General features: G+C 48.3%; 6 protein-coding genes and 1 long non-coding RNA gene across 8 annotated transcripts; 3 read left to right on the top strand and 4 right to left on the bottom strand.

Annotated features, from left to right (window-relative positions):
* Window positions 1–19,771: 19,771 nt before the first annotated feature.
* Window positions 19,772–20,425, bottom strand: LOC133078751 (UPF0193 protein EVG1-like). Of its 2 annotated transcripts, XM_061173931.1 has the most exons (2): window positions 20,323–20,425; window positions 19,772–20,259 (listed from the first exon to the last, which is right to left on the bottom strand). In XM_061173931.1, the coding sequence occupies exons 1-2, from the start codon at window positions 20,423–20,425 to the stop codon at window positions 19,772–19,774; spliced, it is 591 nt and encodes a 196-aa protein (XP_061029914.1). The 2 variants fall into 2 exon arrangements, with proteins under 2 accessions (XP_061029914.1, XP_061029913.1); XM_061173930.1 differs by having other exon boundaries at window positions 19,772–20,425.
* A 7,233-nt stretch (window positions 20,426–27,658) lies between these two features.
* Window positions 27,659–38,086, bottom strand: SIGLECL1 (SIGLEC family like 1). Its single transcript, XM_061172503.1, has 7 exons — window positions 38,060–38,086; window positions 32,912–33,146; window positions 31,319–31,600; window positions 31,097–31,202; window positions 29,735–29,891; window positions 28,628–28,660; window positions 27,659–27,667 (listed from the first exon to the last, which is right to left on the bottom strand). The coding sequence occupies exons 1-7, from the start codon at window positions 38,084–38,086 to the stop codon at window positions 27,659–27,661; spliced, it is 849 nt and encodes a 282-aa protein (XP_061028486.1).
* Window positions 38,087–56,327: 18,241 nt separating this feature from the next.
* Window positions 56,328–78,223, bottom strand: LOC133077740 (sialic acid-binding Ig-like lectin 5). The gene is made up of 18 exons (XM_061172502.1): window positions 78,190–78,223; window positions 77,746–78,123; window positions 77,265–77,543; window positions 76,986–77,033; window positions 75,580–75,676; window positions 74,200–74,281; window positions 71,504–71,670; window positions 67,215–67,270; window positions 65,920–66,080; window positions 65,682–65,730; window positions 65,229–65,615; window positions 64,733–65,011; window positions 64,464–64,511; window positions 62,036–62,293; window positions 61,666–61,950; window positions 61,261–61,357; window positions 60,831–60,912; window positions 56,328–56,510 (listed from the first exon to the last, which is right to left on the bottom strand). The coding sequence occupies exons 1-18, from the start codon at window positions 78,221–78,223 to the stop codon at window positions 56,328–56,330; spliced, it is 2,970 nt and encodes a 989-aa protein (XP_061028485.1).
* A 5,714-nt stretch (window positions 78,224–83,937) lies between these two features.
* CEACAM18 (CEA cell adhesion molecule 18) lies at window positions 83,938–117,911 on the top strand. The gene is made up of 6 exons (XM_061173861.1): window positions 83,938–83,977; window positions 97,091–97,447; window positions 98,785–99,054; window positions 100,947–101,222; window positions 102,642–102,774; window positions 117,483–117,911. Exons 2-6 carry the CDS (start codon window positions 97,132–97,134, stop codon window positions 117,598–117,600), a joined length of 1,113 nt encoding a protein of 370 aa, XP_061029844.1. The 5' UTR covers window positions 83,938–83,977; window positions 97,091–97,131; the 3' UTR covers window positions 117,601–117,911.
* LOC133078789 (uncharacterized) lies at window positions 95,433–96,677 on the top strand. The gene is made up of 3 exons (XR_009697933.1): window positions 95,433–95,486; window positions 96,133–96,254; window positions 96,491–96,677. It is a non-coding gene; the product is annotated as an uncharacterized LOC133078789 (long non-coding RNA).
* Window positions 102,896–113,689, bottom strand: LOC133078863 (sialic acid-binding Ig-like lectin 8). The gene is given in 8 exon segments (XM_061174025.1): window positions 102,896–102,938; window positions 103,049–103,059; window positions 103,615–103,791; window positions 111,096–111,174; window positions 111,503–111,886; window positions 112,094–112,167; window positions 112,170–112,406; window positions 113,561–113,689. Coding segments are annotated over 8 exon segments (1,134 nt in total).
* CTU1 (cytosolic thiouridylase subunit 1) lies at window positions 117,910–126,406 on the top strand. Its single transcript, XM_061173862.1, has 3 exons — window positions 117,910–118,791; window positions 122,279–122,823; window positions 125,054–126,406. The coding sequence occupies exons 2-3, from the start codon at window positions 122,316–122,318 to the stop codon at window positions 125,653–125,655; spliced, it is 1,110 nt and encodes a 369-aa protein (XP_061029845.1). The 5' UTR covers window positions 117,910–118,791; window positions 122,279–122,315; the 3' UTR covers window positions 125,656–126,406.
* Window positions 126,407–137,540: the final 11,134 nt, after the last annotated feature.

Raw genomic sequence — 137,540 nt, 5'->3', positions numbered from 1 at the left:
TCAGAGGACAAACTACCTAAATACTCAACAAGGGACTGGTTTGATACATTATATGCATTGATAGGCAGCTGTTAAAGAGTGAGGTTAATGATACAGACTGTGTGGTATTCTGTAAGTGAAAGGAAGCAAAGTACATAACGCAAATGTGTAACACACACATATGCTTGTATGTCCATCTTATTCCTCTAGAATAGGCTTTCTCAGTCTTGGCATCACTGACATTTGGGGCTGGGTGATTCTTTGTGGTGGGGGCTGCCCTGTGTGTTGAAGGGTGTTAAGCAGCATCCCGGGACTCCACCCACTAGATGTCATGACAACCCAGACTGTCCCCTGGGAGGTGCAACATGGCTCCTGGTTGAGACCCACCTCTCTGGGAGGAGACACTAGGCACCAGAACAGTGTTTGTCTCTGGGGAGGAGGACCATGCGCCAGCCTGTCTGGGAGATGCGGAGAAGTGATCCTAATGGGCCCAGGTCCTAGGAGCAGCCAGGAGAGGGCAGGTGCACCCGGATGGATTTGGCTTTGCCTCTCAGGCTGTGAGCCCCTGGGAAGGACCCTCCCCTTTCTGAATCTCAGCGTCCTCACCCTCGAGGGTAGGGGTGGGGGCCTAGCTCCCGTCTCACAAGGTTTCAGTGTGACCATAGGGAGGCTTCTGAACCTCTCTGGGTCTCAGTTTCCTCCTCTGTGAAAGGGTCACAATGACCAGACCACAGGGCCGCTGGGTTAAGTGAATAAGGGCCGAGGGCTTGGGTCACTCAGTCCTGGCCAGTGCCATTATCATGGTTGTTGCCATCACCTCCTGAAGGGACAGAAGGGGTTTATACAGATCTGTCTTCCCATGAGCTCCTCTTTCTCTCCCTCTGTGCACCTCCCCTTCATCCTTCTCTCTCTCTGGTTTATGTCCCTGTCTCCGCCTCCGTGTCATTCTCCAGCTTGGTTGCCGTCTGTCTCTTTCCGTCTCTGTCCCCACCTTTCTGTCTCTCCCTCACGGTTTCTCATTCCTTCCTTCTGTCGCTCATCTAGCAAATGCTTCCCCGAGCCCCCCGGGTGCCACACTCCGTGCTGAGCAGTGCAGGAATGCAGAGATGAGACAGGCCTCCCCCTGTCCAGACTGGGACACAGGTCAACCCAGGGGGGTGGGAGGGGCGGGGCAGGGCTCTGTGAGTGGGAGATGCCAAGGCTCAGAGGTGGGCACTAAACAGCCTAGACCACCGAGTCCCATTATCTCTCAGAGGAGGATGCTCTTTTGGCCTCTCTTGTTGCGGAGCACAGGCTCTAGACGCGCAGGCTCAGTAGTTGTGGCTCACGGGCCTAGTTGCTCCGCGGCATGTGGGATCTTCCTGGACCAGGGCTCGAACCCGTGTCCCCTGCATTGGCAGGCAGACTCTCAACCATGGCGCCACCAGGGAAGCCTGAGGAGGATGCTCTTATCCTCATCTCGGCTGACTCACCTGCATCATCTCCTGCACTTCCACCTGGCTTCAGACAGGTGTGCAGTGAAGGGTTAACTCAGCAGGCCTGGGTTGTCCAAACCCTGCGCATTCTAAACAGAGGACTGGCTCCTGGAAGGGAAACTCTAAGCCCTTGGAATGTCCTGATATGAGTGCCTTTGTTTATCTGGGGACCTTGGGCCACACCAGATAGTCTATGCTAACAGTGTGATTTATGGGGGATGCTCTGGGTCGTGTGGTAGCAGCTTGACCTCCTGGTGGGCGGTGGCCCTGGAAACTAAGAGCTACATAACCAGCCTCCAATAAAACCCTGGACGCCGAGGCTCAGGTGAGCATCCCTTGTCGACAACACTCTGTGCGTCTTGTCGCACGTTGTTGCTGGGAGATCACGCAGACTTCCCACTCCACTGGGACAGGACCACTGGAGGCTCCTGGCCTCTCTGGGACTCTGCCCTGTGTGCTCTTCCCATGGCTAGTTTTTTTTTTCCCAAAATAAAATTTATTTATTTATTTATTTATTTTTGGCTGTCTTGGGTCTTCGTTGCTGCACGCAGGCTTTTCTCTGGTTGTGGCAAGCGGGGGCTACTCTTCGTTGTGGTGCGCGAGTTTCTCATTGTGGTGGCTTCTCTTGTTGCGTAGCACGGGCTCTAGGCGCACGGGCTTCAGTAGTTGTGGGGCAGGCAGGCTTAGTTGCTCTGTGGCATGTGGGATCTTCCTGGACCAGGACTTGAACCCGTGTCCCCTGCATTGGCAGGCGGATTCTTATAACCACTGTGCCACCAGGGAAGCCCCCATGGCTAGTTTTAATCTCTATCCTTTTGCTGCAATAAACCGTGAGCATGACGGCTTTGCAGAGTTCTGGGAGTCCAGTCCGTGAATTGCTGAAACACAGTGGACATTAGCAAATGTCTGCTCAGAAGGGGGTGAGCTGTAGGTTCCTGGGGGCCCTCTGCGTGGGGGCCCCCCGTGCACGACTACATTTCAAACATTTGATTCTTATCCTGGTGCAGAGAGTCTGTGCCTGGCCCGATGTCACACAGCCTGGGGTTGGAGCCGTGTCTGACCCCTTAGCGCCCTCTCGTGTCTCTCTCTTGACTCTGGAGGAAAAGGTCAGCCCTGTAACCACTTCTAGGAAGATGATCCACTTTCCAACCTCATCTTTATTCATGGAGCTGCTGCCGGCTCCCTGCCGTCCCCACCTTACCGCCCACCCAGGAGGACGTACCATTTTTCCTGAATTCCGTCTCCGTGTCTCCACGAGCCCCTAACTGGTGGAGTGTGGGGTCTTTGAAGTCGAACTCAGGGATGTTGCCACGTGTGTTCTTACAATGAGAAAAACAACTTTTGAGGAAAATGACTTTGCTTTTCCCACTTGTGTCTAGGTGTTTTATAGCGTGACAACTCTGCTCACACCCGGAGTCTGAACATTAGATAAGGACTTGAGTGTAGGATGCTCGCCATAAGTTCACACTTTGTTTTTCCCAAGACACCTTTTAGAATAACCACTTGGGGGTTTCCCTGGTGGCGCAGTGGTTAAGAATCTGCCTGCCAATGCAGGGGACGTGGGTTCGAGCCCTGGTCTGGGAAGATCCCACATGCCGCGGAGCAACTAAGCCCGTGCGCCACAACTACTGAGCCTGCGCTCTAGAGCCCGCGAGCCACAACAACTGAGCCCGTGCGCCACAATTACTGAAGCCCACACGCCTAGAGCCCGCGCTCCGCAACAAGAGAAGCCACCGCAACGAGAAGCCCACGCAGCCCAACAAAGAGTAGACCCTGCTCGCCGCAACTAGAGAAAGCCCGCGCGCAGCAACAAAGACCCAACGCAGCCAAATATAATAAATAAATAAATTTATTAAAAAAATAAAATAAAATAAAATAAAATAACCACTTAGAGTTAAGCCCGAGAACAGTTAGTGGCCTGGCCCCAACCACCTTACAAGTAATAGGTGCTGCTACCGTGCGATCTCGGGCTTGCCAGTGCCCGGGGATGGAGGACTGCCCTTCCCCGGCTCAACCGCGCCCCCTTGCGTCTAGGATCTGTAAGTCACCAAAATCCTGTGATGCTACTCAGCATCGCGTGGGTGCTATTGAAACCGCGCCTTCCCCAAAGTGGGAGTTGGATGCTGAGGGAGCCATATGCCAGCCCCGTATGGGTGGCTTCTGCCTCCCCAGTTCGCAGGTCATAAGCTCATAAGCTGCATATATATATTTTTAATGCAATACCACAGCTCTGGCTTCTCCACGCTGTTCGTCCTGGAGGGTGGGGGGAGCCGGCCAGGCACGGCCCCTCTTGATTCTCCTGAGAGTGGATTGGGTGAAGGTTGAGGCCTGTTTGCAGGGAGCCTTATCCAGGCCCAGACAGTGGCACCTTGCCTGGCTTGTTTCTCCCTGTCGTCTGCCCCCTGCCAAGACCCTCTGCTTGCCCTGCCCTGGCTGGAGCGCTCCAAGCCCCCTGGGTGCCCCCTGGTTTTGATCCTGTGACTTACTATGCCTGGACTGCCATCACCCCTCCCAGCTCAGGTGGCAACGCTCCAGCTCCCCAGGTGAGGTCAAGCCCCCGCTTCCCCAGTGCCGGCCCCCCACCCTCCCAGAGGCTCCCTGTACACAGCCCCTGGCCACGCAGGCTGTGACAACCTGGATTGCTTGCGGGCAGGACCTGGGTCCGACTCATCTCCGGGCCCTCACTCCGGGGCCTGGCACACGGGAGGCCTCCGGGGACGTTCGTGGCAGCACGAGTGAATGACTTCCTGGATCTTCCCTCTCCACCAGGAACTCGTCCTCATCCTCCCAGCCCTGCGCGGGGCGGGGGTGGGGGGGGTTCTGTTTGCGCTTGGCCTGGGGTGTTTGAATTCTGAATAAGGACACCTCCTGTTGGCAGGGGTTGGGTTTAGAGAAAGGGAGACCCCTCTACGTCTGTGCTTCTGATGAGATTTGCAAATGAGAGGCCCACATATGGCTTTTCCTGGGCCCATGCTGTTTTTTAAAAAACATGGTCTCGATTACCAACGTGTGTGAATCCAGAAATTTCCCACGGAAATCTGGATCTCTGGGGAAAAAACCCCCACAGATCCGGCCATAGAGATCCTATTCCTGCTCGGGGCGGGTGGGTGGTGGAAGGCGTGGGAGTGGAGACGGCGGCTGCGGGGCGGCCCCTTCAGGTGGGGCACCTGCTCTCAAGGTGGATGCGGTCCCGCCAGGCACTTGTTTTGCTACCTGCCTGGCTCCTGTGGGCTTGAGTTTGCAGCCTCTGCACTGGAGGCTTATAAGGTCGGGAGAAAATGATCAGGGACCCGGACAGCTGCTCCAGGGACCCAGGGGTCCTGAGCAGGGCAAGGTCTTGCTGTGTGGCCTGGGGCGCTGTGAGCCTCAGTTTCCCCGTTTTCCATGTGGGGATGGGGAGGATCCCCAGAGTCCCTGCGGAGGGACCTATAGGGTCTCACTTCCCTTCTGCGGGCCTCAGTTTCTCTCCCTGTAGAATGCTGGGGCTGGACTTGGTCGGTGGTCGCTGTCACAGGGCCCCATGTGGCCTCTGCCATGGTAACAGCCCCTACCCTAGTACTGCCCCCTACAGGGTTCTTGTATTTCACCTGTGCTCCTGGGTGACGGAGGCCGGTCCAGACCTCGCTCCTCCAGGGCAGGGAGCAGGCGTGTGGGCTGACAGGAGGCCTAGCGGGGGTGTCTGCCCAGTGAATGGGTGAGTGCTGGGCAGGGCCTCTGGTCTTAGCTTCTGAATTGTAGCTGCCGCTCCTGCCCTGCGGGTCTGCGCGGGTCTGCCCGGGCCGCTGGATCTAGGCGGCTGTGAGCCATGCGCTGGGCTTGGTCTGTCCTGGAGTTCACGTGTCTGCGGTCTTCTTTCGCTCTCAAGAGCCCTAGACTGTGGGAGAACCAGATCCTGGCGTCCCTCTGCCGTGGGCAAGCCCCTTCCCCTTTAAGGGTCTCCCACAAACGGAGGGATGCAATTAGCTCCTTGAAGCCTCTGTTATGGGCTGAATTGTGTCCCTTCCCCGCCTCACCCCATTCATACGCTGAAGCCCTAATCCTCAGCACCTCAGAATGTGACTTTGTTTGGAGACAGGGCCTTTAAAGAGATGAGGTAAAATGAGGTCACATGGGTGGGCCCTAATCCAATAGGACTGGTGCTCTCAATAAGGAGGAGATTAGGACACAGACATACACAGACAGGTGACCACGTGAGGACACAAGAGGAAGATGACCGTCTACGAGCCAAGGGGAGAGGCCTCAGAAGGAATCAACCCTGCCCACACCTTGATCTTGGGCTTGTAGTTTCCAGAATCGTGAAAAAATAAATTTCTGTTGTTTAAGCCCCCAAGTCTGTGGTGCTTTCTTATGGCAGCACAAGCGGACTCATAAGCCCCCTTCTAGATCTTGCTCTTCTTTCCTGGTGGGGCAAGGGCTGCCTGTGGGCGGGGGCTGGGACCCCTCAGGGTCGTCACCATCTGGGGCACAGGGGGCTTGGCTGCTGGCATGGGGCCTCGGCTTGAAAAAGCAGACAGATGCTCTGCTACGGCTGAGCCTTGGTTCTCCCGGCCGGTTGCCAGGTATCCGGGGGCTCTGGGAATCTTTGTGTCTAACGCGTGCCCTCTGGTGGCCTCAGCTGTGCAGCAGCCCAGCCCAGGGACTTACCTCTGACAGAAGCAGGTGAGGTTTCAGCTTCAGACTCCTTGGGTGTTTCTGGCTCCTCCAGCAGCTCTGGTTTCTTGAGGATCAGGGCCTCATTGGCCATGGGAATATGACTCTCCTCCCACCACTTACGCATCTTCATTCTAAGGCAATGAGCCCCATGGTTAATGCTGTGCTCAGTACCCCCTGGTTCCCAGAAGGAACCCTGGGCTGGGGGTCAGAAGACCAAATTTCCCTCCGTTTGCTGGTTCTGTGACCAGCATCGCCTCCCCTCATCAAATGGGGATCCAAGTCCCTGCTCCCTTGGCCTGGACCCTCTTCCCAGCCTCTTGCTCACAGCCCTCCCATGGCTCCCCCCGTGTCCCCCGGGACAAAGTCCCAGCCCTCCAGCCTCGTGGCCCTTCATGACTGTGCCTTTCCTCTGCTTCTCTCCTGGCCCCCTAAAGTCTCGATATGTATGCAATTTTTTTTTATAGACAAATCTTTTTTTTTTTAAATAAAAAAAATATTTTTTGGCTGTGCTGCACAGCTTGTGGGATCTTAGTTCCCCGACCAGGGATCGAACCCACACCCTCGGCAGTGAAAGCACGGGGTCCTAACCACTGGACAGCCAGGGAATTCCCTAGACAAATCTCTTCTGCATCTCTTTTCTTTCTCAATATTCCTGGCATATTTGTGCATATCAGTGTACAAAGAGTTCCCTTAGTCTTTTCACAGTTGTAAGTTTTGGGCACTCCTCCCATGGAGAGGTGGGGTTTATTTCCTCTCCCCTTGAATCTTGACTAGCTTATGACTTTTTGTAAAAGAATACGGCAGAAATGACACTGTCAATTCCAGGTCTAGCCCTAAACGGGGCTGGCAACTTATGCCTTGGAAGAGACCACGATGAGAGGCCCTGAGACTCCATGGAAAGGGAGAGGCGCCCAGCAATCTTCTGACGGTCCCCATCGAAATGCCACAGCCCAGCCCAGCTGCTAGCTAACGACCACCACGTGACCTCAGTAGATGGCACAGGAGGGCAGAAGACTCACCAGTTGAGTCCTACCCACATTCCTGATCTATGAAATTGTGAGATACATTAAAACGATCGTGGCTTAACATCATGGCTTAACATCATGGCTTAGGTAATAGGGCCGGGAGATTATGACAACAAGCAACCAGAACTGTCGTCAAGTTCTCTTGAACTTGTTGAGCTCAGCTCTTGTCACCCACAACTGGAAGTGTTCTCACTAATGCAACTTATCTCCCTTCATAACCACCAAGGTTCCATTATCCTCCAAAGTTTTCCACCTGTGAAAATATGAACCCCAATGCCCCATGCTCTCCCTGGTTCTACTCTATCAGCTTTCCTGTGCTCTCATTCCAATCTCGTGTTGCTCTTCTTTGATCCCACAGGTGGAAACTTCAAGGTCAAGACACCATGTTCTCTAGCACCTGTGAAGACCCTCTTGGTTTCCCATCCTTGCCAACCCCACAGGGTACAACTGGTTGCCCACTTGAAGGGCTCTCTCCCTCCAGCCTCCCTGCCTCCCTTTCCTCCACCCCATCACCCTTCCATGGGACCCTGCCTGCAAAGACCCAAAGCTAGATCAATGCCACCATCTACTCTTTCTTTCCAATGACCACTGGTGGGAGGAAACATCACAGGGCAATGACGCTTGGTGCCATTAACAATTAATAATCTCCAAAAAAAAAAAATTAATCATCTCCAGTCACTGCTGGGCCTTTGCTGCTGCTTACCAAGTGTTTTCCTTGTCCTTGTACAGATCCCAATTATTCTCCTCAGTGCCTATTCTAACCACACCTAACACTGTCCCTCTTCTTAATTCTCTACCCCTCACCCCTGCTCCCACCCACATCACTTTCAGAAGATGGCTTTGCCATATTTCTTCCCTCCGGAAAGGAGCCACTGGGTAGGATCCAATCACAAACGGCCACCCAGTGATAAATGTCACTTAAAGGTGAACCAGAAAAAGAACATCTGCTATTGGATTTTAAACACTGGATGGTACATAGAAGGAGTTTGTGGGGCTGAGGTGGGAGAGATTTGGACATGCTTATATGATTCAGAGAAAGAGCCAGTGAAGAAAGAGTGATTGATAATTTAAGAGACAGGAGGAATGATTAATGGAGTGTGGAGGAGATGGATTCCCAAGCCAAGGAGGTAGGGCTAACCTTGGACGGGAAAAGGGATGCCTCTTTCTCTGAAAAAGGCAAGGAGTAAATCATCAGTGCCCATGGTAAATAACTCTGTAGGTTTGGGGAGCTGCTTTTTTCCTGTGAAGTAGGGAAACCTTATTGCTAAGAGTGAGAGGAGAAGAGATAAGAGAGTTGGGGGAAAAAGGAAAACATTTGTAGTACTGACAGAGTGCTATGTTGGGAAGGGCTGACTAGAGGTAGGCTGACGGATTTCTGGGCAGTATTGATGCTTGCTCCCAAGGGATAAGGAGATACCGAAGGGGTAAGTTTCCCTTAGTATCTTCCTTGTGCAGGCCTCTAACAGAGCACTTGTTTACTTGTCTATATCCTTGGAAAATACAGGAGACAAGGTTAGAGGGAAAAAAAAGAGAAAGAAGGTTTGACAAATATTAAATGAGAATCCCATAGTGAAAGGAAAGGGCAGAGGCATATATGAAAGAATGTTTGAGACTTTTCCAGGACTGATAAAAGACACCAAAGCAGAGATTAAAGAGGCCAAACAAATATAACAACAAACAAAAAAAGATATCCACACTTAGTCACATCAGAGTGAAACCATTAGTGCTAATACCCCAAAGCCCAGATGGCTATGGGGGCCCTGAAAAGGCACCCAGCCCAGGTACCAGGGAAGGTTTTCTGGAGCACATGATGGAAGAGCTGTGAGCTGAGTCCTAAACAATGAGTAAACGTCAGCCAGGTAAGAGAGGGGTTCAGGGATGGGAGATGAAGTGTAGAGAAGGGCACCAAGCAGAAGTCACAGTACAGCTCGAGAAGATTTAAACAACATGACTAATAAATTTGGTTTAAAGGATATATATATATATACGTGTACATTCAACAAGTGTAGAATGCATATTCTTTTCAAGCCCACCTTGGAATATTTATTTATATAAACTAAACAAAAATTGTGTCAAAAAGAAATAAAGAACTGAAATCATGCATAGCATATTCTTTGACCTTATTGGATTTAAATAGAAACAAAGAAATGAGGATTATTAGAAAATATTGATGCCTCTAAAAAAAACCTCTATGGGTCAAAAAATAATAATGGAAAGTAGAGATATTTTAACCAAAAGATAATAAAAGACTTTATATTAAAATTTGTAAGATTCAGCTACAGTCATGCTAACAGGGAAATTTATAGCCTTAAATGGAAAACTGGAAAAGAAGAATGGCTGAAATTTAATGATGTGAGCATCTGTATCAAGAAAACTGACAGAGCTGAATTAACTGGAAGAATCATAAGATAGGAAATAAAGAATGTAAATAAATGTGGTGGGCTTTGGGGAAGGCTTGCTGATGAATTTTAACTTGATACTCACGCAAGGAGGACAAGGAAGAAGGAGAACAGTGCTGATGCAATGGATCCATACACAATGCCCTGGATCAGCCCTTTCACGAACGCACTGGAAACTGAATTCTTATCTGGAATCAGAGGGAAGTGAGAGTAGTTTTTCTCCTAAGGCTGTAAATTCTGAGCCACGACTCTTTCCTCTGGCTCTGTACCCAACCGCATCCTGGTCCCTAGGTGTTGTCGTTCTAGCCCAGTAACTAGACCCCTGTATACTTACCTGGTATGAGGAAGATGCTTGAAGTATGGATTCCGTATTGGTTCTTCCCCTCACAGTGGAGACCCGTGACTATTTCAGGCTCCCCGAGGAGGCTGATGGTGCTGTTGGCCCAAGGGGCAATTATGCTAAAAGTCACCTGGAGGATGTTATTCATGTTGTTCAGACCCACGGGAACACCTCCCATCAACCACTGCACGGAGGGCGTGGGGATCCCATGGAAGGAACAGCTGCACTGCAGAGTCTTCTCCAAGGAACAAGAAGAATAAAGCAGCCTGGCGGGGGCTGTAGGGAAGCAGGGTCAAGAGTCAGCAAGCATCCCGACTTCCCTTCTCTGCTTCCTCCAGGACCCAGCCTTCTCCTTATTTGTGATTCACATGGGGCTTCAGAAAGACTTTCCGGAAGCCCAGAGGGGCTGGGACTCAGACTAGCTCCCCTTCGTCTTCTCTCCTCATCTGCCTCAGACTCACCCTCAGCTCTTACCTCTGGCCTTTCAGCCCAGAACTTAGGGGAAGACGAGACTGCTTCCCAGACTGCTCCTGTCCCCCAGCCCAGGACTTAGGTCTTTCTCTTGGGCCCACCATTCCTCACAGACTCTAGATTTTCCCTTGCCCACCAGCACTCACAGGCCTCCTGGAGGCGGACCATGCTACTCCCGGTCAAGTTAGCTGGGGAGAAGTTCAGGTGACATCCGAGAGTGGTGCCATGGTCCTTAGGCTTCAGGGTGAAGTGCAGCACCAAGGAGGAGGAGTTGTTGGAGCCGTCTGTGTTAGAGGACATATTGGGCCTTTTCCAGGAGAGGAAGAGGGCTTTGGTTTCTTTGCAGGTGCCTCTGAAGGCACAGGCCAAGGACATACGTCCCCCAGCTGCAAGAATCTCTGGGATGTGGCGCTCTGGTTTCTGGGTCAGGTCTGAGGGAGAGAGACAGATTGGACCCAAAACTTGGAGACAAGGGACCCTCATGGACACTTCAGTGATGAACAATGTTCCAGGTTGCAAAGTGCTTTCCCACCCATTAGCTCATTTGGTACCCCTCCCTTAATCCAACCACCTCATAGAAGCTGCGATTGTTATTATTGGGTGGTTTTTCACAAATATATTTCCCTTCTCTATATGGAAGGGGCACACCTCAGGGTCTAGGTGAGCAAACTGAAGAGAGTTGCTTAAGGTGGCAGAGCTTGAACCAGAACCTTGACTTTCAAGACAAGATGAGTGAATTTTCTGAGGATCTACATTGCCTTCGATTCTTTACCTGTCTCTTAGCCTACTCCCTCCTACTCTGCCTTCTCCCTCCCAATCCATCTCTTCCCTTAGGCTCTGCCCCTTCCCAGCTGATCTATGATCATTTACACCTCCAACTCTTACTGGCTGGATGCTGCTGGGCAAGTCACTTCCCCCCTCTTTGCCATTCTTATTCGGGGGAAAAAGTTATCAGCTGTGCCAATTGAGTTGTATTATGGTTGTAAAAATGAAATACCTAAGATTTTGTAAAGCCCGGAACCAGGTGAAGCAAAAGCCACACAATTACCAGAACGCCTTCTGGAGTTCCTTCTTTCCAAACCAACCATTGCATGAGATTGAATGTCACCTGACACGGAGAGATCGATATTCTCCCTCAGCAAAGCACTCGTGTGTTCTCCTAGATCTGCATAGAGTAAGTACGTCGTGTTGTCCCTTTTGAGTATGTCGTGGATCAGCTGAGTACATTCTTGCTCTTCGAGACTCCAAATAGTGTGGGATCTGTCCTTGGTGTTACCATCTATGGCAGCATTGGGTTGATTCGTAGCTACAGGGGAGCTGATGCTTTTACTGAGCCAGGAGGCCAGGGTCATGGAGCTGCTTGGGGATTCTTTGGGAAATTCAAATACACAAGAGATTGCAGAGCACAGGCTCTCTTCCACTGCTATCTTCTTGACTTCTACCAACACATGAAAAAGTAATCCTGTGGGGAGAGATTCAAGTTGAAAAAGACTCACCTCGTGTCATCTAGTATCCTACCTGCGCATTAAAGGATTAATCTTACCCTAGAAAGACTTGGCTCTCGCCCAGGCTCTGGGCGGGGAGCTCTGGGCCCTTGCAATGTTCTGTCTAGTAATGACCAGTGTCTTGGTTTACCTGGGGCCTCGGGCCACACCAGACAGTCTATGCTAAAAGCATGATTTACGGGGAGGCTTGGGCTATGCAGTATCAATTTGATCTCTGGAGGGGCTGCAGACAAAGGTCAGCCAAGGGGGTGGTCTGCCAGGCTTATGCGATTGAGCCACAATAAAAACCCTGGACACCAAGGTCTGGTGAGTTTCCCATACTTCATTTCTGGGAGAGGAGGGGCGCTGTCCACTGGGAGATGACAGCTGGAAACTGGTGTCTGGTCTGTCCTAGGTCCTGCCCTATGTGCTCTTCCCTCTGCTGATTTTAGTCTCTGTTCTTTTGCTATAATAAATCGTAACCAGGGGAGACTTCCCTGGTGGCGCAGTGGTTAAGAATCCGCCTGCCAATGCAGAGGACATGGGTTCGAACCCTGGTCCGGGAAGATCCCACATGCCACGGAGCAACTAAGCCCGTGCGCCACAACTACGGAGCCTGTGCTCTAGAGCTCCCGAGCCACAACTACTGAGCCTGTGTGCCACAGCTACTGAAGCCCGCGTGCCTAGAGCCCGTGCTCCGCAGCAAGAGAAGCCACTGCAATGAGAAGCCCGCGTACCACAACGAAAAGTAGCCCCTGCTCGCCACAACTAGAGAAAGCCCGCGTGCAGCAACAAAGACCCAACACAGCCAAAAATAAATAAATAAATAAATAAATAAATAAATAAATTGTAACCAGGAATAGAATAGTTCTGCTGAATTCTGTGAGTCCTTGTGAGTTACTGAACCTGAAGGTGGTCTTGAAGACTCCCAAACTGCACCACCCCAATCTAGTCTGCTGGGTATTTTTTATTTCTCTTGTTGTTGGTAGTAACTGTATCTTGTAACCTTGGTCATGTTGCATCATTTCTGTATCTTAGTTTCTCAAATCAGAAAAATGGGTACAGGGACTTCCCTGGTGGTGCAGTGGTTAAGAATCCTCCACCAATGCAGGGGACATGGGTTGGATCCCTGGTCCGGGAAGATCCCACGTGCCGCAGAGCAACTAAGCCCGTGCGCCACAACTACTGAGCCTGCGCTCTAGGGTCTGTGAGACACAACTACTGAGCCCATGCACCACAACTACTGAAGCCCGCGTGCCTAGAGCCTGTGCTCCACAGCAAGAGAAGCCACCGCAATGAGAAGCCCGTGCAGTGCAGCGAAGAGTAGCCCCCACTCGCCGCAACTAGAGAAAGCCCACGCGCAGTAACAAAGACCCAACGCAGCCTAAAATAAATAAACTTATAAAAAAAAAAGAGAGAGAGAGATAGATTAAGGACCCTGCCTGAGGTCCTAGAAAAAAGAGTAATGGTGGGTCACAATGGCAAGCACAGAAAATGCACGTGGCAGATGTCTATTACGTATTATTTATCATGCACGTAATTCTTTAGGTCCTCACCACTTCACCTGACCTCAGCCCAGCCCAGCTTCCATCCCCGCACCCACACCCACCCTGGCACTTCCTTGGCTTTCTCAACCACCTCCTACCCTGCCTCTCATTCCACTTACCCAGCCATAACAGTGGTCGTACCATCAGCACCAACAGGCTCTCAGGGACAAGAGAGGATCAGGACCTATTATGCTGCTAACTCTTGATCTCAGATCCACATGTCCTGGAGGGCAGGATTTGGAAGGCAAGAGGAGAGGAGCATCAGTAAGGAGCAGAAGGTGGAGGTAGAAATAAATTCACTGTTTACTGGGGATTCTTATCTCTGCGATCACCCTTAAGGTCTGTCCACCTGTGAATTAGGAGCCTCATGGGACCAGAGGCTGAGCAGCTTCAAGAACAGGGACAGGGAAGGTTCCCCGTGACTCTCTGTGGAGCCTCAAGACCATGTCTGCTTTCTCTTCTTTCCTCTAATCTTCACTCCCAGCCCCTTCTCCCTTTAAAGGGTCTCAAATGCCAGGCTGAGGAGGTTGGGCTTTTTCGCAAGTCGATGGGGAAGTCATGGAAATCATGGAAAGGTTTTGAACCATGGTGTGGGGGGGCGGACAACAGGTGTGGATGTTCTAAAGGTCTCTATGGTCTGCGTTGAGGAGGAAGCAATAGTTCAAGAGAACGATGATGTGGCCTGAGCTGGCCCAGTGGCTATGGGGGATGGAGAGGTTGGGGTATATTTAAGAGATATTTGAGTGATAAAAGACATTTCTACGGCTGGCAAGATAAATTCCAAACTCCCTTGCCTTGCATCAGGCTGTTCATGATTTGGGCTCACACTTGCCCTATCTCTACTTCTGCCCTTTCTGCCATTCTTTGCAAGCTTAAGAGAAACAAGTATGTATACACATATACCACATCTACTCCGTGCATTCCTACCTCTGTATGTTTACTTGGGCCACTCCCTTTTTCATGGCATCCTTCTGCAACTCTCCCCTCTGCCCACATTCAAATCATACCTCTCTTTCTCGCCCAGGTCAAATTTAACTTCCTCCTGGTAGCCTTCCTGGATCCTCACAACCACAAAAAAAGCCTCTTTTCTCAGACTTTCTTCAGCACTTCTATATATTCATCTCTTTTAGGGCAATGTCTCAGGCAGAACCCAAGAGTTGCCTGATATTTACCTTCTTGTATGTTCTTATCATTTCAAATTTGTTCAGGTGGTGAAGTTATCAGTTTAAAAAAAAAAAACCTATTTCCCTTCCTCCTTTACATCTAGGGCTGGCCATGTGACATAGTTCTGGCCAATGAAGCAAGTACAAGAAAAATGCTATTAAATTATTATCACCAAATAGAATTCTATTGAGCCATTACCCCATTTTTTGCCATCACAATTGAGCTCTGAAGGTCTGTTTTTTGCATATAATACTAGCTAATGAAATTTGAGAGCTCGGTTTTTTTTTAAAAAAAATAAGTGTTCATGATAAAGGAAACGTGTCTCAGAAAGAATTGAAGATGTTCCCTTCCCCTGCAGCTATAAATCAAAAGATACGGTTTTGTGTCATAAAAGAGTTCAGGGAGTCTGATTTGATATTGTGCAAAACTGAGAATGCTTATAAGAACATAATTTATGTTCTCCTCTGCAATATACAGTTTCATATGAATATTCAAGACTGGTACTGATTTGTTCTGTTCTCTGTTGATATAAATCCGCCCTTGGAAGAACAATTCAAACAAAGCGGTCTTACAATACTCCAAAGACATTAGAAATTATTCCATGTCTTATGAAAATGATATCCAAATAAAATGGAATTCTGACCGGTTGTCTTACTTGATAATTTCTTGCTCTGGTAACAATAACATTGTAATTGACATCTCTGTTTCTTAAATTGTATACCTATCTGTAGGATGGTACTGTTCTCTTCTCCCACGTGGACAATCCAAAAATAAAAACCACAGACTCTGCTGTTAGATTTATTATTAAGCAAATATTTTGAGAGACTTGCCTACTTGAAATACCAAATGTCTGAGGCTATCTGCTGGAGACTTTTGGGGAGTTCTGGTTTTCTGATGTTAGCACCACTACTTTCTTCTTGTTGCTTTTCTTCTTCTTTTTCCCTGGAATATAGATGTGATACTGGAAGTGGAGCAGCCATCTGGCAACCGTGAGGAACCATGTAGATCAAAGCCACAGACTGAGGATATTATTGACAACAGTATAGGGATCCTTGTTCCCTGACAGCCTTGTGGAGTTGCTACACAAACCTGCACAGTCTACCGCACGTTTCTTCATTTGGTTACTGCTTTCATTGGGAAACTGATGAAATACCCTACCAGGGAATCTATCCAAGAGTGAGCTCCTTGAGAAAAGGCCTTACATCAAATACATCTTTGTGTCCTTCCCAGTGCTTAGAAAGGTTCTCTTCTGAAAAATGTATTCCTTATTATCCTTGTAATGTCTTTAGGATCTGTGGTTATAACTACTCTTTCATTCCTGGTATTCAAAATTTGTGTCTTGTCTCTTTTTCTCAGTCAGTTTACTTAAGGTCTATCAATTTTATTGAGTTTTTTTTTTTTTAAAGAACAAGCTTTTGGTTTCAACCGATTTTTCTGTATCGCTTCTGTTTTTTTTTTTTTTTTTTTTTTGTATGAAAAAGACACTTTGTTGAAAATTTAGTTGTTTCCAATTCTGGAAGGTTAATTTTTTTTTTAAAACATCTTTATTGGAGTATAGTTGCTTTACAATGTGTTAGTTTCTGCTTTATAACAAAGTGAATCAGTTATACATATACATATGTCTCCATATCTCTTCCCTCTTGCATCTCCTTCCCTCCCACCCTCCCTATCCCACCCCTCTACATGGTCACAAAGCACCTAGCTGATCTCCCTGTGCTATGTGGCTGCTTCCCAGTAGCTATCTATTTTACGTTTGGTAGTGTATATATGTCCATGCCACTCTCTCACTTTGTCCCAGCTTCCCCTTCCCCTTCCCCATATCCTCAAGTCCATTCTCTAGTAGGTCTGCATCTTTATTCCCGTCTTGCCCCTAGGTTCTTCATGACCTTTTTTTTTTTTTTTTTTTTTTTTAGATTCCATATATATGTGTTAGCATACAGTATTTGTTTTTCTCTTTCTGACTTACTTCACTCTGAATGACAGTCTCTAGGTCCATCCATCTCACTACAAATAACTCAGTTTCGTTCCTTTTTATGGCTGAGTAATATTGCATTGTTATATGTGCCACATCTTCTTTATCCATTCACCTGTTGATGGACACTTAGGTTGCTTCCATGTCCTGGCTATTGTAAATAGAGCTGCAATGAACATTTTGGTACATGACTCTTTTTGAATTATGGTTTTCTCAGGGTATATGTCCAATAGTGGGATTGCTGGGTCGTATGGTAGTTCTATTTTTAGTTTTTTAAGGAACCTCCATACTGTTCTCCATAGTGGCTGTATCAATTTACATTCCCACCAACAGTGCAAGAGGGTTCCCTTGCCTCCACACCCTCTCTAGCATTTATTGTTCGTAGATTTTTTGATGATGGCCATTCTGACTGGTGTGAGATGATACCTCATTGTAGTTTTGATTTGCGTTTCTCTAATGATTAATGATGTTGAGCATTCTTTCATGTGTTTGTTGGCAATCTGTAGTATATTTTCTTTGGAGAAATGTCTATTTAGGTCTTCTGCCCATTTTTGGACTGGGTTGTTTGTTTTTTTTTGATATTGAGCTGCATGAGTTGCTTGTAAAATTTGGAGATTAATCCTTTGTCAGTTGCTTCATTTGCAAATATTTTCTCCCATTCTGAGGGTTGTCTTGTCGTCTTGTTTATGGTTTCCTTGCTGTGCAAAAGCTTTTAAGTTTCATTAGGTCCCATTTGTTTATTTTTGTTTTTATTTCCATTTCTCTAGGAGGTGGGTCAAAAAGGATCTTGCTGTGATTTACGTCATAGAGTGTTCTGCCTATGTTTTCCTCTAAGAGTTTGATGGTGTCTGGCCTTACATTTAGATCTTTAATCCATTTTGAGTTTATTTTTGTGTATGGTGTTAGGGAGTGTTCTAATTTCATTCTTTTACATGTAGCTGTCCAGTTTTCCCAGCACCACTTATTGAAGAGGCTGTCTTTTCTCCAGTGTATATTCTTGCCTCCTTTATCAAAGAAAAGGTGACCATATGTGCATGGGTTTATCTCTGGGCTTTCTATCCTGTTCCATTGATCTATATTTCTGTTTCTGTGCCAGTACCATACTGTCTTGATTACTGTAGCTTTGTAGTATAGTCTGAAGTCAGGGAGTCTGATTCCTCCAGCTCCGTTTTTCTTTCTCAAGATTGCTTTGGCTATTCGGGGTCTTTTGTGTTTCCATACAAATTGTGAAATTTTTTGTTCTAGTTCTGTGAAAAATGCCAGTGGTAATTTGATAGGGATTGTATTGAATCTGTAGATTGCTTTGGGTAGTATAGTCGTTTTCACAATGTTGATTCTTCCAATCCAAGAACATGGTATATCTCTCCATCTATTTATATCCTCTTTAATTTCTTTCATCAGTGTCTTATAATTATCTGCATACAGGTCTTTTGTCTCCGTTGGTAGGTTTATTCCTAGATATTTTATTCTTTTTGTTGCAATGGTAAATGGGGGTGTTTTCTTAATTTCACTTTTAGATTTTTCATCATTAGTGAATAGGAATGCAAGAGATTTCTGTGCATTAATTTTGTATCCTGCTACTCTACCAAATTCATTGATTAGCTCTAGTAGTTTTCTGGTAGCATCTTTAGGATTCTCTACGTATAGTATCATGTCATCTGCAAACAGTGACAGCTTTACTTCTTCTTTTCCAATTTGGATTCCTTTTATTTCTTTTTCTTCTCTGATTGCTGTGGCTAAAACTTCCAAAGCTATGTTGAATAATAGTGGTGAGAGTGGGCAACCTTGTCTTGTTCCTGATCTTAGTGGAAATGGTTTCAGTTTTTCACCATTGAGGATGATGTTGGCTGTGGGTTTGTCATATATGGCCTTTATTATGTTGAGGAAAGTTCCCTCTATGCCTACTTTCTGGAGGGTTTTTATCACAAATGGGTGTTGAATTTTGTCGAAAGCTTTCTCTGCATCTATTGAGATGATCATATGGTTTTTCTCCTTCAGTTTGTTAATATGGTGTATCACGTTGATTGATTTGCGTATATTGAAGAATCCTTGCATTCCTGGGATAAACCCCACTTGATCATAGTGTATGATCCTTTTAATGTGCTGTTGGATTCTGTTTGCTAGTATTTTGTTGAGGATTTTTGCATCTATGTTCATCAGTGATATTGGCCTGTAGTTTTCTTTCTTTGTGACATTTTTGTCTGGTTTTGGTATCAGAGTGATGGTGGCCTCATAGAATGAGTTGGGGAGTGTTCCTCCCTCTGCTATATTTTGGAAGAGTTTGAGAAGGATAGGTGTTAGCTCTTCTCTAAATGTTTGATAGAATTCGCCTGTGAAGCCATCTGGTCCTGGGCTTTTGTTTGTTAGAAGATTTTTAATCACACTTTCAATTTCAGGGCTTGTGATTGGTCTGTTCATATTTTCTATTTCTTCTTGGTTCAGTCTTGGAAGGTTGTGCATTTCTAAGAATTTGTCCATTTCTTCCAGGTTGTCCATTTTATTGGCATATAGTTGCTTGTAGTAATCTCTCATGATCCTTTGTATTTCTGCAGTGTCAGTTGCTTCTGTGTTTAATTTAATTGATTTCTGCTTTCTCTTATTTCTTTCCTCCTGCTTGCTTCAGGTTTAATTTGCCCTCCTCTTCCTCCTCCTCATCCTTCTTCTCCTCCTCCTCCTCCTTTTCTTTTCATTTTTCTTTTTTTTTTATGCTAAATGTGTTTTATTAGCCAGTTAATCATAGTAGTTAAATATTTGCCCAAAACTGCAAGAAGTCAAATAAGTAGGTCCTAAGACAGGTAGGAAGAAAGGAATCATATTCATTACTAAGTTCAGGAAACCTAATGTGCCGAACACAGGGACAGGCAGTGGGGGAGGCGGTGGGAAGGGGGCCCAGTGGATGCCCTTAGACACACACCCAAGATGGTGAGACCTGGATCCTTGCTTTCACTGTGTGTGGGGCTCTTTCCCCAAGAAAAGACTCTTTGTGTGTGTATGTGTCTGTATCTGTGACTGGTCTCAGAGGCTCAGCTGACAGAGGATCCCTGGGCAGAGTCTCAAGGAGAATCAGCTCATTTTCTGAGATGTGGTCCATTTTCTAGGGTGCTGTCTATGTCCAGGGTACCCTAGGTGGGGGCAGTGTTATACAACCATTTACATGGCTGAAGGCCGGGGTGGGTGGGCTGACCTGGGGGTGACCCTGTTTGGCAAGGGAGTGGGCTCCAGTGGTGGAGGTTGGGTTCCCCCGCCCCCCTCCAGAGGCAGATTAAGTGGTGGCAAGAGCCTTCCTAAGTTCCTCACTCCTCTTGTGGTCAAGGTCTTCCATTTCCTGTAGTTTCTGAGAGATTTCAGTAAGGATGATCCCTCGGTACTGTCTGCCCTGCCCTAGGGCCTCCATGTCAGCCAGGAATTCTTTCCTCTCCTGGATTTCCTTCACCAATTCTTCACACCGGTCCAGCTCAGGGGCTGGGCCCTCCTGTCGCACAGGAGGGGGCTTTCTTTTCCGTTCTTCTGGCTCCTTCCCGGTGGCAAAAATATTTTGGAGTCTTTGCTTCTCCTTCTCCAGATCTCGGGTGGCTTGAGGCTTCAACTGCTCCCGGCTGTAGGCCCCGTTGGCTTGGCACACGCTGGCAGTCCGGAGGTGGGACCGGGAGGCCAGGATGGGAGGCAAGCAGATGGCTGAGGCCAGCGGCTTGGAAGGCAAGACCCTCTGGCTGGAAGTTGGGCTGCACTGTAGTGGGAGAGTGTCTCCTCGTTTCATGGTGTCCACGATGTGGCGCTGTTGGAAGTTTGTCAGTTTGGATTCCTTCAACATCGCTCTGAGCAGCTCGCAGGTCCCTGGGGTGTAAGTGGCCGGCTTGGGGCAGCGCCAGAACCCAGTTCCTTTGGTCACTGTCTCCACCCTCTCCTGGGAAGCCATGGGAGGGCTCCTAAAGTGAGACCCCGGCTGGGTGGCCCCTGCCCACAGAGAGTGGCGGCTGGGCTCCGAAGACTGTAACCAAGGCTCTGAAGCAGCGCCGGGGGGCGCCGCAGAGATACTCTTTTTCTCCTTCTTGTCTTAAAGCGGCAGCTCTTACCATGGATTTGAGCCCTTTCTTTTTTTTTTTTCTAGTCTAAGCACTGCTTTAGTGGCATCTTATAGCTTTTGATATGTTGTTTTAAAAATACATTCAATTCTAAATATTTCCCAATTTGTCTTGTACTATGGGTTGAATTGTGCCCCCAAGAAGGTTATGTTGAAACCCTATCCCTACATACCTGTGAATGTGACCTAATTTGAAATTGGGTCTTTGCAGATTACCTTTGGAGTGGGCCCTACTCCAACACAACCGGTGTCCTTATAAGAAGAGGGAAATGTGGATGCAGAAACACACATCCAACACACATGGATAAGGCCGTGTGAAGATGAGGGCAGAGATTGCAGTGTTGCATCTACAAGCCAAGGAATGCCAAGGATTACCAGTCGTCACCATAAACTAAAAGACAGGCAGGGAACAGATTCTCTCTCAGAGACTTCAGAAGGAACCAACCCTGCCAACACCTTGATTTTTGGACTTCCAGCTTCCAGAACTATGAGACGATAAATTTCTGTTGTTTTAAGCCACCCAGTTTGCAGTACTTTTTTATGGCAGCCCTCAAAATCTAACACACCCTGTGATTTTTTTCTTTGACCCATCAGTTGTTTAGAAGTGCATTGTTTAGTTTCTAGATATTTGGTGATTTCCTAGTTGTCTATTATTAATTTCTAGTTTAATTCCATTGTGCTTAGAGAACATACTTTATATGATTTATATTCCTTTAAATTTGTTGAGATTTGTATTGGGGCCCAGGTTATGGTCTATTTTGGTAAATGTTCCATGAGCCCCTGAATAGAATGTGTATTCTACTATTGCTGGGTGAATATTTTATAAATATCACTTATGTCAATTTGGTTGATAGTATTCTATATCCATTCAGATTTTTTTGTCTACTTGCTCAGTTACTGAGAGGGGAGAGTTGATGTGTCCAGTTCTCCTTTCAGTCAGAGTATATATTAAAAAATTTTTTTTGAAATAAAAATTTTAGTTAGGAATTTTCAGAATCTAATTGCTTCAGAGAATATAGTGATTTATACACAACCTCAAACCGAAGATTGAGAAGAGCTCTGGGGTGGCTCCAGCCAGGGCTTTACCAGGAAAGCAAAGTACTTTAGGCAAGTACCGTGCCCTCCCTGGATTCCCCTCATTTTCCTCATCTGTAAAATGAGTGGGTTTTATTGCCCAGCATGTAATGGTCCTTCAGACTTGAAAATTCTTATCTCTTCCAGGTCTCATTCCCTTCCCTGGGCCTTGGCGCTTCCATGGGTTGTCTCCACGGGCAACCTTTCTCCTCCCCCTAAATAATCATTTCTTTTTCCAAATTAACCTCCTTGTCTGGGGTTCAGAGGGTTCCAGCCTAGACCTTCCCTAGCACAACTCCATCTGGCTATTTCCTTGAAAACTGAGCATCCTCCTTGACTTGTGCTGAGTGCATCAACTGACAGGTTAACTTACTATTATAGAAACACTGACTGGAGAACTTACTTTCCAGAGGGACGACTTGTTGGATTGATTTAACACCTCACGATGAGCCCAATGAACTGACACGTGGGATAACCGTGGGCACAACGACTAACTCACCAGGAAGTGACTAAGGTGGAGGAAGGCTAACTCATTAGCTGTCCTATAACCAGCTCATTAGGCGGCCGGGAGTCCCCGAGCCTCTCCAACGCCCCCCACCCCCAGGAGGTCACTCGGGGATTCCCGCCCCACCCCCCTGTCCCCACCAAGCTCCACTCCCCAGGCGCGCCAGTGAGCATGTGCGAGTCCATCCAGAGCCAATTGGGACAGACCTTGCGCCAGGAGTCTCTACTGTCTGAGCCAGCACCGAACAGCCGTCCAACCATCACTACTGGGTGCCCTGGGCTCTAGCGGTCCTGGTGAGAATAGTCTTTCTTGAGCAGGCATTTCTAAACCCCTGCTAGACCTTGAGACTCCAGATCTCATCAGCGTTAATGACACTCCTTTCGCAACCCAGTATTTGTGGGATTGGAAGCCATTGATCAAGGAACAAAATGCCAAGTGCGCGACCTTCAGGGCCGATCAGGAGGCACCTTGGTACCCCCTTGTTTCCTGTCCTGTAACCAAGGCCCTTATCACGAACGAAACAAGACCCACCTTTCCATTTTCATGTCCAAACCCATCACTGACCTATTCCTGTAATAGGGGCGTGGCAGGGGCGTGGCTGTTAAGCTAGTGACCGGTAGCGGTCCTGCTCAGCCATTGGCCAGCATTGCAGTGGGCCCCGCCCCCAAGCGAGCAACGGTTAGCAGTCCTGCTCAGCCATTGGTTGGGATCTCAGTGGGCCCCTCCCCCAAACGAGCGACAGTTAGCGACCATTAGGGGTCCCGCTCAGTCATTGGTTGGAATTGCAGTGGGCCCCTCCCCCTCCCCCGCTGCCTCCTCTGTATAAAAGGAGCCCAAATTCGGACTGAGGGAAGATGGTTTTTTTGAGGCACTAGTCTGCCATCTTCTCCGTCTGCTAGCTTCCAGATTAAAGTCGTTATTCCTTGCCCCAACAACTTGTCTCCTGATTTATTGGCCTGTTGTGGGGTAAAGCAGAGTGGGCTTGGGCTCGGTAAAAAATTTGACGAAGTTAGCCAAGAGCCTTGCTGCTTGTGGCCAGTGGGCCCTGCTTGGGGAATTTTCGGGTAAGGCCCTAGCAGCTGACAGGACCACTTGTCCTGAGGATCTGCCCTTCAAAATCCCCTGAAGTGGCACCGGCTGCCCCAGCACTTGGCAGCTGGAGCAAGGAATCGACATTTGGGAGCCGACGGGCTCCATACAGTAGGGTAAGTAACTCTGGTGTGTACAACCGGGAAAATTCTCCCCTCTCAGTTTAGGCTTTTCCTTTAGGGGAAAAGCCAGTTTATTTTGCATGGATTGGAGTACCCTGTTGAAGAGGGGAATTGTTGTTGGACTCTATACCCGATTTGTGAACTGGTTTGTTTTGCTTTTGTTTTGTATTCATTCGTGATGGAATCTGTGCTTTTGGTATTGGAATTTGCTTGTGCTTTTTGTGTTTTGTTGTTTTTGAACTTACAAATATGGGAAATACTCCATCGGTCCCTAAGGAAAGCGCTTCGGGACGTATCTTAAATAAATGGGCAAAATATAGTTGTGGGTCTGTGACTAAGAAAGAGATGATATTCTATTGTATAGTGTGTGGTCCCAATATACGTTAGGATCAGGAGAGCAATGGCCCTTGAATGGCTCACTTATTATACAATCTTGCAATTAGAATTGCTTTGTGAAAGAGCAGGTATAAATGATGAGATTCCATACATAGAAGAATTTATGCTATTGCATCAGGAGGAAAAGAAGTCAGACAGCTGCTGCCTTATGGTACAGTGGTCTGAAAGGAAAACCAAGGGAAAATCTGTTCTACAAGAGGGAGAGGGAGAAAATGAGACTGAGGACATATTATTTCAAAACTTAACCTCCCCCTCCGGCCAACCTGGCTCCCCCAGTGGCCGAGCAGTCTACACCAGTGGTTGTTCTGACTGCCCCCATGCCACCAACATATTCACTCCTTTCACCACCTCCTGTTTCCCCTACTTATGGGGACTGATTAGAAGTTTCTGTGTTAACCCCTGGGGCACAGGGACCTGGTTTGGTGTCACCATCTAAGATGCGACAGAGCATCCAGTTTGGACTGGGCGCCACCTCTGGAGCAGGGAATTTCCCTTGCACCGATACCCCGTAGGAGGCCTTAATACAGATATGGCCAATCAGCTGGGTTTCGATGGATGCACAATCCATTCTCAATTTCAGATTTAATTGGAAAAACCATAACCCTACATACCGAGAGGACCCCCTCCACATGACTGAACTTTTCACTTCTCTCTTTGCCACTCATCGTCCCTCTTGGACAGACATTCACACTTTTATGAGTATGATGCTTACTGGGGATGAAAGGAGGATGCTCATTGACAAGACTAGAAAGGAAGTGCACTAGCTCCATCTAGCGGACCCAGTGGAACTCCAGAAGCAAATCTGGCAGTTCCTCCTGAGCCTGACTGGGAACCTAGTAACGGATATGCCGCACCTAGAGCATTACAGGAAGTGTATCTCAGCGGGTCTTCGACAGGGAGTAGCTAGGCAAAAGAACTTAAAATTCAAGAGGTACACCAAAATCCCAATGAGGATCCATCAGAGTTTCTAGAAAGAATTTATCAAGCTTATAGGCACTACACTGATGCAGACCCTGAGGCCCCCCAAAATCGAGAATGGTAAATATGACCTTCATTGGGCAAAGCGCCCCAGATATAAGAAGAAGATTACAAAAGTTAGATGGTGCATTTGGAATGAACCCTTCTCAATTGGTAGATGTTGTTTTTAAAGTGTTCAACAACAGGGAACAAGGAAAGGAGCTCTTTGCAAGACTTAACGCCACTTATCTGGTGGCAGCACTGGATTCCCGGAAGGCGAGTAGCCTGGAGAGGGGTGAGCCCCGTTGGGGAGGGAACAATGCGCTTACTGTAAGGAGGAAGGGCACTGGAAAAAAAATTGCCCTCGGCTAAGGAATAAGAAGGAAAACAACAAAAGAAAGACGGGAGCCTCTCCTATGGTAGAGAGAGAGCAACGCTCCGAAGATGAATAAAGCGGCCCAGGGGCTCCCTTGGACTTGAGGCATCCAATTCCAATTTCCCCACAGGAGCCCCGGGTAACTCTGACAGTGGGGGAGAAGTTGATTGACTTTCTGATAGATACGGGTGCAACATACTCTGTGATAAACAGCACGGTGGCACAGAAAACATCTCAATCCATCCCAGTCACAGGAGTTTCTGGAGAAGGACAAAATTGTTCTTTCATACAGCCTCTAGAATGTCAATGAGGGGACCTCACCTTGAAACACAGCTTCTTATATATGCCAGCGTGTCCAATCCCTCTTTTGGGCCGAGATCTCCTTTGTAAATTAAACGCTCAAGTAACTTTTTCACCAGAACAGCCTGACATCAGGGTCCCACCACAGCACACTGTAAGCCTGCAGATGGCACTCATGGACGCCCCAGAAAAGGAGACTGAGTTCTTCACCCCGAGGTCTATGAAAAGGTAAGGCCAGAAGTGTGGCACCCCAGGGAAGGCCAAAAATGCATGGCCAATACAAATCCCATTAAAAAGGGACCCTGGGACACTTAATCTAAAACAATACCCTTGGGGTTCTCTGGTGGTGCAGTGGTTAAGAATCCACCTGCCAATGCAGGGGACACGAGTTCGAGCCCTGGTCTGGGAAGATCCACATGCCACAGAGCAACTAAGCCCGTGAGCCACAACTACTGAGCCTGCGCCCTAGAGCCCATGAGCCATAACTACTGAAGCCCGTGTGCCTAGAGCCCGTGCTCTGCAACAAGAGAAGCCACCGCAATGAGAAGCCTGCGCACCGCAACAGAGAGTAGCCCCCGCTCGCCGCAACTAGAGAAAGCCTGTGCGCAGCAATGAAGACCCAACACAGCCAAAAATAAATAAATAAGTAAATTTAAAAAAACACAAAAACCCAAAAAAACGAATACCTTCTGAGGCAAGAGACCAAAAGGGAATTCAGCCAATTCTCGAAAAGTTTTTGAAAACAGGACTGATTAAACCTTGCAGGTCCCCGAATAACATCCCTATCCTCCCGGTCAAAAAGCCAAACTGAACCGAGTATTGCTTTGTCCCAGACTTGAGGGCTATTAATGAACTAGTCCAAGATTTGCACCCTGTGGTACCCAATCCATACACTCTGCTCACAACTATTCTGGGAGCAAACAGCTGGTTCTGTTTTGGACTTGAAAGATGCTTTTTTCTGCACTCCTACTACAGAAGAATCACAGCAGCTGTTTGTTTCTGAATGGCAGGACCCAGAAACACAGGTAGTAAAAGCTGAGGAATTGAATTATACATTACAAAGGAGCATTGCTAAAATATGACGAGACTAATTTAACTTGGGATAAGGCCTTACCAGTTGCCCTGCTATGGATCCTAGTGGCTCCCAGAAGCAGGCTTAAATTAAGCCCCTTTGAAATATTGTATGGTAGGCCATTCCAGGTGTCTGCCTGGGTGGGAGAATCTATAAATGCCCCCCAAAATCTAGCAGTAGCCAATTGTGTTAAAACTCTGGGCACTGGGACTTCCCTGGTGGCGCAGTGGTTAAGAATCCGCCTGCCAATGCAGGGGACACGGGTTCGAGCCCTGGTCTGGGAAGATCCCATAAGCCGCGGAGCAACTAAGCCCGTGTGCCACAACTATTGAGTGTGCAGTCCAGAGCCTGCGAGGCAAAACTACTGAGCCCGTGTGCCACAATTACTGAAGCCCGCACGCCTAGAGCCTGTGCTCCGCAACGAGAAGCCCGCGCACCACAACGAAGAGTAGCCCCTGCTCGCCGCAACTAGAGAAAGCCTGCGCGCAGCAACGAAGACCCAACGCAGCCAAAAATAAATAAATTAATAAATAAACAAATTTATAAAAAAACAAAAAAACAACAAAACTTCAACTTCTCATCAGAGTCTTGGAGGCCCTGAAAGGTCTGGCCCCTTGGGAGCTCACCCCACAATCTGAGCTCCATCCTCATAGACCCCCTCTGGGCTCCTGACCGCACCAAACCTCTCCCATCTCAGAGCCTAGAATATGCTTTTCCTTCTGACTAGCTCCTACTACCCCTTAAGGTCTCAGCACAAATGTCACTTTCTCAGAGAGGCCTTCTCCGACCCTCTGTCCAAACTAGGTGCCTCCCCTGGTCGCTTATACTTTCTCATAGCATTCTTTCCTCTTTTCCTGACAGTTATCAACATTTTAAGCTATGATTTTGTGTTTATTTCTTCATTGTCTGTGTACTTGTGCAGACTGTGAGGTCCAGCGTACAGCTTCTTTGCCTCATTGTATGGCACACGGTAGATGCTGATATTTCTGTGAAATGTGTGAACTGCATGCACATATGCATGGCTTGTCTAAACATCTACCCTGAGCACAGGATGACCATCTCACTGGTGACGAAGGGAGAACCCCTGGATTTACTCACAAATAATGTCCCAGCAAAGAGATGACACTTTCCCCAAACTCTGAAAAATTAACAGCATCTGGCTTCAAAAATGAGGTTGTCATCCAATCTGAAGGGAGCACACAGCCGTGGTCCGTTCTCATGCCAGAATCCCATCCTCATTCCTTGTATTCCTTTCTGGCCAAGAAATATTGCAATAACTTCCTAACTGGGCACTTTGCCTCCAGTCTTACCTCTTCTAAATACACCTCAATAACTACCCCTAGGATCATCTTTCACTATATATCTGGTCATTCTACTTTGCTTTGACCCTTCCAACAGCTTAATCATTCAATTATTCGACAAACATTTTTGAAAGCCTATTTTAGGAGCCATTCTGGTGCTGGTGTTAAAAGTAGAAAATAAGACAGACAAGATCTCCGTTCTCATGGAACTTACATTCTAAGAGAATCAGGATAAGGCCCTACCACAAAAGTCCCAATGCCTTATCTTGGCATTCGGGCCGTTTATGTCGTTATGTCTTTCCTCCTCTTGTATCTCTGGACACCACTTTTCACTCACTCTCTACCCAGGTACACCTCAAGTGAGGATACGGAAGTTCAATGTGAAGGTGGGGGGGGGTGGGCAAAAGATCTTACCCAAAGACATATAACCAGTAAGCATTCAAGTGAGGATTCAATCCATATGTGATGGCTCTTGTATGTTTCATGTACTGGGTACATAGCAGGGGCTGAAAAGCTACTTCTTGGTGGACTTATTTCACAGTCTCACATTTATTTTTCCCTCCTTTGACACCATCCCAGGATGGGGCATATTTCTTCTGGCTAACCCAAACGGCAGATCATAGAGTTTGCTTTCAAGGGTTCAATGACCAGGTCCAAGAATGACCCTGTTCAACAGATAACCAGTGAGAGGGGTAGGTGGGGCTTGAGAGGGCTTTGTGAGCTGAGGAGACTCTGCGGGCTCCGAGTCTGTCATAGACTCCAGGGTTCCTGAGGTCTCTAAGGATTCTGTGAACTTTTGTAATTCCAGGGACGATGGGGACTCCAGGTATGAATGTCATTTTCACAGGCTTTGTCAGCTCCACTTTATCTTGCTTTTCCTGGAAGTTTAGGGCAATGGGTCCTGCAGGGCAGGGCAAAGAAAGAAGGATGTTGGAACCGGTCTAGAGGTGAGGTACCCAAAGCTGAAAAGGACAGAATTAAAGGCAGTGTGGAGCAGGGATTGGCTTCGCCTCTCATCAAAATCCCATGGTTGCAGCTTGCAACACTGTCTTCTCCTGTTGATCCTTCCTCCCTGTGAATTCCCACCACCAGGAGCCACCCGACTGTTCCCCAGACTCCCCTGGGAAGTCCTGCCTGATTTCTCCAGCGAGATTCAGTCCCTCCCTCCTCTGGGCAACCTTAACCCCCAGCTCAGCCCTGTTACTGTGAGGCTGCCTTCCCCACCAGCCTGGTTGCTCTGAGGGCAGGCCCTTTCTGAGATCCCAGCATTGCCCCACGTGGAGAATAGGAGCTACTGCAGGAAATATTGGTGGAATTTAACAGATGCATGGTTTATCCACAAAGGGACACCAGCTCCTAGTGCAGGGTGTAAGGAGAGCAGCAGGGCACTTTGGTCCTAGAGAATCATAAAGAGTAAAGAATAGTGAGACCCAGCCACTCAGGTGCTGACCCTTCCAAGCCCTGCTGAGGATATGGGGTGCAGAGTAAATGAAGGAGTAACCTGGGCTTGGCCTGGTCTTCAAGCACTTCGGGCTGACCTGGGCCTCTGGCATCTACACACTGCACTGACTGCAGCCTGCCAAACACTCAGAGACCAAACCCTTTGATTTCCACTCTGATGCTACAACTGCTGTTAGGGCTTCTCCCAACCCTCTTCTCAATGGGGACTCAGTGTGTGTGTGTGTGTGTGTGTGTGTGTGTGTGTGTGTGTGTAGGGGATGGGTTGCTGATTCTAATTACCCTTTAAGTTATTCCCCTTAATTTTCATCCTTCTTCTTCTCCCTGGGCCTTAGCATCATCATCTATAAGATGATTTGGAAGCACGTTCTGGCATTCTAGAAGTCCTGTAGGATTGAGGACGGTACTTCCTTTAAACACTGTATGTACCTCTTCTCATGGGTGTTATGACCATTACTCTGATAGACTGGATTCCAGACACATGGGGTACCCACCAATATCCGGCTCTCAGAAGATGGGGTGACTATGGATTTTTCTTGTTCCTCAGGCCTCAGAGACATCTCGGGTTCTTGGTGTGCTCTGACTTTAGGATTCTTTTCTGCTTTGATTGTTGCAATTTTCCTTGCCTGCTTCATTCTGATATGTTTCGCTCTAAGGAAATGAACTTCCTGATCAGTTCTGGCTCTCCACCCCACCATATGGGCTCTGGTCTTGATAGGAAGTGCTGGTTTAGAGCCTCAACACGCTGCCAGGTTGCCATGTTGTCTGGGGCGAGCCACGCAGCCTCTCTGGGAATTGCTTTCATACTCTGGACAATGGGGGCACAATGCTTGGGGGCTCAGATGAGGTCAGCTGTGAAAGGGCTTTGCAAACTCTGAAGGATTCTTGTTGGTCTTTAAGTCCAGCTGACTATACTTTAAACATATCCCCCCACAGACTTCCCTGGTGGTCCAGTGGCTAAGACTCTACACTTCCACTGCAGGGGGCATGGGTTCAATCCCTGGTCGGGGAACTAAGATCCCACAGGCTGCGTGGCATGGCCAAAAAAAAAAGGAAAAGAAAAAGAAAAACCACATACCCCCCAGTTTGCCCTGCCACCCTGCTCCTCTTCTTTCTCATCCTGATACACAGTTATTCCCAAGTCCCACCTCTCTGCCCCTCATCACTTGCCAGGCTCAGGCCTGGCTTAGACTGCAGCACCAGCTTCCTGCCTGACCTCAGGCCTCCAGCCTCTCCCTCTCTGGTCTGTGTCCCAACCCAAGTTCACGCCTTCCCTCCCAGCTGACTCTTCCCCCAGCTGAGGATTAAGTCCAAGACACCTGGACTGGCCAGAGGTTCCCCTACCGAACTCTCTGGCCTGACCTCTGGGAAATCTACCCTTCTCACTCCAGGCTTCTAGCCAACATGTTTAGCCAAGTTCCAAGAGTCTTTATGAACCAACACCTAGAACCTTTTTCAACCTCATTTTTAGCCATTACTTGTCACTTTCAATGCACCTGACGTTGCACAAAGACACCGGAAATTCTTCAGACGTGTTCCTGGGGTCTGCGTACACTCCTTCCCACTAAATGAGAGAATGCTCAGCACCGCTGCCACTTCGGACAGAGCCCTGGGGACTCTGCTGGCTTCTCCACTTCTCCTTCGCTTTCTCCGTTAGGAGAGTCTCTGAAAGCCTCGGCCCCTTGGGCCTGTTTCATGGCTTAGTATAGTCCCGACGGCCCTGGCTCGTGGGGACCGTGTTTGCTGCCAGACCCTGAGCTCCTCGAGGGCGGGGGTCCGTCCAGCCCCACAGCCAGAGTCTGGGGGTGGCAGGCTCCAGGAGAGGCTGACGGGTGAGTGTTAACCCCGGTACTCACATGAGCGCGAGGAGGCAGAGGAAGAGCAGTGTCATCGCGATGGCTCCGTAGAAAACGCCCTGCATCAGTCCTTTCATGAAAGTCTGGGGAACCAAAGAACTCTTCCCTGGAAGTAGAGAGCGCGTGAGAAGGGCCTGTCCCCTGAGACCTCCCTGCTCCCTCCCCTGGCTCCAGGGCCCACCCTGCTCTTCCTCACCCGTCCCTGGGCCCCTCTACTGTCACCTGACGTCAGCAGGATGCTCAAGGCATGGGTTCCCTTTTGGTTCCTGCCCTCACAGCGGAGGCTCGTGCCCATTTGGGGCTGCTCCGTCAGGCTGATGGTGCTGTTGGCCCAGGGGCCAAGCGTGGTGGAAGTCACCTGGAGGCCACCGTCCATGCCGTTCATACCCACGGGAGCGCCTCCCGTCCACCACCGCACGGAGGGTGTGGGGATCCCATGGAAGGAACAGCTGCACTGCAGAGTCTTCTTCAAGGAACAAGAGGAATCGAGCAGCCTGGCAGGGGCTGTGGGGGGGGGAGAGTCAGGAGTCGGCAAGGCAGCCTGATTCCCTCTGTGCTGCCCCCAGGACCCAGCCTTCTCCTTACTCCTGATTCACAGGGAGCTTTGGAAAGGCTTTCTGGAAGCCCAGAGGAGTCGGGCCTCACAGACCAGTTGCCCTTCATTCCTTCTCCTCATCTGGCCTGCACCTGAACGCTCAACTTTCCAGGCCGATGGCAAGGCGATCTCCTGAGTATCTGTGACACGTTGCCCGCGCTCCCTTATCTGCCCCCCACCCCCAGGCTAGACTTCTCACCCTCAACTTCTCTCTTCCTCCCATCCCCACCTCTGCCCCTTCCCAGCTCCACCTGTGATCAGATTTTCCCTCCGTCACTATCTGGATGCCGTTGGCCAGTCACTTCTCCTCTCTGCTCTTTCCTAGTCTGGAAAATAGGGATAGTCACTGAACCCGTATCATACTATCCTTGCTGTAAGAATGCATGCCCTAAGGTTTGCCGTGTTCCTGGCTCAATGCATGGCCAAGTACTACCCATTCAATAAACAGAACCCCTCTCTAGATTTTCTTCTTCCCCATCCCAGTGGCCGTTGACTGAGCATTCATCTTAAGCAAAGATTGTTATGCCAGTTTCTGAGGAAGAACGTGTGAAACTGCCTCACTCTACATAGACTAGGTAGGACATGCTGCCCATGTGGTGAGATCATGGATTGATAAGGGACAGTCACGCTCTTCAAGGTCTCCAGTAATGAGGACTCGGTCCTTAGTGTTTCCACGTGCTTTCTCATTGGAGTTGTTTGAAGTTACTGGAAGAAAGGGGTAATTTCCCCTGAACAGTAGCCCTTGATCTTGGACTTTTTATCTGGGTCACGTGTTGGTGGGGGGATGAGGAATTTGCAGGGAATTGTGATGTAGGGCTTCTCCTCCACTGCTGTCCTCCAGACTATTCATTTTTACCATCTGGGGAAGCATGCCACGGAGAGCGACCAACAGACGCTGAAAAACTGACTCACCTTGGAGCTCCCAGCACGTGCTAGTGTATTCAGACTGTTCCTGACTGTGCTCTCATCTCTTCAAACCCCCCCTACTGAGCTCCTACCCTGGCTCCCAACTCCACTCCCTGGCGCAGACCCCCCAGCCCTGCCAGAATCCGGCACGCAGATGTCTAACCCACATCGATTACTTGGTACCCTACACCCTCAAGTCCTCTTTCGTCGCATCACCGCAGCCCAACCCACCCCTGGCTCTGGGGCCTCAGCTTCCTCAGACCCTTCCAGCGCTGCCTCTCATCCCACTCACCCAGCCGGAGCCGTGGCGGCACCATCGGCGGCCGCGATGGTTCTCAGGAACAGGAGAGGCCCAGCGCCTTCTGTTCTGGCCCCGAAGAGAACCGTCTGGTTCAGAAGAGGTGAGATGATGAGTAACTGAAAGAGGCTGTGGGGGCGGGGAGAGCAGAAATTATTCTTAGCAAAGCCAGGGGCTTCTGCCTCTTTGGTCATCCGGAAGGCCTGTTCCCTCTGATAAGCAGGAATTCTATGGGATGTGATGTTTAGTGCCTGGGGAGAGGGTGGCACCACCACGATCCTCGGTGAAGCTCCAGTGCCGTGTCTCCTTTCTCCCTAGTCTGTCACTCCCCACCCCAGCTCCCTTAGTAGGGTCTCAGGTACCAGGTCTTCAGGTTTTCTCTCAAAGCTAATGGGGATCCATGGAAGGGCTGGGTACCACAGAGGGACAGGATCAGGTCTGGATGTTTGCAATGTCCCATTGGGACCCATGTGAGAAATGGCTTGGAGGGGGAGTGACTGCAGGCCAGGTGGCCAGGGGAGAGACTGGTGTGGTGATCGGGGAAGAATGACACTTGAGCTGGTCCATGGGCTGTGAAGGATGGAGAGGATGGAACCGATTTAACATCTTTTGGGGGAAATAAAAATGGATAGGGATTCTTACTGCTGATGTGAAAAGTTCCCAACTTCTTCGCTTTGTAGATGAGGCTCCCCACAACTTTTCCTCCCCCTTGCCTTATGTCCCCCTGTGCCTTTTCCAACATTTTCCAAATGTTCCCCTTTCCAAATTTCACCCTAAACATACCTCTCTCATCACCCAAGTTTTCCCCCTTTTGCAGCTTTCCCTCTTGCAACTCTCCTCTGTCCACATTCAAATCCTACTTCAACTTCACAGCTGAGTTCAATGCCTCTTCCTCCATGCAACCTTTCCTGATCGTCCTACCCAGTCAGAAGTGGGTAATTTCTCCCCTATCAGAATTATCAAGTGATTTTATTTGTTCTTTTCTGGGGAAGTAATTTTTTCCTCATGAGTTATTTGTTTTTGTGTATGTGCCAGACAGTAACCTACCCTGCTCTTCAGTACTAATAAATTCAACCTGTTTAGGGGCGCAATATTGCAAGCTAAAGCACTAATTTGGCCTCCTTTGCAGTTAAGGGGGTGCCATGTGACATTGTTTTAGTGGAAGTGAGCTGGGGAATCCTGGGAAAGTTTTTGCTTTCCTGATATTGTCCTTTTCTTCTTCCTGTCACTTCCTTCTTCTTCCTCCCTAGAATATGGATGTGATACTGGAGGTGGAGCAGCCATTTGGCAACCATGAGGTAACCATGAGGATGAAAGCCACTCATTAAGGATGTTTTACCAGAACAACTCAAGAAGCTTAGTTCCCTGATGGTCTCGTGGAGCTGCTACACCAACACTGCACAGCCCACCTCTGCACATCTTTTTTTTTTTTAATTGAAGTATAGTTGATTTAATGTTAATGTCTGCTGTACAGCAAAGTGATTCAGTTGTACATATATATGCATTCTTTTTCATATTCTCTTCCATTATGGTTTATAAAAGGATCTTGAATATAGTTCCCTGTGCTATACAGTAGAACCCTGTTGTTTATCTATCCTACATATAATAGTTTGCATCTACTAACCCCAAACTCCCAGTCCATCCCTCCCCCACCCCCTCCCTCTTGGCAACCACAAGTCTGTTCTCTATGTCTGTGAATCTGTTTCTGTTTTGTAGATAGGTTCATTTGTTTGCACATCTTCTTATATGAGGAAAATAAACTCTAATTTGGGTAGGTCACTCTAGTTAGGAAACTAATGAAATATCTCACTAGAGAATCTACCTGAGAGTGAGCTCTTTAAAAGAAAGCCCTGGGCTTCCCTGGTGGCACAGTGGTTGAGAGTCTGCCTGCCAATGCAGGGGACACGGGTTCGAGCCCTGGTCTGGGAAGATCCCACGTGCCGCGGAGCAACTAGGCCTGTGAGCCACAACTACTGAGCCTGCGCGTCTGGAGCCTGTGCTCCGCAACAAGAGAGGCCGCGATAGTGAGAGGCCCGCGCACCGCGATGAAGAGTGGCCCCCGCTTGCCGCAACTAGAGAAGGCCCTCGCACAGAAACGAAGACCCAACACAGCCAAATATAAATAAATAAATAAATAAATAAATAAATAAACTTCTAAAAAAAAAAAAGAAAGCCCTATATCAAGTAGACCTTTGTGCCCTCTGCAGAGCTTGGAAATGAACTTGTCTGATAGTCACTGTTAAAATGTTCATGTCAATCTCACCTTTCTTGGGGCGTGCGGTGGTGGTGGGATGAATTGGGAGATTGGGATTGACATGTATACACTAATATGTATAAAATAGATAACTAATAAGAACCTGCTGTATAAAAAATAAATAAAAATTTTTTAAAAATCTCACCTTTCTTGAAACTATTCCTCCCCGCCCCCCCCCCCCCGCTTTTTTTTTTTTGGAAAGCACTGACTTCAGAGCAGGAATCCTGGGTTTGAGTGCTGATTATGTAAGCCATGACACTGATTCATTGGGGAACCAGAGACAATTCCTTTTCCTCTCTGGGCTATTTCTGCAATAATACTGCAATAATTCCTGGGAAAGAGGCAGAATGAGAAAATACGTCTGGACATGGCCTTCCTTATTAGCATTTTAATCAAACATTACCAAAGACATCATGGGTATTTCAGGTTCCAGAATTATTTTATGTCCTCAGACATAGGTGCGGTCTCAATTAAAGCCCAATAGTGGGACTTCCCTGGTGGTGCAGTGGTTAAGAATCCACCTGCCAATGCAGGGGACACGGGTTCGATCCCTGCTCCGGGAAGATCCCACATGCTGCGGAGCAACTAAGCCCGTGCGCCACAACTACTGAGCCCGCGCGCCTAGAGCCTGTGCTCCGCAGCTAGAGAAGCCACCGCAATGAGAAGCCCGTGCACCGCAACGAAGAGTAGCCCCCACTCGCTACAACTAGAGAAAGGCTGCACGCAGCAACAAAGACCCAACACAGCCAAAAATAAATTTAAAAAAATTTTTTTAAAAACTGGTAACTTTTGGGCTTCCCTGGTGGCGCAGTGGTTGAGAATCTGCCTGCCAATGCAGGGGACACGGGTTCGAGCCCTGGTCTGGGAAGATCTCACATGCCGCGGAACGACTGGGCCCGTGAGCCACAACTACTGGGCCTGCGCGTCTGGAGCCTGTGCTCTGCAACAAGAGAGGCCGTGATACTGAGAGGCCCGCGCACCGCAATGAAGAGTGGCCCCCGCTTGCCGCAACTAGAGAAAGCCCTAGCACAGAAACGAAGACCCAACATAGCAATCAATCAGTCAATCAATAAAATAAATAAATCTTTAAAAAAAAAAAAACTGGTAACTTTTAACCTCCTGTAACTAATTATAGAACTGTTGTATTTCCATACCCTTGAGTGACCCTGGGGCCACCCAGGAATCAAAGATTCATCATCACCTGTCCTCACATCCTTCCTTTTCCCAAATGATACGTTTCAGTGAGTTGTCTTTGTTCTAGCAGATTTCATTTCTGATGCCAACAGCAAAGCTAGGAAACAGTCCACAAGATGCCCTCACTCCTGACAGCAACTGCAGATTTCAAGGGTCCCTAAAACCCCCTAATTTCTGATATCTATTGAAAATTTTGGGGCCCCCAAGACTACCCTCAGGCTTGACAATTCACTAGATGTACTCCCAGAATTCATTGAAAGCTGTCATAGTCATGGTCAGTGTTTTTTGCATCTAAAGGGTACAGATTAGAACCTTGCCAAGGGAAGGAGCCCATAGAGCAGAGTCTGGGCAAGTTCCAACCAGAGAACTTCCTGTTTTCCTCTTCCTGAGGAGTCATAGACAGAGCAAACTAAATGTTCTGGTATTAATGTGTGACAACAGGCACAGAAGATTGACAGCCAGAGAAGCTCACCCAAACCCTGTGTCCAGAGTTTTTACTGAGCCTTCATCATGTGTGCCTGATTGCCTGCCCCCGTGGCTGATTTCATTCTCCCGCTCATTCTGAAGGTGAGCTGATACCACAGGATCCAAAGACCCCACTGTAAATCACATTGTTAAACTATCTGGTGTGGCCAGCCCCTGCCCTTCATCACAGTTTAAGACTATTCAGTGTGATGCCAGGTCCCCAGGCAAACAAAGACACTCCTTTCAGGCAGGACTTCTAAGGGTTTAGAGATTATATCTCCTGGAATCCAAGGCAAAGGCCAGACCTCTCTTCAGGCTCTGTTAAATTCCTTACTCTACAGAATGATGTGTGCCTACTTCCAGGTAGCAGTTATTACTAGGTTTTAGTGGGAGATGTAGTTGGGGAAGGGGTACACCAGGGTTAGTGTTTTAAATTTTAAGCTGGATGACAGGTACGTGCTCTTGTTACACCATTTTTATACATTTCTATATGTCTGAAATATATCATAATATTTACATGAACATTTGATCATTTGTCATTTATGTAAAAGTTTTATATACGTGTATTACATGTAAATATGTATGCTCATATATAATACTTATGTGCTCATATATAACATATTCATAAATGAATAAAACAATGATCTAAAAAGATCCAAAATAAGCTGATGCCAGTACTTACCTGTGGGTAGAGCAGTGGTTAAGGAAAAAGGATTAATGAAAAGGTTAATGAAGAAGGATTTTCAGTTTTTATTATGTACATTTTGTGATTGTTTGATATATAAGTTCACATTCATGTATTACACTGGTGAACAAATTCTCTTCATAAAGGTGGATTAGTAAGAGGAAAAAAAAAGAAAAAAGAAAGGATCACCTAATTAGGCCATAACAAGATTTTAAAAATCTTTAACTTAAACTAATATATATTTATTGTTTACTATATGTCTGTCAATTTCACATACACATCATCTCATTTACACCCCTGCCAAGAACCTGAGAGACAATATACAGAAACAATAGCCAGACTATATATGACCCTCAAGCCTCAACTACATGGCGCATACAACTCTGATCCCCGATTTCCAGCAACCAGTCCAAGAAGCCAAACCACACCGCTGTGGCAATTAGCCCAGAACAGTCAGAATTTGGTCAGTGAGTATCAGGTTCCTTATTATTTGCCCCTGCTTCCAGCTTAGAACCAACCAAAGGAAGCCAAACATGCTCCCCAGTCCAACCACATAAGGTGCTAACTGCCAGCTTCCCCACGATCACCGTCATCTCGAGACACCTCTGAAACTCCTCCACTTTTTTTCACTCTAAAGGTCTCCCACGACCCTGCCGGCCTTTGAGTCTGTGCCTAATGCAAAGGGCTGTGCTGGCTCTCTCACTATACCAAGCTCTGAATACATTGCCTGTGTGTTCTCATTTGAGTGGCCTTCGTTTATTTCCACAAACCCTGTGCAGTTAAGTCTTATGATTCCCTCTTCATAGAGGAGGAAACTGCAATTCAGAGAAATACGTGATTTTCTCAGAGTCACTGAGCAAATATGGTTAGAGATGGATTTAAAACTCAGGTTTCTCTTTCCCCACACCAACTATCAAGAGAGTAGAAATTTTATAAGCTCCCCACATTCTCTGGCCAATTGGCACTATGGGAAGGGTAGAAATTAATCTCAGACGTTTAATTTTTATTTATTTATTTATGGCTGTGTTGGGTCTTCGTTTCTGTGCAAGGGCTTTCTCTAGTTGCGGCGAGCGGGGGCCACTCTTCATCGCGGTGCGCGGGCCTCTCACTATCGCGGCCTCTCTTGTTGCGGAGCACAGGCTCCAGACGCGCAGGCTCAGTAGTTGTGGCTCACGGGCCCAGCCGCTCCACGGCATGTGGGATCTTCCCAGACCAGGGCTCGAACCCGTGTCCCCTGCATTGGCAGGCAGATTCTCAACCACTGCGCCACCAGGGAAGCCCCTCAAACGTTTAAACAACCTCACCCTCATCTCAGAAAAAGGAAAAAGTCAATCACTTAAAATCTAGGACACATGTCTCAGAGCCCAATAAAATCACGTTCAGGAGGAAATCAAGAATCAAAACCTCAGAGTCCGATCTGACTACTCTTTTCTCTCACGCCCCACAGCCAATATGTCAGAAAATCCTGTTGGCACTGTTTTCAAAATATATTCAAAGTCTCACCACTTCTAGTCACCTGCACTGTGGCCACCCTGGCGCAAGCCATCATCCTCTCACTCAAATTGCTGCGATCATCTTCTCACTGGCTTGCCTGCTTTACCTGTGTCTCCCTACATTCTATTCCCCCTCGTGGCAGCCGGAGGGATTCTAGCAACACCTCGGTAAGATCCTGCCCCTTTCTCTGCTCAGAACTCTCCCAACGGCTCTCCTCTCACTCGGAGTAAAAGGCAAAGTTCTGCACGATGTGGCCCTTTCCCTTGCCCTCTCTGATCTCACCTCCTGCCACTCTACAGAGACTCTATCTACATCAAAAAGCAGTCTGCCCCTCTCCTGAGTCTTTCTGGAGAAGCACATGCCTTTTTTTTTTTTTTTTAAATAACAGCTTTATTGAGATATAATTCACATGCCATAAAATTCAGCCTTTTAAAGTTTATAATTCAGTGGTTCTTAGTATATTCATAAAATTGTGCAACCATCACCACTTTTGAATTTTAGAGCATTTTCAGCTCTCCCCCCAACCCACCCCCAAGACTCCAGTATTCATTAGGAGCCACACCTTATTCTACTTTTTAAAGACTTTTTTATTTTTAAAGTTTTTTTTTTTTTTACTATTCTGGATGCCTTGAATTTGCATATGAATTTTACGGTCAACATGTCAATTTCTTAAAGAAGCAGGTCAGCTGGGATTTTTTTTTTTTTTTAATATTAGCTCAAGGGGGAAATTCCCTGGTGGCGCAGTGATTAAGAATCTGCCTGCCAGTGCAGGGGACACGGGTTCGAGCCCTGGTCTGGGAAGATCCCACATGCCGCGGAGCAACTAAGCCTGCCAGCCACAACTACTGAAGCCCGCGTGCCTAGAGCAACAAGAGAAGCCACCGCAATGAGAAGCCTGTGCACTGCAACAAAGAGTAGCCCACACTTGCCACAACTAGAGAAAGCCTGCACACAGCAACGAAGACCCAACACAGCCAAAAATGAATAAATAAATAAATTTATAATAAATAAATAACTAAATAAATATTAGCTCAAGGCCAATAGGGGGATGGGAAGCTTGGATCTGAATCTAGATAGTTGTCTCCAACCAGCTGGGATTTTGATGGGAATGTGTTGAATCAGCAGGTCAATTTAGGGAGTATTGTCTTTTTTTAAAATTAATTCTTATTCGAGTATAGTTGCTTTACAATGTTGTGTTAGTTTCTGCTGTACAACAAAGTGAATCAGCTATACGTGTAGATATATCCCCTCTTTTCTGGATTTCCTTCCCATTTAGGTCACCACAAAGCACTGAGTAGAGTTCCCTGGAGAAACACATGCCTTTGTGATGGCACTCTTTCATTCCTTCCTTCAGTTAACCAACATTTTTGAGCACCTCCTTTATGCCAGGCACTGTTTTAGGGTTTTGGCAGTAGACAAGGATGACACAACCCCTGTCCTCAATAAACAAGTTGACAATGAGCATAATTTGATAGCTGTAAGCACGATGAAGAAAAAGAACCCAGGATAATAGGACAGAGAGTTATGGGATGGGGGACGATGGGGAAACAGTTTAGGTCGAGTGGTCAGAGAAGGTTTCTTTGAGGAAGCAACATTTGAGCAGAAACCTAGAGGGAGGAAAGCCATGCCAAGCTGGGGCAAGGAAAGCTGCAGGTCGAGGGAACAGCAACTGCAAGGCTTGAGGAGTTTAGCATGTTTAAGAGAAAAAAAATGTTAGCAGCTGAAGGGCAGTGAGAGAGGGGAGATTGGCATGAGACGAAGTCAGGTAACGGGTGGAGTCAGCTCCTGTAAGCCATGAGGAGGAGAGTGAATGCAATTCCATTGGAGTATATTAAGAGGCATGACCATGAACTGATTAATTCGGTTTTTATTTCCCTCTGGCTACCGTGTGAAAAATGGACCACGTCGGGGGCAAGAGTGGAAGCACAGAGACCATTGGGAAACTACTTCAGGCCGCCAGAAAAGGTGATGATGGCTTGGCCCACGGTGGTAGCAGTGTAGATCTGGGAGTTACTGTATTGAGGATAGATTCTGGAGTTAAAATGAGAAGATGAGTTGGTGAATTAGACACGGAGAGATGAGTGAAAGAAAAGACTCAAAAATGGGACTACCCTGGTGGTGCAGTGGTTAAGAATCCGCCTGCCAATGCAGGGCACACGGGTTCGAGCCCTGGTCCGTGAAGATCCTACATGCCGCGGAGCAACTAAGTCCGTGCGCCACAACCACTGAGCCCGCGTGCTGCAACTACTGAAGCCTGCATGCCTAGAGCCCGTGCTCCGCAACAAGAGGAGCCACAGCAATAAGAAGCCGACGCGCTGCAACCAAGAGTAGCCCCCGCTCGCCGCAACTAGAGAAAGCCCGCACGCAGCAACGAAGACCCAACGCAGCCAAAAATCAATCAATAAATTTATTAAAAAAAAAAAGACTCAAAGATGATTCAAGTTTTTCACCCAATCCACTGGGTGGATTTCATCTTATTGTAACTGACAGTTACTACGTCTGTCTCCCCCATCAAACTTTGAGCCCCCTGAGGAAATCACTGGGACTGAGTCACGCTGACTCTCCAGCACCCAGCACAGAAGCTGGAACATAGTAAGTGTCCAATAAATATTGCTGGTGAAAGAACAGTTTTGAATTGGGAGTTGAGTTTTAGTTGTGGTTCTGCCGAGAATTACATTTTTTATAAATAGTTTTAAAAATTGAAATATAATGGACACACCATATAATTACATATAATTATCACCCTTTTAAACTGTGTGATTCAGGAGTTGTCGGTATATTCACAAAAATGTGCAACCATCGCCATTACCAAATTCCAGGACATTGTCATCACCCCAAATGAAACGAAAAGAAACACAGTATCCGTTAACATTCAGTCCCCATTTCCCCTAACCCCCACCCCATCCCCATCCTCCAGTCTTAAGCAACCACTGAGCTACTTTCTGTATCTGTGTGTTTGCCTATTCTGGACATTTAGCATAAAGGAGATGATGCAATATGTGGTCTTTTGTGTCTGGCTTCTTTCATTAGCATGATGTTTTCAAGGTTCATTCATCTTGAATCAGTACTCCTTTCATTACTATGGATGAACAGCATTCCGTTGCATGGATAGACCACATTTTGTTTATCCATTCATCAACTGATGGACATTTGGGTTGTTTCTACTCTTTGGCTATTATGAATTAGTTATGAATCACACTGCTACAACTGGTCACTACTTTTTAGTTCACAACTAATGAGAAATTATCCTTGCCATTTACAGCTCTAGAGATTTAGAAATTTTATCTTACTGAATCCTCTCAACAACCCTGTGAGAGAGATCTCATTGTCACCACTTCACAGAAGAGAGCAGAGACCCCGAGAAGTACAGTGGTCCCCCATTTATCTTCAGGGGATACGCTCCAAGACCCCCAGTGGATGCCTGTAACTGTATATAGTACTGAACCCTATATATACTATATTTTTTCCTATTCTTACATACCTACACTAAAGTTTAATTTATAAATTGGGCACACTAAGAGATGAACAACAATAACTAATAAAAAACAATATAGAACAATTATAATAATATACTGTAATAAAATGGCTCACAATTTAAGACTTATGAATTGTTTACTTCTGGAATTTCCATTTAATATTTTCAGACCACAGTTGACTGCAGGTCACTGAAACCACAGAAAGTGAAACCGCAGATAAGGGGGGACTACTGTATAGAGACTGACCCAAAGGCTTGCAGCCCTTAGTTTGACAAATTTCAGACTCAATCCTTGACTCCAAAAGCAGTGTCCTTTCCATGACATCATTTTCCCTTAAAAACTGCTGTGTAAGCATGATCAAAGCCATTCTCCTCTCTGAGCCCATTTCCTCATGAATAAAATACGGAAAAAAATCAGCTAGCCCTGACCACCTCACAGGGTTGGTAAGATATGCAGAGAAAGAGCTATACACTGTACAGCAATGTGAATTAAAGGCATCTTCAGCTATGATCTGATGTGACACACAGTACGCCCACCTTTTGCTCCTTCCCTCCCTCCCCCCTTCCTTTCCTTCCCTCCCTCCTTTCTTTCTTTCAAAAGGGTTCTAGATTCTTCCTGGAAGTAGACCAGGAGTCAGAAAGCCTAATCTTTGTCTCCCGCTTCTGGAAGATTCTGGGTAAGTCACTTCCCTCACTCTTGGTCTGCATCAGAGATTGCAAACTGGTGGTACCCAAGCTGGATTTGACCCATAAATAGGTTTTGTTTGGCCTCCTAAAAGCTTAATTTATTAAATCAACTTTTTTCGTGTGGGGGGGATAACATTTAAAAATCAGGCTATTTCATACAAAAAAGTGGCAGGCCAGTGGTTAGGACTCTGTGCTCTGTCAAGGGCCTGAGTCTCACAGGGTCGTTCTTAGGATTAAACAAATTACTAGAACAGAGCCTTACATAGTATACACTCAATAAATGTTAGTTACTATTTATTAAATTACCTACTTGGCCTCTCTCAGCATTTGAATTGGGACTACTTTTTTCCACCTCTGTTCTTCTGGTTTTAGAGCCAGCTCTCTGCTTTCCTTTTTTTTTTTCCTGGTTCTAGAACCAGAACTCTGCTTTCCTTTCTTTTTCTTTCTCTCTTTTCTTTTTTCCCTCTTTTTACTTATACATCAATTTTTTTCTCTCTCTCTTTTTAAATTTATTTTTTTGGCTGCGTTGGGTCTTTGTTGCTGCGCGCGGGCTTTCTCTAGTCGCAGTGAGCGGGGGCTACTCTTCGTTGCAGTGTGCAGGCTTCTCATTGTTGGTGGCTTCTCTTGTTGCGGAGCACGGGCTCCAGGCACATGGGCTTCAGCAGTTGTGGCACACGGGCTCAGTAGTTGTGGCGCACGGGCTTAGTTGCTCCGCGGCACGTTGGATCTTCCCGGACCAGGGATCAAACCCATGTCCCCTGCATTGGCAGGCGGATTCTTAACCACTGCACCACCAGGGAAGTCCTCTCTCTCTGTTTCCACTGTTTTTCTGGTTTAGAGCCAGATCTCTGCTTTCTTTCTTTTTTTTCCTCATATTTTATTTCCTCTCCCCTCCCCCCGCCCACTTTCCTATTCCATATTTCTACATGCTTTACAGGACCCTTTGAGTGGACTCTGCACCAACCCTTAATCCCCACATGTCAAAACAGATTTCCTTTCTCCTACTTACATAAATAAGATGCTGTCCAGGCTTCCAGGTAATGAAGTATTTTCTCTTCTTCACACCCCACAACCATTCCCTTTTTGCACTGCCAAATGTTTTTTTTTTCCTTTTCCCTTCTCTGATTTAAAACTGCATTTGGGTGTTGGAACGAGCCCTGTCTGGGTCCTGGCCCAGGCTTAGCCAGTAAATCACGGAATAACCTTGGTCAACTATTTTCCTCTCTCTGGTTTTCCTTTTATTTCTTTATCTGTAACATGAGTGGGTTTGATTGTTTGAGATGTGATGGTCAGCCTAGCTCTAAAACTCCGATTTCTTCTTGCTCCTCTCTGCCAGCCTTTAGAGATACATGGGATGAATCCTCATTACCCTCTTTTTTTTCCTGCCCTTCTATGCCCTTCATCCATCACTTCTCCTCTCAATTTTACCTTTGTCTCTCATTCCAAGGGTTCCAGGAGATTCTTTATCCTCAGCACACCTCCCTCAGCAGAACTTAAGTAATGCAAAGGGCTTTCCAGACTTCCTAAGGGCGGGACTGAATTTTGGATGGCCGACCTACTTAGGTTGCCTGGAAAACGAATTTTCTAGAGAAACCAAGGACTAACAGTGAAACTGATTAGCTGGTTTACACGCGGGATAACTGTGTGACTAATGACTGAGTGCCTTGTAGGGGGATTAGCTTATTAAGAGGCTGATTTACAGGGAGCCTAATTTAACTGATTAACAGGGCAGGCTGTGAAGGGGATGGATGATCTGATTAACTGATTAAATGATTTACGAGGGGACTAACTGTTGACTCATCGGGGCACTAGCCTGATCCTCCATCGACACACCGATTGGTGGTCTTACTGATATTGGTGACCCCCTAGTTCCCCTTCAGGCTGACTGGGTGACCCACTTGGTGGCAGGCTGACAAATACAGAGACAGGCTTCCGGTGAACTGACTAGCTAGTTGGTGAGCTGGCTCTCAGGGAGCCTCCCAATCTGATCCAGAATTGGCCTTTCTGACTAAGGGGCTCTCAGGGGCCTCTCAGGCCGGACAGCCACCTTGGGAAGCCTCACTGACGTCGTAGCTGCCTAGCTGCCCAAGGTCACGCTGACTGACAGAGATGCCCTACTTTCATGGAAGCCCAGTTTGGACAGTCCCAAAGCAGGTTCTGCACTCAATAACTGACAGGAAAGCCAACAGGCCAAGTGCGGCCCCGCGAGGCCCCGCGAGGCCCCGCGAGGCCCGATGCCGTTGCCTGTCTGCAAATGTAAGGCTGCAGCGCAGTGCCACGTAGAAACTGCCCTGGATCCAAGCTGTGTGCCTCCTGCGCATGCGCTGTACCCGTCTACCCGGCAGCCAATCAGCTACTGCATGGGCCTGTTTCATAGCCAATCAGCGACTGCATGGATTAGTAGTCCACAGCCAATCAATGAGGCAGATGACGCTTTGGACAGCTTTGCACAGCTGCAAGAGCCAATCAGGAGCTGAAAGCACATGTCCCTCACCTCTTTGTGTGTGGGAGGGGGAGGGGGCGGGGCGTGGTGGGGGAAGGGGATCAATCTTCAGGGCTTGAGCCAATCAGTAGTGTGGGTGGTGCTATGGAAATTTAGGAGTCAATTTTCTTCTCAGAGAAACCTTTTTTGACCATGTTAATGAAAACCATGGGGGGGGGGGGTGGTAAATTAGGAGTTTGGGATGAACAGATACACACTACTATATATAAAATAGATAAACAACAAGGACCTACTGTATAGCACAGGGAACTATATTGAATATCTTGTAATAACGTATAATGGAAAAAAATCTGAAAAAAATAGTCACTTTGCTGTACACCTGAAACTAACACAACATTGTAAATCAACTATACTTCAATAAAAAAATTTTCAAAAACAAAAAACACTCTACCCTCACCCTGATGTCTCTCATTCACACACACACACACACACACACACACACCTTCCAGAATTCTGATTGGGATTTCATTAAATTAACAGATGAATTTGGGGACAATTTGACCAGGAACACGGCACAGTATTCTTTTTAAAAACTGTGATAGGCCTTTTCTCACCTTTTGAGATGGCCCACACTATGTCTGTGTAGTGTGTTTCTCTCTAAATAAATCAATTTCTTACCTTAAAAAAAAAATTGTGATAAAATATACATTACATAAAATTTATCATTTTAATCATTTCCAAGTGTATAATTGAGTGTCACTAAGTACATTCACATTGCTGTGCAACCATCACCTCTATCCAGCTCCAGAAACCTTTCCATCATCCCAAATTTAAACTCTGTCACCATTAAACAATACCTCCCATTCCTCTCTCCCCTCAACCCCTCGTAATCACCATTTCACTTCCCTTCTCTAAGAATCTGACTAGTCTAAGTACCTCATATAAGTGGGACCACATAATATTTATCCTTTTGTGTTTGGCTTATTTCACTTAGCATAATGTTTTCAAGGTTCATCCATGTTGTAGCATGTAACAGGATTTCTTTCCTTTTTAAGGCTGAATAATATTCTGGTGTGTGTGTGTGTCTGTGTGTGTGTGTGTGTATATATATGCCACATTTTGTTTATCCATTCATCTGCCAATAGACACTTTGGTTGTTCTACCTTTTCGTTATTGTGATGCTGCTACTATGAACATTGGTTTACAAATACCTGTTTGAGTCCTTGCTTTCATTTCTTTGGGGTATATACCCAGAAGTGGAATTACTGGATCATATGGTCATTCTATGTGTAATTTTTTGAGGATCCTTCAGACTGTTTTCCACAGTGGCTTCAACATTTTACATTCTCACCAGCAATGCACAAGGGTTCCAATTTCTCTGAAACTTCATCAACCTCCCTATTTTTTCTTTCTTTGATAATAGCCATCCTAATAGGTATGAAGTAATAGCTCATTATTACTTTTATATCTTCTTTGGAGAAACGTCTATTCAAGTCTTTGACATTTTAAAAATTGGATTATTTGTATTTGTTGAGTTGTAGGAGCTCTTTATATCTTGTAGATGTTAATCCTTTTTCAGAGATATGATTTGCAAATATTTTCTCCCATTCTGGGTGTTGCCTTTTCACTATGTTGATAATGTTACTAGATACACAAATGTTTTTAATTTTGGTGAAGTCCAATTTTTTCACTTTTCTTTTGTTGTGTCTGTTTCGCTGTCATATCTAAGGAATATTTGTCTGTAGTTTTATTTTCTTGTAGTCTCTTTGTCTGGCTTTGGTATCAGGGTAACGTTGGCCTCAAAGAATGAGTTAGGAAGTGTTCCCTCCTCTTTGATTTTTTGGAAGAGTTTAATAAAGATTGGTGTTAATTCTTCTTTAAATGTTTAGTAGAATTCATTCATGAAGCCATCTGGTCCTGAGCTTTTCTTTGTTGCGAGGTTTTAAATTACTGATTCAATCTTATTACTAGTTACAGGTCTATTCAGATTTTCTATTTCTTCATGATTTAGTCTTAGTAGATTGTGTGTTTCTAGGAATTTGTCCATTCATCTGGGTTACCCAATTTGTTGCTATACAATTGTTAATAGTACTCTCATAATCTTTTTTTTTATTTTTGTAGAATCAGTAGTAATATTCTCACTTTCATTTCTGATTTTTGTAATTTGAGTCTTTTCTCTTTCATTCTTAGTTGATCTAGTTAAAAGTTGGTCAGTCTTGCACTTCCCTGGTGGTACAGTGGTTAAGAATCTGGCTGCCAATGCAGCGGACACGGGTTCGAGCCCTGGTCCGGGAAGATCCCACATGCCGCGGAGCAACTAAGCCCGTGTGCCACAACCATGGAACCTGCGCTCTAGAGCCCGCGAGCCACAACTACTGAGCCCACGTGCCACAACTACTGAAGCCCGCATGCCTAGAGCCCGTGCTCTGCAGCTAGAGAAGCCACCACAATGAGAAGCCCGTGCACCGCAATGAAGAGTAGCCCCCACTCACTGCGACTAGAGAAAGCCCACGCGCAGCAACGAAGACCCAGCACAGCCAAAAATAAAATAAATAAATTTATATTAAAAAAAGTTGGTCAGTCTTGTTGATCTTTTCAAAGAATCAACTTTTAGTTTTGTTGATTTTTTCTATTGCTTTTCTATTCATTTATCTCCATTCTAATCTTTATTATTTATTTCCTTCTGCCAGCTTTAGGTTTAGTTTTGTTTTGTTTTTCTAGCTTCTTAATCTGTAGAATTATGTGGTTTGTTTGAGACCTTTCTTCTTTTTCAATGTAAGCGTCTACAGCTATAAATTTTTCTTTTAGCACTGCTTTGACAGCATCCCATAAATTTTGGTATGTGTTTTGGTTTTCATTTGTCCCAAGGTATTTTCTAATTTCCCCAGTGATTTCTTCTTGGACTCTTAATTGTTGAAGAGCGTGCTGTTTAATTTCCACATATTTGTGAGTTTTCCAGTTTCCTTTCTGTTATCGATTTCTAGTTTTATTCCACTGTGATCAGAAGAGATGCTTTGTATGATTTCCATATTTTAAACTTTATTAAGACTTGTTTTTTAACAAAGAGAAGTTTCCTTTTCCCTGTTGCAATAATCCCATTCCCCTTATTGCAATAATCCTTTTGAACAAACTCTCTTTTTATCTTAATCCAGATTTGTTTTTTGTGTGACAGACTGAAGGATGAAGTCCAGCCTCCTCAACATGGCTACAAAGTCTTTGGAGAGCAGAGACCAGTCAAAGTTTCTAGGGATGTGACCTCACCTTGTCTCCTTTACCCCAGGTTTCACTACTGCACACTGATCACTCTTGCCCAAACAGCTGCCAGATCCTCTCCCACCTCCTTGTTTTATACCTGATGTTATTACTATCTGGGCTGCTTTTCATTTTCTCTGCTTGGCCAACTCCTGCTTTTCGCTTAATACCCTATGTCCATCTTGAAAGGAACCTCATCACACTGTGTTTTAATAGGTTACGTATTTCTGTTCCTTTCCCAAACCTTACCCCATGAACTTGAACTCCTCTGAGGCAGAAACTGTATCTTCTTCCTCTTGTTATTCTCAGTGTATGGTAGAATGCAGATTGGGAACAACAACAGAAAGAAGTTCGGGGAACAAAGAAATGAGCAAATGTAGGAATTTCCCAAGCCTCCCCCATGAATGCGATGCAAAGGAACTGAAATGCACTTAATTGTTTTGAAACTTTTCCAGGAGTGAGGAAACGGTGTTTGTGGTGACTTTGAAAAGAAGAACTGGGGAAAGTTTGTCGTTCCACTGAAGTATCTGTTTGAGTGCAGAGGAGGGAGGCTCTAACCCAGTGGTTCTGCTGGGGGGTGGGGGACTTTTTGCTCTCCCACAGGCATTTGGTAATGTTTGGAGACATTTTTGGTTGTCAAAACTGGTCAGGGGAAGCTACTGACATCTCATGGATAGAGATCAGAGGCGCTCCTTGACATCCTACAATGCACAAGACACACCCGCACAACAGAGAATCATTCAGCCCCCAAATGCCCAGATATCAATAGTGCTGAGGTTGTTAAACCGTGCTCTAATCCACCCACGGGAAAGTGCAGGGGTGGGGGCGGGGTAAAGCAGGGAATGTATTGATAGCTTGTTTGAGGAGGTGATATTTGAGCCAGATCTCAAGGGATAAGCACGTGTCGCAAAGATGGAGAAAGGGGACAATATTATAGTGGGATGGGACCATATGAATGAAGGTTGGAGAGACAGGAAGGGGTATGAGATCTTCAGGGATGTGGCTAAGGTGTGTGAAGTGGTGGCTAAAAGGGGGTGTGGTTAGGGTAGATGAGCGCTCCAAATCCTAACCACTAGACCACCAGGGAGCGCCAAGGGTAGATGAAGGTGTGAGTGTGAAGATTCTTGAATAACTCTCACTGAAGTTGATACTTCCTCTTGAGGGAAAGGGCCAGGCATGGAAGGACATTTAGGAGGGGAGGGACAGAGTTGGAGCTACGTATTCACTCCCTCTGCTGCTGGTGGTGGTGATGGGCTGAATGGGGTGACACCGGAGCCCAGATTTTTGAGGAGGATGGTGTTTTAATGATCAGGGGAGAGAGGCCAGGCTGGGATAGAGAAGAGGGGACAGATCAGGGAGTTGTTGACTCAGTGGGAACGGGTGAAGGAAGAGGGGGGGAATTGAAACAGAACCCTGACCACGAAGACTTGAAATAAGCCTCATACTTCTGCTTCGCTAACTTGCATGTCAACATCCTTTACCCATGACCACAGAAACACCCACTTGATGAGGGTGCCACACATTTACAGCTTCAAACCTAGCGGTTGTTGAGGAAGTGTAATGATTACCTGGGCAGTGTTTGGCTGGGTGCGCTCTGACCAGCCACCTGCAGGTGACAGTCACTGCGGGCTCACCAAACACAGGGCACTGTACCATGCCTGTGGGCATGAATTCACTGAATTCTCAAAACAACAAAATGAGCTAAGGAATGTTGTCATCCCCATTTGACACATGAGCAAGCGGCAGTAGCAAGAGGTTAAGTGGTGAAGCAGGTGCTTGAATCCTGGTGGAAGGCCTTTACATTACTATTATTAGTATTATCATTATTATTTTAATAAAGGAGAAATTCTCATGACACAAAATTAACCGTTTTAAAGTGAACAATTTAGTGGCATTTAGTATATACACAATGTTTTGTAACCAACACCTCTATCTAGTTCCAAAACATTTTCCATCACCCCCAAAAGAAACTCCATACCCATTAAACACTTACTCTCCAGTTCCTCCTCCCCAAAGCCCCCAGCAGCCCCTAACCTGCTTTCAGTCTCTATGGATTTACCTATTTTGGATGTTTCATATAAATGGAATTTTACAATATGTGACCATTTGTGTCTTGCATCTTTCATTTAGCGTATTTTTGAGGTTCATCCATGTCGTAAAGTGTATCCGTGCTTCTATGGCTGAATGATATGCCATTGTATGGATGGATCACATTTTGTTTATTCATTCATCCCTTGATAGATATTTGGATTTTTTCCATTTTTTTGGTTATTAGGAAAGGGCTTACAATTTTTTTCTTTTCCATTATGGCTTATTACAAGATATTTAATATAGTTCCCTGTGCTGTACAGTAGGACCTTGTTATTTATCCATTCTATATATAATAGTTTGCATCTGCTAATCCCAAACTCCCAATCCATCCCCTCCCCTCTTCCACCCCTCCCCTCCCCAGCAACCACAAGTCTGTTCTCTATACCTGAGTCTGTTTCTGTTCCACAGGTAAGTTCATTTGTGTCATATTTTAGATTCCACATGTAAGTGATATCATATGGTATTTGTCTTTCTCTGTCTGACTTTCTTCACTTAGTATGACAATCTCTCAGTCCATCCATGCTGTTACAAACGGCATTATTTCATTCTTTTTTATGGCTGAGTAATATTCCATTGTATATGAATACCACATCTTCTTGATTCATTCAACTGTCGATGGACATTTAGGTTGTTTCCATGTCTTAGCTACTGTAAATAGTGCTGCTGTGAACATTGGGGGGCATGTATCTTTTTGAATTAGTTTTCTTTGGATATATGCCCAGGAGTGGGATTGCAGGATCCTATGGTAACTCTATTTTTAGTTTTTTAAGGAACCTACATACTGCTCTCTATAGTGGCTGCACCAATTTACATCCCTACCAACAATGTAGGAGGGTTAGGGGCTTACAATTTTAATAGCTGCCCTCCCCTGCCTTCACTAAGACAGGTTAGACAGCCTCTAGGCCCTGTGATTAAAACTACAGTGGATGGGGCTTCCCTGTGGCGCAGTGGTTGAGAATCTGCCTGCCAATGCAGGGGACACGGGTTCGAGCCCTGGTCTGGGAAGATCCCACATGCCGCGGAGCAACTAGGCCCGTGAGCCACAACTACTGAGCCTGTGCGTCTGGAGCCTGTGCTCCGCAACAAGAGAGGCCACGATAGTGAGAGGCCCGTGCACCGCGATGAAGAGTGGCCCCCGCTGGCCACAACTAGAGAAAGCCCTCGCACAGAAACGAAGAGCCAACATAGCAATCAATCAATCAATCAATCAATCAATCAATCTTTAAAAAAAAAAAACTACAGTGGAGAGATGAATGAGGTCTGTGGGGTTCCAGAGGAGGGAGTTCCAGAATCTTCCCCAGAGGACTTCCCTGGTGGCACAGTGGTTAAGACTCTGCGGTCCCAGTGCAGGGGGCCCGGGTTTGATCCCTGGTCTGGGAACTAAATCCCACATGCATGCCGCAATTAAGAGTTCTCATGCCACAACTAAGGAACTGACAAGCTGCAACTAAGGAGCCGGTAAGCCTGCCTGCTGCAACTAAGACCCAATGCAAATAAATAAATAAATATTAAAAAAAAAAAAAGACTCTTCCCCAGGATGATAGGACAGGGTTGAAGAAGGCTTCATGCTGAAAGCTGGGCCTTGAATACTACTGGACCTGGTAGCTGGGTCTTGAGGCACTTTATACAGTGACCAGGGGGAGATTACAACCGCCGGGGAGAGGAGAAGATGCAGACTCACCAGATTCGGGAAGTGGTTCAGACAGTGGCCTCTTGGAGGAACAGACAGAGAGGAACCTAAATGGAAACCGGAGAGACTGGAGAAGGGGAGGAGGCCTGCTTCACAAGATCCAAGAAATGCTGGGCCAGAAATTGTGTCCTGGTAGGGAGATGGAGCTAATCCAGGCACAAGGGTGCGATGCTCTCCTTGGCTGATATTGGGAGTCAGACACCATGCTACTGGATGGACATTCTCGAGTCCTGGATGGAGGACCCAGGGGAGAACCAGGCTTGAGGGGTGATGCAGAGTCTGGCTTGGGATGCATTGAAAGCAAAGCACCTGTGGTCAATCAGGGAGAGATGTGGAGAAGGACACTGGGATTCAGAACTTAGGAGAGAGGCTTGGGCTGGAAACAACATGGGAAGCCTCAGCAGAGCCCGGCTGTCTTCCCCTTGCACTTGAGTGCAAATCATTTCAAAGGTTTACTGAGTCCAGTTTATGTGTTGTGTCCAAGGCTAGGCTCTGAAAACACAAGGCTGGACCTAGTACTGTCCCTGCCCTGGGGAAGCTTATAGTTTGGTGGAAATCAGAGTTAGAAACTTACAAGGATCATCTTTTTAAAGCTTAATGTAAATTTTATTCAAGAGTAATATTCATATGGAAAAGAGCACACATCACAATTGTTTGACTCAAAAATGTTTCATAGGGACTTCCCTGGTGGCGCAGTTGTTAAGAATCTGCCTGCCAATGCAGGGGACACGGGTTCGAGCTCTGGTCCGGGAAGATCCCACACGCCACAGAGCAACAAATCCCATGCGCCACAACTCCTGAGCCTGTGCTCTAGAGCCCGGGAGCCACAACTACTGAGCCTGTGTGCTGCAGCTACTGAAGCCCTCGTGCCCTAGAGCCCATGCTCCGCAACAAGAGAAGCCACTGCAATGAGAAGCCCACGCACCGCAACAAAGAGTAGCCCCCACTCCCCGCAACTAGAGGAAGCCCGTGCACAGCAACAAAGACCCAATGCAGCCAAAAATAAATAAAAAATAAATTTGAAAAAAAAAAAAAAGAATAGGAGTAGGACCCAGTATTTAAAAAAAAACAACAACCTTTCATAGAGTGAATATATCTGAGCAATGAATGCCCAGATCAAGAAACAGAGCCTTACTGGAAACCCCAGGATACCCCTACTGCCCTGCTACAGCCACTACCCACTGCGGGTTACCAGTATCTGGACTTCTAATACCTAAGATTAGGGTTTTTTTTTTTTCAGCTGCGCCACATGGCTTGTGGGATCTTAGTCTCCCAACCAGGGACTGAATCTGGGCCCTCAGCAGTGAAAGCTGCTTTTTAACTTTTTTTCCCTTTTTTTTAAGATTAGTTTTGTCTGAACCTCCTATCAAGGATATCACATAGTATGTATGCTTTGTGTCTGGGATCTTTCACTCAATATTGTTTGGAAGATTCATACATGTTGTGTGCAGTTGTTACTTTTCCATTGCGTGAATAATTTACTATCTATTTACCTGTCTTACTGTTTTGTTTGTTTTTTTTTAGACTGAAGTATAGTTGATTTGCAATGTTGTGTTAGTTTCTGGTGTACAGCACAGTGATTCAGCCATGTGTATATATATGTACATATATATGTACTTTTTCATATTCTTTTCCACTATGGCTTATTACAAGATACTGAATATAGTTCCCTGTGCTATAGAGTAGGACCTTGTTGTCACCTGTCTTACTGTTGATGGGAATTTGGGCAGGTTCCTGTTTTCAGCCATTACGACAAGCACTGCTATGAACACTCTTGTATACATTTGGTGAACATGTGTACGTGCTGCTGTTGGGTGCACACCTGGGAGTTGAATGGCTCTCTCACGTGCTCAGTGTCAGTAGAGAGTGACAAATGCTTTCCCGAGTGGTTGTACCGATTCTCACTCCTACCAGCAGTGTAGGAGTTCCAGTTGCTCCACATCTTCACCAACACTTGATGTTCTTTAAGGAAACATTTTTTATTGTGATGAAGTATCCATGACATACTGGTTTAACCATGTTTCAAGTGTACAATTCAATGGCATTAAGCATATTCACATTATGCAACCATCACCACCATCCATCTCTAGAACTTTTTCATCATCCCAAACTGGAATTCTGTACCCACTAGACATTAACTGTCCACCGACACCCCCAGTCCCCAGCCCCTGGTAACCACTATATAGTACTTTTTTAAAAATCGTGGTTAAAAAAAAAATAACAAAAAATTTACCATCTTAACCATTTTTAAGTGCACGGTACAATAGTGTTAATTATATGCACGTTGTTGGCCATCAAATCTCTAGAATGTTTTCATCTTGCAAAAATGAAACTCTACACCTGTTGAATAGCAACTTCCTAACTCCCCTTCTCTGAGTCTCCCCCAGGGCCCCTCTACCGTCTGTTTCAGAGTTTGATTTCTTTAAATACTTCCTATAGCTGGAATCATGCAGCATTTGTCATTCTGTAACTGGTTTATTTCACTTAGCGTAATATCCTCAACACTTGATTTCCTTGATATTATTTTTATTATCTTAGCCAATGTAACTATGCAGTTGGCACCATTGTGATTTTAATTTTTATTTCCTTGACAGCTACAGAAGTTGAATACTTTTCTGTATGCTTATTGGCCAACTGACTATCTTGTCTTTCTATTCGGTTGTCTGCCTTTTTCTGATTGATTTGTGGGAGCTCTTTACATATCCCTTTAAATTTTTTTTCAAATTTATTTATTTATTTATTTTAAAATTTACATATATATATTTATTGTTATTATTATTTTAATTTATTTATTTTTGGCTGCGTTGTGTCTTTGTTGCTGCATGCGGGCTTTCTCTAGTCAGGGTGAGCGGGGGCTACTCTTCATTGCGGTGCCTGGGCTTCTCTTGCGGTGGCTTCTCTTGTTGCGGAGCATGGGCTCTAGGCATGTGGGCTTCAGTAGTTGTGGCTCGCGGGCTCTAGAGCACAGGCTCGAGTCTGTTGTGGCGCACGGGCTTAGTTGCTCTGCGGCATGTGGGATCTTCCCGGACCAGGGCTTGAACCCGTGTCCCCTGCATTGGCAGGCGGATTCTTAACCACTGTGCCACCAGGGAAGCCCTCAAATTTATTTTTAAATTATTTATTATTTTAAAAAATATATTCATTATATATTCTGGGTGTCCTTTGTTAGATACATGTATTGGGAAATATCTTCTCCATCCAGAGAGGTAAATTTAGATTTACTTTAAAAAAATAATACATGTTTTATCTCCTCCCTCCCGGAAAAACAAACAAACAAAAAATAATTCATGTTCTTAAAAATAGTCAGGCAAAATAGAAACGTGTGGTAGAGCCAAAAGCTGACATCTCCCTCCATCCTGAGGTAAACTTAACACATAACAATGTAGTTAACAACTCCCAAGGTGCATTTTCCCCACTTAACAATATACCTAATGGATATTATCCCCATTTTACAGAGAAGGAAACTGAAGCACAGAGAGGTAAAGTGACTTGCCTGATATAACACCCTTAGGGTTACCAGGGCCTGGATTTGAACCTAGGACTCTCTGTGACCTTTAGCCACTCCAAGGAGCTTCACCTTCTCATTTATAAGCTCTGGCTCAGAGGGCAGTGAAGTCTTCAAGAATCGGTGCCTGGCACACATTTTCTTCAGAGATGCATTTTCTGGGCTCCAGCCTGGTTCTGGGGTTGGGGGCGGGGGCATTATTTCCGGATCTTGATCTCTGAGTACTCGGTGGTGTCCTGGTCTTGAAAGTTGTGGGTCCTTAGCCTGTGGAAATTGAGGGTGGCGTAATGGAGCTCCTGCTCCTTCCCTGAGGTGGAGGTGGCCGGAGCTGGGGTCTGGTAGTCTGAGGGGCTGTCTGAACAGGATTCATTGAGGTGACCCTGAGTGGGACGAGAGAAGAGCTTCAGAGCTGGCTGTTGAGGTCTGGAAAAGGGAACCTGGGGCTTGAGGGGGACAATTATTCCCTTATCCATTTCACACCCATTTCCTGAGGATTCATGCATTCATTCACTCACTCATTCATTCATTCATTCCTTTAATCATAGTGGTCTGTTCTTCTTGTTACTCACCCCACTGAATCCTTACAACTTCCCTCCATGGATGATACAAATATTATCCTCATTTTACAATTAGGAAAACAGACTGAGTGAGCAAGGTGAAGTGATTCTTCCACAGACAAGATCCCTGACCTTGGACAGTCTACGAGGACAAGGAGACTGTATGAAATTGTTGCACACTCAAAACTTATCGAATTGCAAAATGTGATTTGATGGACAGAAGCAGGGTGCTGCGGGTGAGAGTCACAGAGGTCTGCAGGAGGCCTGCACTACCCTCCAGGGGCTCACAGTGCGGGGGGGACAGGCCCGTGATTATTACAGGGATGCACGATGACCGTCGGTCTGGTATAGGGCGGGGGAATATTTAAATGACATAGATTGGCATGACATAAAAAAATAATGAAATAAAACAGAAACAGACTCACAGACGTAGAGAACAGACTTGTGATTGCCAAGGAGGGTGGGGTGGGGGAGGGATGGATTGGGAGTTTGGCATTAGCCGATGCAAACTACTATATATAGAATGGATAAACAACAAGGCCCTACTGTACAGCACAGGGAACTATACTCAGTATCCAGTAATAGGGCTTCCCTGGTGGCACAGTGGTTAAGAATCCGCCTGCCAATGCAGGGGACATGGGTTTGAGCCCTGGTCCGGGAAGATCTCACGTGCCGCGGAGCAACTAAGCCCGTGCGCCACAACTGCTGAGCCCACGTGCCACAACTACTGAAGCCTGTGCACCTAGAGCCCATGCTTTGCAACAAGAGGAGCTACTGCAACAAGAAGCCCGTGCACCTCAACGAAGAGTAGCCCCCGCTTGCCACAACTAGAGAAAGCCCGCATGCAGCAACGAAGACCCAATGCAGCCAAAAATAAATAAATAAGTTCATTAATTAAAAAAAAAAATATCCAGTGATAAACCATAATGGAAAGGAATATGAAAAAGAATGTGTATATATATATATATATATATAAACTGAATCACTTTGCTGTACAGCAGAAATTAACACAACATTGTAAATCAGCTATACTTCAATAAAATAAATTTTTAAAAAAAGAATGAAATAATGCCATTTTCAGCAACATGGAGGGACCTAGAGATTATCATACTAAGTGAAGTAAGTCAGACAGAGAAAGACAAATATCATATGATATCGTTTATATGTGGAATCTAAAAGAATGATACAAAAGAACTTATTTACAAAACAGAAACAGACTCACAGACAGAAAACAAACTTATGGTTACAGGGGAGGCAGGGAGGGATAAATCAGGAGTTTGGGATTAGCAGATACACACTACTACGTATAAAACAGATAAACAACAGGGTCCTACTGTATAGCACTGGGAACTATGTATAATATCTTTTAATAAACTATAATGGAAAATAATCTGAAAAAGAATACATATATAGGAATCACTTTGCTGTATACCAGAAACTAACACAATATTGTAAATCAACTCTAGTTCAATTTAAAAAAATAATAAAAAAATTAATTGGGGCAAGAAAGATGACTGAGGGCTTGACCAGTGCAAATGGGATCAGGACAGAGGAAATCTCGAATGCAAACGCGCAAAGTCACAAAGAGCGAGCCCTGCCTGGAGATATAAGGATCCTGGAACCACTTACAATATGGGGCAGGGGCGGGGGGATTTGCACACCAACAAGTATGTCTGCAGCACCAGCTGGGTGTCCTACAATTCAGCTCAGTTCTGACACTGTTAAGGGCTCATTCCCACAAGACTGCCCCACCCTCAACCTCACATGCCAATCACAAGTCCCAGATTCTCACCCGTGCTTCTGACCAGACAGCTGTCAATCAGAGATTCCCACAACCCCTCTCCTCAGATTCCATTAATTTGCTAGAGCAGCTCACAGAACTCAGAGAAATATTTCACTTATTAAATTAGCTGTTTTTTTTTTTAATTAAAGGATATAACTCAGGAACAGCCAGATGGAAGAGATGTGTAGGGCAAGGTATAGGGAAAGGGTGCAGAGTTTCCATGCGCTCTCGATTGCTTCATCCTCTTCAAATCTCCACTTGTTCACCAACCTGGAAGCTCTCTGAGCCCCATACTTTGGGGGGGTTTATGGAGGCTTCATTCCATAGTCATGATTGACTGAATCATTGGCCCTTGGGGATTGAACTCATCCTCCAGCCCCTTTCCCATCCCTGGAGGTCAGGGCATGGGACTGAAAGTTCCAATCCCCCAATTGCATGGTTGGTTCTCCCAGCAACCAGCCCCCATCCTTAGGTGCTTCCCAAAAGTCACCCCATGAATCTAACAAGAGATACCTTTATCACTCCCATCACAGGAAAGTTCAAGGGTTCTAGGAGCTCTGTGCCAGGAATAGGAGATAAAGACCAAATATATATTTCTTATTATAAATCATAATATCATAGAATATAATAAGCTCATTTTGTGGGGAGGGACGGGATGCCGGCTGGAGAACTTGGCAGGGGACAGATCACAGAACACCAGACTGAAGAATTTGGTCTTGATTCCCTAGGCCTGCACTGTCCAGCACAGGAGCCCCCAGCCACACGTGGCTCTTGAGCCCATGAAATGTGGTGAGTCAGAACAAAGATGTGCTGTGAGTAAAAAATGCATACTGGAGTTCACAGTCAAAGAAAGAGAAAAAAAGAAAAGAAGAAAGAAAGAAAGAAAGAAAGAAAGAAAGAAAGAAAGAAAGAAAGAAAGAAAGAAAGAAGAGAAAGAAAGAAAGGAAGGAAGGAAGGAAGGAAGGAAGGAAGGAAGGAAGGAAGGAAGGAAGGAAGGAAGGAAGGAAGGAAAGAAAGAAAGAAAGAAAGAAAGAAAGAAAGAAAGAAAGAAAGAAAGAAAAGAAAGAAAGAAAGAAAGAAAAGAAAGAAAGAAAAGAAAGAAAGAAAGAAAGAAAGAAAAGAAAGAAAGAAAGAAAAGAAAGAAAGAAAGAAAGAAAAGAAAGAAAGAAAAGAAAGAAAGAAAGAAAGAAAGAAAAGAAAGAAAGAAAGAAAAGAAAGAAAGAAAAGAAAGAAAGAAAGAAAAGAAAGAAAGAAAGAAAGAAAGAAAAGAAAGAAAGAAAGAAAGAAAGAAAGAAAAGAAAGAAAGAAAGAAAGAAAGAGGGGCTTCCCTGGTGGCATAGTGGTTAAGAGTCCACCTTCCAATGCAGGGGACATGGGTTTGAGCTCTGGTCCCTGGAGGATCCCACATGCCATGGAGCAACTAAGCCCGTGAGCCACAACTACTGAGCCTGCACTCTAGAGCCCAAGAGCCACAACTACTGAGCCTGTGAGCCACAACTACTGAAGCTCTTGCACCTAGAGCCTGTGCTCCGCAACAAGAGAAGTCACCACAATGAGTAGCCCACGCACCACAACGAAGAGTAGCCCCCACTCGCTGCAACTAGAGAAAGCCCGCCTGCAGCAACAAAGACCCACGCAGCCAAAAATAAATAAATTTTAAAAAAGAAAGAAAGAAAGAAAGGGGGAGGGGGAGGGAGGGAGGGAGGAAGGAAGGAAGAAAGAAAAAGAAAGAAAGAAAGAAAACAGAGGAAGGAAGGAAGGGAGAAAGAGAGAGAGAGAAAGAAAGAAAGAAAGAAAGAAAGAGAAATCTCAATAATTTGTATGTTTATGTTGACTGTTGATGACATGATGTTTGAAATAATACTTTGGCTACGTTGGGTTAAGTAAAATATTAAAATTGATCTCATGTTCCTTTCTACTTTTTTAACGTGGTTAAGTTTTAAGTTATATACATGACTCACATCATATTTCTGTTGGACCTAGATGGTGGGGGGCAAGCACAGGGTGACCGAAGGACAGCTGTTAGGGGAATTTCTTGCCAAGAGCTTGTTCGGGGAGAGAGATGAAGCCAGTGACCCAGCAGAGAGAATGTGAGGGCTCAGCAGGGAAGGGGCCAAATGGAGATGAGCTTTGCTAAAAGGAAGATGGACAGGACTTGGGCAATTCTTGGCTCTGGGAAGTGATGGAGGGGAAAGAGGAGAGGATGATTTGAGTGCAACAGGAAATTCAGGAGGAAGAACAAATTTGGAGGGGGGGAGGAGGAACTCATTTTTTGAGGTGCTGAGTAAGCTGTTATGGCCCCTGTTGGGGGCGAGGTGTCCAGTGGAGACACTGTATGGAAAGTTGCCCACATCACTCACCAGAGAGATGGTACTCAACGCTGGACGGACGCCATCTCTGCTTGATGCCTTCTCCGCTGACTTCTTCCTGTAGATCTTCACTCTGAAGAGAGAGACCAGGGCCTTTCAGCTTGGTGGGCTCACTGAATGGAGCCGAGAAGGACTGACTGAGTGCAGGCTGGCGTCCAGCTGCAGAGACTATGACCAGAACACCTGTTCCCTCCTCCAGGACGGCTGGCACCAGAGTCCACACTTGGTCAAGATGTCAGGAGGCTACATTCCTGATGCCGCTTCAACTAACTGCCCTCCTTCCTGGCTTCATCACTCTACCAGGGCCCTCAGCTCTGAGCTTTGAGTTTTGAAAAATTCTTTGAGTCTCCCCCTCCTTCGCCCCCTGCCCCCCATACCACCACCTCGGGAAGTCTTGCCCCAAACTGGGGCCACCACTCACACGAAGAAGATGAGGCAGAGGCAGAGAGCTAGCAGGGCTGTGACGCCAGATCCCCCGACGGCCCCCAAAACCACACCGGTCCTGGGTGCTGGCCTTCCTGCAGATAAGAGACTTGGGGTGACCTCCAGTGTCCCTAAGCAGGCACCTAAGTGACCAGCCTTCTCAAATCCATGACCCACGAGTGTGCCGACTTCTATCCAGGACTCTGTCCTTTGTCCCCCATCCTTCTATATGATTGTAGCCTCCTGTGTCCCCAGCCCCCACCCCAGCCAACTGACAGAGGACCCTGAACTCTAGTTCCCCTTTTGCCCTGAATCAGGCCCATTTCTCTCCCTCTCAGTATCTTCTAGGACGCAGACTCGTGTGTCCCCTTTCCCCAGACACGGCCCTTCATAGCTCCCAGACCTGGCAGCAGCAGGACAGTGGCGCTCTGTCTCCCGTGGCCGTTCAGGGCCTCGCAGCTGAGTCTGAGGCCAGAGCTGAGCCCCTCGCTGAGGCTCAGGGAGCTGTTGGCCCAGGGCCCAGCCGAGCTGGAGGTGACCTTGAAGGAGGCGTTGCTAAAATTCCCCTCCAGCAGCCCCTCCCCCAGCCACCAGCGCAGGGAGGGGGCCGGCTGGGCTCGGGAGGAGCAGCTGCAATGCAGACCCTCATCCTCCGGGGAGCAGGAGGGTCCCAGCAGCTGCGGGGGGTCTGTGGGGAGAGATGGGAGGGATCAGAGGAGACTCTCCCCTCTCTAGAACACAGGCGTCCTTCCCTCAGGTGTGTTCCAACTCACTTTTCACAACGAGGCTCAGAGATGCTTCTTTGGAGCCCAATGGATGCTGAGCTCGGCAGACATATTTCCCATGGTCCCCCAGTTCCACCCGGGGCAGCTCCAGGACCCCAGGGTTCGAGGAATTTGAGGGGCTCAGGGTCAGGCTCCCCCGGGTCCAGCTCATCATGGCAGGAGGGTTGCTGTCGGTGACACAGTCCAGGCGTAGGAACTGGCCCTCCTGGACTGGGAGAGATAGGCTTTTGCCCAGAGTTTCAGGTCCTGGCAAGACAGAGAGAAAGCTAGCTTCAGTCTGCCTGTCTGTCTCTCTGTCTCTTCCATTGCCTAATGGCTCATATCTTCCTGTTTTGTAGCATTTGTCAATTTCCTCTGTGTAAAAACTCCCATCTTGGCCAATTTCAAGCACCTAATTTGAAGCCACTGAACCCAGAAGTGGGAAAAGATGGACACAAGTGCACAACTGGCTCTCGCCAACCAGTAAGAGCTAATCCCAGTACATCACTGAATGCAACTTAAAAAAAAATGGCGGGAGTTCCCTGGCGGTCCAGTGGTTAGGATTCTGTGCTTCCGCTGCAGGGGGCACGGGCTTGATCCCTGGTTGGGGAACTAAGATCCCACAAGCCACGCGGTGCGGCCAAGAAAAAGGGCATGTTTTTGCCTAGCAAAATCACCATACACTAAGTCAAAAGCCCATGATTAGGCTGGAAATAAATCCTTTCAACGAATACACAGATGATTGCGTTAATATGAAAAGAGTTTCTTCAAATCATCAAGAAAAAGACCACAAAGAAATACGCATGGTTTTTAAACACAGTGAAAGATACTCAACCTATTCACAAAATGATAATGCAAGTTAACATGATAGTGTATTCACTTATGGTATCAGCAAGGATGAAAATGTTTAGCAGGGAAATAGACACATAGCAGGGGGTAGTGTAAACAGAGCAACTTCCATGTAGCTCGATTCGGCAATATCTGTAGGAATTACAAACATACTCTTTGATCTAGGACTTTCTTCTCACTCAAAAGTTATCTTCCAGACCCACACTTTTGTCTTGTCTTTGCAAAGGATTGGAAACACCATAGTTTTCCACTAACAGGAGACCTAGTAAGTACTTTATCATATAATATACTTCTAATTGGAAAACCATGGGGTCATCATTAAGAATGAAGAAGGTTTCCTATGTACAGATACAGGAAAATCTCCAAGATATACCAAGTTTGAGGAAAAGGTGAGTTTAGTTTGTAGAAATGTACCAACATCACTTCCTTCGTTGTGACAAATATGCCATGTTGATGGAGGATATTAATGATGAGGTGAGAGATTTGTGGAAAGTCTCTGTACCATGTAAGTCTAAAATTACTCCACATGAAAAGTTTATTAAAAAATAATAATAGAGATGCAAAGCATGTGGGTAGTATGGTCTGCATATATGTGTGTGTTTTAAAATGTATATGTGTAGGTTATATTCGAAAAGATAACCAAAAGGGGAGATACACAAGTGCTGAATACTGTTTTATTCTTATTAAATTTTGCTAGGGACTGAACTGTGTTCCCCTCAAGTTCATATGTCAAAGCCCTAACCTCCAGTATGATGGTGTTTGGAGGTATTTGGATGGGTCTTTGAGAAGTTATTAGGGTTAGATGAGGTCATGAGATTGAGACTCTCACGATGACTTTAGTGGTCTTATAAGAGATACTAGAGAACGTAGACAAAAAGCAGCCATGTACAAGCCAGGAAGTGAGCCTTCACCGGGAACCCAATCAGCCAGCACTTTGACCTTAGACTTCCCAGCCTCCAGAACTGTGAGAAATAAATTCCTATTTTTTAAGCCACCTCGTCTCTGGTATTTTATTATGGCAGCCTGAGCTGACTAACACACATTGTATGCTTATTATTTTATTTTATTTATTTTTTTAAACTACGTTTTATTTTTTGTTTTATTTATTTATTTATTTTGGCTGTGCCGTGCGGCATGCAGGATCTTAGTTCCCTGACCAGGGATCGAACCTGCGCCCCCTGCGTTGGGAGCATGGAGTCTTAACCACTGGACCGCCAGGGAAGTCCCATATGCTTACTATTTTAAACAATAACATTAAAATGAGGGAAGGAAACTGAAGGAGTAGGTGAGGTCTAGATCCTAAGGAGAATGAGGGCAGGATGTGGGAGAAGGATGTAGCCCTGGCAGTGGGGACAGCCACGTCCAACAGACAAGGAAGAGGCCACGCGATACCCCATGAGAGCAGGGTCAGCAAAAGGAGGAGGCCAGTTTGTAAGCTGATGAGCCAGTGGGGGGTTTCCCACCTCTGCTGTCCCCACCCCAGGCCTGAGCCTCTCTGCCATCTGAGTTCTGAACCCCAGCACTGCTCCGAAGGGCAGAGACACTTCTACTTCCACCACACCCCTGGAGAAGGGAGGTTTCGACCTACCTGTGCCTTCTTTCCGGAACACTCTGATGGTCGGCTTCTGGGGTGCATCTGGACAGACAGACATAACTGTCCCCTTTTCGGTGGCAGGAAGGTAGGCATTGCCCCTTTTCCCCCAGAAACATTAGAAATAGGAAGAGGGCGGAGTAGCGTCCTCTTTCCTTCCTCCCCAGTTCCAGCTCGCAGGGCTCAGCACCCAGTAGCCCAGGCCCTACCTCCCCTCCCCAACGCCCTCCGCCCTCAGGGACCCGGCGTCCTGGCCCCGCGCTCACAGGACACGTTGAGCCTGACGGTCCTCTCTGTGATCACGCCAGCTCTGGGGAAGGTCACTCGACAGGTGAGGTTGGTGCCATGGTCCTGGGGCCTCAGGGTGAGGGTGAGCACTGAGGAATGGGGACTCTTGGGGTGCAGGGAAGTGAGGGCAACCCCGATCCAGGAGAAGGTGTGGGGTGTCCCCTTCTCACAGGCCCATGGCACTGCACAGGTGATGTTCCTGGGGCGGCCAGATTCTAGGGTCCCCTGGACGTGGATGTCGGGTATCTGTGTCAGAGCTGAAGAGGAGAGAGAAAAAGAGCCAGGCCCTGGAGGGGGGACCCCGAGTGTGCCCCTCAGAGCTGTCTCTGCCCCAGGCCAGCCACAGCGTTCTGTCCTCCTAGGTCCCCTTGGGTCCCTCCCAGGATGAGAAGACAGGGGGTCCCCTCCCAGCCCTGCCCTGGGGGCCCTCAGGGCCCGTGCGTCTGTGTATCCTCTCCTTGACACCATCCTCACCTGTTACATGCAGGAAGATCATGTTCTCTATGTAACTATATTTCACAATAGGCCCTCTCTCCACCCTAAAGAAGTATGTCCCTGTGTCTCCCCTCTGTGCATCTCTGATGTCCAGGGAGCAGTTGTAGCCCCGGGGGTCTCCAAGGAGGTAGAATCGGCCCTGGGTCTCTGTCAGCACCTCACGACCTGGGTTGTTTGTGGCCACTGGAGGATCCTGGTAGATACTGGCCCTTTCCCGGAACCAGTAGCCGAAAGCTGGAACAGAGTCGTCCCAGTAGCTCTGGGGATAGTAGAAGGAGCAGGGCACGCGGACACACAGACCCTCCTGCACCGTCACGGACTCCTGCACCTTCAGCCAGTAGTAGCTCGAACCCTGAGCCAGGGACCCTGCGGGGGAACGAGGGTCAGCCGCAGCCCCTGCCCCGCCCACCCATCTCCCCGCCGCCCACCCACCTGCCCACAGCAGGGACAGCAGCAGCGGCGGTGGTGGTAATAGCAGCATCTTTGGGGAAAGAGTGATGGGGCCTTTGTGTCACAGGATTGAGAGAAAGCCGCAACAGGAAGCCCACAGCTGAGGTCGGAGGGTAACCGACCACAAGAGAGGAACTCAGCACCCAAATGCTCCCGGAGCTGCGTGGACCTTGGAGAGTAACCACTTCTACTTTCCATATGAGGCCCCGGTGAGGGTCACAAGCAGCGAGTACAGCCCAAAGGTGTCTCCCGGGTCCCGGTCCACAGCCTGTCCCTCCCACACCTCTGTCCGCAGAAAATCGGGCCGGTCAGTCCCCGTTGGGTGTGAGATGCAGGAGGGGCAGCCGGGGAAGCTCCATGCATGAAAGACGGGGATGGGTCCTGCCAGGGTGAAAGAGGTGGTGATTAGTTACTGAAATTGTAACAGGGAAGAGCCAAATAGGACTATATGTTGGATCTGTTTCTTTTACTTTAACCTTTGCTTTCTGCTGCTTTTGTTCATTAAAAGGATACTGTCTATACATAATGGCCTGCCTCGGGGAACCCTGCCCCTCTGCCTGAATGTGAAACCAAAGTGCCTTCGTTCAGGGAAACATCCTGACCCTGTCCACCTGTGGATGGCTGCAAGAAAGAAGAAATTAACACACCCCCTCCCCGAGGCTGGCCATTCCAGGAGATATTTGCAAACCTTATGGCCTTTTCACTTTACTTCCTCATCTCCTCGCCCTCTCTGTGCTGTAAAAGAAACTGGCATCCAAACCCCAATAAAATGGTTTTTCAGAGACACTAGTCTGCCATCTTCTAGGTCTGCCAGCTTTCCGAATAAAGTTGCTGTTCCTTCCCTCAACGCCTCATCTCCGATTCATTGGCCTGTTGTGAGGAGGGCCGAGCGAGCTCGGACTTGGTGACAAAATGAACGTGACACAGGAGCACCTCTCCTCTCAGGGGAGGGGAGCACAAGGCAAGAAGGCGACAGACTTTGTCTCCATCCTTGAGAACTTCTCAAACACCCCAGCTCCTGCTGATACAGTGTGAGATAGGGGCAGCCCAGATAGAGGCTTGGAGGAAACCCCATCACTCTATGCAGCTAGAAGGCGAGTTCCCAGGTATAAATGGACAGAGAGGATGGGACCAGGATCCAGGAAGGTGGTCACGAGGACATGATCCTACAGGTGGTCCTGAGGCTTCCTGACCTGCTCACAGCCCCCTGCCCCAGGCCTCCCTGGTGTTGACTGCACACGCCAGGCTTGGGAGCCGGGCATTGGGAGCAAAATGACAGCCCAGCGTGACACTGGGGAGATGCCGGTTTTTGGAGGTAGGTGGGCCCTGCCCTTCTCCCTTCCAAGCCTCAGTTTCCTCATCTGTCACATGGAAGGATCACAATGTGCAACCCTCGTCTGTGGGAGAATCTGATACAAGGACAGAGGTGGGCGTTTTCTACAGACTCTTCTGTGGTTGTCTTGCAGGTCAGGTGTCTGGCCCTGCCCATTCCTCAGGGGTCATTCTGAGTCCCACCCTCAGCGAGAAGCTCCTGGTGGTCAGCACTTCCCTGGGGCTTCCTCCTCTGAGGCCTTTAGTGAGGGGGTCAGGGGCACAGGCTCTGCAGCAGATCGCTCTAGGCTTGAGCTTGGTTCCCTAACGCTTGCTGTGCCACCTTGGGAAGGGGCTTAACCGCTCTGTACCGAGGTGTGCCTGTGCTCACATGGTGTTGGAAGCTGAAGTGTGTCACCCCCCAAATTCATATGTGCATGTCCTAACCCCCAGTACCTCTAAATGTGATCGCATTTGGAGACAAGGCCTTTAAAGAGGTAATTAATATAAAATCAGGTCATTGGGGTGGGCCTTAATCTAGTAGGACTGGTGTCCTTGTAAGAAAGAGAGATGGGGACCCAGACACACACTGAGGGAAGGACCACGTGAAGATACAGGGAGAAGACGGCCATCTACAAGCCAAGGAGAGAGGCCTCAGAAGGATGTATATATATGTATAACTGAATCACTTTGCTGTACAGCAGTAATTAACACAACATTGTAAAGCAACTATACTTCAATGAAAAATTTAAAAAATTTAAAATAATAATAAGAAGAAGCCAGCCCTGCTGACACTTTGATCTCAGACTTCCAGCCTCCAGATCTGTGAGAAAATGAATTTCTGTTGTTCAAGCCGCCCAGTCGGTGGTACTTCCTTATGGCAGCCCTAGCAAGTGAACCCACGGGGTCACCCCGAAGATTCGATGTGTTCGTACAAGTGGAGTGCCCAGAGCAGCCTAGAGCAGCCCACAATTGACGCGGCCCACACAGTGGCCAGTGGTCAGCCTGCAGGATGGGGCCACTCTGAGGGCAGGAGGAGAAAAGGGAACGAAAGAGGTGGTAACCCGAGGACACCTCGGCTTCTCCTCCTGATCTCAGAGTGGCGGCAGTGAGTGGTGGCGTGAAGCGAGATCTTAATTCCCTGCCCAGGAATTGAACCTGGGGAGCCTGGATGAAAACCAGGAATCCCAGCCCCCATACCCGCTGGCTCTTGCCCCCAGTGAAAAATGCATTTCTTAACAGAGGCAAAACTGTAAAAACAGGTACAAAGTTTATTATTAGAGACACAGCCCAAAAACAAGTGGGAGAGCACGCAGAGAAACAGTTTGTTTAGTTAAGACAGAAGCGAGGCAGAGACGCACCCCGGGAGGGAAAGGGTGTGGGCGTCCCCCCTAATGTGCGGGAGCCTCATAAAGAGGCGGTTAAGTCATTCATATACGGCAGTTCTTCCGGGTCTCTGTTTACCTCTGGCCAATTATCTGGTTTCTTTTTCCACACCTGACCTGCCCTAGGACCCTCAACAGCATGCGTGCGCAAATTTTTTCCAAGATGGAGTCCAGCCCAGAGGCCTATGGGACGGACTTGGCATCACATATTATGGGGTGGTGCCCCCTCCTTTTTGACCCCCAAGGAGCCTTTCTGTGCATATGCAATGTTTCCCTTGCCCCAAGGATGGGAAATGTATGACCTCTTGATCTTTTAACAGGGTTTGTCCCACTCTGTCCCTGCCATAAAAATCTCCAATGTCTGGATATTTACCCTATTTCTGTTGCTGGTTTTTATATTGAGGTGCAGATCTCGAAAGATAGACAGGAGTCCGGTCATAAATCTGTAGTCCTGGAGCCCGTTTGTCTCTTGCTGCAGGAAATGTAAACAGGGGGCTGGTAATGAATGTCCGGCCTGGAGCCCATCTTCTCCTCACCCCAGGAAGTGTGAACAGGAGGCCAGTTGTAAATGTCTAGCCTGGAGCCCATCTATCTCCTGCCTCACTCCGGGCACCGGCTCTGACCTCTACTGGCTCTTACTTCACTCTGGCCACACTTCCGCTCCCCTCCTCAGGCCAGGATGTGCTGAACAGGCCTCTGTTCGGGCAGGTCCCTCTACTGGCTGGGCTGGTGGCTGCTCCTGCGTCCTGGGTGCCTGGCTCCCATGTGTTAAGCAGAGTATCCTGTGGGGTTGGGCTGAGGCGAGGCCGACACTGGAGGAGAACCAGCCAGGGTCAGGAAGGGGGATCGAGACACGATCACCGTCGGGCGTGGCCTGGGCTGATGCCGCGGGGAGGACGGGGCTGTGGGGGCCCCAAGGAGGGAGCGAGGACATACGTGGATGATGGGACAGGTGAGCTCGTTCCTGACAATATGATGATAACCCTTGACTGTTTCTCAGTCAGGGTTTGGGAAACGGTGGGTCTGAGTGTTCATCCTCGGTTGGGTGTAGGGACGGGATGCCCTGACTCTGCATTGTTCTTAGGGTCCTGGGGTCCTAAACCAACTTGCCTTCTTCTTACCACTTTCCAGAATTCTCCTTTGGTTGTCCCTTGCACCATTCGCAGGGTTTAGAGTTGTAAAGAGAGGGAGAAGCAGGGAACGATGGGCCAATGTCATCTTGTCTGGATTGGAAGGCTGACCATCGACCTTTAATGTGTTGAGTCACATCACGCAGGCTGACATTATCATAAACGACAGTCTGACTTAACTGTTCTTTCTGGGTGTAGGCGCCGGGTTTGGGCGCCGGGTTTGGGTTTTGCCTTTTCTTACACCACACCAGAATCTTTCATCTGTTCAAGTGTCACTTTAGAAACTGGGGCATCATGCATTATCCCTGCCATGGTTTCGGTGCTGCTGGTATATTTGGGGCTGTTTTTTGCTTCAACTGATTTTCAGTAAAATTAGAGTGTTAGGCTTTTTAGGAGGAGGTTTACAAGCTCCTGCTTCCCTCTACCTTCTCAACCCAGACTATAATTTTGAACTCACTTTGAAGGATAAGAAGGTATTAGCCAGATGACTGCATGGGGCTGGGTCTTCCTGGAAGGAGAGATGCAGGTGCTCAAAGACAGTGAGGGATGCATCAGAATGGGTTTTTAGAGAATGGCTTGAGGGATGGGTGGTTTGGGATATGGTGATGGAGAAGCAGATTGGGTGAGACTAAGAGTAACCTAGAACAGAGGTCAGAAAACTACAACCCTGGGACTGCCTGTTTTTGTGAATAAAATTTTGTTGGCACACAGCCACATCAATTCATTTGCAAATTGTCTATGGTTGCTTTTGCACTACAGCTGAATAGTTGCAACAGAGACCATATGGCTTGAAAAGCCTAAATAGTTACTATCTGGCCCTTTACCAGAAAGGTCTCCTGACCCCTGACCTAAAATGTCAGGTTGAGAAGCTTGTAAATTATTCTTCTGGGTTGAGGAGGGAGCAGTATTTTGGCCATGGTCAGCTCTAAGATTTAGGAAATTCTCTAAATGTTATTACTTGATTTTGGCTATAGCAGGGCTAGTAGAAGACAGGGAGGATGGAAAGGCAAGATTCAGGAATGGAAAGAGATGGTGCTGGAGGTCAAGTCAAGGAAGGGATCCCTGGGAGGGTTTTGAGTAAAGAGTGAGACTGACATGTAGCCGATGAGGTGTCCGGGACAGGACATACCCAGCCTCTGGGTGAAATGTGCAAACAAACAAAAAAAATGTTGCCTGCCATTCCAGTAAACGAAGGATGTTGCCCGCCATTAAACCATCAACCACTGCAGTCTCCCCCGAAGGTGTGCCCCGAGGGGAATTCAGGACGGAGAAAAACACGATACTGGCCCTACATTGTTAAGGCGCATATCTAAGGAATAATTTCCAATAAGCTCAGACTCTTGCATCTTCCCATACACAGAAAAGCTCTAAAAGCTCTAAAGCCATTACCTTGAGATGTCTGATTTTTGTGGTTAGACATCTTCTGATGTTCGACTACATGTTTGTTTGTTTGTTTTCAGCAAAAACACCTTTACATCCTGGCTACTCCCTGACCTCTTTGGAGCAGTTCCTCAGAGCTATCGGAGAGGCTGTGTCCCAGGCTATAGTCCTCAGTAAGATCCCCAAATAAAACATAACTTGCAACTTTTAGGTTGTGTGTTTTTTTTCAGTTGACAAAGGTCACAATGTATTAAGACTTCTGTTGCATATTTCGTACTTTCGTTTAATCCTCACAACAACTTTGTGATGCTGGACTTCTCACATCCATTTCACCAAAGCAGAAAACCAAGACGTGGAGGGGTAAGGTGTCTCGCATGATATCATACTCTTAATAAATGAAAAAGCGTGGATTTGATGCCAGGTCTCTCTGAATGCAAAGCCTAAGATAGTTCCAATATAGCAGGAAACTCACTAACAGTAGTTCATAAACCCATCACCTATGGGGATGTTAAGTCTCTAAGGATTAGCCTGTGGGTCCCCCTTCCTGTAGAGGATATGGACGTTCTGGCTGAGGCTGATGCTGCATTCGGTTCCTCACTTGGTCCTGATCTCCGCGTATTCTGAGTGGGTGCTCTCCTGAAGATGCATCCCATGAAAGGTGAGGGAGGCGTAATGCAGCTCCTGCTCCATCCCCAACGTGGGGGTGGCCCCTGCCGAGCTCGTGGGGTCAGGAGGATCCTCTAACTTGGACTCCTGCTGGTGATGCTGTATGGAGAGCAAAGAAAGGGGTCAGATCAAGGTAGTTTCGGGGGGAGAAGGGAGAGAGGGTCCAGGAAGTGAATTTGACTCTGGGACAGAGCATTTATTCATTCTTCCATTCTGTTACCAAATGTTTCTTAAGGTTCCATTTATTCAGTCATCCAACAAATATAATGCTATAGATTGTTTTCCAGTTCTACTGAACACTCACACAGACCTATGTAGAAAATATTACTATGTTACAGGGAGAGAAACTAAGTCTCAGAGAGGGTAGGTTCTTCCCAAGGACACACATCTATTGATCACAAACTCAACTCCTGGCCCTCTGAGGTTTCCTGTGTGCCCAACGTTGGATACACAGGAGCGTGTTTATGGAAAAACTCACTTCTCCTGTGTGTCTCTCCTTTAGTCTCGCACTATTATCACACTCACAACACTTCTGACACCAGATGTGTGGGTTCTTTTTACCCCCACACCAAGGAATTCTCCCACACCAGCTGGGTGTCCTACAGTGTAACTCAATTCTGATACTATCTGCCTGGAGATAGTGTCAGATCCCACAGGTTAACGGTTCAGTCCCATGAGACTGCCTCCGCCCCCTTCAGATGTCAATCGCAAGTCCAGGTTTTCACCTGTGCTTCTGACCAACTGGCTATAAATCAGAGGTTCCTATGACCTCCTCCTCAGGTTTGATTAATTTGCTAGAGTGGCTCACAAAACTCAGGAAAACCGTTTACTTACTACATTACTAGTTTATTATAAAAGGATAGAGCTTAGGAAGGCATGAAAAGTCCGATGAAGAAATACACAGGGCAAGGTATGTGGGAAGGGGTGCAGGGTTTCCATCTCCTCTCAAGACACATCACTCTCCCAGCACCTACGCTTGTTCACCAGCCAGAAGCTCCCTGTACCCCATACTACTGGGATTTTTATGGAGGCTTCGTCATGATTAAGTGATGCATCTCTCCAATGCATCAGGCTTGTCCCAACCTCTGAGCCCAGCACTTGTGGCTCCCTCTGTTTAGAGCCCTTCAACGACTCTCTTTCAGGGGCTCACACTGTGTTCCTTCACTTCCTGCAGGTGTTTTCTCAAAGACTCCCACCCCCAGGACTGTCCCTCCCATTCTCCCATTGCATTTCCCTCCATAGCTCTTATTTCCTGTATATTTTCACTACTTACCTGTTCATTGCTTTCACCACAACCGCCCCACTCCCCTCTCAATAAATGTAAGTCCTTGACAGCAAGGGACATTTTCCACTTGCAACATATGTCTCTGTAAAAATACAGATATTACCCAAGTGCCCAGAACAATCAACAAGTGGGAGATAGTTGCTGAAGGAATAAGTGAATGCATGGGTGATGGATTTGCTCAAAAACCTCAGTGATGGCCACATTAGTCATAGCTCAAGAAATAAATGAAAGTCAGGGTTCAGAGGATGAGCAGGAGTAGGGCTGGTTGATACGGACACGTGAGGAGAAGGGGAAAGATGGGCAATGATTCTGAGATGTAAAAAGCTTACTTTGCTTGAGCAAGCCTGTTTGGAAGAAGTGCAGCATTAAAGCTGACTCTGGTTTTCCTGCCCTAAATGTCAATCAAGTTGTTTGGCAGTGTGGAGAAACAGAGCATTTCAGACTTGGGCAGGATGGGACAACGGTCTTTGATGCAGGTAATGCAGATGTTTGGAGGAAGGTGGGGAGGCTTCAGCAGGATAAGAAATAAGTGGGGAGCTCAACTCAAAGGGAGTGTTTGTATCAAGCTGTATTTAGAAGAAACACAGACATGCTTTGCAGTGTATCAGTGCAGAAAGAGGTGATGGGGGAAAGGGATAGATCTCTGGTTGGGAGTCAGGAACAAGAGTACCATTGATGAATTGGAGAACCCAGCAGAAGTATGTTTAGGGATGTATTAACCATGTGTTTCTGATGTTTTGACAACTGGGGCTTTGTTAGCCCTCGAGGGATTGCCCCTAGACAGTGCTAGTCAATTTCTAGAGATTCTAAGGGATCTGCCTGCAAGCCTGCCCTTCATATTGCAAATTGATCAGCCCAAACCACTTCCTTTATCAAACTCTTACTCTCTGGACCATTATCGTCCTGCTCTCATCACCCCGGGGCCAGGTACCAGACAACTAGAGACAACCCCTACACCCCAGAGCATTCTGAAATCATTCAAACTAGACAGTCCTCAGTCTATTTTCCCTGCCTGTTCCTTCCCACATAAACCACAAAATAATCTCTTGCCCAGGTTTCCTCCTCACTCCCTCTGCCTCTTGACAGACCCTGGTGCTGCCTCTCATGGCCCTGCATGGTGTGGAGTGCCCCCTCCTCTTGGGAACTGTAATACCTGTCTTTTCTGTGGCAATCGTCTCCTGATCTGTTGGCCTCACATACAGGAATAATAATAAATCCTACATTTTCAAAGAAGCAGGAAGGGGAAGAGCTCATTTCTGGACATGCTGAATGGAGCATGGCTGTGGGCCACCCCGGGAGATATGCAGGGCAGGCTGCATTGCCAGGATGCCCATGTCACTCACCAGGGAAGTTGGCCCTATGGCAGGGTGGATGTCCTCCACACCCACTGCAGTCCTGGCTGCCTTCTTCCTGTAGGTCTTCACTCTGATGGGAGACACCAGGGTCTGTGACACAGGGTATCTCTTTTGAGGCTGGAGTGGGTGACTAAGGCAGGTCAAGAGTAGGGCGAGCCCAATATATCCAGAGAAAACCACAATTCGAAAAGATACATGCACCCCAACGTTCATAGCAGCACATTTAAAATAGCCTGGACATGGAAGCAACCTAAATCCATCAACAGAGGAATGGATAAAGAAGATGTGGCACATATAGGGTTTCCCTGGTGGCGCAGTGGTTGGGAGTCTGCCTGCCAATGCAGGGGACACGGATTCGGGCCCTGGTCTGGGAGGATCCCGCGTGCCGCGGAGCGGCTGGGCCCGTGAGCCACAATTGTTGAGCCTGCGCGTCTGGAGCCTGTGCTCCGCAGCAGGAGAGGCCGCGACAGTGAGAGGCCCGCGCACCGCGATGAGGAGTGGCCCCCGCTTGCCGCAACTGGGGAAAGCCCTCGCACGGGGACGAAGACCCAACACAGCCATAAATAAATAAATAAATAAATAAATAAATAAATAAATAAATAAATAAATAAATAAATAAATAAATAAACCAAAACTTTATTAAAAAAGATGTGGCACATATATACAATAGAATATTACTTGGCCATAAAAAAGAACAAAATAATGCCATTTTCTGTGACATGGATGGACCTAGAGATTGTCATACTGAATGCAGTAAGTCAGAGAAAGACAAATATCATATGATATGGCTTACATGTGGAATCTAAAAAAATGGTACAAATGGATTTATTTACAAAACAGAAATAGAGTCACAGATGTAGAAAACAAACTTATGGTTACCAAGGGGGAAAAGGGGTGGGATAAATTGGGAGATTGGGATTGACATATACACACTGCTATATATAAAGCAGATAACTAATAAGTACCTACTGTATAGCACAGGGAACTCTACTCAATACTTTGTAATGACCCATATGGGAATAGAATCTAAAAAAGAGTGGATATATGTGTATGTATAACTTATTCAATTTGCTGTACACCAGAAACTAACACAACATTGTAAATCAACTATACTCCAATAAAAATTAAAAAAATAAAAATTAAAAGGGTACAGGGAGCCCAGGAGCCTTTATAACAAGACTGTAACAAGGTCCCTTCTCCCTCCCGGCTTCTGGATCTGGGACCAGGGCTGGGAACACACTCATGCGTGGCTAGGTGTCTACTAGCTGGATCCTCACTACCTCTGCACCCCCCCACCCTTGCTCTGGGTCCTCACAACCCCTCCAGGCCCCTCTTCTCCTCCACTGGCCCACACCCAACCCAGCTCACGTGAAGAAGATGAGGCAGAGGCAGAGAACAAGCAACATGGTGACACCAGCTCCCCCAATGGCCCCCTCAATCACTCCTGCCCTGGTCCCCGATTTTCCTGCAGACAAGAGAGACTTGGGGAGAATTCCAATCTTGATGAGCAGGCATAAGTCTCCTCCTCTCCTCAGCAGGTAGACAGGGGTGTCCCTCCTTTCCCACCGAGGGTTCAGCCCCTAGGTTCCCCCACCATTTGTAGGACCTCAGCCTTTTCCAGAAGGACACAGTCTATGCCACACTTCCTCTCCAGCCCACATACTCCCAACAAACTTCAGCTCTTCGTAGAGTCAGCTATTTCTCCATCCAGGGTCTCTCTGCAAAAGACTCCAGACCTGGCCACAGCAGAGCCATGAGGTTCTGTGCCCCGTGGACATTCCAGAGAGACAGACAGACAGAGAGCACTGTGGGATGCTGAAAGGCCTTGTCTCTCCTTCCTTCCAGGGAGGGTGTCTAAATCTGCTCTCCTGGCCTCGATTGGCCCTGTCACTCAGGGTCCAGGGTGATCTTTTGTGCCTTCAGAAGGAGGTGGAAGCAGGAAGCTTCTCAGACCTCCAGGTCAGACCCAGACAGCTCTTCTGGCCCTGCCTGGTGGCACCCCAACACCCAGGGCAAGGGATGTGCGTCTGGGCATCACCTGTCAACAGTTTGGTGGGCACTGCTGAGAGGGCCCTAATGGGGCTCACTCTCCAGCTGGGGGACCAGATGTTATGACCAGTGGGAATACAGCAGTGAGGGGAGCGCTGGGCTCCAGAGAGGGGTCAGGGTGAGGGCTGAGGGGCTGACAGTCAAAAAAATGGCCCGAAGAGATGTGGGGACAATGAAACTATTCTGTGTGATACTATAATGGCAGATACATGTCATTATACATTTGTCCAAACCCATGAAATGTACACCAAGAGTGAACCCTAATGTCAGTTATGGACTTTGGTTGAAAATGATGTGTCAATGGAGATTCATCGATTGTAACAGGTACCCTCTGGTGGGGAATGTTGCTGGGGGGAGGCCGTGTGTGTGTGGGAAAGTGCAGCGGGGACAAGGGAAGTCTCTTTACCTTCTGATGAATTCTGCTATGAACCTAAATCTGTTCCTGAAAATAAAGTCTATTTAAAAAATGCCCCCCCCCAAGGCCTTCGGTGACTGGAGAAAGATAAAGACCATATTTAGAATGGGCAGGGAGGAAGGTGTGGGTCACTTTGGCAAGACCAGAGTCGGAGGATGCTGCAGGAAGAGACCTAATGGGGGCTTCTTGTGTCTAATTGCAGGACCACACCCGACCTGCACCATTTGAGCTCTGAAAGTGCAGCTCTGACCCAACCCGGAAGAGACCCCACTTCAGTCAATGCCCCATGGATGGGGGGGCTCCTTCTTACCTGTGCCATCCCCTAAGCACACACCTCTTGTTGGGTTCTGTGGAGCACCTAGGAGTGGAAGACAGAATTTCCTTCTTCAGTGGGAGGACTGGGGTGAGATAAGGGTAGGCATCCCCCCCACACACACCCAGAAGCCACAGAAATGCAGGCAGGACAGGGCTTCTGTCCTTCTAGGCCTCCTACTCAGCCGGGTCTCCAGGGCGAGAACACCAAGCATCCCCAGCCTGGCCCACCTGCCCCCATACCCTCACGCCCCGGGCATCACGGTGCAGTACTCACATGTGACATTGAGTTGGATGGTCCTCTCCACGATCACACCACTTGTGGGGAACTTCACCTGACAGGTGAGATTGGTGCCATTGTCCTGGGGCTGTGCGGTGATGGTGAGCACTGAGGAGAGCTGGGTCCTGGGCCCCAGGGAGGTGAGGGCAGCTGACGTCCAGGAGAAGATGGGGGGCGTGCCCTGCTCACAGGCCCAGGGCACAGAGCAGGTCAGGTTCCCGGGGCGGCCAGACTCCAGCACCCCAGAAATGAGGATGTGGGGTGTGTGGGTCAGGGCTGATGAAGAGAGGGGGGAGACGGGGTCAGGAGGAGGCTTAGAGGTGCAGCCCTGAGATAAGCTTCAGGCTTTGGTCCAGCTCCTCTTTCTGAGCCCCCACTTGCTTTACCCCCGACCCCTCCCAGGAGGGGGTCGTATCCGAGTCCTGCCCTGGGGCTCCATGTCCTTCCCCTGAGGCCTCTCCCGGACCCCACTCCTTACCCGTCACATGCAAGGAGAGCTGGTTAAACTTATAACTCCATAGTGCATTTCCTCTTTCCACACGAAAAAAGTATGAACCTTCATCCCTCCTCCTGGCGTCTCTGATGTCCAGGGAGCAATCGTTGTCTCCACGGTCCCCTAGGAGGTTGAATCGGCCTTGGGTCTCTTCCTGAACTTTACGATCTGGGTTGTTCGTGGCCACAGGGGCATCCAGCTTCTCATTGGCCCCTTCCCGGAACCAGTAGCCGTGAGCTGGAACGTCCCGGTAGCTCCGGGGATAGTGGAAGGAGCAGGGCACGCGGACACACAGACCCTCCTGCACCGTCACGGACTCCTGCACCTTCAGCCAGTAGTAGCTCGAACCCCGAGCCAGGGACCCTGCGGGGGAACGAGGGTCAGCCGCAGCCCCTGCCCCGCCCACCCATCTCCCCGCCGCCCACCCACCTGCCCACAGCAGGGACAGCAGCAGCGGCAGCATCTCTGAGACGGAGGGCTTCTGGGCGTCCTGTGTGTGAACAGAGAAGGGGGAGGCGAGAGGGAGGAAGGGCTGCGGGGAGACCCACGGGAAGCCGGGGAGGAACACGAGACTCAGCTGTGCGCAGAAGAGGAACTGCAGAGCCGGAGCTCGTCCCACCTCCGCACAGAGCGGACGGACACCCCTCGGCCCAGAGACCCCGGAGACCTGCCCAGAGCGGAGCAGGCGAGGAGGAGACCCCTGTCCTGCCCCCCATCTCGGGTGGGTCCTTCCCGCCCCAGAGCCTCTGAGGACACGGAGGCGTAGGACACGGCGAGCCTCCTAAGGGCCTCCCGTCTGAGCACCGCTGTTTACACCAGGGAGCCGCTCAACTCCTGTCTTGACCTGGAGGGTCACAGCCTCACCTAGACCCTCGGGTGGTTGGTCCTGCAAGATGTAGGGGTCTTTAGGGTCTGTGTGAGCATCTTGGGCTGGTGACCTGGAGACCAGAAGGGATACGGCCGGCCTGGTCCCTGCCCAGGGGATGCTCCCACCCGGTCCCATCACTTCCTCCCCAAACAGGCAGCACTGTCGCGCTTTAGAGCTGCATCACTGGTGAGGTCGCCGAGTGTCCGGCAGCGTACTGGGTATTTTCTAAAAATATGATATGGGATTTTTTTTTAACTTCTACTATGCTGATTCACAAACTTCCAATGGCATCTTCAGAATAAAAACCATGTAGTGGGCTTCCCTGGTGGTGCAGTGGTTGAGAGTCTGCCTGCCAATGCAGGGGACACGGGTTCGAGCCCTGGTCTGGGAAGATCCCACATGCCGCGGAGCAACTGGGCCCGTGAGCCACAACTACTGAGCCTGCGCGTCTGGAGCGTGTGCTCCGCAACGAGAGAGGCCGCGATAGTGAGAGGCCCGCGCACCGCGATGAAGAGTGGCCCCCGCTTGCCACAACTAGAGAAAGCCCTGGCACAGAAACGAAGACCCAACACAGCCAAAAATAAATAAATAAATAAATAAATAAATAAAACCAAAAACAAACCATGTAGCATCTTCATGTAAAACAAACGGGCAAGCACATGTTCTATGTCAGTGCAAAGGAAATTTCTTTTTTTTAACGAGCCTCCAAATTATTTATTTTTCAATTTAATTTAATTTTTATTTTGTATTGGAGTATAGTTGATTTACAATGTTGTGTTAGTTTCAGTTGTACAGCAAGGTGATTCAGTTATACATATACATATATCTATTCTTTTTCAGATTTTTTTCCAGTATAGGCTATTACAGAATATTGAGTAGAGTTCCCTGTGCTATACAGTAGGTCCTTGTTGATTATCGATTTTATATATAGTAGTGTGTATGTGTTAGTCCCAAACTCCTAATTTATCCCTCCCCCATCCCCTTTCCCCTTTGGTAACCACAAGTTTGTTTTCTATGTCTGTGAGTCTGTTTCTGTTTTGTAAATAAATTCGTTTGTATCATTTTTTAGATTCCACATGTAAGTGATATTATATAATGTTTGTCTCTGTCTGATTTACTTCACTTAGTATGATAATCTCTAGGTCCATCCATGTTGCTGCAAATGGCATTATTTCATTCTATTTATGGCTAGGTAATATTCCATTATATATATTCATATATATATATATATATATATATATCTCACATCTTTATCCATTTATCTGTGGATGGACACTTAGGTTGCTTCCATGTCTTGGCTATTGTGAATTGTGCTGCTATGAACATTGGGTTGCATGTATCTTTTTGAATTAGAGGTTTCTTCGGATATATGCCCAGGAGTGTGATTGCTGGATCATATGGTAACTCTATTTTTAGTTTTTTAAGGAACCTCCATACTGTTCTCCGTAGTGGCTGCACCAGTTTACATTTCCATCCACAGTGCAGAGGGGTTCCCTTTTCTTCACACCCTCTCCAGCATTTATTATTTGTAGACTTTTTGATGATTGCCATTCTGACTGGTGTAAGGCGATACCTCATTGTAGTTTTAAAATTTTTTAAATTTATTTATTTATATTTATTTTTGGCTGTGTTGGGTCTTCGTTTCTGTGCCAGGGCTTTCTCTAGTTGCGGCAAGCGGGGGCCACTCTTCATCGCGGTGTGAGGGCCTCTCACTGTTGTGGCCTCTTGTTGCGGAGCACAGGCTCCAGACGCGCAGGCTCAGTAGTTGTGGCTCACGGGCCTAGTTGCTCCGCGGCATGTGGGATCTTCCCAGACCAGGGCTTGAACCCGTGTCCCCTGAATTGGCAGGCAGATTCTCAACCCCTGCGCCACCAGAGAAGCCCCTCACTGTAGTTTTGATTTGCATTTCCATGAGGATCCTTTTCAAATGAAAGTTCAATCCTATCTCTGTTCTCCTCAAAGGCTTCCGGATACTTGCATTGGCCTGGAAGCCCTTGGGATAATTGTCTCTTAGGTGAACACAGAACCTGCTTTCTTCCACCTTCAAGTCTTGGCTCAAACATCACCTCGGCACACTCTCAGAAATAGAAAATTGCCCCCCCAAATGTCACTTGTTCTTTCCCTGCCTGATGCTTCTCCAAACACATATTACCATCAAACAGACTCAATATTTTTTCTTATATTTTTTTAAATGTTTCTATCCTTCTTATATCCAGAAGGACAGCTTCTTGATGACAGAGATTAAAAAAATTTTTTTTATTGAAACATAGTTATTTACAATGTTGTGTTTAATGTCTGCTGTCCAGCAAAGTGGCTCAGTTATTCATATACATACAATACATATTCTTTTTCATATTCTTTTCCATTATGGTTTATCACAGGATATTGACTATAGTTCCCTGTGCTGTACAGTAGGAACTTGTTTATCCATTCTATATATAATAGTTCACATTTGCTAACCCCAAACTCCCAATCCATCCCCCACCCCACCCCAGGTAACCACAAGCTTATTCTCTATGCTTGATGACAGAGATTTTTGACGCTGTGTTCACTGATGCCCCCTGGGAACCTCCAACAAGGTGGCACAGAGTAGATGTTCAATAGTACTTGCTGAATAGTCTATAATTAAGTGTATGTTACTCTTCCACCCAAAACCAGACAATGAAACACACACACACACACGGTGACATTTAAGACAGCCTGAGGATGCTCAGGACTTGGAGAGGCAGGAATGGGGAGGGAAGGATGTCTCAGGGGAAGGGACTGCACATACAAAGTCTCAGAGTCACAGAGGTCCGGCCAGGCTGGGTGTGGAGATGCTGGGAGATGCAGGGAGAGGAGGGATCTGGGTGGAGAGTCCAGCAGGGCAGAGCCCGCCAGGGCTGCTAATCCAGCCAGTGGTGTGTGCACCTTGGTCTCTGGCCGTGGAGAGGAAACACAGCTGTTCCTGCTGTGCAGCAAGTGGATGGTAACGGTCTCTGCGAACAGTCCGGAGGCCTGTGTTTCCCAGGGAGATGGAGGCAGGAGGCGGGTGGGTTCAGAGACCCAAGGAAGAGACGAGGCTGTTGGAACGACTGGGGTCAGGATGGGGAGGAGACGGGCATCAGGACGAGCTGTGCTTAGGAGGAAGGATGGACAGCACTTAGTGATGATTGGATCCTGGAGAAGAGAAGGGGGGATGAAAGGGGGGAAACCCCGTCCTTCCTTCTGGCCTTAGAGATGGGGGCCACCTTGGCATCAGTGTGACAGGGAACCCAGCAGAGAAGTGGGTTTGGGGAGGAAGATGGCAGCTCCACTTTGGGTACGCTGAGCGGAGCAATCCTGGGGGCCATTCTGGGGCAGGTGTGCAGTGGGATGTTGGGTGGTAGGATGCCGACATCACTCACCTGAGGGGTAACCTGGAATGGCGTTTGCAATAGATGCCCCCCCCCCCCTGCCGGCCTGGCGTTTGCATCTGACACGCCCCCTGCCGGCCTGGCGTTTGCATCTGACACGCCCCCTGCCGGCCTGGCTGCCTTCCTCCTGCGGGACGTCACTCTGAGCCAGAGAAGAGACCAGGCTCTGGTCAGATCGGGTGCCGCGGGCCGCAGACTCACTCACCCTGTTCCTTGTTCAGGGGCGGGGGGATGACCGAGGTGGGAGAGGGCAGGTCTGGCCCCACAGACCCTCTAGGGCACAGCGGCTACCTTCAACCCTGACACTGGGCGGGGAGGAGCCCCTGCCCCGGTGGAATCCTCACCGCCCCCAAGCCCCACCCCATTCCCCCCTCCCGTCAGCCTCCTGCCCGCCCCGCCCCCGCCCCCTGCAGCGCTGCTTCCAGGATGCAGCCACCTGCGCCCTGCCCTCCCCACCCCTCCCCTCCCCCCTCTCCCTGGGGTGCTCACTGGAGGGCGATGAGGCAGAGGAAGAGGAGCGGGATCTTGACAGCCGCTTCCCAGATGGCCGTCAGAATCACCTCTGCTGCTCCGCGCCCCGACTGCCCTAATTCTCACAACAGCCTTATGGACAGGAGACATTTGATATCCTCATTTTCCTGAAGAAAACTCTAATTTGAAAAGATACATACACCCCAATGTTCATAGCGGCTCTATTCACAACAGCCAAGACATGGAAGCAGCCTAAATGTCCATCGACAGATGAATGGATAAAGAAGATGCGGTATATATATACAATGGAATACTACTCAGCCATAAAAAAGAATGAAATAATGCCATCTGCAGCAACATGGAGGGACCCAGAGATTGCCATACTGAGCGAAGTAAGTCTGACAGATAAAGAGAAATAACATATGACATCACTTATATGTGGAATGCAAAAAATGATACAAATAAATTTATTTACAAACAGAAACGACTCACAGACATAGAAAACAAACTTATGGTTCTCAAAGGGGAAAGGGGAGGGAGAAATTAATAGTTTGGGATTAAAAGATACAAACGGGCTGGGGCGGGAGCGCTGAGGTGTCGGCGGGCGGGGCAGCAGCCAGGAGCCGGGGGTCGGGACGTTGGTCGTGTTTCCCTTCGGGCCCGGTAGCCGCGGAGGGGACAGGGCGGCCGGAGCCGGGGCTCGGGAGCCGGCACCCCACGCGAGACAGGCGGCAGCTGCCGGGCCGCTCCCTTCTCCGCCCCCGCGCGCCCAGCCGGGAGCTGACGCGGCCCCTCCCCCGTCGCCCTGCCGGAGCCCTCGCCGCCCCTGCGGCGCCTCCCCCGTCGCCCTGCGGGAGCCCTCGCCGCCCCTGCGGCGCCTCCCCCGTCGCCCTGCGGGAGCCCTCGCCGCCCCTGCGGCGCCTCCCCCGTCGCCCTGCGGGAGCCCTCGCCGCCCCTGCGGCGCCTCCCCCGTCGCCCTGCGGGAGCCCTCGCCGCCCCTGCGGCCCCTCCCCCGTCGCCCTGCGGGAGCCCTCGCCGCCCCTGCGGCGCCTCCCCCGTCGCCCTGCGGGAGCCCTCGCCGCCCCTGCGGCGCCTCCCCCGTCGCCCTGCCGGAGCCCTCGCCGCCCCTGCGGCCGTTCGCAGCCCCCGGCTGGGCGCGCGGGGGAGCTCGGGCCGCCCGGAGCTCTGGAGTACTCAGCCGCTTCCGCCCGGGGAGAGCAGTCACCGCCCTCCCCGCCGCGCCGGCAACCCGGGCCCGACTGCAGGGCCGGGAGGCGGGGCCGGCACGGCCTGAGCGCCCGCCTGGGCGGCCCTGGCGCTCGGGTGGCCGAGAGGGCGCAGCCCGGGCCGCGGGCTGTTCGTGGATCCGGCGCGAGGCAATTTCCGCAGCATGACTAACCTCTGTGGTTCCATCCATCCCGCGGACTCGGTGTACCTCAGCACCACGGGGCCGTCTTCAACCTCGAGTACACTCGCCCGACGGGTCAGTGCTGGTGAACAGACGGAAGTTCTGCCTTTTTTTTTTTTTTTTTTTTTTTAAATTATTTATTTATTTTTGGCTGTGTTGGGTCTTCGTATCTGCGCGAGGGCTTTCTCTAGTTGCGGCGAGCGGGGGCCACTCTTCATCGCGGTGCGCGGGTCTCTCACTATCGCGGCCTCTCTTGTTGCGGAGCACAGGCTCCAGACATGCAGGCTCAGTAGTTGTGGCTCACGGGCCCAGTTGCTCCGCGGCATGTGGGATCTTCCCAGACCAGGGCTCGAACCCGTGTCCCCTGCATTAGCAGGCAGATTCTCAACCACTGCGCCACCAGGGAAGCCCTGAAGTTCTGCTTTTTGATCCTGTATCTTCAAAGCACGTAAAAACACTTTCTGAAGCTCACGAAGACTGTGTAAATAATATAAGGTAATACATGCACGTGGTACAAAATTCTAAGGTACAAAAGGGTAAACAGTGAAACATTTCTTGATAACCGGCTGTTTGCTACCTGCTCTGATGACACTGCAATAGCACTATGGGATCTGAGAAAACTGAACAGCAAAGTATGCACTTTACGTGGTCACACTAGCTGGGTGAAGAACATCGAATATGATACTAATACAAGACTCTTAGTAACGTCAGGATTTGATGGAAATGTCATTATTTGGGACACCAACAGGTTTGTGAATAGGAGATCATGTTAGGATTATGAACATCAAAAAAATGTTTTTAAGATGGTAAATAAATTCAGTGTTCTGTCTTAGCTCTCATGTCTCTTTAGGAGAAAGAAACTGGCTTTGGGAAAAAACAATCAGAAAGTGATTCCGTCTTTTGTTCCTTGCACTTAGTCACATATTGTGACTAAAAAACTTGGAGAAAATTACGTGGAAAGGAGACCAAGTAATATAGTTAATGATGAAAACTGGTTTATGAGTTTCCTGAATTTAAGGAATTTAAGGAAAAATATTTTTGTTATTATTTCCTTTGTGGAACTGAAATGTTTTTCACTCTTTGGTCCTTCAATTCTAAATCTGTTTTGTAATTTTTGCACTGTGTTTTCATGCATTAAAAGAGTGGTTTCTCAGTTAAAAAAAAAAAGATACAAACTATTATATATAAAGTAGATAAACAACAGGGACCTACTGTATGGCATAGGGAACTGTATTCAATATCTTTTTTAAAATTTAAAAAATTTTATTATTTATTTTTTTATTGGAGTACAGTCACTTTACAATATTGTATTAGTTTATACTGTACGGCAAAGTGAATCAGCTATACGTATACATATATCCCCTCTTTTCTGGATTTCCTTCTCATTTAGGTCACCACAGAGCACTGAGTAGAGTTCCCTGTGCTGTACAGTAGGTTCTCATTAGTTATCTATTTTATACATAGTATCAATAGTGTATATATGTCAATCCCCATCTCCCAATCAATATCTTGTAATAACCTATAATGGAAAAAAAAATAATCCTGCTTTTACAGGTGGAGAAAGTGAGGCTCAGGGGAAGAAGGTAACTTGCCTGAGATAATGTGGCAGATAAGTGGCAGCATTTGGATTGGAACCCGGGCAGTGGGGTTGGTGGGGTGTTCCTCTATAACCACAATCTCTCAAATGCTCTGCACCCACCCAGCGGTCCTGCATAGTTAGGGGGCAGTCCACAAGACTACTTTCATTTCTTTCTTTTTTTTTTTAAATTTATTTATTTTATTTTTGGCTGCATTGGGTCTTCATTGCTGCGTGCGGCCTTTCTCTAGTTGTGGTGAGCGGGGGTTACTCTTCGTTGTGGTGCGTGGTCTTCTCACTGTGGTGGCTTCTTTTGTTGTGGAGCATGGGCTCTAGTTGTGCGGGCTTCAGTAGTTGCGGCACGTGGGCTCGGTAGTTGTGGCGCATGGTCTTAGTTGCTCCGCGGCATGTGAGATCTTCCCAGATCAGGGATCGAACCCATGTCCCCTGCATTGGCAGGCAGATTCTTAACCACTGCGCCACCAAGGAAGTCCCAAGACTACCTTCATTTCTAACGCAAGTTGCAAGTTCAGGGGTCCCGAAGACCACCATCGGTTCTGATAATTCACTGGACGAACTCACAGAACTCACTAAAAGCTATTGTCCTCATGGTGACAGTTTATTACAGCATAAAGATATGGATTCACGTCAGTCAAGGGAGGAATGCATGGAGCAGGGTCCAGGGGAATTCCCAGTGTGGACTTTCCAGTTGTCCTCTTCATGAGTCACAGACAGGACTGGCTCTTCCCAGCACTGATGTGTGACAATATGCCAGCCAAGAAGCTCACCTGAGCCTTGGTATCTAGGGTTTTTATTGAGGCTCTGTTAACATAGATATTGTTGGCTGTCCACATGGCTGACCTCAGATTCCAGACTCTTCAGAAGTAGAGCTGATACCTCGTGACCCAAAGCCTCCATCATAAACCCCTAGACTATCTGGTGTAGCCCAAGGCCCCCAGGTAAACAAAGACACTGTTATCAAGAGGAGATTCTAAGGGTTTAGAACCTTCCCAGGAGTTGAGGACAAAGACCAGACCTCTCTTTGGTTAAAAAACCCAAAAGTCAACCGAGTAAATTTGAAGATCTACTTGGCTTTATTTAAGTGAGTCATTAGTTGGACAGCATCCCGTCTAGCAAGCAGAACGGCGCTCAGAAGAGTTGTACAAAATGTAAAGTTTTTATAGGCAGAAGGAGGGTGGGGTAAGTTACTAGCCAAAGAAAAGAAAAAAAGGATTCTTTCAGGCAACCTCACCTTTCTTTGGGGGAAAGGCAAGGCAGGGGTCTTATTATGTAGATCACCTCACTGGTGCCACCTCTGGTATAAGCAGCTTTTGGCAGGAAGGAGCCCTTTGCAGGAAAGAGCTCCCTGCGGGAGGACCCTTTGTCTTCTCACTAACTTTAAACGAGGCACCCCCATGCTCTACTCATCTCTGGCCCTAGCACACCTTTCATATCTTTTGATCACACAATACCTTGCCTAACTTGTTGGTTCTCTCCATAGATCAAAGAAGCAGAAATGAAGAATAAGTAATTAACAGATGACCAGGTCTCCGCCCTAGCTCCCCCTTCAGTAATTTTGTGAACAAACTGTGTGAACAAGATAGCATCTAAACAAAAATCACACGAAGTCCACAAGCCTGCACACAATGGGGGATGGCGATGACTCTGACCCTCTATCTCAATGATTAACTGAGATTACTTCCCTTTTTCCTTTTAAAAGCTTTCATGGCCAAGCAGAAACTTCGGAGATGGTTTCTGGGGACACCGAGTCCACCACCTCCCCAGATTGCCAGCATTCTGATTAAAAGCAACTATCCTTTCTACCGACATTTTTCTTTCTCTCGAGCATTGATTTTTTGCATTTTGTTTTTGTTTTTTGGCCACGTCACGCAGCATGTGGGATCTTAGTTCGTCCACCAGGGATCGAACCTGAGCCCCCTGCAGTGGAAGCGGAGTCTTAACCACTGGGCCACCAGGGAAGTTCCTCAAGGATTGATTTTTTGAGTGGTGAGTAGCTGGACACGTGTTCGGTAACACTGGGAGAGGCTGAAACTGCCTCTAAGTTAGTTATTAAGTTTTGGTTTGGTGATGTAGCTCGGCAAAAGTGACCCCATTTTCGGCCCGTTATCTCTTTTTAACAGTGTGATTCCACTTTGATAAAAATATGGACATGTGCACAAGTGCACATAGCATATCAGAACTGAAAAGATATGTGGGAAAAAGCTGGATATACCTCTGGGTGGTCAAATAACTTCAAGTTATTTTTAACAGTATTAATTAAATTATAATAGATAATTGTGTGTTTATTTATAAAATATATATTTTTGTGTATATAGTTATACAAGGAAAATGTATACATGTATAAATATTTATATATTTAGGTAAATATGTAAATATTTTTCTAATTAAAATTATTTACTAGAAATATTTATGTTTATGAATATATATTTAGAAAATATGCATAACATAATTTTATTTAAAATCCTTATTAAAATAGTACTTGTTCTATTTTTTCTTTGTTAAGAATTTTCCAAATTTTCTTCAGCCACTGCATTCCTTTTTGCAGTTAAGAAAGTAGTATGTGTTATTATGAAAATAAAAGATGAACATATTCCAGGGAATTCCCTGGCGATCCAGTGGTTAGGACTCGGTGCTTTCACTATAAGGGGCCCAGGTTGGGGAACTAAGATCCCACAAGCCGGCATGGCCAAAAAAAAAAAAAAAAAAAAAAGAAAGAAAAATATGAATGTATTTCCAAGTACAGTTTTGAAACCAGAGAATGGTTTTGGGACTTAGTAGAGCATAGGTTCTTCTGTTTCAGTGCAGAAAGAATTCAGCGAGAGGCAGAGTGGCAGGTGAGGAAAGAGTTTATTAGTAAAGAACACTTGTGAGAGATACAGCAGGCAGGCAGGGAAGTGCCATCCCCCAGAACTTAGTGGGCTACAGTTTTATAATCAAAGGAAGAGTGGGGAGGAGGAAAAGACCACCTTCTTCCTTGTTCTTTGAGTCTTCCATCATCAGCTCCTCCTACATGTTGGGCAGGGGAGTTTTGACCCTGTATGGCCCAACCAGGACTGTCAATGGTGCTATGGAAATGAGCATAAGGGCTGTAACATATACTAAAGTATGGTAGATCATCTCAGGTTTCAGTATAATGTCACCTTTCCCTATATTTTTGTTTTTAGGGCACGTAGAGAAACATGTCCTAGGAATCATTAACTTACTGACCTCACTGGGCAGGATGTGGGTCTCATTCCACCATTGTTTTATTGTTTGGGGGAATGTCTCATGCTTTCCTTGCATGTTTTTTTTTTTTTTGCCAAGCAAGCCCACTTAGTTTTGCGGTTAAGCAAGCCTGCTTTCTTGAGTGATCATTAACTTACAGGGGTCTCCCATACTTTTTTCTCTACTTATAATCCCATAGTGGGATTAATGATTTAATCACCTACTTTGTCCCTTTATCTGTCCCTATCAGTTTGAAAGACCTTGTTTTTTTTTTTTGCAGATATTTAATTCTTATTTTCTTCTTCTTTTGTACACAAAAGGTAGCAACAGCATATCTATTTTTCACTTTGTTTTTTTAAAAATTATTTAATTATTTATTTATTTGTGGCTGTGTTGGGTCTTCGTTTCTGTGTGAGGGCTTTCTCTAGTTGCAGCAAGCGGGGGCCACTCTTCATCGCGGTGCGCGGGCCTCTCACTATCGCGGCCTCTCTTGTTGCGGAGCACAGGCTCCAGACACGCAGGCTCAGTAGTTGTGGCTCACGGGCCCAGTTGCTCCGCGGCATGTGGGATCTTCCCAGACCAGGGCTCGAACCCGTGTCCCCTGCATTGGCAGGCAGATTCTCGCCACCAGGGAAGCCCGACTGTGCCTTGATTTCTAACTGGCGGAACAGTTCTCAGAAATTTCTGAGATGCTCTTCCCAGGTTACAATCCTCAAATTTGGCTCAAATACAATTTTCCATTTATTTTCTTAGATCGACTGATTAATTTTTTTGTTGACACACGATACTTTGTGGGGGGCGGGGTGGAAGCAACCTCAGGAAGCTGGTCAAATGGGATGACAAAATTTGAAAACTGGGCACAGCACTGCCTAGTGTTAAAAAAGAAATAACAAGAACAGCAATCAAGCATTTGCTGCCCACTATAGTAAACAAAGAATTAATTGCAGTATCAAACCCTTCCAGAAACGTGAACTTTATTTTTTATCTATTTATATTTTTTGGCTGCACCGTGTGGCATGCAGGATCTTAGTTCCCTGATCAGGGATCGAACCCGTCCTCCCTGCAGTCTTAACCACTGGACCGCCAGGGAAGTCCCTCAGAAATATGAACTTTAAACAGTCAAGCTGAATTTTCCTGATTAACACTAATGAGGTCATCTGCATGATAAAAGTCCCTACCTTTCCCTTTCCTTGAAAGATGGCCTGGCCCCAAATAACCCTTTCTTTTCTTTTGTTAATACTTTCTTACCCCACCCTCCTTCCCTATAAAAGCCTTTGGGTTTGTACCGCTCACGCGCAAAGCCCCCTTCTAGTTGCTAGACGGGATGCTGCCTGATTCATGAGTCATTGAATGAAGCCAATTAGTTCTTCAAATTTCCTCAGTAGAATTTTGTTTTTTTTAAGAGATTGGTGGCAGCGACAGGATCCAGAGGGAACTTGTTCTTTAGTAAAACATACAGAGGTTTGACCATAAGAGAGAAATTTGGAATCCAATTTTAGTAATAACCAGCTAGCCCAAGAAAACTGCAGAGTTGGTACTTAGTTTTGGGTTTGGGGAAACTTAGATCATCACGAAGCTTATCTGGATCTAGGTGTAGCCCTCGTTCTGAGAGCAGATGCCCTAAATGTCAAACTCGGGTTTGTGCAAACTGCAGTTTTTCTTTGGCAGCCTTACATCCCTTTAAGGCTAACAGCTTTAGGAAGTGGATGCTGTCTTCTTGTAAAGAGGCTTCAGGAGAGCAAAGAAGCAAATCACCCACATATTGCAGCAAAGTAGACCCCTTAGGGAACTTTATATCATCCAGATCAGCCTCCGGGATTTGTGAGAAATAATGACTCTCAGTAAACCCCTGAAGCATTACGTCCAGGCGAATTTTTTTCTTCCCCAGTGAAGACAAAGAGGTATGCACTAGATTCATCAACTGGAATATACTAAGGATCGCACTTCATAAAACAATTACAGTAAAGAATGTACTTCCAGTGGGAGTGGGTGCCCACAACATATGAGGGTTAGGAATAACAGTGTCAAGGGATAACAATGTTGTTTATTCCTTGAAGATCCTGGACAAACCTCCATCCTCAGCCCTTAGGTAGTGGCCAAATAGGAGTGTTACAGGGGGCTGGTAAAGGGATAATGAGGCTTTGAGCCTTGTAATCTTCTATTATGGTCTTTAAGCCTTGAAGGGCTTCTTGACTTACAGGATATTGATTAATTCTGCAAAGTGATTTTCAGGGATCTGTTTGAATTTTGCTGGGGGATGTGCTGTGACTTTTGCCAATATCAGTTGCAGATTTTGCCCATAAGGAGGGTGGTACCTGATTCAATAGACAAACGATCAGTGTTTCCAGAATCAGCATTCGTACTGCCAGAGATGGAACAAATACAAGATATCAGAGTGTCATTTAATTCACCTGGTTGGCTGCTGTGATGACTACTGTCAAATTCTAGAATTATTTCCCCCTTTTGGGAGAAAGATATTACAGCATGATACTTTTTCAAGGAGTCTCAGCCTAATAAATGGATAGAGGTGGAAAAGCTAAGGAGAAAAGGGTGAGTATCTTTCAAAAGGCCTAAACAGAAGAGAACAGGTTCAGAGGCAGGAATTTCTGGAGGTTTCTTAGAGATCCCCACTCTTTGAATTGTTTTAGTACTCTGAGGCAGGGCTGTTTTTTTTGTTTGTTTGTTTGTTTCCAACTTTGTTCTCATAGAATTTTTTTTTTTTTATATTTGTTTGCATTGGGTCTTCGTTTCTGTGCAAGGGCTTTCTCCAGTTGCGGCGAGCAGGGGCCACTCTTCATCGCGGTGCGCGGGCCTCTCACTGTCGCGGCCTCTCTTGTTGCGGAGCACAGGCTCCAGACGCGCAGGCTCAGTAGTTGTGGCTCACGGGCCCAGTTGCTCCGCGGCATGTGGGATCCTCCCAGACCAGGGCTCGAACCCGTGTCCCCTGCATTGGCAGGCAGGCTCTCAACCACTGCGCCACCTGGGAAGCCCCAGGGCTGTTTTATAGTAGTGGGGATGAGCACCAAGAGTGTGTCTCCAGTGTCAATTAGGACCAGAGAGATTTATTCCCAATCTGGAGAAATGTTTCTCCAAACCAATTAATAGGGAGAATTGGGGAGAGCCCCTGAAGTTCCTCAGAGCCCCGTCATTGAGAACTGGGAGGACAATGGCAAGGCTGATTAGAGGTTAAGCCCTTTAATTTACAACAGTCCTTTCCACTGTCCTGGATCTTTGCAGTAATAGCAGAAACTAGGGGGGGTTTGCTTTCTTTGAGGGGTCTTCAATTGCTGGAGTTGAAGATTAAGAATTTTGGTGGTCTTGGGACTTCCCTGGTGGTGCAGTGGTTAAGAATCCGCCTGCCAATGCAGGAGACACGGGTTTGAGCCCTGGTCCAGGAAGATCCCACATGCCGTGGAGCAACTAAGCCTGTGTGCCACAACTACTGAGCCTGTGCTCTAGAGCCCGCGAGCCACAACTACTGAGCAGGCGTGCCACAACTACTGAAGCCCGTGTGCTTAGAGACCGTGCTCCGCAACAAGAGAAGCTACTGCAATGAGAAGACTGCGCACCGCAACGAAGAGTAGCCTCCGCTCAGCAACGAAGACCCAATGCAGACAAAAATAAATAAATAAATAAATAAATAAATAAATAAAATTAAAAAGCAAAAGAATTTTGGTAGTCTTCCTTTTAGGTGACTTCTCTAGAATATGAGAGAGCTGGTTTGTCAGATTAGCTAAATCTAGATTGGACATAGTTTCCCATCCCATCCTGGTCCTTTTTATGAGAAGAGAGAGGTCCTTGTTCAGCCCATTAACAAACATAGAGTTAAAAGCTACCTGGTTGGACTCAGCATCTGAGGGAAGAACAGAATATTTTAAAAAAATAATCTGAAGTCAATTGTAATTGTCTTGAACATCAGATTCTGAACACATCAGAACACATCAGATCCTGAACACATCAGAACACATCAGATCCTGTGTCAGGATCATCAGATTTTTGTGTGCAAGCCTGAATTGTGTCCAATCAACAGCTTTGGAAAAGCTCTTCATTGATGAAGTTGTCTCATGATTGCTCGAGGCTGGTCATGTAATAAGTCTCCCAGCTGTAACCCTAGAGACCTTTCAGGATTTTCCCAGTTAGCGGTTTTTATCCAATGCTGGACCTGGCCTTCACTGACAAGCATGTGAACTGGCTGATATAAGTGAGAGAAACCAGGGTGATACGTTTGAATGACTATATTAAATTCCACAGCAAATCTTGTGAAGATCTTCAGGGGTTTGGGGAAAATCTTTGACTATGGTTTGGAGTTCAGTTTCAGCCCAGGTGTTGCAGGAAGGGGGACCCCTTCTAGGGCCTTAGAGTGGGCTCTTGTCTAACACTCAGAAATGAATCGTCCGAGGAGATACACGTGCTGACAAAGCAAAAGACTTTATTGGGATGGGGCACCCTGGCGGAGAACAGCAGGGTAAGGGAACCCAGGAGAACTTCTCTGCCATGTGGCTTGCAGTCTCAGGTTTTATGGTGATGAAATTAGTTTCCAGGTTGTCTCCGGCCAATCATGTTGCTTGGCCCATGTTTGGTCTGACTCAGGGTCCTTCTTCTTGGTGTGTGCATCTCTAGCCAAGATGGATTCCAGCGTGAGGGTTTCTGGGAGGTTGGCAGGATGTATTGTCTCCTCCCTCTTCCTTTCGGCCCTGCCCAAATTCTCCCAGGTCGTTTTCGGTAGCAGCACCTCATTCTTTATTGGGACCTCCTATTGTGAGACAGCTCAGGCAAGCAGTTATCCTTGTACCTGGCCAAGGTGGGTTGTTTCAGTCCACAGTTCCCTAACACAGGGAGTATAAGAAATGAAGGGTTTAGCCTCTGGATCTGCAGAAGGCTTAGTTTCAAAGGGACAGGTTCTGATAGGTTGAGAGGAAGAGGGAGTGGGAAGAGTTTAGAGGAAAAGGGAAGTTCGGTAAGAGAATTAGTATGGGAAAGCTGAGGTATCAAGGAGATGTAGGTAGCATAGAAGGGAAGAAGGTAGAAGATGCTGGTGCTGGAGTCTGGCCACAAGGTAGAGATGGTACCAAAGGTGGAACCTGAGACAAAGAGGTCAAGGAAGTGGATCCTGAGGCTTCCAGAGCCATTTTCTCTTTCTTTAGTCATTGGTTTGCCACAGTTAATCTTAGAATCTTATTTTGCAGAGAGACAATTTTAGGCTCCTGATCATTTTTGTTTGTTTGTTTTAAGTTTTACTTTATTTATTTGATTACGCCAGGTCTTAGTTGCGGCCAGTGGGCTCCTTAGTTGTGGCATGTGAACTCTTAGTTGCGGCCAGTGGGCTCCTTAGTTGTGGCATGTGAACTCTTAGTTGCGGCCAGTGGGCTCCTTAGTTGTGGCATGTGAACTCTTAGTTGCGGCATGCATACTCTTAGTTGCAGCATGCATGTGGGATCTAGTTCCCTGACCAGGGATCAAACACAGGCCCCCTGCATTGGGAATGTGGAGTCTTAAGCACTGCACCACCAGGGAAGTCCCCAGCTCCTGATAATTTTTGGAAGCCTCAAAACACTGACTGAAATAGTCATTCCATTCAGTTCTGGAAATTTTAGAGCTATAGTGTGTTGACTTAAAGAAAAACATAGAACATAAGAGTTGTGAGTCTTAAGTCGTATTCAGGGTCTTACTGAGGACTATAGCCTGGGAGAGAGCTCTGAGCAGCTGCTTCAAAGATGTCGCAGAGGAGTGAGTATATATTTGAATTTGGGGGAAAGGAAACACGTGTAGTCAAGTATACATCTTGGTAAGAGGTCACTGCTCATCACAAAGAACAGATATCTCGAGTTAATGATTTTAGTACTTTTGTATGTCTGGGAAGATGCAAGAGCCTAGGGTCATTGAAATTCTTCCTGAGCTACGCATCGAGGGACCCAATTATCCAAAGCACAGAGTGCCTCATTCTGTTTTTTCATCCTGAATTGCTCTCCGGGTGCACTCTTGGTGGGAGACTGAAGCAGGTAGTGACTTAACCCTTGTGTAACTCAGTGCTGAGTGATGATGTTTGTTTTTTTTTTGTGCACAAGTGGTCCAAATCAGTTTGTTTTATATTTATCTAATTTATTTATTTATATATTTTACAATTTTTGGCTGCGTCGGGTCTTCGTTGTGGCATGTGGGACCTTCCATTGCGGCGCTCGGGCTTCTCTCTAGTTGTGGCATGGCTGTTTTCTCTCTCTAGTTGTGGCCGACAGGCTCCAGAGCGAGTGGACTCTGTAGATTGCGGCACGTGGGCTCACTAGTTGAGGCGTGTGGGCTCAGTAGTTGTGGCGCACGGGCTTAGTTGCCCCGTGGCATGTGGGATCTTAGTTCCCCCGACCAGGGATCGAACCCGTATCCCCTGCATTGGAAGGCGGATTCTTTACCACTGGACCACCAGGGAAGTCCCCAGATTCAGTTTTAAGAAAAGTAGGTTAGAGATATCAAAAGTTCCCCATAATGGTCATTGATATTCTAAATTGCCACAGCTCCAAGGCCCTTCCTTGCGGGCATAAGGTCCTAAAGATAATGGCCAAATCAGCAGAGTGCCTCCTACGCAACCCCTCCCACCCTGCAGTTCAGAGTCCATCCCTGAGCAAGGAAGGGGGTGGAGAACACAGCTCTGAACCTGAGACAACACAGGTCTGTAAAAGGGCACAGGAGGCTGCCCGGTCCCTAGAGAGACCCCTCTACCAGGAGGACCAGTGCAGCTCATGGATCTTTCCAGACCCGGGTGCAGACTCTGGAGGGAACTGGTCCTTGTGGGTAAGAGAGCTGGGCTAGCAGGACGGGAGAGGGGAGAGGGGGAAATGTGAGGGACCTAGGACCCTCACCAGGGCTTTCATGAACTCACACACCTGGGTACAGAGCTGGCCCCAGACACTCACAAACACACACACACACACTGACACCCACCCCCCCTCCCACATACACAGCATTCATCTCTACCCACCCCAATGAGTGATGAACTTGGACCCCCATGCCCACCTCCCAGCAATCACCTCCTCTGGTTTCCCCATCTGCCCTGATCCCCTCCACCACTCCTCCAGCTGGACCCCTTCCAAATCCCTCACTTTGCCCCAGGACACTCTGCTTCCCCCTGACACCGAGACATGATACTCTCATGTTTCCCTTGTGGCCACGTATACTGTCCTCAAACACGTCTAGGGTCCACACCTGGAGCCCCGGAGCAGAGGTCTCAGCTGCCTTTGCCTCCTCCATGGAGCAAAGGCTTAGGGTTCCCAGAGTAGCAGATGCCTGCACACATCTTAGGTGATAACAGATCCCCACCCCCATTCATGTTCTCTCCATTGAACTTAGATGCTAAATCAAAGATGGGTGTAGACAGTCTTGGGGGAATTTTATCCGCCCAGATTCTGAGCACTCCTGCTGGATTCCACCCTCTGCTCAGGGGTGCTGGAGACACAGAAGTGAGTCAACAAGGAGGATGGAGATGGAGAGGACAGAACGGAGATCAGCATGCCAGAAATGGGGACGAGCACGTGCAAAAGCCTGAAGTCAGGAGACAGTGTGGTGGGTCGAGAAGAGCTGTGTCACTGGGACACACAGTCGGGATGCTGTGTCTTCTGATAAATGAACACATAAATGAATGAATGAATGAATGAATGAATAAGGGTGATAAGGTAGGGGAGATGTGACTGGAAAAGAGCCTGAGTCCTAAAGACCGGTTCTCTCTAAGAGTGTCTCAAAAGCCATGCTAAGGGGCTTCCCTGGTGGCGCAGTGGTTGAGAATCTGCCTGTCAATGCAGGGCACACGGGTTCGAGCCCTGGTCTGGGAAGATCCCACATGCCGTGGAGCAACTAGGCCCGTGAGCCACAACTACTGAGCCTGCGCGTCTGGAGCCTGTGCTCTGCAACAAGAGAGGCCGCGATAGTGAGAGGCGCGCGCACCGCGATGAAGAGTGGCCCCCGCTTCCCGCAACTAGAGAAAGCCCTCGCACAGAAACGAAGACCCAACACAGCCAAAAATAAATATAAAAATAAATTAAAAAAAAAAAAAGCCATGCTAAGGGTTTGAACTTTATCACAAGAGCACTGGGGAGTCCTGGAAGGTACTTGAGCAGGGGGGAGAGCAGGGTCACCAGTCGGGCTTCATAAGGATCCACAAAACTTTCATGTGAGGATGGATTGGAGGCTGAGTGTCCAGAGAGGAGTCCAGGCTGGAAAAGGATGGGAAAAGAATAGACCAGGGCAGGGGCTGAGGGGATGGAGAGGAGGGGACAGGCTGGGGAGCCCTTCAGGAGCTAGAAACCCTTGGTCTGTCACCAGTGTCTCCGTGGATCATTGCCTGTGGGTGTAAATCTGTGTGTGTGTGTGTGTGTGTGTCTTTTTCTCATTGTCTTCCTCAGCCACTCTCCTGGCCTGTGGGATCTGCCAGGCCTCCAGCCAAATGTACATCGCCCCAGGCTCACTCATAGGAGTGGAAAGATATTCAAGCCGCCTGGTCATCGAGAACGCCCCTGGGGATGCTCAGGAATATAGCTGGCATCGGGATGCAAATGACACTGAAGGAAATATGATTATCACTTACAACACCACGTCTAATTCCTGGCAGTATGGGCCCATGTACAGTGGCCGGGAAAGAGTGTCCAATACAGGTACACTGATGATCCAGAGGTCACAATTAAATGACACGGGGAACTATACTGTGCAGGTGGACGCCATCAACGGGACCCAGAGGGCAACTGGCTGGCTCAAGATTCGAGGTGAGTTGGCAGGTTGCCCCATTGCCCTACTGCAAGGTGAGTTGGACCTGGAGGTTTGGGGAGTGATGTTTCTTGGAGCTCACATTGTCCAGTCTCCACCTGCCTCCAGGTGACACTGGGAGCCTTGGTGGATGGTAGTCTAGCTTCTCCCCAGAGACGGAGCCCTCACTACCTTCAAGGGCTCCAGTTTCCCTGTCAGTGTATTAGTTACCTACTGCTGCGTGACAGGTAGCCTCAAGCTTAGTAGCTTAAAAGAACACCCATTTCTGTGAGCCATTTCCTGTGCTGAGACTCACAAAGTTTTGGCTGGGGCTGTGTTCTCATGTGTGACTCTGTCCACAGGATTTCACATCATGGTTCTTTGCCTCTTCAAGGTCAACCAAAGTGTCTCTCTCTAGTCTGCTGAGAAGGAGTCTTATATAACAAAAGCTAATGATGGGAGTGACAGCCCACCACCTTGGCCATATTCTATAGGCTAGAAGAAAGTCACGAGTCCCACCCACATTTGAGGGGAAGGGATTATACAGGGGGTATTCCAGGGAGTGGAAGTCATGGGGCCATCTTGGAATTCTGTCTACTCCAGACAACCCCTGGGGGCTCCACAGGGCTAGGGCAGGACAGTGTGGATTTTGAAGACTGGAAGACCTTTGTTTACCTCTGACTCAGTATATACCACGTGGCCTTTGTCTTCCCTCTCTGATCCTCAGTTTTCTCATGTGTCAAATGGGGGTAGTATCTACCATTGTGGTCTGTTTTAAGGTTGGAGAAAGTATTTGTAAAGGGAATGGGAGTCAGATCATGGGCGGAATTGTTATGGAGAGTCCAAAAACCATGTCTCACCCCAAACTGTACCCACGGCTCCTTGGACAGGGATGTCCTGGTTTGGGGATTCAGAAACCACCATTAGGCCACATGCCTATGGTAAGAACTCACCATTATTTAATTTAATTTATTTTTTTGGTCACATCCTGTGGCATGTGGGATCTTAGTTCCCTGACCAGGCATCGAACCTGTGCACCCTGCATTGGGAGTGCAGAGTCTTAACCACTGGACTGCCAGGGAAGACCCAAGAACTCACCATTATTGAAATGGAGCTGTAGAGATGGCTCAGAGCATTGGACAATGGGCTCAGTAGAGCACCCGCATCTCAACTGCCTCATGCCCACTCCCTGCTTCTCTGTCCCTCGCAGCCCCAGGGATGCTCTCCTGCCAAGACTCCACCTCCCATCTTACAATTCTTGGCTTTTCCCCAACATACCCTGAAACCCCCTTTGGAGGGGAGCAGAGCTTTGGGAGGCAGATCCAACCCTTAATCTTTTCCTTCCTGCTTCATCCAGAGTTGGAAATCCCGAGAATCTCGGTCAACACCACCTCCGTAGTAGATGACATGGATTCCGTGACTGCCACCTGCTACACCAATGACAGCAATGTCAAGTGGTATGTGAATTACGTACAGATGTCCAGCAATATCCGGATGATAATCTCGCCAGACAACAAGACCCTCATCATCCAAAGATTTGGCCGCTTTGACTCACCACTTCAGTGTGGGATAGAAATTCTCCCAGAGATTATTCAGAAAAGTGAACCTATCTATGTGACAGTGGCCTGTGAGTGTTCTGGGGTCATGTGAGTGAAGCCAGGGGTGGGCTCAGGGTATTCCAGGGACGTAGGAGCAAGACAGGCAGAACTGGAGAGTGTGGCATGAGCCACCATGCAGACTGCTGCCCTGGGTTTGAATCCTAAGTTTGGCTGTTTAACTCTTGGACTTCAAACCCTGGTCCACTCAATTTAAAATGGGGGGCCTAATCCCTACTTCTCAGATTAGAAATAGTATGAAGTTGCTACATCTGGCTTTTGTGTAAAGAAGGGACTGCTTACAATCAACTGTTTCTTAAACTGACATTCCGTTTCTTAAGTTTTCAAAACCCAACTGTTCCCAAGCCTTCAAATTCAGCTCACTGATCATTTTATTCTATTCTTCTAAATTCTGCAAAATTACTCTCACTTTTGCTGTTACTGCGATAGAATTGACCATACACCCCTAAAGAGTTTGATTTTAAAACTACATTTTCATAGACGCTCTGTTATTTATAACCCCTCTGCTGCCCACCAAGGCAAGTTGGCAACCGGCAAGACCTGCTCAAATTCTCAAACAGGTCTTGTAAATTGAAGACATTGAACTTAGAAATGTGGTGAAACTTGGATTCTTTGAAACGTTCCAGAAAAGTTCACATTGATCCAACTCTTTCATCTCTTTCAACTGGGAAACATCCCAAGTCAAGAATCATTTTCACATTTAAACCTGGAACCACCCTTGCAGTCCATCAGATTGCCTCACCCAGAGGCCGTGGCCACGGGTCACAGACCTGACCATTTCTGACCTTCATACAATGCTTACTGGTCAGAGGTTTGGAACTAAGGCCCAGAACCCAGGGGCTGAGCTGTTCAGGGAAATTTCTCCCAGGTCTTGGTACTTGCCTAGTCCTTTTGTAGGTCAGCCGGGGACTAGTGAATCCCTAACCCTCTCCTCTCAGCCTTATTATCCTCATCTGTGAAATGGGTCAAGAGCGGCCGTGGTCACATGGGTGGTGTGGGAATTCAGTGAGTGTGTGAACGTGTGAAGTGTTTAGAACTGTGCCCGGCATAGAGTGGGTGTGATGCTTGCTTCTAGTCTACACCTATTTTGTTATGAAAAGAAGGGCAGCCATGGGGCTGGCCTGTAGTAAGTCTCGATAACAGAAGACACTATTTTTAAAAAAAATTTTCTCGCCTTATTTTTATTTTTATGTTTTTAACATCTTTATTGGAGTATAATTCCTTTACAATGGTGTGTTAGTTTCTGCTGTATAACAAAGTGAATCAGCTATACATATACATATATCCCCATATCTCTTCCCTCTTGCGTCTCCCTCCCACCCTCCCTATCCCACCCCTCTAGGTGGTCACAATGCACCGAGCTGACCTCCCTGTGCTATGCGGCTGCTTCCCACTAGCTATCTATTTTACATTTGCTAGTGTATATATGTCAGTGCCACCCTCTCACTTTGTCCTAGCTTACCCTTCCCCCTCCCCGTGTCCTGAAGTCCATTCTCTACGTCTGTGTCTTTATTCCTGTCCTGTTCATCAGAACCTTTTTTTTTTTTTTTTTAGATTCCATATATATGCGTTAGCATACGGTATTTGTTTTCCTCTTTCTGACTTACTTCACTCTGTATGACAGACTCTAGGTCCATCCACCTCACTACAAATAACTCAGTTTCGTTTCTTTTTATGGCTGAGTAACATTCCATTGTATCTATGTGCCACCTCTGAAGACACTATTCTTACTGTCATTGTCGTTGGCCCAGCTGCCTTGCCTGGAGTGGGTCAGGGGGTCTGCTTGGGGTGCAGAGTGGGGGCACCTCCTGGCTGGGGGAGGACTTCGTGTGGATTGAGGGAAGGAGACGGGACCCCCATCAGTCAGAATCATAGCTCCCGGTGTCCTGCCCTGTCTCTGCAGATGGGCCCTACGACGTGCTGCTCAGGAGTAATCCCAGTGACTTCAGCGGCATCCTGTTTGCTGAGATCGGCTCCCAGGTGGAGGTGGTGTGTATCGCCTATTCCAGACCAGAATCCAAGTACCGCTGGATCCACAACGGCTCCCTCCTGAGCTTCTCAGAGGAAAACGTTACCCTCCCGAGTCTGACCTGGGACCAGATGGGCAGATACAGATGCGTCGTGGAGAACCCCATCACCCAGCTGACCTTGTATGGTGAAGTGCAGGTCCAGGCGCCCTGTAAGTGCAGCAGCTGCCCCTCAACGCTATCCAAATCTTCCCACTTCCATCCTTTTGCCGAGGCAGTGCCTGTCATCAGGAATGCCCTCTCCACCATGAAATGCCATGCTCACAATGGTCGGGTGAAGCCCCTCCCAATCCTAGGTCCGAGTCCAAACTGCCTCCTTTGTGAAGCCCCCCGAGTCCTCAGATCAGAGTTGGGGTGAATTCTAGAGAGACAGGGTCAGCCAACATTCACTGAGCACTTACCCCGTGCCAGCAGCCGCCATTCTAACCTGTGGGACCCTCCCAGCCTCCCTGCAGAGTAAGTGGCCGTCATTGGCATCACCTCCACTTTACAGGTGAGCAAATGGACCGCAGAGAGTTTGAGTCGTTTATTCAAGGATCCAGTTCTCACTGGCAGAGGGGGCAGGCTTGAAACCCTGGCAGTCGGTGCCCTCCACCGATCCCCTGGGCTGCACTGAGACGAGGAAGTGGAAACACACCAGGGGAGGTGGTGCAGGGGAGGTGGAGACCTGTCAGTGGGTGTGGCCTCTTAAACTGAGTTAGGAGGGGATCTGTAAATGTGGAAAGCACCCTTTCATCAACCCCATGTCCAATCATCTACACCAAGGAGAGAGACTGACATGCTCAGGGAGAGAGCAGGCATGCGGGGCAGTGAAGACCAGGGGCCCTGGAACCCAGTGACCAGAGTTCAAATCCCAGTTCCACCGCTGCCCATCTGCATGAAGCTGAGCCCCAGTTTCCCCCTCTGCACTGTTGAGATAATAAGGATCATACGTGACCGAGTTGCTGCAGGAACGAAATCGGACAGGGCATGAGAAGCCATCATCCTGGTTCATCCCAGAGAATGACGTGAGCAGATACTGAACGAGGGGCGGAGCCATTCTTTCTGTCACTCCACACTATTTACTAAGCACCAAACAGACACCATTTTTTTGTGTGTGCAACAGCCCCATTCATGCCTTTCACACCACTGGACTATAAAACTTCAGGAGGACAGAGGCTGGGCAAGCTCTTGATCGCTATTTGTCCCCAGTGCTTAGCATGGTGCCTGGCACACAGTCGGTGCCCAGTGAATGAATATCTGTGGAATGAGTTAGTGACCCTATGTACCCAGCACACCCTGCCCAGTCGCTCTCTCTCCCTTTACATGGGTTCATGCTTTTCCGGAGCACTCATTGCTGCCTGCCATGAAATTAGTCATCTCTTGGCTTACTTGTCGACTGTCCGCTTCCCAGGTAGAATGTCAGCCCTGTCAGGACAGGAAGCTTGTTTTGTTCACTGCTGAAGCCCCTAGTACCCGGAACAGTGCTTTGCACCTAGCAGGTGCTGATAAGTCTTCGCAGAGCAGATGTGTGGGTGAATGAAGGGATGAGCGAAGGGTGGTCCTGACTTCCATGCATCCTCTCCTCCTAGGGCACCCGATGTTGTGCACAAGTTTCACCATCTCAGGATCCTTGGTGGTGCTTCTCATCATAGTGACAATTCTGGGCGGCGTCCAGTTCTGTATCGTCCTGACCCTCTACCTGATCAGATGTGACTCCACCAGGTACCTGTTGCCCTGGGCCCAGGGTGGGACACTGGCTGGGGACTGGGACACAAGGGCCAGCACACCCTTGAGAGGGGGAGGCAGAGCCAGAGTGGGAAGGGACCAGCCAGGAACTGGGTTGTCAGGCATCATCTGGGCGAACATAGGTCTCAAGGACCAGAGGCCTGTAGGAGAGAGGAGAGGGTCTGGAGTCAGCCATGTCTCTAAATAGCACTGGGGTTTCATCCGGTGGCATCTTTTCAGCCTAGTTTCATCGTGTTTACTTTGTAGATACTGAAGGTCCACCTAGAAGGGAAGGTGCGAGAATGACAGGGGTGCATGTCAAGCATCCAGCATGTGTCTGGGACATGGCAGTCACTAGTTACCAAGTAGAGTTGAGGAAACAGGTAGCAGAGGTCAGCTGTGCAGGGGGAAGAGACTGCGCCGAGGGATGATTAAAATCTGGGTTCCGATCATTCCTCCTCTCAGCCTCCCAGCCCCCCTTGGAGGATGTGAAGAGTCACACCTGCCCTGGAGGGTGACGTGGGGGTTAGACACACATCGTGGAGGATGACGGGATTAGCAGTGTTCTTGGCTGAATTAAACCAAAGTTTTTCATCCTCAGCACTATCAATATTTAGGGTCAGATAATCATTTTAGAGGTGGGGGGGCTAAGGCTGTCCTGTGCACCTCAGGATGTTAGCAGTATCCTTGGCCTCTACCCCCTTGATACCTGTAGCAACAACCACTATTGCCCTCACTTTAGACAACCAAAATGACTGTAGGCATTACACAGGTCCCACGGGGGCAAAAATTGCACTGGTTGAGGACCACGGGAGTAGATGTTAAAAATGACAGTACCATGGAGATGATAGCGATGGTGGCTGTGACAATGATGGTGGTGGAAATTATAAGAACAATGGTGATACTGGTCATTGTGGTTATGATGGTGATGAAGATGAGGATGGAAATGATAAGAACAGTGGTGACAATGGTTATGTTGGTGATAACAGTGATGATGATGATATTGGGGTGATGCTGGTGACAATGGTGGTGATGGTAATGCCGGTGATGGTGTTACTGTGCGGTAATGATAGTGAAGATTTTAGAAGATACATTCTTTGTTTCATTTTTTTAGTATTTCAATATTGAGCCCATTTGTGATTATTGCAAGGTCTCTATATCAAGAAGCTTACAATATTGACCATCAATACGACAACAGCAAGTGAGCCTTTTTGTGCCTTTAGTTTGCCATCTGTTAAAGGGACTAATACCGGTATCAATATCACAGGGATATCTGCCAAGGGGATAAAGTAAGGAATTCCTGATGAAGGGTTTTGAACGAGGCTTGGCACATAGTAAGCACTCAAAAGAATCTTGTCTATTATTATTAACATTATCATGATTCAATGTACAATTCAATGTACAAACTGGTTGTGATAAACTCTAGGGAGGTTGAGTGTTTCCAGGAGGTCTGGGTCACCTCATTTTTTAAAAAATTTATTTATTTTTGGCTGTGTTGGGTCTTTGTTGCTGTGCGTGGGCTTTCTCTAGTGCGGGCGAGCAGGGGTTACTCTTCATTGCAGTGCGCGGGCTTCTCATTGCGGTGGCTTCTCTTGTTGCGGAGCACAGGCTCTAGGCTCATGGACTTCAGTAGTTGTGGCACGTCGGCTCAGTAGTTGTGGTTTGTGGGCTCTAGAGCTCAGGCTCAGTAGTTGTGGCGCATGGGCTTATTTGCTCCACGGCATGTGGGATCTTCCCGGGCCATGGCTCGAACCCGTGTCCCCTGCATTGGCAGGCGGATTCTTAACCACTGCACCACCAGGGAAGCCCTGAGTCACCTCTTCTAACATCCTGGAAGAAACTCTCTAGCCAGGCATGACCCCCTCCTCAACCTGACATCTCCACTCTTCCATTCCCCTTAGAGGTCCCACGTTCTCCACAGTCTGAGGGCATGCTGTGGAGCAACTAAGCCCGTGCACGACAACTACTGAGCCTGCGCTCTAGAGCCCCCGAGCCACAACTACTGAGCCCACGCACCTACAGCCCAGTGCTCAGCAACAAGAGAAGCCACTGCAATGAGAAGCCCGCGCACCGCAAGGAAGAGTAGCCCCCGCTCGCCACAACTAGAGAAAGCCCGCGCGGCAACGAAGACCCAACACAGCCAAAAATTAATTAATTAATTAACTAAAAAAAAAAAAAAAAGAAAGAAACAAAGAAAGGAAACCTCGCTGGGGAAGGATACTCACTGATGCAGAAAATGTTCACAACTTGATGCTAAGTTAGAAACGCATAATGCAAACCTGCATCTGATAGGACCATGCTGTGAAAAGTACAGATTAGTTAATTGATATGGATATAATATTACAGTGTGTATGTATGTGTTTTCCACAGCTTTATGTGTAGACACACACACTATATATATATACAGATATATATATACATATATCTGTGCAAAAATTGTAGAAACTGTTAAATATCAACAGTGCTATTTCAATTTCCTTTTTCTCAGTTTATGCTCTGAAGTTCTTTTTTCTTCACAAAGTGTGTAAATTGTTTTTATATTTAGAATGAGAACCAATAAAATTAAAACAACATAAAGTTTGTTGAGACCCCCATAATGCCATTTCTGCAATTGTTTTCTTGAGCTCTCTTCATGGATGTGTCCAAAACTACCTAATTTGTTCATCCCCAGGGCGGTTAGAGTAGAAAGAAGGAAGGAAGGAAGGAAGGTGGGAGGGAAGAGAGGAAGGAAAAGAAGGACAAAGGAAGGAAAGAAGGAGGGAGGGAGGGAGAAGGAAACAGAGAGAGAAAGTGGGACTGTTTCCTGGCCCCATCTGGGGAAGTGTGCAGGGCCAGCCTACTCCCTGTGGTCATCACTGCTCTTAGGAAACACTCGATTGTTTGGATGTTCGCGAAGCAATTAGGACAGTGCCTGGATACAAGGCCGTCCCTGGACCCACTGCTTGAGACCCCTTCTGTCACCGGATCCTCTAGCCTTCATCTCCTCATCTGTATCTCTCTTGTCCCTGAGTCACTGAATCATTTACCCCCTTTTTCCAGTAAAAATCAGAAGTCCTCAAAGGATGTTATTTCCTGCAAGCACATGGCCATGGGGTCTGCTGGTTGCTTGACCCATTGGCCAGTGAGGAAGAGGCCCTCAGAATCAGGCAGGAGGTTAAATCCCAGCCCTGCCTTGAATAGCTGAGTGACCCTGAGGCAGCCGCATAACCTCTGGGAGGCTGTTTCCTCAAATACATAAAGGGGTTACACTGTGTTTTACAGGATCTTTCAGGGCACCAGGCACAGAGTCTCACACAGGCCAGGTGCTTGGCAAATAGCCCGGGAAGCCATACGTGCGTCTGATTGTTTTTTAGAAGAAGCTACTGTCAGACTCCAGCGCCCAGCTGGGACCCAGCAAGGGCACCGGTGGTCTTCCGCACCCTAGTTCATTCCCCTGCCTGATTCAGAAGTGAGAACCGCCTCCTGGAACTTTGAATTAATCCCCCGTCTCAACTGGGGGTGAGGTTGAGGTGGGGGCAGTGGGGGGAGGGAGAGTGATGAATTCTACTGTTCAAACCCGGAGGGCCTCCTGGGTGGGGCTGGACAGGGGCCAAGTCACGTCATTTTAATAGGGACCTTCCTCTTGGGGGAGGGCTGAGGTTTTTACCCAGGAAGCGCAGGGAACAGAGAAGGAACAGAGTGGGCGGGGTTTTCTGCCTGTCACTGCCTGGAGCCGCCCACCGAGGAAGGGTCACCCCAGCATTGCAGCTGCTGGTCCCAGGAAAAGTTGGGATGGTTGTATGTACAGTGATTCTGGGAGGAGAAGGGAACAGGAACCATAGTCCTTGTCAGCAGAGAATCAGGACTGTGAGGTGCCCTGAGAAGTTCTTCCAGATGTAAATTGTCAAGATTTGAGACGGGAACAGGCTGCCCCAGTCACAGGCTCCCAGCTCCCTCGCCTGTGTAGACAGATTGGAAAGAGACGCATGCTATTGCATCTCAGTGCCATTTCATTATGTTCTGCTCACACATCCCACCCCCGTCCTTTTTTTGTGGTCTCTGTGCTCACTTATTTAACCACCGTATCTATGCATTAAAATGCATAGATTCACAGATATTTCCAAAATCGCCTCATCTGAATAATAGAAAACTAAATACATCCTGTGTTAACCACTGCATATACCCATTGACAGAGGTGGGCACGTGTACTCTTTCTATATCTACACTTGTATCTCCATAAAAATATCAAATCACTCTGTTGCACACCTGAAACTAATATAATATTGTAAGTCAACTATACTTCAATAAAAATAAATAAATTTAAATTTCTTTTTTTCATTGAAGGTAAATTTATATACAGTGAAATGCATAAATCTGACATGTATAATTCAATGAGTTTTGATAAATACATACACTCATGTAACTACTGTCCCAATCAAAATATAGAATATTTCTAGCATCCCAGAAAGTTTCCTTGTGTGCCATTTAAGTTAATACCCACCCCCCCACACAACAGAGGCAGCCACTGTTGTGAATTATATAGATTCTATATACTGTTACTATAGATTAATTTTGCCTATTCCCGAACTTCATATAAGTAGAATTGTAGAGTATGTATTCTTTTGCATCTTTCAGAAACCAGTATGTATTCGAAATTCATTTTGTATTCAACATGTATTCACCATGTATTCAAAATTCATTCATCTTGTTACATGTGTCAATTGTTCATTTTTTATTTTGAGTACTGGTGCTCTGTTGTATGGATATACCACACTTTGGTTATCCATTCTCTTGGGGTATTTGGGTTGTTTCCACATTTGGCCATTATGAATAATGCTTCTGTAAACATTCATATACAAGTGTTTGTGTGGATGTTTGCTTTTATGCTTCTTGAGTAAATCTCTAGGAGTGGAATTGCTAGGTCATGGAGTGGATGTACTATGCTTAACTGTACATGAAACTGCCACAACATTTTCCAGAGCAGTTGTACTATTTACATTCCCCCCGGAAATGTATGAGTTCCAGTTCCTCCACATCCTCTCCAACATTTGGTATGCTCAGGTTTTGAAATTTTAGCCACTGTGGCAGATGTGATAGGGCATCTATTGTAATTTTCATTTTCATTTCCCTGGCACCCAATGGTATTTTCATGTGCTTATTGGCCATTTGGATCTCTTCTCTTACAAAATATATGAACGAGTTCTTTTTCCCATTTTAAAAATTAGTTTGTCATTCGTGTAAAAAACAAAATTCAACGGAGCACGTTTATATATCTAATTGGCTTTATTAGTCAGTTCATGAATCAGGCAGCATCCTACTTCGCACGGAGAAAGATGCTCCAAGGAGCTGTACAAAATGAAGGCTTTTATAGGCAGAAGGGGGCAGGGACAAGGAAAGAACGAATTACCTCATCTTGCTTTGGGAGATAAAGATGAATATGGGATATTATCTCACTAGTGCTGATCAGGAAATTCCAGATTGACTGGTTAAAGGTCACATTCCTGGGAGGTTGAAACTGCAATTAGGTTAGGTATTAAGTATCGTTTGCTGACATGGTGCTTAGCACATATGACTCCATTCGGGGCCTGCTACATCTTTTTTTAAACATTGGTTTATTAACTGGTAAGAATTCTTTATATATTTAAGTTCAACCTGTCTTTCAGGGATCTATCTGTCTATCTATCTATCTATCTAGACAGATATATAGATTTGATTTTCTCCCAACTTATAGCTTACCTTTTATTTTCTTAATTCTGTCTTTGATGAACAGAAGTGTTTAATGAGGTCTAATTTAAATATATATTTTTTAAGCTTAGTATTTTGGATGTCCTTTAAGAAATCTTTGCATATCCATAGATATTCTTCTAAGTTTCCTTCTAGAGCAATGCTGTCCTATAGAAATAGAATGCAAGCCACGTACGTAATTTAAAAAGTTTTACTAGCCACCATAAAAAAATAACTTGGTGAAATTACTTTTAATCATATTATATTTAACCCAACATATCTAAAATATTATCATTTAAACATGGACTTGTCAACTGAAAAAAAATACACAACATGAGAGTTGTGAGTTAAGTTTTATTTTGGGCAAAATGAGGACGATAGCCTAGGAGAAAGCATTTTAGAAAGCTCTGAGAAACTGCTCCAAAGAGGTATGAGGGAAGGTGAGTTTATATGTGATTTTGGTGAAGGGGGAGTCCATTGCAATGAAGCACATATTTTTTTGCAGAAGGTTTCTGCTAGTCTCGTGAAGGTTACTGCCGGTCACGAGGAGCAGACGTCACCCTGAAGGATTTTAGTGCTTTTCTAGATACGAGGCGATGCCAGAATTGGGCTCATAAGATTTTCTCCTGAAAATATCTAACTATCTGAAGACCTGTTCTGCCAGTTTTTCCCAGAGCACAGAGTGCCTCATTTCTGCTCTCCACACTGACCTCCTTTCAGGGGGTGTTGAAGGTCAGCAGCAGCAGTGGCTCATAATTTGACACTTGCAGAGGTAGATGGCAAGGGCCAATTTGTAGGTGACAGAATCAATATTAAAAATTATGAATGAGATATTTTATCTTCCTGTTTTGCATACTAAGGTTAGCACATTTCAAGTGCTGAATAGCCATGTGTGGCTCGTGGCCACCATATTGGACAGCACAGCTGTAGAAGCTTCACGGGTTTCACTCTTACTTTTAGGCTTATGATTCATCTTAGACTAAATTTTTTCTGTGCGATGTGACAAGGGGGTCAGGTTTATTTTTTCCAAACCTTGATCCACTTGTTTTACCACCATTTGTTAAAAAATCTTTCCTTTCTCAGTTGGATAGACACGGTGCTGTTCAATTGACCATGTATGTATGTATGCACGTGTGTATGTATGTATGTATGGGACTATTTATGGATTCTGTTCCATACCACACTCTCTTGTTTACTCTAGCTTTATAATAACATCTGATTTCTCCAACTGTGTTCTTCTTTTTCAAGATTGTTTTGCTATTCTAGGTCCTTTACATTTCCATATAAACTTTAGAATCCACTTGTCAATTTGTGTGTTTATACCATTTATATCACATATACTTATACATACATATATACACAGTTATAAATATACATATGTATACATATACACCTGTATACATGTCTGTTGACTGGGATTACTTTAAATCAATATGGAGAGAACTGACATCTTTCCAGTTCATAAACATGATATATTTTTTCATTCATCTGAATCGTCTTTAATTTCTCTCAGCAATGTTCTGTGTTTTTCAGTGTGGAAGTATTGCATATATTTTTTTTTAAAGTTGTTCCTTTATGTTTTTTGGTGCTATTATAAATGGGCTGGGGTCCACTTTTAGGACCAAGTTGATCTGCACTGAGGGTGGAAAACTTTACAGGAGTAGAATCCTATCAGAGCACGTGGCACCAAGGGTTTGCTGAACACAGGCTGGATCCCTGAGCTTTGAACAGAAAGGTCCTACTGGGAATTTCTCCTGACTCTGGAGAAGACCAGCATTAGACCTCAGTCCTTGCATGTTGGGTCCCTCCTGGCAATGCCCACCCACCTGGCCTTCACCTGCCTCTGTCTTTGAAAGCCGAACTCAAGAGGTGGCTTTAGTGCCTCATCCAGTTCTTTGATTTCTTTCCACCAAGGCTACTTTATGAAGTGATTGCTGTGATATATTCCTTTCTTCGCTTTGGTGCTATAGGTGAATTTTGGGATCATGTTGTTTCATTCATCAGATGGTCGTGTGATCACTTGGGAACCTTCCTCAGTCATTTGGTTTGTCTCTATAAGGGGGGGAGATCATGAGCTGCTGCTTGACCCCCATCTCAACCCAGAAGCCCACCTCTTACTCCCATTAACTCATCCACCCTCAGTGCAGATCAACTTGACCAGATCTCTCAAAATTGGATCATATGAAGCAGCAACCATTTTGCTCTTAGGAACTTATCCCACAGACATACACACACACATGAAAGTAGACACAGGGTTATTCCTTGCAGTGTTTCTGTTAGTAGATTAAATGAATGCCATGATTTTCCGCTGACATACAAAATCAGAATGTATCCATGTGATGGAATACTCCACAGTCATGGAGAAGAAGGAGGGCAGTCTTACTACTGGTATCCATGACCTATTATCTTTTAGGTGAAAACACCAAGGCTCAGGGCAGCATAGGGACACAGTTCCCGCGAGGAGACTGTGCATCTGAGGACAGGCTCTGCTGAGCATTTGGAATGTTGCATGCTCAAAGGTACTTAAATAAACAATTGTTAGGGAAAGCAAAAGGAGGAGGCAGGAGAAGTCATCAGGACAAGGTTGATGAGGGGCTTTGAGAGGTGGACCCTGCCGTGTGGATGTTGCCCTGCTCTGGGGGAGCCGAGGAGGGAGTGGACACATCTGAGGGGAGTGAGGGGCCGGGGGGACAGCTGGGCACAGTGGCCATGGGGGCTGAGGAGGGGGCCGCCACTGGGTTCACCCACAAGGGTGTCTCTGGTCACCAGGGTGGGTCCAGGATGAGTCAGGGGCCCAGCCCAGCCCTGAGCAGGAAGCAGCCCTGCTCCCTACAGCCAGGAAGGGGGCTTCTTCCTACCTGTGCTGTTTCCTCAGAAGACAGTCATGGTCAAGTTCAGTGGACAGTCTGGGAAGGAAAGACATAGTGGATCCATGTCAATGGTGAGGCCTTGGTGGATATGGGCCCTGTGTCCCCAGAAGCTGCATAAATGGGGAAAGGGTGGAGGTGGGCATCCTCCTCACCCCTTCCCAGACTGGATTCCGGGACCTGTTGCCCAAGGCCCTGACAGCCCCTTCTCTGCTGCCCTCAAGACCCCGTCCATCAGGGACTCAGGCGTCCTGGCCCAGCTCTCACAGTTGAGGTGGACAGTCCTCGTTGTGGTCACTTCAGCTCCAGGCAAGGTCACCTGACAGGTGAGGTTGGTGCCGTGGTCCTGGGGCTGTAGGGTGAGGGTGAGCATTGAGGAGAGGTGGGTCCTCGGGCCCAGGGAGGTGAGGGCAGCTGGTATCCAAGACAAGATTGGGGGCATGTCCCACTCATAAGCCCAGGGCACAGAGCAGGTCAGGTTCTCGGGGTGGCCAGACTCCAGGGTCCCAGAAATGAGGATGTCGGGCATGGGGGTCAGGGCTGATGAGGAGAGAGAGAGACAGGGGGATTAAGAAGAAGGTTAGAGGTGCGGCCCTGAGAGAAGCGTCAGGCTTGGGTCCAGCTTCTCCCTCTGAGCCCCCACCTGCTTTACCCCACCCCCCATCTCGGGAGGAGTGTCTCATCCCAGCCTTACCCAGGGACCTCTAAGGCCTTCCCCTGTGACCTCTCCTGGATCCTACTCCTTATCCGTCACATACAAGGAGAACAGGTTAGACATGTAATTGCATTTCATTCTTCCTCTCTCTATCCTAAAAAAAGTTATTTTCCATTGTTCCTCCTCCTGTCATCTCTGATGTCCAAGGAGCAGTTGGTCTGGGGGTCCCCAAGGAGGAGGATTCAGCCCTGAGTTTCCTCCTGTAGTTTATGATCTGGATTGTTTGTGGCCACTGGAGCCTCCCAGTCTGTATCTTGGAACCAGCAGCCATGAACTGGGGTAGAGTCAGTCTAGCAGCTCCTGGGATAGGAGAAGGAGCAGGGCACATGGACACACAGACCCTCCTGTCATTTTCTGCAATGTGAAAGTTGGTCCCTTCTGGCCAGACCCCTTGAGTCGCAGGGTGTAGTTTGTGGAGGTCGGTCCAGCCGGGGTGGGACGTAGGGACATGGGGGGCGGAGGGTGAGGAGGTTTACTGTCCTCCCTCCCTCAGTGTCCAGGTAATGGGCATCCCCTCTCTGCTCATGAGGCCACACACCGGGCCCAGACGCTGTCCCTTGAGCCACTGTCCCATGGGGAGACAACCGATGTCCTAGCACCCGGAGCTGTGATGCGGGATGCACGGGGGGTAGGGTGTCGCCGTCCCCACAGGGTTGGAAGTTGAGTGTCAGGAGGACAGGGTAGAGGGGAATCTCGGGCAGTGGAGGTGAGGATTCTGTGTATTAACACACATGGAAGACTTGGAGGGGAGGTGGGCTTTCAGGATGCCTGGGAAACAGAGCATGGTTCTCTGTACGGATTTCGAAAGGGATGGGAAACTAGCCCATGTGTTGCGCCAGGATTATTTCTTCACTGCTGGTCTGTCTCATGACCACACTTCTCTTTGTTACTCCAGAGTGTGGTGGGGTCTGTCAGCCTCTAGGGGCTTTGCCCACGCAGGTTCTGCCCCCCAGAAGTACAGGTGTGCAGGAGACCTGGAGCGAGGAAAACCAGCCTGGCAGTCGCCCACCCTCAGGGATGGTCAGGATTTCATGAGAGAAGAGACATGCACTGAATTGACAGAAGATTATTTTTAACTGTGTGGCTGGGGGCTGGGAGGAAGTGGTGGGAAGGCACGGCAAGTGGTGACTCCTCAGAGCCATGCTGGGTTTTTTTTGAAATATTATTGGGGAGAGATAGAAGACAACTTAGTGATTCATCACAAAATGAACAGCCTCCAAGAAATAGAATGCTGCCAGCCCCCCAGGATCTCCCTCTTGTTTCTCCTCCCCATCCCCACACCCCACTCCTTCAATAAGCCCCTAGCCTCACTTTAATGCTATTTGGTTCCTTGCTTTTCTCTGTAGTTTTAACATCTGAGCATGCTGCCTTTAGTACTATGGCTTTGCACTTGTTTTTCTTAAGACTTGGTATAAAGAGAGAAAACTGCCATCTGTTTTCTTCCATTCAGCTTCATGAATCTGCCCATCCTATATCATCCCCTTCCTGGAACCATTACCCATAACCCGGGGTAGGGTCGATGCTGGGATAATTGAGAAGGGAAGGTGCAGGGTCTAAGCATGCAGGGCACACGCACGCCATCACCAACTCCTGCATTTTCAGCTGGTATCTCATCCTGCAGCCCCATCCCCCTCCTGCCCCCCCCCACCCCCCGTCCTGGCCAACTCACTCTCTTCTAGCAGGGGCAGTTACAGCATCTCTGTGCTCAGAGGGGCTGGGCTATGCCCAAACTATTTCCCATGGTCCCCAATTTGCAAAGAAAAGCAGAATAATTGGAGGAGAGACACAGGGAAGCCACAGAGAATCTAACAGTGTGCGAAAGAGGAACTTATGACCACAGGACATCAGAGCTAGGAGGACTTTTAGCCCCACTTATTCAATTCGCAGAAGAAGACACTGAGGTCCAGAGTGGGCAAGTGAATTGTCCAGATCACACAGGAGCCCTGTCTCATGCACCATTGACTGCACAGGGAGACACTTCATCAATCTTTGCCCAGGGTTCATTGGCTGGGTGATAGGAAGTGTATGTTAATAGGAGAAGGAAGAATTGTCAACTCTTACCATGAGGCGAGGGAAGAAATTTCAGGCATTCATCAACCATCCACACTGTGCCTTTCGGTTTCTAGTAAAGATTCAGCTCTTGCTCTGGAGGAAAGCAGCATCTGGTTGGGGGACAGGTTACCTGACCATTTCAGTGCCATAGGGAAAATGCCTGTGATGGGGGAAACAAAGGCAGGGGACGGGTGAGGCTCTCGTCCTTCTGGGCTAGAAGGTGAGTTCTCAGAGAGGAGTAGGCCAGGTAGACATAGTAGGGACTTCCAGGCACTCACAGGGTATGTGAATTCTGCAGATGGTCCTGGACTCTCGGGTACTGTGTTCTCAATCCCACTTACTCTCCCACTGCGCTGGGGATCCTTCAGCAGCCACCAAGTTCTGTGCTCTGTTTGTCACCAACCCCACCTCTGCCCCAGCAAGGGGTCGGGCCTCTGCCCAAGACTTGCTCCTGGGGATCCTGGGGATCCTGGGAAAGGGCGATGCCACTGTCCGTGGCGCTGATTCAGAGTCCAGTGCTGACTCAAGACGTCTGCAGCTCTGGGGCAGAGGAGGGGGAGCTGATCACAAAGAACAGGGACGCCAGGTCTGTATTCAGGAGGGTCAACATGTCAGATGTGCTGGAAAGGGCCCAGGTCTACCTGGGAGGAAGCGCTCCGGGGAAAGGAAGACCGCTGTTTCTCCTCCTTGACCTTCGGGCAACCCTCAGGAATGTCCTATAGACATTCAACAACATGGGCTGTTGACTCCGGTCCAAGCTCAGGGAAGGTGAAAGCTTTGTGCTACCCTTTTACAGATATGGTCCCATTTCATTTTCTGAACGCCCCTGACAGAAAAGGGTAATCCCCCCAACAGATAGAGGGTGCAGCTGACAGACGGATGAGTAGCTGTAGGTACTAGTCTCCAAAGACCACTCCAAACAATCCTACCCCTCCCTTATGCAAACATGGTTATCCTTTTATTACATAATGGAATTTATTATGTCTTCCTCTCGAATCTGGATTGGGCCCATGACTGCTTTTACCGATAAAATGTGGAGGACAAGACATCCTGAGATTTGTATGGCTCAGATATTAAGAAGGCCTGGCAGCTTCTGCTCCTGCCTCATGGATCCCTGGGTATCTGTGTAAACAATCCAGGGGACTCTGATGGAAAGAGATGCTACACAGAGAAACCCTGAGGGGTTAGACCTTCATCCCCAGCCCCAGCAACTGTTTCAACATGACTGCCTGAAAGAGCCCAAGGCAAAACTAGAAGTGAAACTGCCCACCTGGTCTCTGGCCAATTCATAGCACCATAAGATAGAATTAAATGATTGTTTGGGCCATTGAGTTTTGGGGTGGTTTGCTGTGCAGCAATACATAACCAAAATAGCAGCCCACACGAATTATAGGTAATAGGGGAAAAGTGAAATTGGAGGCTTACTCACCACCAATTTTCTCACGTACTGTATGTAAGTATGTATGTATGTACATATGTATTTATTTATTTGCTGCAATGCACGGCTTTCGGGATCTTAGTTCCCTGACCAGGGATGGAACACGGGCCATGGCAGTGAAAGCGCCGAGTCCTAACTACTGGACCGCCGGGGAATTCCCCCACATACTGTATTTAAAGGATGACTTTTAAGTGGTAACTTGAAGCCTTCGGTGAAGATAACCTGTGGAGGCTTTGTCAGGCTGGTGAGCTCCAAGCAACAGGATGGCGCTGCCCGTGGTGCTGAAATAGAGCCAGGTCCTGAGCTCAAAAATCGCCCAGCTCCAGGAGGGGTCTGATCCCTCAAGCATGGGATCCAAGACTCAGGCCAGGAAGGCAGCCATATAACCTGGAGTGGTGAAAAGATAAGGTCTTCGTAACAGAAAAGGATTGGGGGACAAGAAGACCTTCTTATCAGTGGGCTGGGGTTCTCTTATTTTTCTCTCTGCTTCCTAGTTCATCCTCAGGGATGCTTCTGCATGTCTGCCTGTCCTAATTGCTTAAGGGAATTAAGGACAGTGAGTCTACAGGAAAGACCGTGGGGCCTAAGGTTGAGGACACTAATGGGGACCAGAGAGAGAAGGAATACAGGAGAGTATTGGGCCTTATGTAGAGAGATTGAGAAACGAAATGACAGGAACTCATCGGGGAGGGACCGTCAGTTTCAGCAAGTAATTATAATAATAGTGAGAAGTATTCATAATCCTAATTAACTGACTATTATATTTCGGGAAAAATGTTAAAATGTGTTTTCTCATAAGACCTTACTAGGTATGATTTGTACTTATTAAATAGAATGTTTAGATCTAGGTTTTGGAGGGACCAGCTGACGTTCCCTCATTCTTGAATGTTGATTGAACACCTACTCTATGCAAAGCACCATCCCACACATGAGGTTACATGGTGTCACAGTATGGTCTATAACATCATCAACACCAGGTCCAGCTTCCCAGAGCCAAAGACATTTGATTACCATCTTGGTAGACTTCCTTCTTTTTTTTCTGGCCATTTGTTTTCTCTATTATATGTCCTATTGGAAGTATGATTTTATGTTGTTCCATTTTATTTTTCTGGGCAATTACCTAGTCTTCTAAATTCAATTCTCACTTTAAAAAAAATTATTTATTTATTTAGTTGCACCAGGTCTTAGATGTGGCAGGCAGGCTCCTCAGTTGTGGCATGCGAACTCTTATTTGAGGCACGCAGGTGGCATCTAGTTCCCTGACCAGGGATCAAACCCTGGCCCCCTGCATTGGGAGCGCAAAGTCTTAACCACTGTGCCACCAGGGAAGTCCCCTCACTGTTTTTTTAAAAAAGAGGAAATGTGCTATATTTAATAAATCTTTCAATTGAGGTTGGGCATTTATTTTACTTCCACTTTATCTTGAGTGAAAGTGCTTTTCTTTTCTTTTCTTTTCTTTTCTTTTTTTTGGCTGTGCCGTGCAGCATGTGGGATCTCAGTTCCCCGACCAGGGATCGAACCTGTGCCCCCTGCAGTGGAAGCGCAGAGTCTTAGCCTCTGGACCTCCAGGGGAAGTGCCCCAAAATGCTTTAAATTCACCACCTCTGGAGATTCATTTTACCAGTTCTTTCTAATTTGGCAACTGGAATAAACTTTCTAGAGCACAAACCAGTCTTTGTAGGTGTTGTTAATTCAATTTGACTTCACATAAGCCCTTTAAGGCAGGTATTGCTATTATCATCCCCGTTCTACAGATGAGCAAACTGAGACAGTGCATGTAAAGTGCTAAGCACACTGTCTAATAACCTCTGCTTGAATTTCTTCCCCTGATGCCCTGGTTAGCAGTGATTGAGGCTCAGCTTCCAGAGTCCCTAACACCCACGTCAAGCTTTGTCACCTGTATTAACTATGTCTCTCTCACCCCCACCAGGCAGAGGGCTCAGAGGCCTGTGACTTCGCTTGTGTCACCAGAACCTAGCACAGGGCCAGCCTGGCACGAGGAGACCTCAGGAAATGACCATTCAACAAATGAACCAACGAGCCAGTGATGACAAGAACTGGCCCATGATGACCCTTGACGGTGACTTCATGGAGGCCATCTCATCTTAAACTAAGGCATCATGGCTCCCCTGTCATGACGAAAACATGGCCTCCACAGTGCCTGGCAAGTCACTCGTGACATCACTCACCACAGACCCGCACACCCTGGGGCTGTGCACCTCTGTCTTGGGATCCCTGAGGCTCTGGTCCCTTCATCGTGAGGACCTTTGAGCCCTAGTTTTGGGGGGATCTGGTTTGGGGACCCTGGGTCTCAGTTTCTGAGGCCAGGATCTCTGGTCTCCTGCGTCTAAGAGATCTGAATCTTTGGTCTTCTTTGGCCCCCAGATTTCAGTTTCGAGGGCCTGGGGGGATGAAGTCTCCAGGTCTCTGGGCTTTGGTTGGGGAGAGTTGTCTCTGGAGTCCTGGTTCTCTCGGCTGCTTGAAGTCTCAGGGGTCTGGGTCTCTGGAACTCCGAGTCTCTATGACACGGGGCCTAGGGACTAGTGAGTTTCAGGGATCTGAGTCTTTGTAACCCTCAGTCTCAGAAGTCAGAGGCTCTAGGGCTGACGCACGCGCAGAGACCTCAGCTTACACACACACTGCTCCCTCTCCCCACCCTACACGTCCACACGCACCATTAGCACCCCTGCAGGCCATGCCTAGATCCATTCCGAAACCCCACCCTCAGGCTCTCTGCGCTGCGCATGCGCTGTCTCCTTTTACACCCACGACCAAACCCCGCACTCCCACCTTCAATTCCCACCCGCAACCCCACCTCAAAGAGTAAAAATAATATGCTCTATAATCCCTCTAAAAGCCTATAATAATCCCACAAAAGCAGATAATCCGAATACAGCCGTTTCGCCTTTTAAGCGTCCTGCAGGGTAACAGATTACTACCACAGTGAACAGTACACGCCCCACGTCCCTTGCCCGTGCGCAGGCGCAGAAGGAAACAAGGCAGTGCATTTTGGGAGTGGTAGGCAGAGCGAAACAAGGGACCGCAGGGGCTGCTGGGAGTTGAAGGCCGAGGGCCCAGTAACCACAGGTGCTTCGGGAGGAGCTGTTGCATGGGGTTCTGGGAGCCGTAGGCAAGACAGTCCCCAAGGCCTTGTGGTAGTCGTAGTCTCTGGAGCCACTTCCGCGCCGGAGTTCCGCGTGTTCGGCAGTTTGGACCATCCAGCACCGCGTTCTACTCAGGTATTTCCTCACCAGCTGGTCGGCTCGTGAGCGCCCGCTCTTTGTTGCGGTGCCGTGTGAGGGTTGAGGGTCTCTCTGGGGGTGATGACACTCGCCTTTGATTTCCCAACGCTTGTATCCCAGAGGCCTTCTGACCGGGATCCCCACTTTGGGCACTGCGGTCCGGCCTGTCTCTTGCTCGCCCATCCCCTCCCCCAGGTTGGAATTCGACCATTTCCCTGCCCCCGCCTCCAACTGGGTACGTCCGGGAGGTCCCTACTCTGTCCTGGAACCTCTGTCTTGATAGAATGATGTTACACACTATCCGTCCTTCCGACAAGGCTGCGATTCGGAGGCATCCCTGGGGTCTGGGTCTCGTCTTCCGGGCGCATTTATTATTCCCTCAGCCTACAGATCTTTCCTGAGCACCGACCCTGTGCCAAATCCCGTGCGAGGCAGGGGAAGTCAGTGGTGGCCGAAGCAGACCCTGTCCCTGCCTTTAGTGAGCTCACAGTACAACGGGGGAGACAGGCCTGTCACCATGAAGGATACCGTCATGATCCGGTTGGGATGGGGGCATACATGGGGCTCTGCGAGCCCAGAGGAGGCGCCTGACCCAGCCTGGGGTCTATAAAGTCTTCGAGGGGAAGATGCTTAACAGACACTTCAAATCTGACATGTCCAAATGGAATTCTGGTCAGCATCCCCGCTAAGTGGTCCCATCATCCTCCCAGGTGCTCAGGCCCAAACCTCCAAGTCATCCTTCTTTCCTCTTTCCTCATGACCGCACCCTCCACCCCAATCCAAGTCCTGTGCAAGTCCCGTGGACTTTTCTTGTCATCTCCACTGCCAGCACCCCGGTCCAAGCCACCATCATCTATTGCCATAGCCTCTTCCCTGGCCTCGCTGCCTCTGATCCTGCCTGCCACGGCCTGTTCCCCACACAGCAGCCAAAGGGAAACTTTTGAAACCTAAGTCAGATCGTATCCCTTCTTCGCGCAAAACCCTCCCATGGTTCCCGTCTCTCTCTGAATAAAATTAAAACTGTATCATGACTTACGAGCCTCTGACAATCTGCACAGACTCACCGCCTGCCAGGGTCTTCCTCACTCAGGAGGTAGACCCCTAGGACCGAGTGACCATAGATTTAGGGGGAGAAGACAGATGAGTCCAGGGTGACTTTATGTCTTGTCCTGGGGAGGAGCTGGGAGGAAGTGGCAGTCCTCTCAGGAGACAGGGGATAGCTGGGCAAGAACAGGTTTCTCCCTGTGGGGAGCAGGGTGATTGGTCAGTTTGGGCGCCTAGGATCCCAGAGGACCAACGGGGATCCTCAGTGGGGCATTTGGAGGACCAGCCCGATGGACGTCATTATTCAGAGTCACCCACAAGGAAAATGAGCCGGGCAGAAGCTGAGAACCATGAAGAGGGCTCTCCAAAAGAGACTGGAGGCTGGGCAGGAAGCAAACCAGGAGAGCGAGGGCGAATCAAGTCCAAGCCGGGGGTGGGATGGGGTGGGCGGAGAGATTTCACGGGGGCGTTGCTCAGCTGTGACGGAAGTGCCGAATGGTCATGGCCAATGGGTCCTGAGGGCTGCTTACTGGGCCCAGTGACAAGGAAGAGTACTCTGGGCAGAGGGAAGGGCAGTGCTAACACTTTCCTGGGTAGGTGTCTCCTGGGGTGTTGGAGAGTAGAGGCCAGAGTGGCTGAAGGAGAGTGGAATGTGAGGTCAGAGAAAACGGGAGCCTCATCAGCCATAAGCTTTTACGAAAGTGAGATGAGATGCATGGGAGGATGTAGAGAAGATACTGGGCAGGATCCCACTGGCTGTTTTGTGGAGAATTGTGTGTGTAGAGGAGGGGAGGGTGGGGCAGGGAGACCAAGGAGGAGCCTCCTGCAGTAAGAGAGCCATGGCTCAGCTCAGACTAGGGTCGCAGTTGTGGAGATGCTAAGCAGTGTTGGGCTTCCGGATCTGTTTTGAAGCTACAAACAGGATTTGCTCCATTCTGGTTGGGCATATGGGGTTTGAGGTCTGAGGAGGATGCCCCAGGTGCATCTTCAGTGGCGCGTTTGGAGGAAAGGCTGGGACTTGACATTGCAGTTGGGAGTCACCCACAGGGAGAGTGAGAAGAAGGGTGAAGAAAGAGCAGTCATGGGTCCTGGACCACAAGGCTCCTGCCCCGAGTAGCTGGAGGGATGGAGCTGCCCTTTACCGCAAGAGAAGCAGGTTTGGGAAGGGGAATCTGGAATCTAGGTTTTGAGATGCCTGTCAGACGTCTGAGTTGCACTGGTCCTTAACTGGTGTTACAGGCAGTAAGCATACAAGTCACATAAAATGATTCCACACATTGTGGTAAATCCTGGAAACAGGGTGACCTGCTCAGGGGCTACTGCACTAGTTCAGCCTGGAGATGATGGTGGCTTGGGGAGGAGGGACTCAGTCTGGTGGGTTTTTATGGGTTCCCCAAGCAGGTGGGTCCAAGGAGAGAGGGTTGAAATTTTTGGCTGGGTGGGGAGGGATGAGGTGGGGGGAACAGAAATGAGTCAAAACTGGGCTGATCCAGGTCTTGATAAGGCCACAGAAGCTTTCGGGGGATTCTGAGACCACAGCAATCCTGGAGGCCCACACCACGCCCCCCCCCCACGCCCCCAAAACAGAAGCAGCCCCAGTTGATCTCCTTGGAGGTACGACCCATGCTGCCTCTGTGTCTCCCTGGAGGAGATGACTGCTCTGCCTTTCAGAGGATACAATCGGGACCAATGCCTAGAGACAGTATCCCGCCCCCACCAAAGTGAAATCCAGTTGGTCTTTTCTGTTCTTCCCCCTTCCCCTAACAGAGCTGCAGTTCCCTTGCCTCCCTCTGTTCTTCGATCACTGACCCCTCCCAAGCTCTCTGAACAGCCCTGGAAGCCCAGGTCAGTGATAACCACCCTGTCTTTCTGATCAGGGTTGTAAAAGGGCTGGCCTCCCTGGAGACTGTGAAACTGGTCCTTAATAGGCACCTCCATCCCTCCAAACAGAATCCGACCTAATTCTGGGTGTAACTTGCCTGTCTCTCCCTCTCCCCTCCACCTCTCCCAACCAGCTCCTTCTCTTCTTGGTGTGTAATGGGTGTAATCCAAGAAGGCTTCCTGGAGGCACTAGCTTCCTTAAACTAGAATACAGTTGACCCTTGAACAACATGAGTTTGAACTGCGCTGGTCCCCTAATACTCTGATTTTTTTTTTTCCAATAAATACATACAGTACTACACCATCCGCGGTTTGGTTGAATCCGCGGATGCGGAACCAGGAGAGCCTACTATAAAGTTATGCGGATTTTGGCTGCGTCCCTGGCCCCCGTGTTGTTCAAGGGTCAACTGTATGCGTGTAACCCTCCCTTACTCTGGAAAAGGCCTACTCGGCCTGCACTATTCCTGGCAGAGACACTACGCAAGCAGCCTCTCTGCAGGCAAGGACTCCTGCAATCCGGCATCCACGTGTAACCCGCCTCCCCTCTCCACCCATCCAGGAGAAGCCGACCCCTCCCGCCTCGCCAGGAGCCCGCGATGCCCGCCCCGCAGTGCGCCTCCTGCCGCAAGGCGCGAGCCGCCCTCCGCCGTCCGCGCTCGGGCCAGGCGCTGTGCGGCACCTGCTTCTGCGCCGCCTTCGAGGCCGAGGTGCTGCACACGGTGGTCGTGGGCCGCCTGCTGCCGCCCGGCGCCGTGGTGGCCGTGGGCGCCTCGGGCGGCAAGGACTCCACTGTGCTGGCGCACGTGCTGCGCGAGCTGGCCCCGCGCCTGGCCATCTCGCTGCACCTCGTGGCCGTGGACGAGGGCATCGGCGGCTACCGGGACGCGGCGCTGGCGGCCGTGCGGCGGCAAGCAGCACGCTGGGAGCTCCCGCTCACCGTCGTGGCCTACGCAGAGCTCTTCGGGGGCTGGACGATGGACGCCGTGGCCCGCAGCACGGCCGGCTCCGGCCGCAGCCGCTCCTGTTGCACCTTCTGCGGGGTGCTGCGACGCCGGGCGCTAGAGGAAGGGGCGCGCCGCGTGGGAGCCACGCACGTCGTGACGGGTGAGCGCAGGCGCGGCACAGAGGGGCGCGGTGGGAGGAACGGGCGCATGCGCGGGCGAGGGGCGGACACTGTAAGGGGACTGAGGCGCATGCCCAAGAGGTGGTAATGGAGACTGCATATCCTAGGGGACAGAACCCAACAAGGAAAACGGGATGTGCGCATGCTCCAGCATGGGGCTGGAGCCCACAGAAGGTTCATGCTGGGGTAGGGGGGCGGCAGGAGACAGGATGGGCTATGTCAGGGTTGGGGCTAGGCAGGGCATCACAAAGACTTTGGGTCTTGGCCACCATCTGGGTCTACACAGATTGGCAGGGAGGGTGGGAGATGGGAGAAGTGAGTGAGTAGGAGTTAGTCTCTGGGGATTAGGTCTTTGATTCTTAATTTATTTTTAATTGTCTAACACTCTTGGTCTCATGGCCCCCAACTGTCTTTCTTCAGAATACTTCTCTGTCTCTGCAAAGCATCTCTCTGCCTCTTAACTCCTTTTTCTTGTTGGAATCTCTTCGATAACTCTCTTTTATTCTCTCACTTTCATCCATTCCTTCAACAAACTACCGGGTTTCTACTAAATGCCAGATCCAAGCTGTTATTAATATATATAATATGTATTACACATATATATTATATATGCTATTATCATCATCATCGGACTAGGGCCGAGAATACAACTATGCACAAGACAGACATAAGTCCGAACCTTTGCACAACTCAAATATAGAATGATAAACGATCATAAATGTTACTGAAAAAAATTACACGGACTATGTGAGCAAAAAGAGGACCTTATGATGTGGAGAGACGGGATCAGGGAGGTGTTTTGAGATCCGAGGGCTCGGGGTGAGGAGGTGAAGAGGAGTGAAGGTTGGGGGTAGGTTGTTCCAAGCAGAGGGAACCATCTGAGCAGAGGCCCGTTTGAGATGCCCCAGGAAGACCAGAGAGCCCGGGAGGTGAGGCCCGAGCAGTGGGCGGAGCTTGGCTCCACGGGCCCTTGTGGCGGTGAGGCATTAACACCTGCTCCTTTGAGCAGTGGGGAAACCAGTGGTCCTGATATGAAGACTGTTTGCCTTTGAAAAGTTCACTGTGGCAGGGGTGAGGAGCCTGGGTTGGAGGGGCAAGGCGGAGCAAAGGAGATGACCTCGGAGGGAGGCAGCTGGGGTGGCCCAGGTGAGAAATGATGGTTGTGAGAATCAATGCATTTTTTATGGTGTGTAATATTCCCTTACTTTCTCCCTGGTCTCGCTAAACAAAGATAACACAAAAACATTGCAGTCTGTGCTGTCAAAGGCACTTGTGTCAACAACTATGAGTTTTCTATGGCTGCTGTAACAAATTACCACAAATTGAGTGGCTTAAAAACAACACAAATTTATTAGCTTGCAGTTCTGGAGGTCAGAAGTTGAGCAAGGGTCTCACTGGGCTGAGACCAGTGAAGAAAGGTTGGCATTCCTTCTGAAGAGTCTATGGGAGAGTCCATTTTCTTGCCTCTTCTGGTTTTTAGAGGCCACCTTCATCCCTCGACTCCTTCCTCCAGCTTCAAAGCCACCAGCAGCGGGCTGAGTCCTTCTCACCTTGCATCATCTGACCTTGCTTCTGTCCCCACACCTCCCATCCTGACTCTTTCACTTTAAGGACCCCTGTCATTACCCTGGGGCCCACCTGGATAATCCAGACTGCTCTTCCTATCTTAAGGTCTGCTGATTAGCAACCTTCATTCTGTCAGTAATCTTCATCTCTTTTGCCATGTGACCCAACATATTTTCAGGTTGGGGGGTGGGGGAGAATTCTACTTACCACAACGATCCTCTTCCAATCTTCATTAAATGCTTTTTTTTTTTTTTTTTTTTTTTTGCTGTGTGGCTTGTGGGATCTTAGTTCCCCAACCAGGGGTTGAATCCCAGCCCTCCGCATCAAGCGCTGAGTCCAAACCACTGGACCATCAGGGAATTCCCTGAAGTACACTTTCAACTGAGACTGAAATGATAGTTGTAGCATAAAGCACTTTTACTCACTACATGAAAGGGCACCTAGCAAGGGGCTGGTTTGCAATAAGTGGGGGGCAAATGAGGGCACCCCAAGTTGCTCCACGGGAGCTGGTGTGTTCCCCTCTCCTTTCTCGCGGGGCCCACCCGCAGCCTCCCCCCCCGGCCGCCCCACGGTGCCGCGGGGTCTCCTCCCGCGGACCCGCCGGCCCCCGCGCCCCCTCCTCACCGGCTCGCGTCTCTCCCCCAGGACACAACGCCGACGACATGGCGGAGACGGTGCTCATGAACTTCCTGCGGGGCGACGCGGGCCGGCTGGCGCGGGGCGGGGGCCTGGGCTCTCCGGGCGAGGGGGGCGCCCTGCCGCGCTGCCGCCCGCTGCAGCTGGCCTCGCAGAAGGAGGTGGTGCTGTACGCGCACTTCCGCCGCCTGGACTACTTCTCCGAGGAGTGCGTGTACGCGCCCGAGGCCTTCCGCGGCCACGCGCGCGACCTGCTCAAGCTGCTGGAGGCGGCGCGGCCGTCGGCGGTGCTGGACCTCGTGCACTCGGCCGAGCGCCTGGCGCTGGCCCCGGCCGCGCGGCCCCCGCCCCCCGGCGCCTGCTCCCGCTGCGGGGCGCTGGCCAGCCGCGCGCTCTGCCAGGCCTGCGCCCTCCTGGACGGCCTGAACCGCGGCCGGCCCCGCCTGGCCATCGGCAAGGGCCGCCGGGGGCTGGACGAGGAGGGGCCGCCGGGTCGCCGCGGGAGCCACAGCCGTCCGGACCCCCGACTTCGGAGCCCATCCCCGGCTTCTAGAGACTCCAGTTCTCCGCTGGGATCCGACGGCGTGGGAGTGCGGGGCGCCTGTAAATGACACTGTGAAGGAACCCGAGTTACCTTAGCCCGGGCTTCGGTGTGAGGTTGGGAAGGGGTCGGAACCCCTTACCTGTGATCCTGCAGAAGCTGGGGCTCTGCGCTCCCGGGGCTGCGGAGGTCTCCTGGGTGTGTGGGGGACTCCTGGGCCTCAGAGAGGAGAGAACTAAACAACTTTCCATTCCTGAGCGAGTGGGAATTAGGGGGCTCCTTGCCTGTACCTCTGTGGGGTTCTGGGGGTGCTCAGATAGTCCTAACCCTTCTTGAGCGCCTACTGTGTGCCTGATGTTTCATGTTTGCCTGCAGTGGGATAAGCAAAACCATGTAACTTGACGGGCACGTCAGTTACAGCAATCGTGATGCTTCTGTGTGAGTGCTGTACACAGGGCGGGCGCTGGGTCGTCTCATTTCATCCGCACCACGATCTCATTGGCTGTAGCCTGGGCCCCATAACTGGCCTGAGGTCACCTCGCTGGAGCCCCAACTGGGGGCTCACACCCAGGTCTGCCTGGGGCTCCTCAAGACGGTGTATTTAGTCCTTACCCCCCCTCTCCCTGCCCACCACCACCCGAATCTCTGTGTGATGGGTGGGGAGCCACTGGGTCAGCTCCCCAGACCTCAGATTTCTGGAGGCAGAGCTGGGTGAACCTGGGTCAGTGACTTAACCTCTCTGGTCTTCCATTTCCTCCTCTGAGAATGGAATCAAAGCCTCCCACCGAAGCACTGTTGTGAATATTTGATAAAGCACTCAATAAATGGTGTCCAACTTCGTTGTTCACATTAAAGTTTGGCCCCCTGGGAGGCTCTGGGTTGCAGGGTTGCCTCCCTGCCGGTCCAGACAGGTGTGAGGCTCAGAAAATTCCTGACTGACCGCTGGGGAGACTTGGTGTCCTCAGTCCCACCTCCAAGCTGTGCTGGGCTGGTTCCTGGTCAGGAGTGCCTTCCTTTCCCACCTTCCGGCTCACATCCTCCAGGGGCCTCCTGGAAGCATCCCTGATTCTCTCCTCCCACCCTGCCCAGCCCAGGACATTAGGACTCTCCCAAACCTCAGCCCCTGGGTCCTGTCCTCCAGCCATCCACACTCTTTGGGGCTCGCTTTTCCTAATTAGATTGGGCTGGAGGGCAGGGACCAGAGGCCCCGCCTCCTCCGTGAGTTAATTGAGCATTAGGATAGTTATTCATTCGACAAACGTTTACTGAGAACCTCATCTGTGGCCCATGTGCCAAGTGCTAGGAACACTGCAGTGAGCAAAAGACAAAAGCCCCTGCCCCCATGAAGTTCACAATCTGGGAGAAACAGACAATAAGTCAATAAAAATATAATGTCAGGTAGTGATTAATGCGACAAATAAAAATAAAGCAGGATAAAGAGAGAGGGAGATAGCAAGAGCCAGTGTCCATAGGGGTCAGGGCAAGGCCTCTTTGAGGAGGTGGCATTTGAGCCGAGACCTGAATAAAGCAAAGGAGTGAATCATAAAGCCATCTCGGGGGAGAGCTTTCCAGGCAGAGGGAACTGCCGATGCAAAAGCCCAGAGGTGGGAATAAAGTTGGTAAGTCCAGGGAACAGCAAGGAAGTGTGGTCAGGGCAGAGTGGGCAGGGAGAAGAAGAGCAAGAGTTGAGATCAGGTGGTAGCCAGGGCTGGTCCTGCAGCATCTCGCAGAGGCAGGAGCCCATCTCCGTTTTCTAAAAATCCCTGCAGCTGCGGTGGAGAGAACGGGCTCTAGGGGGCGCAAGATGATCACGGTCAATTGGAATGATTCTAGCGCACCAGGCACTGCGGAACACTCCTTCCTTGCGTTTTGATCCCCAATTTTACAAAGGGTAAATTTTTGACTCAGAGGGGTGAAGTGACTTGCCCGAGGTCACACAGCAGCAAATCAGTGAAGGAGCTAGGGCTCTTGAACCTTTTTGCTATGCCGCCTGCTGGAAGCAAGAGGACCTGGGCCCTTGTTGCAGGTCGGCCACTGATTCACCCTGTGGTTTTGGGCAAGGGACTTTTCTGTAACCGAGTTTCTCCCGTCACACCTTCACACCTTCACACCAGGAGGTGGGTGGTTGGTTAGATTTCTGTTGTGGTTTAGAGTAGCACTATCCAATAGGAATATAATGCGAGCCATATGTGTAATTTCAAAATTACGAGTAGCCATATTTTTTAAGGGGGGGGAGGGGAAAATTTAATAATGTATTTTATTTGACCCACTATATCCAAAATATTACTATTTTAACATGTAATCAATATTTTAAAACCTTGGGGATGGGACTTCCTGGTGGCTCAGTGGTTAAGAATCCGCCTGCCAATGCAGGGGACGCGGTTTTATCCCTGGTCTGGGAAGATCCCACATGCCGCGGAGCAACTAAGTCTGTGTACCACAACTACTGAGCCTGCGTTCTAGAGCCTCCGAACTACAACTACTGAAGCCCACGCGCCTAGAACCGGTGCTCCGCAACAAGAGAAGCCACAGCAATGAGAAGCCTGCGCACCACGAGGAAGAGTAGACCAGAGAAAGCCCGCGCCCGGCAACGAAGACCCAACACAGCCAAAGATAAATAAATTAAAACCTTGAGGATATTTTACCTTTTTTTGGTACTAAGTTTTCAAAATCCGGTATGTATGTTACACTTACAACCCGTCTCTATTCAGATTCAACCACAGTTCTGTGGCAAATGTGACAAGAGGGCCTCAAGTGGGAGCTGGGGAAAATGCTGTTCTCAGCTCCTACCACAAGGGGGTCACTGTGACCACACCTTGCGTCGGGTGGCCATTGACCGAAGAGCAAAGTCTTTCTTTCCGCTGCCTGGTTGGGGAGCTTTGCTCTCTCCTCCCACCTCCCCACCGGTCCCCCTGGCCTGAGCCAGCCTCCAAGGGCGAGAGACACAGTCTGGCAGAAACCTGAAGGTCCCCTATGAATGCTGGAAACCTTCCATGACCTCAAGATCCATGTGTACATTCATTCATTCATTCTGCAAATATTAATTGAGCACTCAATTTGTGACAGCAATGAACAAAACAAAAACCTGCCCTCATGGGAGAGGCCAAAAAAGGAGGAAAATAAGTAGACTATGTAGTGTGTCAGATGGTAGTGATAAATTGATTAATCGGAGGATGGGAAGCATGCCACACATTTAAGTAGGGTGGATAGGGCAGACCTCGAGGAAAAGATGACATTTGAGCAGAGACCCACACAAGTGAGGCAGTGGGCTCTGCAGATCTGTGGGAAGGGCGATGCTGGCCAGGGAACAGCGTGGGCAAAGGCCAAGGGAGGCAGGGGAGTGGTGGAGCGGGTAAGTGGAGGAGAGAGGTAAGAGGGGCCCGATTGCCTGGGCGCAGCTGTGATTTGGAGGCGGAAGCCACGGAGATTTCGGAGCAGAGGGGTGAAAAGGATCATCTCTTTATTCAGGAAGCCAACATTTGCTGGCATCTCCCAGGAGCCAGGCCCTGCACGGGGCACCGGAGAAACAGAGCTGGGTCAGCCCCAGTCTCTGCCCTCAATGGGCTCTCTGTCTGATGGGGGAGGCGGCACGGACCGACACTGGCAAATCAAGACCCAAAGGGATACGTGTCACGGCGGGGGTTCGTAAGGGCACAGGGGAGCCCAGAGGTGGGGCGGCTAACTTGGCGTGGGGCGTCATAGAACGCTTTCTGAAGGAGGTAGTGTTTAAACCAGGCCCCAGAAGATGAGTAAGGATGAGCACGGGGAAAAGGGTGGAGGAGGACGGGTGCACCTGCGGCCCAGAGAACAGCAGGTGGAAAGGCCTGCAGGGAAGGACACACCGTGAACCGGGCGGAATGGCTGCCTCTGGTGCAGGACGCCCGGGTAGGAGCTGGTGAGGGCGGCCAGCATCTCCCCACCCCACCCCCAAGAGGGTCAGAATGCCATTGCACAAGGCAGATTTCCCGCTGGGGTGATGGGGCACCGGGAAAGGTTTAGAGCAGACAGGCCTCGCCCCGGGTGTCAGAAAGAGCCTTCTGGGTCTGTGTCTAGGAGGACTGTGGGATGGGGATGGGGGAGGGGGACTTCAAGGCCAGGAGGCCAGGGAGAAGCCAAAACCATAAGCGGGTGGGAATGGTGGGAACAGAGATGAGGGCTATTTAAGAAGTCTGGAAATCCTACTAAACTCTAGGGTGTGCCTTGTAAGTATTAAGAGCTCCTGCCTAAACCCCCCAAACTGTAAGTACAAGAGAAACCTCTCCTAAACAGGCTGAACAAAAATAAAGATGTTTGCCACTTAGGCAGGCCGTGGTGAACACGGGAGAGTCTTTCTGAGGGAGAAAGTCGTGGTAAACAAGGAGGGTGGGGCACAGATGTTGCCCAGGCAAGAAGCCTAGTCATCATGGAGCAGGGCTTTGGCTGAGGCGGAGGTCAGGAGATTTTTGAGCACAGCAGCGATAAGGACCATCCCTTTATTTAGGAAGCCAACATTTGCTGGCACCTCCCAGGAGCCAGGCCCTGCACGGGGCACTGGGGAAACAGAGCTGGGTCAGCCCCAGTCCCTGCCCTCAATGGGCTCTCTGTCTGGGAGCCCATGGGCCTTGGTGAATGCAGCCCTTACCTAAACACAAGGGGTCCTTTATACTTATCGAATGTCTGTGAAAGGACCAGGACTGATGAGGCAGGAATCCCCACGCCTTAAGGTACCATCCCCTGGAGTCAGAAGCATTCTTTCCTGCAAGGATTTGGAACCTGATCTCAGAAAGATGGGCTTCCCCATCTTCCCCCTGTGTGTGCTCTCCCAAGGCTGGGTAATTAGAGATTCCTGTCAGGTCTGAAGATGTAGAGGCATTGGGTGCAGAGATTCTGGGGAGAGGAAGGCTCTCAATAATCTCACTCTCATTCAGCCTGTTTTCATAGAGCCCCTGCACATGCCAGGTACCAGAGTGGGCTCCAGGGATTCAGCAGTGAGCACTTTAGACAAGGTCCCTGCCCTCATGAAGCCTCAGTCTGAGTGAGAGAAATGTTTCTTCATTCCATAAATGTTTACTGAGCACCTACTATGTGCCAGGGAACAGAAGCCAAGAAAGCAGGCAAAACCCCCTGCCCTGTCAGAGTTGGCACTCAAATTGTGGGAGATAGACTACACAGAAAAGGAGATAAATAAAACACGAGGGACATCCGATGGTGATACATACCATAGAGAAAAAACAACAACAACAATAAAAAAGGAAGCAAACACATAAAGCAATTATAGATTGAAATGAGGCATAGAAAGGAAACCAACAAGGGGCTGAGATAGAAACTAGAAGAGAATGTCTACTCTAGAGAAGGTGATCATGGGCAGAGTGATGGGATGCGTGTCCCAGGCAGAGGGAACAGCAAAGACAGGCCCTGAGGTGGGAAGGCACCTACCATGTCAAGAAAGTCAAGGAAGTCCAGGGGGTCTGAGGCACAGTGCATGACGGAATGGTGAGGCTGGAGAGGCGGACATAAAGCCAGACACAGAGTGCCTTGGAGGTGTTTAGGGTTTATTACAATTGCAGTGGGAAATCATAGATGGGCTTTAAGCAGGGTTTAACATGATACTCTTTTATATTTTAAGAACATATTGGCTGCCAAGTGGAGAATGAACTTAGTGTGGGGTAGGAGTGGGGGGAGGTGGGAATGGGGTTGAATGTGGAAGCAGGGAGACTAGCTTAGATGCTCTTGCACCTGTCCAGGTGAGACATAAGGGTAGCTTGGACAAGGGTGAGTGAGAGGAAGTAAGTGGGTGGATTCAGTGTCTATTTTGGCACTAAGGTGACAGGAAGTGCCAAAGTAGGAAGTGGGAGTGAGGGAGGGGATCAAGGACCACTCCCAGCTTTTGACGGAAGCAACTGGGGAGAGGATGGTGTCACCACCAACAAAGGGAAATAAGTGATTGATGATGGAGATGGAGGGAGGTGGGGCAGAGATGTTCGTTGGCTGTTGACGGGGCATCGGGGCACCCAGGTGTGTATGCAGAAGCTGCCTGGCACGTAGCAGATTCAGGTGCTGGCTCAGAGCCATCTAAGAGGTTACCCAGAGAGAGTTTGGGTAATCAAAGAGACACATGAAATCAGCAGTAGAGGAGCATGGAGTCAGATGGGCTGGGGTTCCAATCTAAGCTCCACCACTTGCTTGTCGGGCAACCTCATTTCTCTCAGTTTCCGCATCTGTAGAATGGGTGTGATTGTGTGTACCACACAGGGCCAATGGGGGAATTAAGCAAGACGTGACACTTAGGAGGTACTAGAGAAATTGCCAACCAAGAGCTGATGGGAGACAGAAGACAAAGGTCAGGGTCCGTTTGTTTTGGTTTGGTTTTTTTGTTTTGTTTTGTTTTTTGTTTTAGCAGCCTGCGGGATCTTAGGTCCCTGACCAGGGATCGAACCCATGCCCCCTGAAGTGGAAGGGTGGAGTCCTCACCACTGGACCACCAGGAAATTCCCAAGGTGAGGGTCCATTTGCACATACCAGAAACATTCTTTGCGCGAACTCTCAGCCGCTGGGGCTGTTCCAGGAGACGAGGATCCAGCAGAGAACTCCCCACCCTCGATGGCATGGAGACAGATTTGGAGACAGAACGGCACGGCATTTAACAGCCAGATGACCCAGGTTCCAATCCCGGCTAATGCCATTTGCACAAGTGACTTCTGCCTGAGACCCGGTTTCCTTATCTCTAACGCGGTACTAACCCTAACCCTAACCTCATAAAGCTCTTGTGAGGATTACATGTGATAATGTATGGAAAGTCCTTGACAACCTGCCAGATTTGTATTATAAATGGAGATAGAGACAGGCATTTGCTGACAGGGAGTCAGGAGCCCCCAGGAGCCCCCAGGAGAGAGGACCCCCCGGCTTCACAGTCCCTCAGCCTCCAGGTGGCCGGAGACCACCTCCTCCATCACCCATTCCCACAGGTACACCCTGGCTCCTACCTCCATCAGAAGAGCTCCACCTCTAAAACCACAAAATCCCACATCCCACTCCCAGACTACAGCCTCCCATGCTTCCAGAGCTCTGCCATACCTGTTCTTCCACCTCAAAGACACCCTGACCCTCTTTGTGCAGCCCTCCCTCCACCAAGGCCCTTATTTCTGCACTTCCTGTACCCCTACATTCCGCCCCTTTACCACACCCCCTCCCACTGTCCTTTGCTGGAGGAAAACAAAACAAAACCGTCCAGCTGCCCAGAGGACGCCTCTTTAAATTCCTGATCACCAACCTCCCCTGGGAACCTGCTCGCCATCCTCACCTCCCCAACCAGGTGCCCGTTGAGATGAGTTGGCCTGGGCCTCCTAGTCTCCCTGGCCCAGCCCTCCCTCCACTTCTGGCCACCCGACCCACACCCCACCTGCAAACTCCCCCACCCTTTCCTTCTTCCTTTCTGAACAAGGGAAGAGGTGTCTTTCCTTTTGTCTGGGGCTAATCCCACCACTCGGCTGGGCAGTTGCACCACCCACGCCTTTGTTTTCGGGCATCCCTGAGGTTGTTAAGAGCTCTCTGCCTGGGTTTGCATCACGGTGCCACCACGCAGCTTTGTGTAACCTTGGATGGGCGTCTCCACTTCTCCTTCTGCACATGGAGAATAATAAGTGTACCTTTCTCACCAGACCGTGGGAGGGTTCTGTAAGTTAACTTACGAAAACTGCGTTAAAACAGTGTTGGACACACAAATTAGTGCTCGGATGGAACTGAGGCTCAGATCACCTCGGGAGACCATAGAGAGGATTCAGAGAGTCCAGGAGTTTGTATGCTTCCTCCTGGGCTTACCAGCTGGATGACCTTGGACAAGCCACTTCCCCCTTCCCCCAGCCTCCGTTTCTCAGACTGTAAAATGGGCCCAAGATAGTCCCTAGGCCATGGAGTCTGGACTTTCCATGACCTCACTGCCCTCATTTCCTTCTATTGTCTTCCCTGGCTCATGCTGCAGCAGCCACACTGGCCTCCTCACTGGTCCCCAGACACATCAGACCTCCTTCCACCTCAGGGCCTTTGCACATGCTGCTCTCTCTGTCTGGAACAGTCTTCCCCCGGTATCCCTGACAATCTGCAGGTCTTTGCTCAAAGATCCCCTCGGTCAGGCCTTCCCTGGACACTCACCTCTTCCCTGCTTTCTTATTCTTCTTAGCACTCATAACTTGCAATAGTATACATTGTATTTATTTAACTTTCTTTTGCTTGGTTGCCTTTCCTTCCACAATGGAAGCATCAGGAGGGTAGGGATCTCCATCTATTTTGTTTATTGCCGTATCCTCAGCACTTAGAACCGTGCCTGATACCTAGTAGGTGCTCAAGAAATATTTGTTGAATGGAAGGAGGGATAGGGAGAAAGGGAGAGGGGAAGGGAGGGAGGGAAGGAGGAATGAAAGAAGCTAACCCACATAAAGAAGTTACCTGGATACACAAATTGTGGCCTGTCCATACGGTGGTGTATGATCCAGCCTTAAAAAGGAAGGACATTCTTGGGACTTCCCTGGTGGTCCAGTGGTTAAGAATCTGCGCTTCCACTGTAGGGGGTGCAGGTTCGATCCCTGGTCCAGAAAATAAGATTCTGCATGCCGCATGACACAGCAAAACAAAGTATAAAAAAAAGGAAGGAAATTCTGACATGAACCTTGAGGATATTATGCTCAGGGAAATAAGCCAGACACACAAAAAATAATCACACAATTACTACATGATGGCACTTATATGAAATACCTAGAGTAGTCAAACTCATAGAGACAGAAAGTAGGATGAAGGTTACCAGGGCCTGGGGGAGGGAGGATGGGAAGCCCGTGTTTCATGGGGACAGAGTTGCAGTTGGGGAAGATGAAAAGGTTTTGGAGACAGATGATGGTGATGGTTGCACAACCAAGTGAATGTACTTCATACCATTTTAAAATGTTTTAAGGGACTTCCCTGGTGGCGCAGTGATTAAGAATCCGCCTGCCAATGCAGGGGACACGGGTTCGAGCCCTGGTCCGGGAAGATCCCACATGCCGCGGAGCAACTAAGCCCGCGCGCCACAACTACTGAAGCCCGCACGCATAGAGCCTGTGGTCCGCAACAAGAGAAGCCACCGCAATGAGAAGCCCGCGCACCGCAACAAAGAGTAACCCCCGCTCGCCGCAACTAGAGAAAAGCCCGCGCACAGCAACGAAGACCCAACGCAGCCAAAAACAAATAAATAAATAAATAAAATTTATTTTAAAAAATGTTTTAAATGGTAAGTTTTATGTTATGTATTTTTTATATTTATGTATTTATTATGTTATGTATGTATTATACTTCACCACAATAAAAAATTTTATTTTTAAAAAAGTTTTGAACATTAAAAAAAAAGCAGGAAGAAGAACATAACACAGCACCTGGCTGAACCAAGACCTCAGTAGACGTGCGGGTTTTGTTTTTGTTTTTTGACAATTTAAAGCTGGAAATTCATTTTTTTTAACTTTTAATTTTGTATTGGAGTATAGTTGATTAACAATGTTGTGTTACAATGTTCATTGCAGCTCTATTTACAGTAGCCAGGACGTGGAAGCAACCTAAGTGTCCATGGACAGATGAATGGATAAAGAAGATGTGGCACATATATACAATGGAATATTACTCAGCCATAAAAAGAAACGAAATTGAGTTATTTGTAGTGAGGTGGATGGACCTAGAGTCTGTCATACAGAGTGAAGTAAGTCAGAAAGAGGAAAACAAATACCGTATGCGAACGCATACATATGGAATCTAAAAAAAAAAAAAAGGTCATGAAGAACCTAGGGGCAGGACGGGAATAAAGACGCAGACGTAGAGAATGGACTTGAGGACACGGGGAGGGGGAAGGGTAGGCTGGGATGAAGTGAGAGAGTGGCATGGACCTATATACACTACCAAATGTAAAATAGCTAGCTAGTGGGAAGCAGCCGCATAGCACAGGGAGGTCAGCTAGGTGCTTTGTGACCACCTAGAGGGGTGGGATAGGGAGGGCGGGAGGGAGGGAGACACAAGAGGGAAGAGATATGGGGATATATGTATATGTATAGCTGATTCACTTTGTTATAAAGCAGAGACTAACACACCATTGTAAAGCAATTATACTCCAATAAAGATGTTTAAAACAAAAACAAACAAACAACAAAAAAATGTTGTGTTAGTTTAAGGTGTACAGCAAAGTGACCCAGTTATACATACACATGTATTTTCAAATTCTTTTCCCATTTAGGTTGTTTTATAATATTGAGCCACGGTACCCAGCTTAGACAGCCCGCCCTCTGGAAACACTTTCCCCGCCCCTGGGGCTTCATCAGGCCCTTCAACACTGCCACCCACTCCCCCACCGCCCCCCCCCCCCATTAGAGAACACATCACACCAGACTGAGTTTCCTGTTGCCTCTTAGTCCTTTCCTGCCAGACCGTGAGTTTCTTGAAGGCGAGGACTGTGGCCATATGTTCATTCATTCATTCATCATCAAATATTTTTTGAGGACCCCTGTCATGGCAAACAATACTGTGGCGGGTGGAGTAGGGAGCAAGGCAGCCCAGAGTGGAGTCTGACGGGAGGGGAATGAATAAGCTGGCAGTGGCACTGAGGGAACTAGGGGCTGGGATGGGGGGATAAGGCAGTTAACTGAGCCCTATTCGTGGTTGCATCCCCAGCACTTTTTTCTTGCACTCCCTGGGGTCTGCCGAGGCTTTCTGCTTAAGCCCAGCGTTCTTTCTAGGAAGAGGGAGATCTCAGGTTTACCTAGGCCTTCTAGCTCAGCAGAGGGTCCCCATGAGTCCCCCAAATCATAGACTTCTGCTCAAATGGAGGGCGGCAGGGCTTGCGCTTACCAGGAATTTGTTTTGTTGTTAATTCTTTATTTTGAAATAATGATAGACTCGCATCACAGGAAGTTGCGCAGAGAGTACAGAGTCCCCATACCCTTCCCCCAGCTTCCCCCAGTCGTGACAGCTCAGATAACTGCAGTCCAGAATCAGAGTCGGGAAATCGACGAGGGTACCATGCTATTGACCAGGCTGCAGGTCTCATTCGGTGTTCATTGTTTACGTGCATCTTTTTGCCTGTGCACGTACGTGCACGTGTGTTTCTGTGTAATTTTATCCCAAGTGTAGATCCGTGTAACCACAATGGCATCAAGATGCAGAACTGAGCACTCACAGAGTAGCCGCCTGTGCCGCCCCGCGCCTTCAGAGGGGGCTCTGTTTGTGCATCTCGCCCTTCTGGTTTCCCAGGGCCCGAGCCAAGACCTTCAGTTCAAAGCAGCGAGGGGCCTCAGCAGAGCCAGTTCACGGGAAACAGACACGCACAGGGGGCTAGGTGGGCATAGGCACAGAGGGACTCCCTAGGGGCGGAGACCAGCCCAGGGGGAGAGCGGAGGAAAGTGGTTTGGGAGCAAGCCCCGGGGTTGGTGAGGAAGGGAGAGTGCACAGATGTGGCCTCCTAAGTCGCTGTGTGGTGGTCCGGATGGGCTGCCCAAGCCCAGAGACAGATGCAGTCATTAGGGAATTTAAGAGGCTGGGGGAGGGGCTGAGGCCAGCGAGCCCTGCCCAAAGATAGGATGAGTCCCCCAAGCCCAGGCCCTCCTCCGTCTGCCTGGAACCAATCCCCACCTCATCACTCTGTCTCTCCTGCTCTCTCCGGGTCCCTCTCCCCCTCTCTCTGGGTCCCTGTATCCCACTCTCCCCTGACCTCTCTGCAGAGCCTGAGTTGGGGGACACAAGTTCTGCCCTGACCACCCCCCCCACCCCACCCCCCACCCCCGCTCACTCCCTGTCGGGGCCCTTGCTCCGGGACCACAAAGTGAGAAAGCCTAGGAGACAGGACCACCTAGCACCAGGTGCCTCCAGCACCTCCAGTCTCTCTCCTGCCGGCTCCTCATCCCCACCCCTTTCTCTCTCTTCCTCTGTGGCTGTGTCTCCTCTTTCTCAGTCTCCTCTGTGTCCCTCTCTCCC

The sequence above is a fragment of the Eubalaena glacialis genome, chromosome 18 (genome assembly GCF_028564815.1).
Source record: "Eubalaena glacialis isolate mEubGla1 chromosome 18, mEubGla1.1.hap2.+ XY, whole genome shotgun sequence".
In the NCBI taxonomy this organism is placed as follows: domain Eukaryota; kingdom Metazoa; phylum Chordata; class Mammalia; order Artiodactyla; family Balaenidae; genus Eubalaena; species Eubalaena glacialis.
The sequence above is the reverse complement of the archived record's forward strand: the minus strand, read 5'-3'. Positions and strand labels throughout refer to the sequence as shown.

Excerpts from the sequence above, each read along its gene's own strand:
- CTU1 (XM_061173862.1), top strand. The coding sequence starts at position 122,316 with ATGCCCGCCCCGCAGTGCGCCTCCTGCCGCAAGGCGCGAGCCGCCCTC. Across the intron at positions 122,824-125,053 it reads AGCCACGCACGTCGTGACGG|GACACAACGCCGACGACATG; the intron begins GTGAGCGCAGGC and ends TCTCTCCCCCAG.
- SIGLECL1 (XM_061172503.1), bottom strand. The coding sequence starts at position 38,086 with ATGACGGTGATCGTGGGGAAGCTGGCA. Across the intron at positions 31,601-32,911 it reads AACCATCGCGGCCGCCGATG|CCCCTGCCAGGCTGCTCGAT; the intron begins GTGCCGCCACGG and ends CCCCCCCCACAG. Across the intron at positions 28,661-29,734 it reads CTTCTGAGAGCCGGATATTG|GAAAAGCAAGATAAAGTGGA; the intron begins GTGGGTACCCCA and ends CTAAACTTCCAG.
- LOC133078751 (XM_061173930.1), bottom strand. The coding sequence starts at position 20,425 with ATGGCTTCCCAGGAGAGGGTGGAGACAGTGACCAAAGGAACTGGGTTC.
- CEACAM18 (XM_061173861.1), top strand. The coding sequence starts at position 97,132 with ATGTACATCGCCCCAGGCTCACTCATAGGAGTGGAAAGATATTCAAGC. Across the intron at positions 99,055-100,946 it reads TATCTATGTGACAGTGGCCT|ATGGGCCCTACGACGTGCTG; the intron begins GTGAGTGTTCTG and ends CTGTCTCTGCAG. Across the intron at positions 101,223-102,641 it reads AGTGCAGGTCCAGGCGCCCT|GGCACCCGATGTTGTGCACA; the intron begins GTAAGTGCAGCA and ends CTCTCCTCCTAG.
- LOC133077740 (XM_061172502.1), bottom strand. The coding sequence starts at position 78,223 with ATGCTGCCGCTGCTGCTGTCCCTGCTGTGGGCAG. Across the intron at positions 66,081-67,214 it reads CCAGGAGCTTCTCGCTGAGG|GACCCATCCCCGTCTTTCAT; the intron begins GTGGGACTCAGA and ends TCACCCTGGCAG. Across the intron at positions 65,731-65,919 it reads TTGGGCTGTACTCGCTGCTT|ATGCTGCTATTACCACCACC; the intron begins GTGACCCTCACC and ends CTTTCCCCAAAG.